The 114001-nt window shown below is 46.9% G+C and overlaps 3 protein-coding genes and 1 long non-coding RNA gene across 16 annotated transcripts; 2 read left to right on the forward strand and 2 right to left on the reverse strand.

Annotated features, from left to right (window-relative positions):
- Nucleotides 1–5049: 5049 nt before the first annotated feature.
- COMMD2 (COMM domain containing 2) lies at nucleotides 5050–14124 on the reverse strand. 3 transcript variants are annotated; one of them, XM_068406278.1, is made up of 7 exons: nucleotides 13917–14124; nucleotides 12655–12810; nucleotides 9437–9541; nucleotides 8333–8410; nucleotides 7756–7838; nucleotides 6271–6444; nucleotides 5050–5797 (listed from the first exon to the last, which is right to left on the reverse strand). In XM_068406278.1, the coding sequence occupies exons 2-7, from the start codon at nucleotides 12761–12763 to the stop codon at nucleotides 5600–5602; spliced, it is 747 nt and encodes a 248-aa protein (XP_068262379.1). In that variant the 5' UTR covers nucleotides 12764–12810; nucleotides 13917–14124; the 3' UTR covers nucleotides 5050–5599. The 3 variants fall into 3 exon arrangements, with proteins under 3 accessions (XP_068262379.1, XP_068262380.1, XP_068262381.1); XM_068406279.1 differs by having other exon boundaries at nucleotides 12655–12840; XM_068406280.1 differs by lacking the exons at nucleotides 9437–9541; nucleotides 12655–12810; nucleotides 13917–14124 and adding an exon at nucleotides 8562–8651.
- Nucleotides 14125–14721: 597 nt separating this feature from the next.
- On the forward strand, nucleotides 14722–46340 carry RNF13 (ring finger protein 13). The gene is made up of 10 exons (XM_068406498.1): nucleotides 14722–14808; nucleotides 21412–21539; nucleotides 23227–23307; nucleotides 25918–26043; nucleotides 29042–29129; nucleotides 30811–30901; nucleotides 32539–32644; nucleotides 33911–34004; nucleotides 43127–43207; nucleotides 44846–46340. Exons 2-10 carry the CDS (start codon nucleotides 21426–21428, stop codon nucleotides 45208–45210), a joined length of 1146 nt encoding a protein of 381 aa, XP_068262599.1. The 5' UTR covers nucleotides 14722–14808; nucleotides 21412–21425; the 3' UTR covers nucleotides 45211–46340.
- Nucleotides 46341–50666: 4326 nt separating this feature from the next.
- Nucleotides 50667–56365, reverse strand: PFN2 (profilin 2). Of its 2 annotated transcripts, none has more exons than XM_068405837.1 (3): nucleotides 56063–56365; nucleotides 54457–54649; nucleotides 50667–52428 (listed from the first exon to the last, which is right to left on the reverse strand). In XM_068405837.1, the coding sequence occupies exons 1-3, from the start codon at nucleotides 56192–56194 to the stop codon at nucleotides 52331–52333; spliced, it is 423 nt and encodes a 140-aa protein (XP_068261938.1). In that variant the 5' UTR covers nucleotides 56195–56365; the 3' UTR covers nucleotides 50667–52330. The 2 variants fall into 2 exon arrangements, with proteins under 2 accessions (XP_068261938.1, XP_068261937.1); XM_068405836.1 differs by lacking the exon at nucleotides 50667–52428 and adding an exon at nucleotides 52583–52747.
- LOC137666151 (uncharacterized) lies at nucleotides 55582–112128 on the forward strand. 10 transcript variants are annotated; one of them, XR_011048603.1, is made up of 11 exons: nucleotides 56442–56570; nucleotides 57062–57178; nucleotides 69063–69146; nucleotides 71223–71354; nucleotides 71998–72211; nucleotides 87226–87325; nucleotides 101846–102007; nucleotides 103046–103164; nucleotides 106181–106247; nucleotides 107753–107858; nucleotides 111366–112128. It is a non-coding gene; the product is annotated as an uncharacterized lncRNA (long non-coding RNA). The 10 variants fall into 10 exon arrangements; XR_011048606.1 differs by lacking the exon at nucleotides 69063–69146 and adding an exon at nucleotides 103787–103875; XR_011048608.1 differs by lacking the exon at nucleotides 69063–69146 and having other exon boundaries at nucleotides 111366–111761; nucleotides 111833–112128.
- The last annotated feature ends 1873 nt before the right edge of the window (nucleotides 112129–114001 follow it).

Genomic DNA, 114001 nt, shown 5'->3' on the forward strand with positions numbered 1-114001 from the left:
GAGTAACAATTACACAGCGCAGGCCAGGAGCGTGCACAGTCCTGCCTCTGTCTGGGTATGCACTATGCAAAGAGACTTTAAGTGGTCATTAACTACGTCTAGTTGCTTTCACATACTTCAGTGAAGAGGAGCCACGTATAAAAAGCAAGCTTCTATTCCTCCAAAATAAATAATGGACAACAAAGAATACAATGGAACCATAAACATGTTACATGGATTTCACTATACAAAGGTATACATGTGCATCGTACATACGTTTACACTTTAAAAAATACATAGTTTGTCATGCAAATTAGTAATTTTTATTTGCACTTGTGGCAATTGGGTATTGTTTCATAGACTTTTTTTGTATATTATGCTCTTGCTAATAGTTCTATTTTAATCTAATTCTCAAGAGACTCCTGGAAAGGTATAAGTCAGTAAATGTATTGTGTTTTTGAACAGAGGTCAATGCTTAATATTCTGGGTTTTATCTGTGTGCATTTCACAGCTATTTGTTTCTCAGGTAACTAACAGCTTTTAGACCATGGCTGGCACCTCGGAACGCACCCAAAGCATATCCTATACAGACAACTGTGATGTGGTTTATTTAATACAAAGACCTGGTGTGTATGACAAAGCTCCACCCAAAGAGCTGTGTAAGCACACCTCCCCGGCCAACATCTCCAAGCCAGCAAAACCTCTGATGTGGACAGAGTCTGCTAGGGAAAAAAAAAAAACAACTCCTGTCAGCTTAGTTCATGTTGTTTTATAAGTTGATGTAATTTTACTGGCAAGAAAGCTATGTGAAATCTATGGCAGATTACTGCTCAGACATTCATTGCAGAAACAGCTGTGCTAACCAAAAAGTGGCACCACTGTTTGTGTCTCAGAGGTTATTCCCATTACATGGGACATACAAACACTGCTCATCCACATCCGTACAAAGCCAGGTTACTCTTCAACAGTTTGCAACAGTGATGTGGGAAGAGCTGTAGTCTAGTTTGCAAACAGCTGAAGCCATGTCAGGAGTCACCCCACTACAGCTGCTTGTTTCAGCTGCTTCACTGAGGTTGGCATGCCCCTCCCAAGGAGGCAGTGGGGCAGAACACTTAGATAGGCACACCATAATCAGCTTTAATCTATTTACTTAAGTTTTCCTTTTGCCAAAAAAAGTAACACTTTGACAGAGCAATAGATAGGGAAAGGAAAAGAGTAAGATCAGTAGAAGGTTCTTACAGATTTAATGATGGAAAAAAATGTATTTAATGTGTTTTTCAGCACATTTGGTCACCATGGCTTGTATCTGAGCCTGAATATTATCTCCATTTTGGGACAATCAGGATGCAGCTCTTTAGAGTGGTGTTCCTCTTACAAACGTCATTAGTTTGACAGATGGACTGAAGGATTGCCTGTCCTTACGTCTTTAGAATCAGCTGTCATAAAGAATCTGGAATAAGCAAGTCATACAGCTGATGATCATGGTAATCCTAAAAGGTATTCTAAAATTCTATTACACAATCACAGTAAAAACTACACTTTTATGCACATAAAAGCAGTCTGCTCACTCCTCCATCTTCAGTAGAACTACTGGTAATGTTTAAAACCCGACACATTTCAAATAAATCAAAACCCAGAACCCTAAATGAAGTAACTGTTTTCTGTTGATACAAATAATCTGATGGGTGAGTGAATTTTCAGATTTCAAGATACAACTGCGGTAATCAACCTGCCACAATTTATCTTGAAAATAAAATCAGCAAGAGTATTTAGAAGATTGTGCTGTAATACACCTGACCACAAAGCCAAGCACAGAGTGACAGGAGACTTCCTTCCCTTTATTTAGAGCAGTAAGAAACAGCAGAGCTTTACTCAGGGAGTTTTGCCAGGTTATTCCTAACCTTGGACTTCCTTTCCTACACACTATCCATTGTTAATATTACAAAGCCACAGCACAGGAAACAGGCATTCTTACAAAAACTGGACCTGCACCAGATCACCATTCACACCTTTGAGTCTATACGTGGACACGTTTCATAAACAGCACTGAATTTAAAACAGCTCTAACACCTTTAACATTAAATTCAAAACATAACGTTAAGACAAAATCTTAGTTCAGTGGGTTTTCTGTTAATGAGAATTGTAGGCCTAAACCAAAGTTCAGATACTGATTTTATTTATATATATCTAAACTAACTCCATAGCTGTTTAAATGAAAAGTTTTCCCCCTATAATGCAAGGAACATCTAATTAATTAGCCAATTAAAAGATGAAAAAGTATTTAGTACATTAAAAGCTTGCAAGAAAGTGTGGCAGGGACAAGCAAAAGTACAAGAAAATAACGCTTGTAGGAGAGTCTAAATACGCTTCAGAGATGGCGAATTGATTAAAACATGGATCAGAAACTTAACAGGTTTTACAGAACAGACAGTGATCACACAGAGATCATTCAAACGGCTTTAAAAAAAACCCAGGAGGATGAAAAACATTGCTGCTTGAGTTTCCTCAGTGCTTGAAAGAATATTAACACTTTACAACACCAAACAAATTACATCATCCTGAGTTTTAAGAATTGGGTTATATGTTCTTTGCTAAGTGGCTTAGCAAAATAGCAGATTCAAGAAACATTTTACAGCGGTTGAAAACTGGAAGTTTTATTGTTTTCAGTTTAAAATTGGTCACTAATTTGGAGAACATACGTGAAATACATTCTCTTGAGACCATGAACAATTCTTATCTGAAGACAAACACTGAAAGGGATTGTATAGCGAGACTTCTCCTCGCAGATCATAAAAACCAAACTTTCTGCCCTCTGCTGTTTAGACCAGGAAAAAATAAACTGGGATGCAAATCTGTTGAGAAGCACACAGCTAAGGGCTGAGCCCAACCCTGCTTTTAAGAAAATAATCTAGTTTAGGCTTAAACTAGTTGGATTTTTAGCTGTTCTATGCACTTGCACTCTGCACTGGCATGACGTTCGCCTGAATTTCGTCATCTATCAAAAAGGTGCCAGGGAGCCACTCACAAGCTGCTGGCTTCATAAAAGCAAAAGTTACTTGTGATACACAGGAAGGGCAGCTCTGCGAAACAGAGTTAAATGTGCAGTAAAACAGAACATACAACAGTTCTACACTGAGGGGAACAGGTTGTTCCATAAATAGATTTCTAAAGATGACACAGTAATACACTCAACCTCCTCACAGATTATTCAGAACTTAATGTTTGTAAATTGCTTCATTAAAATGCTGCCCTGCCTGCAGATCAAATTTGATTAGTCACTTTGAAAAAAAGGTTACTGAACTTTGTAAGAGGTAAGTTGAAAGTCACGTTTTTTCCTGTTATAAACAGAATCAACAATCAGTTATTCCAGACTTGCAAAAAAATAGTAGAGAAATGGCCTCAAATTTAACTTTGCTTTTAGTGGCTAGATAGCAGAGCAAATTTTTAAAAGCCTATTGAAAATAAAATGGGTTAAATGTGGCAATATTACTTTAATAGCTTGTGAATAATCCTTTGTACTCTCCATGCCTTGTTCGGGGGTTTCTATAAAGCAAGGTGCAATTCGAAAGCAACATGCTTGTGTAAAGGATCTTTCTCCTCACTTTTCTTCTTGAGCCTGTTCATGGATCACTGCCAGAGTTCGAGTTTCTCTAAATTTCACCCAGCTTCAAAATTTAACCTTGACCATCCTCAGGTCAGGTCATATTTTGTTACAGGAAACAAGACCATTCGTGTACACTAGTGTAATAAGCTTCAAAAAAAGGGAACATGAGGCTTTCTAATGACATTCTGTATTCACAAAATCCGCTTTGAACTGTCCATTTTCCTCCTGAGCCCCGAGGGAAACGCTCCCCTTCTCCAGCAGCACCTGCTTCAGGACATGACACACATGTAGATGGCCAGCTAGCTCTGCAGCAGCCAGTTTTCTTTTTTTAAAAAGTTTAGACAGAAAGGTAAATCTGTTCAGATTCATGTGCAGCAGCGAGATGAGACACAAAAAGCTTCTAGGACTTGTATCTAAAACATCTATTTTGCTGCCATGAGTTCTAGACTATGGCTATAGTGAGGAGAGATGGAATAAGGAGCAAGCACTGGCCTACATATAGGCTGTTCCTGTACGTCACCTGAAAATGTGCGCCAGGCACATAAAAACACTGATCAGAAATCCCAAGGAGCAACATCTGATCACATTTTAATTACCACATACTGTATGTGAGGAAAATTCTATGATGCTATGGAAAAAGTCACCACATCTGGATGGTAAGTGAAACACGTTGCTGATTCACAGATGGGAGAGGAAATTAAGTCTGCTCACACCATCACCATGCTACAGAAAGCAACTGGAGAATAAGCAACTGCATATTCTAGAAAACAGACTTTTTTGGAGTGGCAGTGTTAAAAGCACTTCTGCCATGCAGGCTTCATTTGCAGCAGAACCTCTCAAAGGTACACAAATTCCAAACACTACGAAAATAATGCATGTAGGAATTCAATGAATACAGACATTTATGGTGCTGCTATGGAAGACAGTAAATATACGGTTATAGCCAGAATCTGTATGTTAAGGTTCTCTCTTGCCTCTCTGTCCTTTCCAATGTACTTTAAGGGCTTCATGATGCACCCTCACTAGTGACAGTGAAACATTAGTAAAACTATTTAACCTTAGTCACAAAAGCTACAACACATTGCATTAGAATACAACTGAAAAGTGACTTTTGACATCGCCTTTGTTAGACATTTTTCTTAAAAATGGAAAAGCATTATTTGTGTTGCAACACCTGGCCAGGCTTTCCTTCATGAGCACACTACCCAAACAGGGGAACAGAAATTGCTGCATCACATCATGAAGATCAGATTTAGCAGAAGGTAACGCTATTAATCTGCCCATGGTTTTACTTGTGCGATTTTTCAGATCACCTTCACACACAGGAATGATCAGGACGCTGACCTATGTCTAGGCCCCGGGGTTCTCCATGGTGAGTGCTCCCTGCAGAAAGCCCGAGGCTGCCTAGCAGGGGTTAGAGTTAGCTTTGTTACAACGAGAGCGTTAGCTGGATTATACTTTTGTTACATTATACTTTTGTTACATAAGAAGGGTAGAAAAGCAGTGTAACACCCAGCCTCCGAGCTGAGGGAACCCTTTGGAGGAAAGGGCAGTAGTCCCACATGTCCTCTTACACACGTCTAGATGGAAGAAACATTCCTGGAAAGTATCATTTCCACCAGTATAGGGTTTTTTTTTATTTCAAACCAGAAGCAAAACCAAGGGAAAAAAAATACTTGATAAATGTAAATATAAATGTGCAGCTTCATGGAATATTGAGACAGCTCTACTTCATGTAGGAAAGCTCTTCAAGTAGAACTACACTAATTCAGAGCTAAAGAAATTCCCAGCATAGCAATGCTGAGTTTCTATGTTTGCAAGTAAAGCAAAAGCAGTTACCTATCTCATGCCAGGCAGGTGTGTGAAGTTAGCACAGAGCACATTCAGCCTGTGATTACTGCCTCAAGATCCTGGCACAGGAAAGCATTTCACCTGGTCCAGATGTTTATTTTTCCTCAAAATGTGTTTGTGAGCATTGTTTCTAGTTGTCAGTAAGGCAACAGCCACGAATCGATACTATTTCATGTTGCGCACGATCCTCCTGCAATGGTTTGTTTTCATTTCCCCCAACGCTTGTTCCAGCTGCTGAATCAGGTGGAGGAGCGTAGACGGGTCGGTTTGCAACACCTGGGCAGTTTGATCTTCGTTCTGATTCAGATGCAGCTTTATAGTCACAGCAGGCTTGATCTGTTGTCTCAAACTTCTGCTTGCAAGCTGCGGGAGGGAGTTTAGATGAAATGGGAGCAGGGAAACAGACAGGTTCACAGCTCACAGTGGGTCTGCAGGACCTGCTCCGAGGACTGTTTAAAAATCCTTTTCATCCACATTCAAGATATACACTATCTATTATTTAATTTTATCATTAGCAATACTAATCCACTTTAATCAATGCTTTCATAGTACTTCTGAAAATTAGGTGACAGTTAAGACTGAATATATTTAGCATATGCTATCATTTTTAAAACACCAATGGAGCCATGAATTCAGTTTTCATAAAGCAACAAACACTTTGCATCATAATGAGTGCTCTTTGGTGCAGTAACAAAATTATGTCAGTTTTAAATACATTAAAAACTGCTTCCTCAATTACTTTTAAATAATATAAATTCATTGTTTAGTAGTTATTTATGAAATTAAAAAAAAAAGTAAAGTAAAATACAGAATAGTGGAAACACAACAGAAGTTACCTGCACATCCAGTCTCCACTCAAGGCTGTGGTAGCTGGGAAGCTTGGGTGCCAGCTCACTGAGAACGGTTCTGATCTCTTTCCTGTTCTCAAGGTACAGCTGGAGCAATAATTTGTTCAATTCATCTGAGAATCCCAGAACATTAATGGAATCTTGGAAGTCTATCTCAGAAATCTAGAAACAACAGTTTAGGCCTTAATACGGACCTGTGTCATAATCACTATTTGTCAAGAAACAAAAAAAAAATGTAAGTAAACATTACATATGTACAGTGTAGTTGTTTACCTGCAGGAACGTGTGAGGACAATCCTACAGCTCGGACAAAACAAATCATCCAGGTTTTAAGTGATTTACACATGTTGATGTATTACTGATGATTTGCATGAGCTTCAGGAACAGTCTTAGATTAGTATTTTTTTTTAAAAAACAACAAGCAACATCCTCACATTTAAGCCTTATATCAGAGAACAAAATGGAACACAAAAAAGCATCTGAGCTTTGTCATGAAGTACGTATTTTGATCATCAATTCCTCAGCAGTACGGTAACATAACACTGGTACTCCAACTATAAATACTCTGAAACGATCTGAACGTGTAGACACACACGTAAGCGAACACCAGGCACAACTTTAAGGCTGATGTTACAGTAATGCAGGTGGCCCCAAGCAGCTGGTTCCCACAGGTCAATGCCTCTGCGCTGAACTGGAGACACTTGGTTCATCGCTGTGGGCGCGGTTCTTTATTCAACAGAAAATGTCACACCCACACATCGCATTCACACTGCAAACACGTTCTGGGATCAGCTGTGTTCTACCGTAACGTGCTGCAGTCAGTCCAGTCACCTGACTTCAAGGGACGATTCTGCAGCATTTCAATCCCCTCCCCACCTGCTCTTCAGAACACTGCCTGCTTGAGTTCTGTTTGGAATTACTTGTCTCCGTATTCCTCCTCCACGTCTTCATTGTTCAAATATTCTACTGTATCAATAGTAAAAAGTCTTTCCAATGGAAACAGTAATTATCCAACTATATCTACTTAGCCAAACTTCTCCTGTCAGGAGCTGAAAAAGCTCTCAAGCCTACCGTATCAAACACAAGGAATACTTAGCAGGGGGTCAGCGCCGCACACATCCTGCACAGCAGCTGCGCAACAAAGAAAATCTTTGCTCAAGTTTTGTTATTTAGACAGAGATTAATCCTGAAGAATGCTTCTCTATACCGACTAAGTCACTGTATGTTCTTGCTATACACTACTAATATGCTGTCAAGTTTTACCTTCAGACACTGAATGCAGATTCCAGTCACAGACACAGTGTTTCAATAAGAAAATAGTGTGAGAGATGCTTTTTTCTTTACATTAAAAGAATACAGGTCACCAGAATTCTGAACTAGGTTTCCCCATTCATCGGTACCGTCAGAGCTGTAAGTGTTCAGAAAACACCCCCTGAGCGTATCCCCGAGTTCATCACACATGGGTATCCTCACCATAAGCTTGGAGCTCTCCGTAAGAAGGTACGTTAGTCCTTCCACCCCATGCTGAACCGTGTCAACGCCAATGTTAAGTTTTCCTTTAAAGAAAGCACAAAGTACCTGTTAGTTCCTTATTAAGCTGCCACAGCAAAACCACACAAACCTGCACATTTGCCCAAAGCTAATGTGTAAAATGTGCATAGAAAAGAAAAATAAGAGTGCTGTGCACCCTGCAAACAATGTAAGGGGATCAACAGCAAGCTGGATCCCACACCCAAACCCAACCAACCCACCCAATAACAACCCAGACCGATTTCTCACGGCACAACAGAGCGCTGCACGCGCTGGTGCGGGATGAGCGGCGTGGGGATGCGGTGCGGGCAGGGAGAGCCCACGGGCACCCCCGGGCAGCGCCGCCCGGCCCGGCCGCACACACCGCCCCCCCGGCGGCTGCGGGGCAGAGCGGGGCCCTCGGCAGCCCTCGGGGGGCCCTTTGCGGGGCCGCCGCAGGAGTCCCCGCGCTTCCCGTGCTCCCGCCCCCGCCCAGGAGTCCCCACGGCCGCCCCCCCGCCCGGCCCCCCCCGGCCCTTACTGGCGGTCGCCTCGCAGGCCCGCGGCGCCGCTCCCCGCCGCAGCAGCTCCACCGCCAGGCGCCCCAGCTCGCCGACAGCTGAAACGAGAGGACGTGTCTCCGCTGCAGGCCCCGCACGGCCCCGGCCGCACCCGCCCAGCGCGCCCCCGGCCCGGCCCGGCCCTGCCCTCCCCGCGGCGCCCCCGCTCGCCCCGGGCCCCCTCACGGCTGGCGCGGGGCGCTGTCGGACCTGCGCCGCCCGCGCGCGGGAGGCAGCCCAGGTGCGCGCGCTGCTCCTCCGACAGCACCAGCAGCATCGCCGCGCGCCGCCGCCCGGGAAGGGGCGGGGCCCCGGGGGCGGAGGGGCGGGGCCCAGGTCGCGCATGCGCGGGGCCGCGGCGGCCGCCGGGGCGGCGCCCTGCGGGGGGTGCGGGAGGAGCCGCCCCCGCCCCGCCGCAGCCGCGGGCTCCCTCCGGGGGGGCGGTGCCTGCGCCCGTCACCGCCCTCCGAGCGGCCGTTAGGCGGCACCGGGGAGCCGGCGTGCTGCGGGAACGAAGGGAGCGCTGGTGCGGGAGCGCGCGGGGGCAGCGTGCGGGCTGGGGGGACACCGCGGGCGCCGCGGCAGTGGCCGCTGCAATGACGTCATGCCTCTTTCACGGACCCGTGCTGAAATGACGTCATAGATCATAATTTCACCTGCCCTTCGCTTCCTGGTCACCCCGTTCCCCCGTACACACGCGGTCCCAGGCCGCTGTGCCCGCGCAGCCCCGAGGGGCCCCGTGAGGCACGGCCCAAGCTCGAGGGACAACGGTGACGCCCGGGGGATGTTGCCATGTCCCGCGGCTGGTCCACAACCGCGTTTGTGTGCTGAACCTGCGCAGAGGTGGCTCCGCGTTCCCACATGCTAAAAACGTGGATTCCTACCGTGTTAAATAGAGCCAAAAAAAAAGCAACCAGGTTCTACGTTACTAGAACGATGCATAACTTCTTCTCAGAAATCTTTTTTCTCTTTCAGGAGACAGTTCATTTCGTTAAACAAGGTGATCAGCCTTTGAAGGGTTTGTTTTAGAGCAGAACGGTGTTTGGAAAATGTGAATAGAACAATATTGTACTGCGTGTTGTTACCAGACCGAAGCAGCACCTTTTCCTCGGGCAACGCTGAGCTCTTCCACGAGACAGGCAGTCGAGAACTCTTTCCAGCTGTCCCACACGTCCTGGTGAATGTTCTGCCTGCCAACAGATAGATATGTTCCAGTATAATTATGTTTTCAATTTATAAACTTATAAATTACCATAGTTACATCTACAGGAAATTTTTGCATCCCGTTAAGTGCTCTGGTTAACGATGGTCAGTAGATCTCTGGACCAAGACCTCCTACTATGAAAAGACATGAAAATGTATTACAGATTCATTTTCCTTTCCTTTCCTTTCCTTTCCTTTCCTTTCCTTTCCTTTCCTTTCCTTTGAGTGCCAGCGCTTCCCAGGAACACGCAGAGATGTCAGAGACTCTGAGATATTAAATGTAACACTCCAGCACTTGTTCTCTGGAGATTGTAGAGGACAGCTTCACATTACTTAAACTCATAAAGGAGAAAGCAGAGGCAACAGCTGTGAATCAGTGTGAAGGGAATGTAATTTCTTAGCCATGCTCACAAATTAAAACAACTTCTGGCGGTACAGCAGGATTGCAGACTTTTGTTTCTAGTTTTTGGATTTCAAGCATGACCTTCCAGCAGATGTTCACACCCAAAGCAGTGAAGTTCCTAATTAACTCATCCAAATAATTTTATTTGCCAAGTCCTTCTACGTACCTGACCTGTGCACTCCACAGACAGCCCTGCCGTATTTGTTCCAACCTACAAAGTAGATTTTTGCATTCTCTACTTGGTACATCTGCCTGAACTTGGGAAAGTATTACTCATAGAATCACAGACTGGTTTGGGTGGGAAGGGACCTTAAAGCCCATCCAGTCCCAACCCCCTGCCACGGGCAGGGACACCTTCCACCAGACCAGGTTGCTCCCAGCCCCATCCAACCTGGCCTTGAGCACTGCCAGGGAGGGGGCAGCCACAGCTTCTCTGGGCAACCTGGGCCAGGGTCTCACCACCCTCACAGCAAAGAATTTCTCCCTAAGATCTCATCTAAATCTCCCCTCTACTCTGCTCAGGACAGACGATTCACTGGTACTGCTAAACAATAATTAAAGAGTCTTTACTTTGGATTAAACCAGTTTCTGGCTGGTATAACCAGAAGCTGAATCAAACCCAAAAAAACCAGTTCAGAAACTAACTGCCCTTCTCAGTTGTTGACTCCTCACCCAAACCTTCCGGATTCCTCCTGTCCTTTGCCAGTTTTAACCCCTGCTCAGCACCTCTGCCTGCTCAGCTGATGGTTTGGTTTACCTTAGCAATTTTCAGTGTCCTGCCTACAGTTCCTCTCTTAGCCAGCATCGGCCCCTAAAAGATAACACTGCTTTCGTAACACTTTTCATCTGAGGAGCACAAAAGATCGTAAAATATTGTAACTCTGAAGTAAGAAATAACATGATCCCCAGTCACAGATGGCAATACCAAAGCAAGGAGAAACTTAGGTCTACTGCAGAATGAATTAACCAGTACGATACTCCATGCTACGATGGTTAGACTATTTCTAGGGCTTGAACCAGAAAGTTTAGGAGTGCAGACAGGCCTGGGTGGCTTCGCTAAGGTTACATACCATGAACACAGCAGTACTCGCACTGCATCGGAAATTCTGATTTCAAGACATCCTCACCAATGTTCCAAACTGCATTTAACCCCCGCCATAGAATCCATCACAATTCGAAAAAGAGAAATTGTGTAACGTAACTCCCTTCCTAGTAACTTTTGTTAACCTGGTCTGTTTTGCTCACCATTACTTTTACTTACAGTTATTGATGCATCATTTTTTCCTCTCCATTTAGTTTGTGATTTCTGGTCTGAAGGGTACTTTATGCTGACAGATCATCTTTGAATTACAGTAAGACTTGTTGATTTTTGTATTTTGGCAGAGAACCAGGGAACTGTGTTTTGAAAGCATATAATAAATCACACATTTTCCTGCTGTCTCCAGTTCAGCAGCAAGCAAATCTAGATGTTCAAAAAGATACTCCCTTTAAAGCTACCATAAATAAAACAGAGTCCACAGAATATTCTTCCTAGGAATTCTGCTCAGACAGGTTTCAACCCCGCCTCTCATCTTGCAGCCACAACCAAATGCAAACAACTTTGAAAGACTGGAGCTTGTATGTGAATGTGGGTGGGATCTCTAACCAGTTGACAAACTATCAAAATAAGTTTTTGCAAAGACCAATTTTTTCATGGAAATAGGATGAAGATTACATCCATTAGGATCTCCATTATATTTGTTTACCAGGATATGTAAGGAATCTCTCTACAAATATTAAAGTTTGGTGGATCAATATTAAGCTTTTTTTTGCAGGAAACTGCCATCTTCTTCTACTCATATTTAAGATCAAGTGACTACAGGAAAATTGATTAATTCTGTCTACTCTTCTCTTGGCCAACAGTTTGGCTTTGCTGTTTAGGATAATACATCCTTCAGCCCTAGAAATGCCTCACACATACACATATGCTGGTAGAATTACAGATAATGCACTGTCTCCTCTCAGCAGGCTCATCGACCAGTCAGCCTCACAAGAGTTAATGCATCAGCTAAATGGAATTTCAAGAAAGAGACAAGTTTTACTTGGTGTGTGTTTCTACAGAACATATACAGTATATAATGAAAAACTTTGGTGAATTTTTTTCTCCAGAAAAATAGTACAGAAGTGAATCCTAAATGGGACAGCTTATCTTATATTTTTTTATCTTTTTCATACAAACATATCTCCATTATGTTTGGATAAATTCTTTAAGCCAGAAATCAGAAAACCTTTGGTTTACCTTGAAGAAATGTGAATGTGTGCGTATATGTGTGTGCATATTTTAAGAACACAGTACAGTAACAGACTGTGAAATCATGAGCTAAAGGTGATTACAAAATAAGTTTAGAAGTGAGAAAAAGGCATACAAATCTTACGCTTGAAAAGCAAGTATAAAAATGATGGGAGAAGGTAGAAGAGAAATAAGATGGAGGAGATAACAAGCATGAAAAATGGAATATCTACACGTACAATAAGTGAACCACTTTAGGAATCTTGATATTTGTCTCAGAATGGCAGCTTGTTTCCTTTGTGCCATAAGAGCATGAGTAGGATAGTCCGAAGAAATGCACGCTATACATGGCAAGGAAAAAGAATTAAGCAAAGTCACAGACTGGAAACATAAGATGAGCCAACAGGTAATATGAAGATATTACATACCTAACTGGCACGTGGAAATTTCTGGAAGGATTCGCTCAATAAAGTAGGCACATAAAATCCAGCTGCAAAATGGTGATGTTCTCCTTTGCCACAAAACTGGTGGGATCATCTTTGTGAAGGCCTTTACTTAGAAGTCATCCAGTCCCCTCAGGAATCCTGCGGTGTGCCAGGCAGAAGAGAGACACACTGTTTGATCATGTAAACACCCTGTGTTAGTTATGACCGTTTAAAAATAGCCCAAGCGTGAGTTCAGAAAATGGACAAAGTTGTGGAATACTTTAACATTCCATGGAAGAAAAAAGGTCTATGCAAAAGCTATCTCCACTAATTTGTGTAAGTGCTGTTAGCTCCCCAGCTGGCCTCGAAATAAGAATGGATGCAGCTTAAGTACTCCTGCATTTCATGTTTTGTAGGAAAAACCCCTTTAAAAACAACAGTGTTTTTTACATCCTTGCTTTCCAGTGAAACAAAACTGACCTGAGAAATGCCTGTTCACTTGCTATTTACTCCCCACCACACCAGCTTTGAAACTTAGCAGCCGGTTTGGCAGAGCCAAAATGTTTCAAATACAGTTAAGTTCCTTCACCCGTTGTGAATCTGGTCAAAGGATAAAAATTCATACTGCTTCCAAGTGGCTGGTGAGGCAGTCATGATTCTAGTCTGCATATCCTTTCTATGTGGATAGAACATCCTACATCTTGCCCAGAGAAAGTGTTATTGTACGCATGAAGGAAAAGAGTAATTAAAGGAAGACACAAATCTGTACAGAAGACAATTTTAGAGAAAGGCTGCGTGATTTTTTCCATAAATATTATTTTGTTAAAGCAAAACATTGAAGGAAAAGGACCTTCACTTGTTATTTTCTTAAGTATGAGACATTGTTAACCCCTGAAGGATGCAAAAGTGGTAACTGGCATAATATAGCAAGTTATCATAGAATCATTTAGGTTGGAAAAGACCTTTAAGATCACCGAGTCCAACCATTAACCCAACACTGCCAAGGCCACCACTAACCCATGTCCCTCAGCACCACATCTGCGCGGCTTTTAAACCCCCCCAGGGATGGGGACTCCACCACTGCCCTGGGCAGCCTGTGCCAGTGCTTGACAACCCTTTTGGTGAATAATTTTTTCCTAATATCCAATGTAAACCTCCCCTGGTGCAACTTGAGGCCGTTTCCTCTCGTCCTATCACTTGTTATTTGGGAGAAGAGACCAGCACGCACCTCGCTGTCTTACTCCCCCCCTTCCCATCCTGTTTACCTTTTGTGCTCGGCTGACATTTCTCAAGTGTGTTCTTCTGGCTGGTTTTGGTTTTGTTAAACGCAGAGCTGGGCTAAAGTTACGGGAGGGGTAAAAAGCCCCTCGTCGCCCCCACACCGCTGGAATGCCATGTCCTGCCGCCAGCCCGCTCGGCTTCCGCGCGGCCCCCGCCTGCCCGCGCCCCGCACAGGCTGCGGCAGGTGCCCGGGGAGGCCGCGCCCGCAGCCCCCACAGGCGCCGGCGGGCTCCCCGCCGAGGTGAGGGCAGGGAGGGGCGGCCCGGCGCCAGGGACGCGCCGGCAGCAGCAGCCGCCTACGCTGACCCCCGTCAGCGGCCTCCCGCGCACCCCCGCGGCCGCCCCGCTGTCCCTCACGCTCGCGGCGAGCTCGGAGGCGAGGCCTCGGCCCAGCCGCGTTCCCGCCGCACCCGAGGCGCCGAGGAGGCCGCGCCGCGCCGGCCGCCAGCACCGAGAGCCGTGAGAGCGGACATGGCTGCGCCCCTCGCCTCCCCCGGGAACCCGCCGGCTGCTGACGGGGCGACCGGCCGAGGAGGCCCGGGGGAACGGCCGCCGCCACCCGCCCAGGCCGGGGCTGAGGCTGAGGCGGCCGCGGCTGCCCCCGCGCCGCGCGCGCCCCCTGCCGGCGCGGCAGAGGAGGCGCCTCCCCTCACCCCGCGGGCGGGGCCGCCGCTCGCCTGCTAAGCCCGCCCCGCGTCACGCGCCGGCGGCTGAGCGGCAGCCCGGGCGAGCAATAGCCGTGCCCCGGCCGACGCCTCTTGCTGCGCGGCGGCGGGGCGGGACTTCCGCCGCGGCGCGGAGCGGACGGAGCGCGCCATGGAGGCGGCCTAGGCGCGGCCTTCGCTCCCCGCGCCGGGCCCCGCGCCGGGCCCGCAGGTGAGGCCGCCGGGGCGGGAGTGCGCGGCCGCCGCGTCCCCTCGGGCCGCCGCCCTGCTGCCGGGCGCGCTGGCTGCGCGGCGGTGAAGGAATTACGGGGCCCGGCCCCCATTGCGCAGCGCTTACTCGCCTCCACCCTTGGAGCGGCGAGGCGGGGCCGCCCGTCCGTGCGGCTCAGGCGGAGCCCGGCCGGCCCCGCCGCGGGTGCCTGCCTGCCGCGGCCGCCGGGCCCGGCGCTGCCCTTTCCCGCAGGCCGCCGCGGCGGGCGCTGAAGCGCTCTCCCGGCGCCGTTTCCAGGCCGGTGGCAGCCGAGCCCCCGCTCTGGCGGTTCGCAGCGCTGCCGGGTGCGGGGCTCCTCTGGGGCTGCTGCGCGGAGGTGCTGCTTGTGCTCGGAAGATAATGAGGAGTCTGGCTGGCTGACAACCAGCTCGGTAGTGAAGAGATGAAAACAAACTGAGAGGAATAGTTCCTGCGTCTTATCAGATCTGAACACTGGACTTTATTTGCGTGCGTTAGTTTTCAGTTCTGTGGATAGATCTTAGGTGGAGATTTGGGTCACTAACGATGTGATGACATCAAAATGCCAAAAGCCAGAGACCCTGGGGGTTTTGGGGATATGTGTGGAAATTATTGATGTTATCTGTGTAACTTTTGTTCATCCTCTGCTTGTGGAATTTTGGAAGGTGCAGCCTAACCTACCAGGACATTTAGAATGTTGTCGCTGAGTTTGTGGCAGGACAGAGTTTCTATATGTTCGTATGATTTTTGTGGTGACTGTAAGCACTGTCATCCCGTTTGGCTGTAAAATCGAATTTAAGTTTGTTCAATACAGATGTGCGAGTCAGTTTTTTTCGCCAGTGGGAGGGGAAAGAGCTGTTTTCTTGTGAGAGTTGAAGCATAAGCATAACCATGTGGACAAGGACTGCTTTGTGTTGTCTGCCGCTGTGAAATGCGTTTTGAGTTGACCAGATACAAACTTCTGAAAATTTGGTGTTTATTTGTGGAGCTTGGCTTGTGGACAGTTGCCAAAAGTTCTGAGTATTCTTATCTCTGTCCCAAGCCATGTAATTTCTTCACAACATCTGTTTTAAACGTGCTCCCAAGGCTTGTTCACGTTGGCAGGTATGAAGCTGGTATGTTTGTCAGGATGCAGGGACTGTATCCAGAGGAATGTTTTCCACTCTGGTGGGCATCAGTGTATTGGTGTTAAAAACACTGTGTGTTTCATAACTCATTATTATTAACACAAACAATACCGTTAATGTATTAAGAGGTGGGCAAGGCGTTCTTAGTGTCCAGTACAGCAGGTAGATGTATCTGTCGTGTATTGTCTGTTCTTGTATCGAGCTTATTTAGCCGTCCTGATCTTCAAGTGAGAAGGGACGTTCCGCTCTCCTTTTCCTTTGAAAGTGTACTCAGGAATGTATTCTATTGTACTTACAACGATAGTACTGCTGCCTTATCTCCATGGGCAATAGCTGGTATGATGTATTCCAAGTTAGTGTATTTACTTCGTGGTTGTCTTGCTGCTCATAGATACACTGTGATGCAGCACACCCCACGTTTTCACCTCCTCGGTTCTGGCCTGGTGATCCTGTTCAGTCCTGTGACAGGGATGTAGTTCCTCAGGCTTTGTTTGTTTTGTGACTTCTAGGGTGCAGAGCAGGAAGGAAAAAAAACGACTCTCAAAACGCCCGCAGTTGCTTAAGGAGAACTTTGTCTATAGACACTGGAAAACCAGGGGTGAAGTGCTGAAGATTAATGCAGAGTCAAGTTTAACTTCTTTCGTGTGGTTTATGGTATAGTCTTTAATTACACATCTATTTCTGTGTACTATAAGCTGCCTCGTTCAATTAAGAATGTAGTCTACAACGAGGCATGGAATTTCAGGACTTGTGAGGCTGTGCTTGCTTTGGAGTCAATAGTTCTTGGGCCTGGAAGAATCTGTGTGCACTGACTGACAGAGAAGACTGCACTGTACATGCATGTTGTTTGCAAGGACAACTTTAATTCTGGTATTTTCTGACCTTGCTCAATACTATTTTAGTGCTTTCTCTGTGTTGTAAGGTATGTGCTGAATTTACGGTATTCATTAAAATACTGTGATAGCTTCAAGTGCATTGCTGCTTCTGTCATAGTAAAAATGATTGTGTTTTTTGAACAATTGTTCTTTATCCATCCAGTTTCACCAACATCCTCTTTGTTAGGGCAGGCTGATGAGAGAAACCGGTAAATCTTAATTTAGAAATAAAAATACATGGATTTCATAATTCATTACGGGTTCCTGTGACTGTAACTTCTGTTCCCCTAACCGGTTGGGAGTTTCACAAAGCATCATATGTCTGAATGGCCAAGTCAGAATCATGAGAACTGTTTTTGAAAATATCAGCTGTTTCCTCCCATTAGTAATAATGAATTTTAATTATCTTCATGTTAGTGTCAGTTTAAATCAAATCTGACTCTCCAGTATTTGCTTTAGTTAATGCTGAGGACCTCACATCATGGGACAATGGTTTCTGCTTAAGAAACCCACTGAGGATAGGACAGGAAAACAGGAGTTCTTAGGTGTTTCTTGATTCTGAAACAGAGTATAGTAGTTTTGGCTGTGATTTCTTAGATTAAGTCAGCAAAGTTACAATTTTCAGAATGAAATATCGCAGTCAAGTGAAAACAAAATCCACATGGAACCGTTTAAATAAGAAGCCTCAATATGGAGGTTTTCAATAATCATACAAACAATTTTTATGACCTGAGGTTAATTGTTTGTGAAGTACTTTTAATTCCTCCACTAAAAGAAATTACAGGAGATCCAGATGCTCTGATAATGATATTATTGAGCACGTACTATCTGCTTCTAAAACTTGCCCCTGAATTATTGAAATCATTATAGCAATATTGAGTCCAGTGTACTTGCTGTTGTTTTGTGTTATCACTATTTTAATTTTATGTCATCTCAAGTAATTTCTTACTGTGAAACTAGAAGAATCGCTAGAGAGGCTTAATCATCCATCTGTGGACCAAGCGATTCTTTTAAATTCGGCGATGGAAGTGGTTAGGTTTCATGCTGAATGTAGCACTTAATTGTTGCTTGTTTAGTACTCTGGAGTAGGAGGTGTCCTGGATCACATACTCTTTGTTGAATGCGCTGGAATTTTGGATGTTGGATTTTTTAGCTTGATCACATTGAGGTGTGAGGTTTTTATAAGGGGAATAAGATATTTTGTACTTCTGTGTTCTGAAGAGGTTGCCTGCACATAATAATGTTATAGCTAAGCCTCAGAGGGGTCTAAAGTTCCTCTGTAGACAGCTGGTCACTGTCTTAAGACTGGATTATGACTGTAGCAGCAGTACAAAAAGAAGTTGTCAGCCGTAACTCGTCAGTGGAGAGCAGAGGTCCTGATCTTGGGCATTAGGCTGTGCTTTTGCAGTGAAAGGCGTTTGGAAGTGAGAGCTCAGGGGAGGTTCCTGCTGGCTGCTCCTCATGAACAGTGACTGCCACCGTTCTCTGGGGCTGTTCCTGATGCCAGGGAGTTTCTGGGAGTTAGTGATGACCAGGCTGTACACTCCTCTCGCTGCATCCCAAGTTCATAAGCAACAGGCTGCTGTGGGAGGCTGAGTTAGGGTAATTCTCTGTCACTGTTCCTTGCTCTGAAGAGATTTTGTTGTTAAGACAGTCCAAAGAAAAACAAAACAGTATTTGTTAAGACACTAAAATGTATTGCCTCACTCAGTAGCTTTGTTTGGAATAACCTTTCTGCGTGAAGGGGTTCTCTGTCACTCTTTAAGCCCGTGTCCAGCAGATGAAGAGTCTGTTGTCCAGGTGGATCACAGTGCAGGATCCCACGGAGCCTTTCCCCTCTAAGCCTGTGTGTTTCTAGCTGTCCCTGCGACCTTGGGCACTCAGAAACGGACGAGTTGTTGTCTCTCAAGTTCTGCAGATGGAAGTGCTGCTGTTGAATGATCTAGGTTATTACGTAGTTAAAATGTGTTATTTTAAAATGCAAATACAGAAAACCTCTCCCGTGTCAGTATGCTTATAAAGGCGTATAATGCTCATACAGTTGTGTTTCGTGAGTATTGAGGCAGACCGTGTTATACTGGCACTTTGGTGAAACTGCACATTGATGTTGAGTTCTGTTTTAATGAAATAATGTTGAATGACATCTGGGGAAGAGAAAGTGGAAGGGTAAAGTCAGTAAAGAGAGAAAACAAACACTGGTTTAATTCTTTCATGGGGGGGTGGGGGAGAGAGGCGAGGCAGTGATCCATCCTGTGTTTTGGGAACATCGTACAGGACAGAAGCCCCCACCTGTAGCTCATGAGGGGTGGGGGAGAAGGCAGATGGGCGTCTGGCCAGGATTCTTACCCAGCTGCACGTCTCTCCCCTCTGGAAGTCTCTGCCCCTTTGTCAGCTAACTGTTCCTCCAGTTCTGGCTGCGTTTCTCCACAGCACGAATTAAGGCTGAATCTCAAACCCCCATGTTACTGCGAGCTGTGGGAGGTATATGTACAGGAATTGAAACCCCTTTAAAAACAGTAGGAAACTCCTAAGAGGAGGGGAGAAGTGTTAGCAGATGCAGTTTATGAGGAAATTCAAGGACTCAGAAATGAGGAAATGCCACATTTATGGTTACTTGTGCAACTTCAGTTTATCCATTGGCCCTTTTGTGTAGAAATGGCTACGTAGTTTAATAAATCACATTCTCCTGTTTTTCCCCTACAGAACCTTGTTTCATTCAGGACGTGAGTGGCATGCACTAAACGACATAAGTCAGCTACAGGGAAGCCTGAAACTTCTTCCCCTCCCTTGCCCAACCCAAGTTTTTGGATGCTTGATTTTGCAATTTGGTAGAATTTTTACCTTCATCTGGGTGCGTGTTGTGTAATTGCTTCTTGTTTATATTAGAAGCCGAAACACCCGCGTTGGATTAAATGCCCGTAGGCACGTGGTATTGAGCATTTTAGACTAAAATTTGCAGAGATGCTGTTTCTTACCATGCTAAACGTGATATTTAGTGAATGTTGCGGATTTGCACCACGTTGTTCATATGTTTGTGGACTGTGAGAGCATAAATTTGGGGGCCCTGCAGTAACTGTGGAGGACGTTGGTCTCTTACAGCCATGCAATAAATTGTGTGGTCCTAAGGAGCAGCCTTTATCAGTCATGGAAGTGACATTTCAGCCTGAATCATGTTTGTTGCCTAGATTGGGGCTCTCCTTGATGCCAGACAAACAGTTATTTGGTAAGACGAGTGGAAAGTAGCCTGTAACCCCTTTCAAAGAATACTGCGTTTCTAAGCTGAGCAGTGCTGTGGATTGTTACCTGAAGCGTTACCTCCCGTCTTTGCTGGAGAGCAGGGAAATGTTCAAAATTCAAACATTAGATCTTTAACGTTTGTGTTGTATTTGATGGGCCAAGTTTTGTGGTTTCAAGCTGTGTATGATTGCAAAATTGGCCAATTTTAGTATGAGAGATTACGGAATGAAATCTGTTACCGTTGCAGTTAATGCACGTGTTACACTTGAGAGGGAGTTCAGAGTTCTGTTCATGCAAATATTTGTTTTGTTTGGGGTTTTTTGGGTTAGGTTTTTTTTGCCTTTTTTTTTTTGTTGTGGAGTTTTTGGGGTTTTTTTTTGTTTGTTGGGGTTTTTTTGAGAGTAACATGATACTCTCAATGGCTTCAGTGAGGGTGCAGGTGTCATTGCTCGGACAAGGAAGGCATTCGGGCCCTTAATTTGTGTTTTTAATACTTTTAAAAAAATCTTTGTGTGGCAAAGAAAAGATATAAAAATGTTTGTTTTGCTTCCTCCTAACTCCTCACTTTTTTTTTTGCTTTGATTAATGATAAATCAGCAGTTTTAAAGTACAGTTTCTGCTAGAAAACATGCCCCTCTATTTCCAGACACAAGCTGTTGCTTTTTGCTGCTGGTGTTGATGAAAATTTGTTAATAAAGCAGAATTAACTTCCTTTTAGTGTTATGAGCTCATGAAATGCATACAAGCATACTTTACAGAGTCCTTGAGTTCTTTTTTTAAAGGTCTCAAAACTGCACACTCTTTCCAGGAGGCTAAATCTGAGCACGAGTCGTGTTTGGGCATTTGTGAACTTCACTGAAGTTGACAGAACTAGTTTGTGTTTGTTGCCTGTTGGTATCACACTGGATTTGCAAGTGTGTATTTAGAGTAAATGCTTTTAGTAGAATTACTCCAGGTACATGAGGAATTTTGCTGATTTGGATTTATGCTAGAAGAAGGGAAGATTAAAATTGAGACTAAGGATGGTTGATATCATGCGAATGTTCATCCCTGTGTACCGCTTGCGTTGCTGCCTGTTGCCTAAAGCTTTTTGAAGTGCTTCTGTTATACTTTTTGTGGTTTATGCATGCGTTCCCAAGGAGGTTACATGCTCTTAGCAAAAGTGACTTCCATCTCTAAAATAATTGTATAAATTAAAGATCAGTTATTTCTCAAAAGTAAACGTAGAACAACATTTTGCATCGTTTGTTAGAAAAGTTTTAAGTGACCAACAAAACCCAGTAAAACAACAGAGGAAAATATTTGCTATGTGCCTTGACTCTTTTTTTTTTTTTATTTTGTTGCAGGTATTAAATAAAATATGCTGTTGTCAATAGGGATGCTGATGTTGTCTGCCACTCAGATATACACTATTTTGACTGTTCAGCTATTTGCTTTCCTGAATCTTTTACCCGTGGAGGCAGATATTTTAGCAGTAAGTATCTTCTGCATAGATGAAATCTCTATAAAACTGGATCTTCTTTTAAACTATTCTGTTAATGTATCAGTTGGTACAATAAATGTTATAGCAGGTTGCTTGGAATGGAATTGCCTTAACAGTTTAGTTCAATAAAAAAATAAATTGTACTAGATGATCTTTAAGGTCCCTTCCAACCCAAACCATTCTATGATTCTGTGATTTTCAAACGAGCTGATGTGTGCTCGGATACCATGACAGCAAAAGCACTTAATTCCCTTAGTCATTTAAAAAGTTCCACTCTGACCAGATATCCTATAGCATGTTATAACCCTGTTAAAAGAATCCCATGATCATTTGGTTTAGACAGCAATTTAAGTTTTGGTGATGGGTGCCATTTTGGAGGGTAAATGTATATAAATGAAGTAAAATAAGCTTCTGTGGCTAGTAGAATTTGTGTGTGCGCTGGAGGCCTTGTCAGTAAAGTTTTTGTATATGTTACACCCAGATATATTTTTTAAAATAGCTGATAGTCTCTGCTATCATTAAGAATAATATTTTTTGGGTGTGTAGAATTTTAAATGATCAGGCTAATAAACAGTGTAATGAACACAAGGTCAGTGGTAAAAGTGTTGCTGGGCTATTTATTAGCAATTTTATATATAATGTAGCTTTATGGAGGAAGTTAATGTGTCTATGTAGGATAGAGCTTAAGCCACTGAAATAATTAAACCTGAGTACTGTAGTCTCTCTGTTCTCTGCTAGTGACAGTGCTGTCCAGGAGAGTTGTTAATATTGTATCAATTAAATTAGGGGAAGAGTGAAAAACCCTTGAAGCTAAATGTTAAAATAAAAATACTTCAAAATTTGTGGTAATGTTGGGTTGATGAAGACTGAATTATGTTATTTGGATCTTTGGGTTGTTACTGCTCTATTATTTCTTGTAGGTAAAAATTTTAAACAATTAATGCAGGTAGATAATTGCTTTATTATGGAACTGACATCACCGTTCTGCTCTGAAATTTTAAACTTTCTACTGCAAACCTAATTGCCCTTCCCCCTTTCCTCTCTCACCAAGCCCGTGCTTCCTCTTTTCATAAAAAAACTAATTTTCATTTTTGCTACTTCCTCCCTTAGAAAAGATATTTAAAAAAACCAAAACAAAACAAAAAAGCATACCAACCTCAACAAAAAAAAGGCATTTTTGAAGTTTAGTTTAATTTATTCTATTTAAGATTCCTTGTGCAGTATTCTAAAATAATTCCATCTAAAAATGAAGTGTCTTTTACTCTGGGATATTTGGAAGTTACAGGTCTATTCTGAGAGTATCTTTGAAGCAGAAAATGAAGAGATGAACTAGACTCTTATTAAGCCTTTGCTGTGAAAAGGAGCCAGTGGCTGGTTAAGAGATACTCAGAGAAGAGGGGGTGTTTGCACGCTGTGTCACAGGGCATTGAAGGCGTACAGGTAGCTTGTAATCTTGAGAGATTCCGTGGTTTAATGATTGCTCGTTTGGGGAGCAAATTCCACCCAAAATTCTGGGTTTGCCAACGAAAGAAATTCTTTTCACTACTGAAATAGAGATCCTGTGTCTGATAAATACTTTAATCTAAAAAAACCAGTGGTGTTTATTTCTATTTACACTTGTTACTCATTTTTCTCTTGTTGCAAACTTGATTTTTTTTTAAAAATTTATTTCTTTTAGTATAACCTTGAAAATGGAACCCAGACCTTTGATGACCTACCTGCTAGATTTGGCTACAGACTGCCAGCAGAAGGCTTGAAGGTAAAAAAAAAAAATATATATATATATGTATCCTGAATATATATATATAAAGAGGACTGTATCTGCTGAACACTTTTTCTGTAAGCTAAAAAATATAGAAGTTAAAAGAATATAGTATTGAGGAAAAATAAATACAGAACTGATTAATCTACTGCTCGAGCAAAACAAACGTGCAAAGGGTCTGAGATGAACTGTTGCCTGTGAATAGGAGGTTGCTCTCCTAAGAAGAGAATTTTCATAATCTGACCTCTGGTATGTTAGAATTTGCTGAACATTTTTAACAAATAAATAAATTAAAAATAGCTGAATGATGGGAACTAAGTTTGGTAGACCATTGTTTTCTCTGAAGTTGGTGGCAATACTGATCTATGATGTCAGTTACCTTGCACTGGTATCGGTGGATGCCAGATTGAATTTTGTCTTGATTTATTTAAAAAAAATATTTGGAGGAATTATTGTCTCTGTAGGGTTGTATATGGCGAGCCCTTTCACACTGTAAAGGGTGGAAGGGCACGAGGGATTATCTTCCTTGCACGTGGTGGAAGGATACAGTTTCCTTTCAATTGCAATCCACACCCCATAGCAGATGAGAAGTTCACGGTTCTCTCTGCTTCTCTCAGGCATGTGTTGCTATTTTGTTTTACTCTGTATCATCAAGTGGGGAGAATGCAGGTAACGAACAAAAAGGTGTATATGTGCTATCTGTTAGTGTCTTATACTCCAAATAAAATCATATTGGGATAGGAACGCTGTGACATGACTTGAAAATGGGTCATAGGATTATTAACAGAAGGCACTAGTAAGGGATAATATATTGAATTAGCAGAAAAAGTACATGTGACTTAAAATTTTAAAAATTTTGTTAATCCAGTTTTCTTTGATATATAAGAACTAAAAAGCATGTAAATATCATACCATACTAAATTGTAACATGCAGCTAGTATTAGAGGAGACAGAAGTAAGGTGTAAGGATTTGCAAATGTTAAAGGAACTGGAAAGGGAAAAATCATATTGACATATTATACAAAGTGATTAATGTACAAAAAATGTCAAAGATGGCTATAACCATGGGAATACAGACAGGACTTTATCATTATTTTGTGCTAGATTAGAAATTGTGAAGACCTGATGTCTCCTGAACTACAGCAGCAAGCATGCTTTGTACAGCGGCGTAATTCCTTTTCCGTGTGTGTGGTGTGGTTAATGCACTTGGAATGCAGTAAGATGTGTAGGTGGACTGAATGAAATTAATAGAAGGGAAATTACATTCAAGGTGAAATGGGAAAGGACTATGGAGAAGGTTAAATAAACGTAGCTTCCATAGGCAGCAATGAGAAGGCACATTCTACTCTCTGACTCCTGCTAAGGTGGTAGCTGTGCGTACCTTCTGGTGGCAGTAGTCAGTAACTGGCGTAAAGACAAACTCACTTTTATCTGCGTAAAATAAGATAGAGGAGGTAGAAAATAAATTATTTAAAATTAAATTATATATGGTGGTTTTAATGCTGTAAACTGGTGTCATAGTCCTGCTGCTTAGAAAAGTATTTAACAGCTAAATGAATATCCAGTTCAGTTACAGTCTTCACATCCTCTGAAGTGAGTTTGTTGCTGAGATTACGTAGCTGATGCTTGTTGTCAAGTGCTGGTGTGCTGTGTTGAATTCAGGAACGTTGGGCGTGCTGTATTTTTCTCTTTGCCTGACATAAGGTGCCTCTCTAGTGACATGAACCGCTTGCTTTCTCTAGGATCCCGTTCTTGCAGTCAGTGTCAGTAAGTTTGTTCATTTCAGATAAATCTATTTTCCGTTCCTCTCCTGTACTTGAGACGCACATTTACAAGAAGGGCAATTTGGTTTAGCTGTCCAAACAGTTTACTACTTGTGTGAAGTTCAGGTTTCATTACTTTGTTTTTAATTGTGGAAGTGGCTACATGGAGCCAGTCTTGTGGCTGTAACTTGTTCGTCTGACTGTCAGTTTGAACAGTGTGTAAGTATTTCTGACTGGGGTGGATGTGTTTTCTTTTTGTGTAAGAATTCTAAGCTGTACACGTATTCAGGCAGACCACCTTCCAAGTTCTGGTGAAGGGGAATTACTATCATTTACACACCTATGGAGACCGTGAATAGCACGTGAGGGCAGAGCTGCTTTCCTGTTCGTTCTCTCTGTAGCCTGTATGGCCCCAAGATCTGGCTCTGCAGCACCGTTGATGTTGCAATGCTTGTGAGTAAACAACGTGCAAAAAGTGAAGCTGGTGTGGAGGTACAGAGTTGGATCACTCCTAGATGGCAGGGTGTCCTTTCAGTCCCAAGCTGTATAGTTGTTCACTGACTATATTGAGGAACAGAGGGTGATTAAGCGATTTGCCCAAGTAGTGAGCCAATTTAATACATCAAAAATAGATATAAGGAGCTTTGATCCTAGCCTTTTTAACTGTTAGACTGCTCTGTGTCTTAACTAGAGTTAAGAAATCTTGCTATGATACAGGACTGAGCTCATAATAAGAACTTGTTTAGCTGTTGTATGAAAACGTACAGTTTTCATTCCTTATACTTGTCCGCCAAGCCCTTTGTTAAGACAAAGAGAAATGAAGCTCCTGTTTCTGTTTTTCTAGGGATTCCTAATAAATTCAAAACCAGAGAACGCATGTGAGCCTATAGCCCCACCTCCGCTGAAAGACAACTCGTCCAGTGCTTTTATTGTGTTAATTCGAAGGCTCGAGTGCAATTTTGATATCAAGGTAAGATTTTTATTTCTTTTAAATTTTTTTCCCCCTCTCTGTGTCAACGTCTTAAAGCATTTACTGGTGCTTCGGAAAAATATCTATAGCTAACAGCAGGATAGATACTGGTGTGAAGGGAGAATTTTATTGTCTACATGCAGATAAAGCAGTACTGTAATATGGTTTAGTTTAAGATTACCTGTTTGTGAGCCAGCTTACGTGGCAAATAAGGGTGATGGATGCTGCAGTTTTATAATAGAAAGCATTCAGTAGCAATAACAGCTTTTCTTGCCAGTCAGACTCTTGGCTGCCAGGGATCACAGGGGAGATTAGGGAACGGGGATAAAATCAGAGCACCCAAAATCTGCAAGCTGCTTTCCTGATGTGGTCTTGGTTTTATTAGCTGGATCATCTTCTTGTGGCTCACACTGGGACCCCATGAGCAACGGTGGTGTCACAGTTGGTTGATGGGGAGAGGAGACAGTGCACTACTGGTAGAAACAGGCACAAGTGGCAGAATGGGAAAGCTTTTGAATGGGTACAGTAGCTCCCGTATTTGCTGCTGTGTGGTATGTTCAGTTACGTGGTATGGTGTTTAAACGTGTAAATTCTACCCAGGCTGTAGGTGCCAGCTGTAGAGGCAGCCTCACTGCTCATGTAATCTGCTGTCACATCAGACTCAGGAATGTCACATACTTGTACCGTGAATCCTGTCACCGTGTGTGCGTATGGCTTAGTGGGAAAAGGAAGGGCAAATGACTGCTTGTCTTTTTCACGTCCTCTTTGCCTGTCTAATTGCTGACCCTAAATTGATGGGACAGTGTTACTGCTGAAGACACTGTTAAAGGAACAGGTCTGAAACTTTCTAGCGGAATACATTTTTAATCACAAATACAGCAAATGCTTCTTCGCTGAAAACAACTTGTTGCGTTGAAGAAGTCAGCATTATGAGTGAGCCTTCAGCTTTTTTCCTCTGGTGCTGAACCAGAAAAATCACATCTCTGTTGCTGGTCACGGAATTCTGAGATTCTGAGGAGCTTTGGAAAGCTGCTCAGGTAAAGGCAAGAGTCGAGCAGGGGGAAGACGTGCAGAATTGCTTTTCCACGTAGCTATCAACTTAGTATAGCTTATATATCAACTTATATATATAGCTCTATGTCAACTTAGAGCTCTTGTATTTGAATTTTACACATTTTGGATTTGCCACACACAGCCAATGAGCGTTCCTTGCAGAAAATAGAAGCCTTGTACATTATCACTGAGGGATTTCTGTGGTCAGTTCTTTAAAGAGTAAGTCATGCTAACTCTGTATGTAAGCGTTTTTTTGGTTATGTTTTATATTTCATGTAATATCCATGGAAAAGTGGATTCCCACACATGTCTTCATTAGACAGAGAGTAAGGTAGAAAGTGGACTGGAAGTTCCAAGGCGAGCATGGTTGTCTGTGTACTCGCTGGACAGTGAGTTCGCTTTTATATTATGTTGTTAACACTATTGCAATATTGCATTATATGATTTCATACATACTGCAGCATTTTGCACTGAAGTTACCACCAGGAAGCGGCGTGTGCACCGAGGTGTGAGTTATGTTACGTATCAGCTAGTTGGCTGACAGGATGCAGGTTTTAACAAAAACTGCAGTTTATTTTAAAGTCCCATCTGTCTTTGTTTTACAGTGAAAACTACAAATGCAGGTGCATAGCTGTTCCTTGATTTTATTGTGTGTGCACCTACTAGGCCAGAAACCGCCTCCTCTTCCCTTCCATCTCTCTCTTAGTATCTAGTGATTTCTTACAGCAGAAATTATGTTGCAGTAGGAGAAGGGTAAAGGCTGGAAGCAAGTGGAAGCAGTTCAGAGCCTTTTGGAATGTGTCTCCTCACTTGTTACAAGTGATTTTTACTGCTGTTGGTGCTGGTGACCAGTGTGGGAAGGGACTCTGCAAGAGAGGGTGGTGCTGTGCTTTCAACTCCTGCATAATTACAAAGTTTCTTTCTCAAGCCTGCATTTAGGGTCAGGTCATCAGTGACTCTGAGTTATGTTGTTGACATAATGTAGGAAACATCACATATTTTCTGCCTACATAAAAGGCTGGTTTGGCAAAATAAGCATCATGTAAAATTGTGCTACATATGGGAAAACTTACTAGAGTGGTCTGGGATTATATGTAATTTAAGTAAATGCTACCTCGCCAGATTAAAACTGCCTCTTTAGGCACAAAAGCCAGCAAATACATTATTAAACATTACATCATTTTATGTATGTACTGTGGATATGTTCTGTAGTGATGTAATATTGGCCGAACTCCCAACCGTGCATTTATGTTTACATCTAAATGTGATTTTTTTAAAATACTGGGATTTCCCAGGGTGTCTGCATTTTCCAATAACATTGTTCTGCTGTTTGGAATATAGTTGTTAGCATATGGGGAGAGAATATGAATTGATAGCACTCTGAGGCACATAACTGTTGAGTAAAGAGTTGAGTGTAGTTTTCTTACAGTGGAAAGTTCTCCTGCAGTACAAAATCACTTCTTGAAGCTGTACCATCCTGATTAGATATATCTTAAAAATGGGTTAATGCTTCGGTTTTGGCGCACAATTAGTGTTTTTGTCTTGGGGCCCTGGGTAGCGAGGGTGGAGTTGCAACTGCACAAGATCATTGAGCAGGCGATTGCTGCTCTTGCAGGTAGGTGGTGTGGGTGAGGCTGTGCTCCTCCACGCAGCCTGGGCAGGAGGTGCCAGGCTGTGGCTGTGTTAGTGCCACGCTTTGCTAGAGTAGCTCTGTGTCAGCTGAGTATCCTGTAGGCATGTTTGTGTGTGGTTTTACACAAACATCATCATCTTATAATCCAACAATTAAAAAAAGGGCCTATGTTATCAGTAAGTGACAAAAGTGTGTAGGGAACTAAAACATTTCCTTAGGTAATATAAAGTATTTACTAGCTGTCCTGAAGGACGTATTTCGATGTATTTCAATGCAGCAGTCCTTCTAACACACACTTTGTATGGCTTGCAGGTTTTAAATGCACAGAGAGCTGGATACAAGGCAGCTATAGTTCACAATGTTGATTCTGACGACCTCATAAGCATGGGATCCAACGACAGTAAGTACAGGTATCACTTCTCTCCTGTTTGAAAATCATTCACCCACGAGAGCGTACAGTATTAAAATCAGTATAAAGTGTTATGAGGAACTCTCACTAAAAACACCCCAACAAACCAAACAACAAAAACAACAACGAAAAACCCACCCCAACCAGAAATCCTCCTGCTTTTAACATTTTAAAAAGGGAGATGTTTGTATAAGAACATACACACACACTTGTGTATTATTTGTGGCATTTTAAGTTTGTACATTCTCTGAGTGTTTCTTTTGTTTTTCCTTTAGACTTTAGTTCAACTGTCCTGGGTAAAATGGTTACATATATGAGATAGATTTATATGAGTGATGTGGAAAATAGCTGATATGTTGTTAATTAAGTAGAAATACAGGAAAAGTAAAAAAAACCTGCTCTTTTGGAAGGAAATCAAACTTCAAAATACAACTGTTTAGTATTTGTTAGTGGTTCCATTTTGTTGTTGCACTGTTGTATACATTTTTCTGTTCCTTTAGGCAAATGGATTCTAATTTCATATGAATACGTATTACACGTACATATTTTCAGTTGGAAAAAGAACGTTTAGACATCAGTGCTCCATTTGCTGACTGATTCTGATGCCAGCTGTTCTGATTTTAAATTCCATGGAGTAAATATGTTCAGAATATCTTGTAATCTAGTCAAAATGTTGGGTTTGTTTTATGTTTTTCCGAGTGGAAACACCATTGAGTAAACTAGGAAATGAACGTTCAGCAAACTAAATGGCAGCTGAGTAGCCCAGAAAGCTGTGTGAAAGTGTTTTTAATGAATTCCCAACCCATGTGAATCTTATTTTCAGGTTTCACTGAGAAATCAAGATGTAGAATAACTTCACAACAAAAGCAGACTTGGGCAGTGTGAGGTGACATTAAGCCATGTATGCTTTTGCCTTGGGGACCCTGAATGCTTTGGTAGTGACTCAACTCGAGATACTTTGACCCTTAAATGTGAAGCATAAGTCAGAGGTGCAAATCAATATGAAGTGAAGTTGAGGAGAAGGTTTTCTAGAATACAGCATTTATCTTTCAATATTTTTTCATTTGAGCTGCATCTTTTGAGCTTATTATTGCCCTCACTGGTGAGCAGAGGAGGAGAGGACGGTTCCATCCAGTTTCTTGAAGCTGAAATAAAGATGTGGGATTTGTTCATTCTCTTCTTTCTTCTTTTTGGCCTTTTCTAGCCACAGCTGTTTCCAGTGTGTTCATTTATGTTTAGGGTGAAAAGGAGGGAAGAAAGTTTAATTAAAATTTACAGTACCAGATCACAAAATCATAAAGTTGCCAGAAATTCTGGAAACAGTGGAGCTGCGTGACTATCAAGTCTCTCAGTAAGAATGATGTTCTGGTTAAACTTACTCTGAGGATGCCTCTTTTTTTTGTCAAAATATTTTGGTTTTATGCTACCTTTAAATATTCCATTAAGAATTTTGATTTCTATACCTGCAATAAATTCCTTAGATATTCAGTAGGAAAAATAATACCACTTCTTATATGATGTAAAGATGTAGCATACGTGTGCATCAGTCTGTATGTCATGATGTTAAAATATGTCTTCATGTTGTGGTAGTCTCATAATGTTCAAGTCTTATGTCTTAAGAGTGCCCATAGAGTGTCCACATAACAATAGTTTTTCTGCTTTTTTTATACAGTTGAGATTTTAAAGAAGATTGACATTCCTTCTGTCTTTATTGGCGAGACGTCAGCTAATTCTCTTAAAGAAGAATTTACTTACGAAAAAGGGTAAGTTACCTCACGTGCAGCTGTGCTGTTCCTTGCATTAAGTCATTGCCTTTTTTTAATAGTTATGGGTTTAAAATAGGATGTTGTGACGACAGAGGCTATAGGTATTCCAGGTGAAACCTTGTGCCTGAGAGCAATGGGCAGAAAGCATTTTAAAAATGAACACAAATTGCTTTCCTGCAATATATTTATCAAATGTTACTCCTTTCATTTTCATGTAGCATTAAACATCTGAGTTTAGCTAATGATTTGGGAATCACAGAAGTGTTTGTGAGAGTATGTGTATTTCAGATCTAAAAAAAATCTTTAAAGCACATTGGAGATATGCAGTCGTGAAATACTGACACGTCAAGCCTGAACTGTGTGTCTCAGTCTCCCCTTTCTATTGCATTGTTGGGTATCCATACAAATACTGACGTGGGTAACTTCACTGATAGTTTGAATGTCAATGATCATCTGTGCAAACCTTGCCAGTGTTTAACTCCTCTCTGACTTATGTGCAGTTCTGCTCTGGAAGGCACATAGAAAAACGGGGTTATTGATTTCTCTGGTGCTCCCCACTGCATTCCTTGTTCAGAAGTACACAGAGTGAATAAACCTGGTAATCTGAGTGCGTAGGTATTCATAGCATACGGCTACTGAAGCTGTCTCTTTTCATCATCCTTTATGGATAGTTCTAGAACAAGTCAGCGATAGCTGCCTGTGCTAGGTGAATCTGCAGGGTGCGCTAAGGTGATTCTAACGGGGTGCATGATTAGGTTTGCACTGCTTCTGTTCTACTTTTAAGTTTAAAACTTTAAAAAGAAAAGCATTGCGAGAACAAGATGGTTAAAATACATACCTTGAGTAGGAACGAAAAGGAGGTGTGTTTCATATTATTAGTCTAATGATCTTTCTTTCAGACCTTTCTGCCCTTTCACTAAATTAATCAGAACTAGATTGTGTCATTCTTAAGTAGACACCTTGCTGATGAAACTACTTGATAAGTGAAGTGTGGCTCCGCATGAGTAGTTGTTGTAGAACTACTAACGCTTTTACACGTTGTACCTTCTCAGGTATTTCTGAGTACTTGTGCCAGCAGAATAATAATGGGACATTATTTCCTTCAGTATCAATAAATACTAGTATTCAGATATCCAGTTGCCAGCATCCATATCAGGTTCTCTAGGAAGATTTTTGATTACTGTAATTGTTGATCCTCCAGAGGTCAAAGGATGCTCTTTACCATGCTTCGTGATCTGAAACTAAACCTCTGTATAACCCAAAATGCTTTAGTAAATAAGAATGATTTCACAGTATCTTTTGATAGCCATGTTATATTTTTCTCATTCTACTGTCAAAGCAGCTGTGAGGTTGTTTTCCTGATTGCTTTAGATTTATTTATGATTGAAGTAAATAAGTAGTTTTAACTCCAAAAATGTTCTAGGAAACATTGTTTTATCCTTTTATTTAATTGGCTTTACATTATGTGGATATCAGCTGAATTTTCTATGTTGTTGTGCACAGGTAGGTATTCCTTTAGCATATCTAGCGATAATCTTTTATTTTAATGTTTTTTTTTTGTTGTATTTATTCTTTAATTCATTGTTCATTAAATTCTAGCCTATTTAGAAAGTGTTCTCTTTTTCTCCCCACAGTGGCCATGTTGTGTTGATCCCAGAGTTCAGTCTTCCTTTGGAGTACTACTTAATCCCTTTCCTAATAATAGTGGGGATCTGTCTTATTCTCATCGTCATATTTATGGTAAGTTCCTTCTTTTAATAACACTTTTTCTTTCAAACAAGTCGTCATGGAACTGTCACTTACTGAAGTTAAATGAAGGGATACAGTAAAGGAACAGTGAAAGCTTTGTGTACTGTACATACCTGTACTCCTTTATTTTCTCAGTACAATAAACAGATGCAGAATTTTGGCAAAGGGGTATCAGGAGCCCTTAGGATGTTCTGCCTGGCATATAACTACTTACAAAGAATTGTCCTTGCTGCTGCTCTTCCACTGCACGAGCGCTTTCTTTTTTGCCACATAAAGAATGACCTGTCCTTGTGCTCTTGTACACTGAGAGTATGTCCCACCTTACCACACGGGTACTGCTTAGTGAACGTTAGTCCCACTGTTCCACAGTGCAGGTCTCACTGTTCTTTGCTGCAGGTATAGTAATCAGTCAGCCAGCTCAGAACCTGTTACAGCATGTAGCATATATCTTACAGCACATCTATTACCTGTAGAGGTTCTCAGCTGGGGCACGTCTCCTATAAAAGGTAAAATAGCTGTATATTATGTCAGAATACTTAGCATCCCACTTTTTGGAATCTGCTGGTCTCTGACCAATTTATTTTTTTACCTTTTGATAAAAATCAAGTAATGCATCAACTGTTCTATAACATTTTCTTAAATTATTTCTTTCTGTGTTAGTGTTTTTCGCACTGCAAGTTATGTATTTCATTGACAATCGTGGGCACATTTTGGCACAATCAGAATTGCAACAGCTCTCTCAAAACAAAGCAGAACCGATCAAGAAGAGATGATGTAAAATTCACCAATGCTTTGTCTGACCTTCTGGTGATAACCTTGCTCATAGAGGAGTTTGTCTCAGTTAATTAGGTGAACGTATAGCCCTGTCATTGTATCCTGAAGGTCAGCAGTTTGAGATAAGGAGAGATGGTGTTTCTAAAGGAGAGCGGTCACCAGGGATAACATTCTGTGAACATCTATTGTTCTGAGACCATCAGTATTCCAACTTGAGCTTCACTATAATCTAATAATTTTTTTGTCTTTCCTTTCCAAAAAAATCTTGTGTATTTTTGGTTTCAAGTGCCGTGGTCATCAAGAACATCCTTTAGGCTTGTTTGGCTTCGTCCTTGCGTCCAGGCAAGGGAAGAGGTGATTCAGTTTGACCTGGGGTTCCCTTTTGACTAACTTACTGCAAAGACTCATATATCAAAACTTTTAATATCCTTTTATTGTTTTAACTTTTACTGTTCATGCTGTCTTAATTATGTCTGTTTCCAGATCACAAAATTCGTTCAAGACAGACACAGAGCAAGAAGGAATCGGCTTAGGAAGGATCAACTCAAGAAACTTCCTGTACATAAGTTTAAGAAAGGCAAGTGTATCATTCATTGTCTAACTGATTAGACCCCATTGTTTTTAACACCAAAAAACCTCTATATTGAGGGACTTTGTAGTTTTGGAGATAATTTTGAGTGCACTTGAAATAGAGTTTGGAGTGAAAGCACACAAAAAGTTTGACTTGGCCCTGCTCTCACTGAAATAGAGTAGTTCTGACATTTCTTTAATGGAAGCATTCTTTAAAGTCTGCTGACTGTGGGTGAGAATTAAAATGTTGCTTAATATATTAAATTAATATATTTAAAAAATAAATCAATACAGAAATTCCACAAAACTTCCTCGTTGTGCTGTCATTAAGAGTGACCACAGCAGTCAGTCACTGTGATGCGTTATTTGTCTGGAAACGGATAAATACTAGTGTCACATAAGTTGCCTGACATTGTAGAGACTATAAAAACAAAACTATCTTGTGGGTATAATTTATCTGCTTTTCCAGAGGAGTGGTCCTTTCATTCAATCACAATACTTCTGTGAGGGCAAGAGTGGTTCAAATTTAATGCCAAAATTTAACAGCCAAAATACTTGCTGTTGTGATTCTTTGTAGTGATTAGTTTTATGCGAGATCTAATGACAAGAAATAAAGCTGTAGTAAGTTACTTCATTCAATGAAATAGAAAAGCTGCCTTAGGTCCTTCTCTGTACTCCTTAAAAGTAGAAAAAATCTGCTACTTTTCTTCTCCGTTTTCTTTTTTAAGTGTGTTACCATTTTGCCATCTGATTGTTCATTCGTACAAGCTATTGCAAGGTATGAGAAGAAAAGGTGGAAAAAGTACTTAATTGAAATGATTGATTACTGCATAACACATGTCAATAGAGAATGTGTTTGCCAAGGTGCAAAGACCACGTTAGGGGATATGCCTGGATTCAACATCGAACCACTTGCTGTTCTTTGCCCTTGATAAAGCCAGCCTGCATTATTAATGACATTGCTTGGTGCAGAGCAGATGTTCAGTGTGAGTGGGTGCAGTTTTTGTGCAATCTTAATCAGCCTTATAGGAAAAAAAAAAAAAAAAAATAGTTTTCCTCTGCAGGGTTGACTGGACCTTACTATAATGACCTGTTGGTATGGATTTAAAATTAACTCTAAAAAATTATCTTTTTGTTTCCTCTTGTTGATTCCCTATGAAATCTAATTAGAATAAAAATACAAAGTAAATTATGTTGTACTTTAAAGAGAAATTTGCAAAGAAAAAGTTACTTCAAGAAGGTCAGTTAATGTCCTTTTCAGTTAATTGTGTGCATCTGTAACAACTCTCAGAATTACGTGACTAAGTAGCCAGTGTATGAAAATATCTTGTTATTGTTTTCCTCATTCTCTTCCTTTTCCTTTTGCTGAGTCTTACACAATACGAATTGTTTGGAGCTCAGGCCATTGTAAAGTAAACCTGGCTGTAAACACCCAGGTGTCCACGGCATTCAGTGGGTTACAAAAAACGGAACAAAAAGCTTATTTTTTCAACAAGGATTTCGGTTCCTGTAAGCGAATGATCACTTTGGTTCTACTGCTGTGAAATTAGCCCTTTGCATTAGTTTAAGTCCTTTTACTAAAAGGACAAAATTTGACCCAGTGCGTGCAGCTTGTAGCCTGTGGCAATTACAATGAAGATACGTTGCTTCGTGCTGCTTTGTGTAAGAGAGGGTTTCTCAAGGCGTTACTGTGAAATCCACTCTCTGCAGCCTTCTTGATGGTGTATCCAAGCAGTCTGGCCTTCTGCTTCCGAAGGAGAGGTGAAAGCAACTCCTCGGGGCTGCAGTCCTGTGTTTAGGAATGCTGGATTCCCTTTCCTCTCCAGTGTATTCTTAAAAATATTTCACTGTGTTACATTAGATGGAAACTCCCAGTTCAGTGGTGTAGGTCTGGCAGTGATGGACTCTCTTTAATCTCTCTGACTTTTCCCACCTGCCCGTGAGGTTTTTTCTCTCTCCTGCTTTCCCTTTATCTTCTACTGTTGTTGTACAGTGACTATCAGGAAAACTGTGTTCATAAGTGGTTCTCTCGTCCACTGTGCGTGTTTTCTGAAATGCCACATTACAGCAGGGTTATTTTCCAGTGGTGGTCATCAGCTTTGCCTTTACGTTGAATAATATATAGTAACAAAAATTACATGAACCACATTTCACAGACTTCCTGTGACACCACAGAAGCCCTTGGAATTTATCTTTTCAGAAACAGATGAGAATTTGGTTTTAATCATGGATTTCTGTTATTTGGAGAATAGACCTAAGAACTGGGAGGTCCCAAGTTGCAACTTCTAATCTGATTTGCTGCATGCCAAGATAAAATAATTATACTCCCTGTCCACTTTCTTTTCCATCCCTGTAAAGTAGGACTGAGAATATTTACTACTATGCAGGGCTCTTGCAGAAATTGAGTACTTAACATTGCAATGCTCCATCAATACTGTTTAAAAAAAATTTGTAATGAAAGCGATGTAATTTATGCATATGCACTAATCTCTGTAATTTACCTCTGCTGATAGTGAAGCACGTTGCAGATGTGCTCCCTCGCTTATCTCTGCAGTCTTGCCTCCCTTCTTTTTTCCCTGTCAGACCACTAGCTTTAGCAAACCTGTAATTTAAACAATTTGCTGTGTCTTTGTTAATTGTACCTGCACTGCTGGCTGGTTTATTTAGTGTGATCTGTAATAACGCAGAAGTCAGGTAACACAAGACCTTTACTGCATTAGACATGGGTCTGTTATTATAGAGGTGTGAGTAGTTTTTAGCATCTATCTTACACCCACAAATAGAGAAATCCTTTTAATAATGTGAAGAACTCGCCTTCTGAGGATGTCTGATGTGCCTTGGTTTTGTATCTGCTATATAACTGAGTACTATTTAAAATATTTTGTTGGTTTTGTACCTTGGGAACGGAGGAAGGTTAGAAGTTTTTGTTCTGTGTTTTTCTTTGGAAGTGGCAACGTTAGGCGCAGGCAAAAGGCAGAATCAGTAGAAATTGTGCCATGGCCATCATAAAATACGAGAAATAATTGTAACCAATATTTTGGTAAAATGGGAGGGCTCGTTTTGCATTCCTTTGCTTATTTGGAGAGTTTAAGTTGCCCAGGGAATACAAGAGCAAGCTTTATGAGGGAGGCAAGAAAGGAATTGTATGCAATTGTAGGGCTTCCCTTACCACCTTCCAAATGTCTGTCTAGTACCACAATGGATAGCCCTTCACGTGCTGAGCATTCCTTCTGTTTTCATCTCTAATCGATGCCAAGTTTCAATTTTGTGTATAGTATGTTTGAAATATTGAAGTGCTTAAAAAAAAAATCATTTTAGCAGAACAGCAACAGATGATGGTCATGATCCTGTTCCATATTTTTCCACCCTGTAGAAGGGAGGTTCTAGATCAACAACACCAGGCGTTGTACGTATTCTTAAAAAATTGACAGCACCGTTAGAAAAGCCCAGAATAGAACTGTATCCACGAACGTGTTTTATACTGAAAAATTGTAAGTCTACAGAGTGTTAGTTGCCATAGACTTGAGAGAATTGTGTGCACAACTGTGGCATTACAAGAGTTAAAACGGAGCTCGGATGGAAAGCACCGGGAGCTGATTACCCTGGTGGGAGGACGACCTTGGGAGCAATAGATAAAGAGCAGCTGAGTCAGTGTTAGACAAGTCTGCAGGAGCTTGGCTGAAAGGGTCCAGCTGGTTGTGATGGCCTGTTTGCATGTGGGATGGAAGGCCTGACTGGTTGGGAAGGTACAGAAGGTGTGTGTGAAAGGGGGGTGCGCCGCAGAATAAAGGTCTCTGCTTGCTGATGTGATTCGTTAGTAACTGCACACAACAATATGGGATTCATAGTAAAATAATTCTCTGAACTACAAAAATCAATCCTGTATGATTTTGATTTTTTACATCATAGTCAGTGATATTTCAACATTGGGATGATTCAAAAGGGACCTGCTAATACTGCAGCTAACCACAAATTCAGGTAAATTAAGCAGCCCTATTGTTAATGAGGTGGGTTAGTTCTTAGCCGACTTTTGTTAACATCTGAAAAAGATGGCTTGCAAAAATCCTGAATAGAGGCAGAAGAGTGCTTGCTTTCCGTCCTGGTAATGTGGGATAAAAGCTGTGTCCTTATTTAAAAGCTGAAGCTACACTTATTTCTCTATGAATATATGAATGCGATTAGGCTGCTACTGTAATTCCTCAGTTTGTTTTTTATGATTATTTTTTTTTTAATGAGAAAGTATTTAAACGTGATCAAGACTAATCATGTGAGTTGAAGATTGTTTACAGGCTAAATGGGAAAAGCTGTTATACTGCATTTATTTGACTGACAGTTTTCTGCATTTTGGAATTAAAAATGCTTAAGTTTGGGTTTTTTTACATCTGCAAAGTTTATTTTTCTCTGTGAAGTATATTGTTACACGGTTAATGAAGAATCCTGGTCAAGTTGCTTTTTAGAACTTGCTTTAAGCCTTGAATTTTTAAGGTTTGTGCTTTATTTATTAATGATCTTATTCTGAACACATAAACAGAAAAATAATACATCTTTGCCTCTCTTCTGTCACTGAGCATCTTCATTTTGCCGATTCTCTTTCCCTGAACACTGAGTTTCATTAATACTCAACATTTGAGCTGACTCTACCTACCTAGTGCAGCTAATTTTGCCATCTATAGAAGAGCATTGGGTTTAGCATCATGGTACGAAAACAAATTTTGAGCTGAGTTTCCAGAAGTTCTCTCCTGCCATGTAGTTTCATTGCAGTACAGGGAAAGCTTTGCTGCTGTTTGAGCTTTTGTGTTGGAAGGACGTCTCTCCTGAGGAATGCCAAACCTGCCTGCTTCCTTCGTTTGCAAGCTGCTTGGTAACATAGGGTAAGCTCACGACCCAGATGTGGGCCTGCTGTAGCTGCACGTTATCAAAATCCGCCCCATTCTTCCTACCTTTTCCCCAAGACAACACTGTGACAGCTTGTGTATTAAATCAATCCTTCTGAACCAGCTTGGAGCGTGAGCTGTGCCTCTGATATGTCCCTGGTTGGTTTCAGTCTCATGTATGTAATCTGGACAGTGCTTTGGGAAGTAATATTGGAACTGCTATGAAAAAGAAATCTGAATTTGTGCTAAACAGTCTCGTGTCACAGAGATTACTGCGTGATATGCGTGTGTTGGAAGGTGGACTCTTAAGTATGTAAGAGATTCTTGCTGTGGCCATGAACTCTAGCCCTAGCACGTCAGTCTTGCACTTAAATCTGACATCTCAAACCTCAGTGGTGTGCAGCGATGAAGTTCTAGTGCAGCAGATAGTCCAGAAGAGACTTGATAGAAGTTTACTGGGAGAGGATTAAGGTGAGACTGTGAGGAAGGGGAGCAGAGAATTGAGTTGTGAGGATGACTGATGAGGTGACACTTGTGGGATGGATGGGGCTCAGATTGGGTGGAATTCAGAAGGAACTGGAAGAGGTTGGAAGGAAATGGGGAAGCTGCCCTGAGGGGCACTGGGAGCAAGATACACCATCTCAACTCTTCCTTCTTTTATTTTGAGGTGACAGGATCACAGGGGCCTCGTTTCTCTTACAGGTGTCTGCCTTGCTCTGTGCCTTTTCCCGTTTGTATCTTGGTATATGAGAGAGTGAACCTTCTCAGCACGTGTTCTTTCTGATGGCATCTACATCCCCTTACTTCCCCAGCTGCTCTGCTGTATGGTGAAACCCAGGATCTTAGCTAGCCCTGAAGATAGTGAAAATGTGAACTGCTGAGCACTGGGAAGTTAAGCAGCAGCTGTGAAGGTGGTACAGGTTGGGAACAGGCAGACTTAGTGGGCCAGGACTGCTATTGTGAATACTTACCTGAAATATGCAGAGTGACACAGTTCTTTGGGGCCACCCCCAGGATACTGGGGGCTGTGTCTGGGGTGTCCATCCTTCGGGCCGGGTGGGCCATATCATCTCTCTTTTTTCTGAGACACCATCGTTGGTGTCTTCCCTTATCACGAAGTGTATCTCAGATAACCAGGATGCAGGCACCCTAGCACCACGTGTTGAGCAGATGACTGCCCTTGTGGTAGGATGTGCAAAGATGCTTTGGATCACTTGACCCCATAACTATCCAATCCCTCAACCAAATACGTGTTAGCCAAGCGATAGAGAAGCTTGCAGTTGGTCTGCTGGCACATGTGCTTCTCACCATGTGACAGAGAGGACTTAATAGGGGGAGAGGTGGGCTGGGGCAGACTTAATGCTTTTCTGTTAGGCTGTAGTTTGGGCACGTAAAGAACGCCTCGTGGCCAGGAGAGTGTGCAGCCCTAGCCAGCTGCTGCTTGTGAGGAGACTGTGCAGCACTGGGCAGTGTCAAGGCAGTAAGGTTCAGTTGTCTGGAGTGCTCATGGCTTAATAGAAGTACCATCCACAAATAGTGAGTAGCAGCACTGGATGTGTGTAAGTTGCAAGAGGTGTATGAAAGGAGAGTCTGTTATGTTCTGCAGATACAGTGGCTTTGTGCACACAGGCAGAACTTTTCCAGCCTGACAGAGCTGAGCAGGTATGCAGCCCAGCTCGTGTCAAAGCAAGGGATCCAGAGAGTGAAAGGGACCCTTCCGCTGCCTAAGTCCCTCTCAGGGCTTGATCAGGTAAGTATTCAGGAGACATATAATGAAATATCGCTCCTTGCAAAACGAAATGTAGCTACCTCTTTATTTTAAAAGATGTACTTTGCACTGCTCACCTTTAATAACATAGCCTAGTAATCGGGGGATCTAGGTTCAGTTCCCTCCATTGTCTTCTAGGATTAAGATGTCCATTTCCATCTCCTAAGAGCATAGCATCTGGAAGGAACTTCCTGTGCCACCTATCTAAAGCCTTGACCTAAAACTAGGTTTGGGAGAGGGGGAAGTTTGGCCCTTTACCGTGGTTACCTGCTGATGGTCCTGAAAGGCTGGTTCAGAACGTCACTGCTCCAATGGTCAAGTTTTGTTTTCATTTCCAACCTTATGATTCCTGGTCAGATGATGGCTCTTTCCCCCCCTGCTCTCCCCAGGCTTCTCTCTCCATGGTATTGCTCCTCTGTGCTCTTTATAGAGAAGGCTGAATCCCCTTTCAGCCTTCAGAATGTTAGATTTAAGTTATCAGGCAATTTTTTTTGCTTTTCTTGCATAATAGTTTCTCTGTTACTTGATCATAATATTCTTTCTTTGTTTCTGTTTGAATTAACCTTTTGAAGATATGGGTGGCCACATTAGACTCCTGAACAGTACTTACTGCTTGTGAGAAGACTGCTCTTGATGCTTCCTGCTGTTGCATTTTTCTTTCTCCCAGTTGTATCACATTAGGAACACTGTAGTGATCAACCATTACACTCTGTTTCTTCCCAATTGTTAATAACTGATGAAATCTCAGGTAAAAATTCCCAAGGATGTAATCCCTAAATGGATGCACTTGGCTGTTACAGTACTGGATGTCATTCATGTACCATTAGCCAGATTTACAGATTTTTCTGTGCTGTCCCAGTTATCCTCTTGATGATACCTACTCAATCGTGTCTCGTATAATTGATATGCTTCTTGATTTTGCATCAATATTGTTCCAAAGCAGTTTTGTAAAAAGACAACAATGGTAACTCTCCTCCAGCCTAATGAACTTCTTCCAATACCACCAGTAGCAACTTCCATTTACCCAGCTCCGTCTGCCAATCCTTGCTAATCTTACTGACCAGGAGCAATCATTTCATGCATAGAACTTCACTGAATGTTACACCACAGTCCACGGAGGTAACAGTGCCATATTTCTTATTTCTAGAAATCAGTTTGTAAAGGCATTGTCTACCTTTACTATGACCGTGCTATATTTGATCCTGTTTTCTCTTAATTTACGTAGCTCATCATTCGTTAAGTGCCCTAATTTATGTTGTGGGCCACTCTGGAAAGGGCACTCTCCTCCCCTTTCTGTTGAGCTTGCATATACTTCACGGAAGAGAATCAATCCTTGATTCAGAGGGGCAAGGAAGGCACCAGAAGGCTCAAGACTTTCTGTCTGTGCCCAGAGAGAGAGATGTCTTTGAGGCCATGTGCTATCTTGAGCAACACACGTGCACACACGTCCTTTATGTACAGGTTTGGAATAAGTTCTGCTGAATGTCCTGAAGTTTTCCAGCTCCAGCAGTTGTACCAGATGTTGGTAAGGCTGAAGGCTGTTGGACTTCGGTTTTTGAAGCTAAGGGAACAAAGATGGAATAAGGTCAGCGCTGGTAAGGCCACATTTGGAGTGCTGCGCCTGGTTCTGAGCTTCCCAGTACAGGAGGGACACGGAGCTACTGGAGAGAGTCCAGTGAGGGGCCGTGAAGGGGTTTGGTGGACTGGAGCATCTCTCTTATGAGGAAAGGCTGAGAGAGCTGGGACTGTTCAGCTTGAGGAAGAGAAGGCTCAGGGGGATCTCTCCAATGTGTATAAATACCTGAAGGGAGGATGCAAAAAAAACGGAGCCAGGCTCTTTCCAGTGGTGTCCAGTGACAGGAGAAGTCATCTGTGTAAATGCTGAATGTAAATATTGAAGGACACACAGGAGGAGAAAGTTGACATTGAAAATCGTGGTATTTTACAATTTTGTTTGCAGTAACTGCATCTGTGAAAAGGACTGTACTGGTTTTGGCTGGGATAGAGCTAATTGCTGTCAGTAACGTGTATCTTATTTGTGAGGTTTGAATTACAAAACACTGTAAACTTTCTCCTGTGACTAGACTGTCATTCTTGATTAGTATTCTGCTTTTTTACCCACTTGTCTTTGTTGCTATTTTTCTGCCTATTTTTTTCTCAATAACTTACAGGATTCACTTTACAGGTATTAATACTTTAAATCCTTTTATCTTATTTTTAATAAGAAAGATAGAATATTACATAGATAGCACTTCAGCCAGTTCAAACCTTTGTACTAATCTGAAGGGAGAGTGAATGAGCTGTAGTCGTGGTAAGGAGAGAAATACAGCAGTCAGCTGTACAGCTCCAGAGAACCTGCCCCTTGCGTGGACAGGGAGGAGGGATAGTTCCTTCAACCTGTGAAACGAACCAAGAGAGCCTGTGTGGCACGTGTTTGGAAAGGTCTGCTGCAGATCTTTTAAACTGATTCTCAATCATGTGCTGTAGGAGATGAATACGATGTTTGTGCCATTTGTCTGGATGAATACGAGGATGGAGACAAGCTCAGAATCCTGCCGTGCTCTCATGGTAAGCAGCTGCATTTTGGGTTTGGTATTTGTATTAGAACAGCTCTCTAAAGCACCGTGTCTAAAACGGGGTTTATTGTGGGAATACATTTATTGATCGATTTATACAATTTATTTTTGGTAATGTGCAGGAGTGTATATACAAACTGGGAAAAGAGCAATGTCTGTATTTAATAGGGAAACACATTCCAGAGTTACTTTTTACATTAAAAAAAGCAGGCTTTCACTTTCTCCAAGACAATTAAACCATAAAACATAATTCAGCTATTAGTGATGTAGAGATATGGATGGAGGGACGTAATCTGTCCCATAGCCTGAAGCCGTACAGACCACTGCCTTGACTGCACTTGGAAGTCAAAGTTGTCAGTGCAGAAATTAGTGGAATATTTTTCCTGTGACAAGTTGTGCGCTGTCTGAACAGCCCTTCTCAGATACAGCCCGCTGCGAAAGGCACGTCTAGGAGTCACGTGCGTATCTGTCCACAAGACAGGGCTGCTCTTAACTGCATGCAAGTACAAGAAGTATTACAAGAGCTTACACGTAGACATCTGGAAGAGGCCTGGGCCCAAAAGCATCTCTAAGTTCAAACATTTTTTTGGTAAAAGCTGTGTAAGGTCTATGAAGACAGATGGGATTCATCCTTCCTAGCTCGAGACCCTCTCTCTACCTCTCAGTCTGTTAACTATATTAGAACCGTTTCGGCTGGGTGCAGTTTTACCCAGTTTTTTCTCATCAAATTCCTGCTCTGACCTGGCACTGCAGCAGCAAATTACACACCACGAAGAGATTTAACAAGAGAGGCAACTGATGGTACAGCCTTACATCCACAGCGAACACAGCAGATAACAGACTGAGCTTTGTAGATCCTCAGTCATAAGAACAATTTCAAAAGAGGCTGACAAAGAGTTCTCGGGAGAGAAAGAACAGATCCATAGCATCTCTCCCAGCTGGGCGCTGCAGAGTTAACTAAACCTGATCACCACTATCACAGATTGCTGACAAATTAAAAAAAACCCAAACCCAAAAAACCCCAAACCACCACGGTCAGTTCTCGTGGAGAACATGCTACTAACGTGCTTGAACAGGTACTGAACACGCTTGCCCTTGTGAATACCCATCTCTGCCAGATGGAAGTCTCTGTTAATAAGCAGAGCGAAGTTCTTAATACCGTGAGACATTTTCAAACACTTTTTTAACCAAGGCCAGTATAGTTGCAGTGCTAACTGTAGACCTCATTTAAAATCCACAAAACCATGTGGCAATTTTATTTAATAAAAAGGTGCTTCGATAGCTCTTGGTGGAGGTCAGAGGAGTTAACCAGGATAACGGTGGTGGGCATGTCTGCTGCAAGGTGCCTACAATTCCTCAAGAAGCTTTTGGAGTTTATTATTTTGTCGAACGTGTCCCACTGCAGGGCTGCTCTGGGATCCACTCAATAGAGGAAATGGGTATTTATTGCACATAGATCCTCATCTGTTAGGTGTTCTGTATATAAGGGTGGACAGTCTGCATGCCAAAGAACTTGTGACTGAAATTCTCTGTGTGAATTGTAAATTCTGTTACTAAACATAAATACAATTCAGCAGGTGTCCTTGTCCACACTTAGATAACGATGTACTCGCATTTTGTTTTCTAACAGCGTATCACTGCAAGTGTGTGGACCCGTGGCTGACAAAAACAAAAAAGACGTGTCCTGTGTGTAAGCAGAAGGTGGTCCCTTCTCAGGGGGACTCTGACTCCGAAACAGACAGCAGCCAAGAGGAGAACGAAGTCTCTGAGAATACTCCTTTGCTTAGACCACTGGCCTCAGTTAGCACTCAGTCGTTCGGGGCTCTGTCAGAGTCTCACTCCCATCAGAACGTGACCGAGTCCTCAGAGTATGAGGAGGATGACAATGACAACACTGATAGCAGTGATGCAGAAAATGGAATAAACGAAGAAAGTGTAGTGGTTCAGCTACAGCCCAGTGACGAAAGGGAGTACCGAGTGGCAAATACTGTTTGAGACTACTCACGCTGAGTACATAGTGTATGAACAAAAGAGTTCTGTAAGGGTTCTTACCATTTACAAACCTTTACGTAGGGAATATTTTAATCTGTAATCCATTTGGTTTCTTCAGTAGGAGCAGCAGTTCATGTAGTAGTATTATGGTTAAATCATTACAGGTAGATTTATTTTTGATCCAGGTATTCGGTCACACGTTCTGTCCTTCTGAAAATGAACAGTTTAACTGGACTTCACGATGCTAATGAATAACGTTAATAGTTTATATCGATAGAAATATCACACAGACTCTAAATGTATCTTGTTGAAATGGGATTTATCTGGAAGCAATTTTTTTCCATTTTGTAGCTACAACTGGGTCTTACTGATAGCAATATTTATTACATGTATGGTATGTGTTAGCCCTTAAGCCCAACTAAAACGTATTTGCATGTTTGTATAGAGTTTTTAGGAAAACTGTCACCACTACTGAAAGAAAAATGCAGAACAGATCGATATTCTGTGTGCTGGTACACGAAAACAAAGCAGAAGAGATTCCACTTTCATCTCCAAGCAGCGATTCCAAATAATCCTTTGGAGTCTGCCACAGTAGCTGGGTTTAGGCAGTTCCATCAAGCAGTTCCTGGGATAAGGAAACTTAGAACATATGTTTAGTTTTGAGCAATTCATGAGGTAAGATCCACCATAGACACATTAATTCTCCTACTACTTGCTACTGCGATGTAGTCTGGCTTCCAGGGGTGATGTGGGAGCTGGGGGGGAGGAGGGGAGGGTGACCAAAACAGAGGTTTTGTTCCACATAGAAAAATAATTTTAGGTAAATATTGATCCTCAATCATATACCTCTTACTAAAGAGCATTCTATGCTGCATTAGTCTGCTAAACTATGTATATAGAAAAATTGTCTTTTCAAATACCTGATTGGAGAACAAGTGCTTATAACTGTTTAACAGAACTCCGTACTTACCCGTGTATCACGAAAAAAGTAAATGCTATATAATACCTCTGTAACTATGTAGAAAGTAAAAACATGCGTATAATCAAAATGCAGAGATTTTTTTTATATGGCCTTGACTAAGGAAAGCTTGAAAGAATGTTAATAAACACGTTTTCCACTTTAATTATCAAAAGGAATTTATTGAACTTTTGCATTACTTGCATTCCTTGTGTACTCGTCTACATTTACTACTAAGGTTAAAGTATTTTTAAAGATCCAGAACGTGCAACTGTTAAGATCCCTCAGCAAGCAGTAACCTGCGCTGTGCTGTGTGTAGGAGGACTCGGTGACATAGAAAACCTTGATTTTTGTTCACTTTTAGTTTGAGTCAGGCTGGGTCTGTACATGTGCTTTGTGTGGGGGAGAGGGACGGGGGAGCAGAGCGCTGCGGGTATCTCCTGCCCCGCTGGAGCTGCAGCCGGCGAGGCGGCCAGCGCCGGTCCTGGGCTGCGGCTGTTACAGGTGAGGTGCTCCCGGTTGTATTTCTGACCTAACGCGCAGCGCAGCTACACCCTCCTTGCTCCAGCCTGGCAGTGGAAATCAATTCTCCGGGGCTGGCTAAGAGCAGAGAAAGCTTCTTGTTCAGAATGAGGCGTAAAAAAGGACAGTAACGGAGGAACGATTCCTCTTCAGCCACTGCCACCAGCAATCCATGGGTACAACGTAGTGTTGTATTTTTACTGTGTAAAATTCCACTTCAGCTTGCATCTGTGTAGTTAAAGCCAAATGTGAAAACTGGTTTCTGAAAACTTACTAAGCTGAAAGATGTTTCTTAAAACAGGCTCCTGCTGCTCACGCGTTACGAGTGCGTGTGTTTATTGTATTTCAGGCACCCCAAAACCTGCAGAGAGGCAGAACCGTGAACTGAAGTAAGCGTGGTAACACAGGCTATGTGTAACTGTGGTTGTGGTGTTTGCTGCCATGACGAGAAGTAAACTCACAGTATTTTTATTGGTTTCTCACCTGCTATTCTCCGTGCTATACAGAGAAAATGTGTGCAGCAAAGGATATTGCTGTATGTTTTTTTTAAAAACTGTTTCATTTTCTACATTTCCTAATGGTATTAATGTAAATTTTATTTCAGCAGGCCCTGGTAGTAAGCATTGTAGTGATACTCCCCCCTGCCACACCTCCCTTGTGCCACAGATAGTTTACTTGTCTCTTGCCATTGCCAGTGAGAATGAAAATGAAAATTAGAAGGAACAGCACTTTATTATTAGAAATACTTCGGATGGCCAAGTATCTCTTAGCATTTTGAAGTAGAACTCGTATATTACATTAAAACTTGCTGGATAAATCTTCTGTCTCAAGAGGTATGGCCTCCCCACACGGCTGACCCAAGGGCTTCTCTGCTCAGGTGAAGTCTGTTGGTCTAACTTCAGTCTCTATCTTCAAGAACAGGGTGTTGGTGCTTTAAAGAGGTTCATACTTGATTGCCTAGTTGAAAGAAATTTCTTCTAGTAAGTAGTTGTAACTAGTGTCTGAAGTTAAGAGTATTTCATCAGACCTCTGAAGCGTGTCACCTCTGTGCATGGAACAGCAGTGGTATCGGCGGCAGTTGTCACAAAATATTGTGTGACCAGTATAAATAGCTCCTGACAAAACAAGCTTGCACCAAACCTTTCCTTACCTTGTGAGAACCAAGTACTTGGAAAAGGAGCCCAAAAAGGACAGGAATTAGAACTTGCCCTCAAAGGGGGAGGTAAGCTGTCGTTTGTTAGCGGGGTGGGAGGAATCCGGTAAAAAGCGACTGGAGGAAAGTGATGGGTCTGGCAAGTGGTTTTCTTGACGGGTCAGTAATCGAGGTGTGGAGGAGATTTAAATAGCAAAACGACTCTCCTCATCCCCCTCGACAGCGCACAATGTTGGGAGAGTTCCAGGGCCTGTGTTTGAACAGTTATAACGGGTACCTGCATGCAAAATAACGAGTATTAAAAATTGGATAGTGTCTAAAAAGGCGATGCCAGCAGCAGCTCAGAGTAGCTGGATGTTTCCTCTGCTGAATTCTAATGGAATCCTAAATAACACCTTCATTATGAAAGTACGGCCCTCTGAAAGGCTAAGTAATAGTGGCTGGTATAATTAAAACCTGCCTGTGAATTATTATGGTGCAGAAAATAAGCACCCTGACAATTAACTTCGTAAGCGTATTTCAGAGAAGGTAAGGGACGGATGAGAACGGCCTGGAACTCGGCGTTAGAAACCTGTGAAGCTCTGATACCGCACCTGAGTGCAGCCCTCATCACCTTCCAGTGTGGGCCGTGCAATCTACGAGGTGTAAGTAACTGGGGATAGAAGTAAAACTTCAGAAAGTGAAGCAGTTCACTCAGCAGTGAATTGTCTTCCTGAGTTTGAAGAGAAAGTGAACAACTTGAGAACTACCCTTAAAAAAACACCCTCTGAAGCAATTCTGCCTCTCTGTATTGCTCCTAGTTTGCACACCTTCCCTACTCCTTTCTCCTCATCTGTTTTTTAAAATGCTAATGTAAGTTCTTTTCTAAGGTCAGTTATGTTCCTTTACCCAAGCCTTGGACAAGAACATACACCACAAAAGAAAAAAAAAAGCGGGGAGGGGAGGGTGGGGCAGGCGCTCGGTTGTCTTATGGTTGGGAACTGCTGACCTCAGAAGCCGCGATGCCCCTCGAGTGTACGAGCAGCGGGAGAGCTCGTATGTAAAACGGCACCGTAAAACGCAGCGAAGGAGGCTGGGAGCGCGAGCTCTGCTGGGAGGTGAGGAGCCAGCACGTACTGAAGACGGCTGGATGGAAGTGAAGTGTCTAAAACCCACCGTGTTCTTCATGGACTGGCAAGAGGGTAAAAAAGGAACGAACCACAAGCACAAGACCCATGAGAACTGCACGGATCAGGCGTCTTCGCTGCCACCACATAGGAGTCATCCTGCTGAATCCTGAGTGGTAAAACGTGAGGGGGAGCACGGCCTGATGACCTCTGGGACCGCTGAAGCGGTTGGAACTGCCCTGACCAGTGTCACAGAGGCCCATCACCCAGGGGACAACGGGTGCGCGGCGCTGCGCAGGACTCGGATCCTACAGGTAAAATCAGGTACTCGGGTGGAGCTTTGTAACGGCTGAGACAACTTGTTTCACCGTCTCTTACTAACTTTTTGCAAGGAAAAATGTATTGATGCAAGTTTCAGACCTAGGTCACAATTTAGAGTTCAAACCTTTAGCGTAGGAAAATAACCCTTTGTATTTAAATTGTCTGTGATCTGGAAATGGGAGTTAAAGGCAGATTTCTTGCGAGTCCAGGTTCTTCAAGAAAGGTATCTGAGGCAGACCCTAGCAAATTAGGTGCAGCCACCATTCTGCTGTGGAAATTCAACAAGAAATGCATTTGAAAGAGTACACAGGTGACCTACAGGCAGCTGCTCAGGAGAGGGGAATTGACCAGAAAGGAGCAATGTTAAAGTAAAGAAGGAATGGGATGAAAATTACTTGGTGTGCCCTGCTCATGGCTATTCCTGCCTCTGAGATGCCATGACAGTGAATGGCCTTATTACAGACAAGCTTTGGGGATGGGCACACACTCCCCCCGCCAGAAAAAAAAATTCCTGCAGTCAGAGTGTGAGTGCGATTTTAAATTGGGTTTAGATGAAGTTTAGCTACAGAGTAAAACGGGAATTCACACACTAACAATGTTACGGGGGAAGTGAGAGGCTTGCATCCTCTACCAGTTACTGCTACATGTAAACTGGCTTAGTGCTACGGGCTTGTTCTAGCCTTAGCACTGAGAGCTGGCAGATACAGCTCAGACATGAAGCAAGGCGTGTGGTTGGAGAAGATGAACACTTTGTGTGTACAGGTTTTAGTTAGACTGGGGTCTAGTGACAAGCAAAGGAGGGGGTGCAACACTTACACGGAGGATTAAAATGTAGGGGAAGGTGATGGGGGAGAACAAAAGCATTTTAATGGTAACGCCCAAGCAGCAGGTAACCTCGAGAAAAGCCTGGCCTTAGCTAAAGGTTAACCACCTCTGGGCTGGGCTCTTCTGCCTTTCCCCACGTGCCCACTGCTCACTATCACAGCTCACCCGTGCCCTTTGGGTTCAGAGGACGCGGGCAGCAGAAGTACCAAAGGCCAGGCACAATTCTTCTGGGGTAACACAGACCTAAGCCTCTCCCCCCCATTCGAGGAGAGCAGGTTCTTACCCTGATGAACACATTGTGTGGCAAAGGTCTCCTCTAGCTGCTGTTTCAGGTACTCACATGGCAGGGGAACCCCCTCGCCACGGAGTCGGATGAATGCAGAGTTAAGTGATAAGAAATCACCTCCTAATAATATCAACCCCAAAGGCTGCCTGGCCTTTGACTGAAGTTACCAAACTATTGCTGTCTCACAGAACTTCCAGCTGCGCTTTGCCCAGGATCAGGGTAGTCAGCCATGCAGTGAGGAAGGGCCTCGGAGCGCTCCTGGGGGGGGATAAATTACCAGCAGTCTGATTTTGTTTGGTTGGAATAAATTTATTTCATCTGTCTGTAAACAAGGTGTTTTTTAATAGTTATGGCATTTTTTGAAATGCATATTAAATCAGATGAGTTAGACTGTATCCCAGATGTAACAAAGTGCAGGGAAAGAAATGGACAAATCAGCAACAAGAATTTGTTTAAATCTGTACATTATCCACAAGGCCCAACAACAGAAGCAAATACTAGAATGTCCCTAAAGTAGTGCCGTTCCAAAGAAACCCTCCTAGTCAGTTAAAATCCATCTCACAATAGCAACAGTTCATTTTTTTTTTTTGAACAATAGTATGGCACAGAATACATATTAAAAAATTCATCACAAGACAGCCAAGTCAGTTATTCCAACCAACACCATCTCCCCTTTATTCTTTTGTGTACAGTTCTGCAGTTCTCTCTAATGGACATACAAGTCAGTGCCGTGCCTGAACTGGGAGGCTGGTTACAGACGTTTCAGATGACTAGTGCACAAGGCAGTTCACTCCATAATTTCTGCAGCAAGGGTGTGACAGGCCAAATGAAGATTTTAAAATTTGAAATGGCATAATTTTGACAGTTTAGCTTTCAAACTACCAACCTTCATCCAAACAGTGGCTTCAGAGCAGCAACACTCCTGACCAGTAAGTGAGCTGGCAGAAAGACTGGAGTCAGTCAGAGCTCCCAGTGTAGCTGAAGGTGGCAGTTTTCCACAATGACATTGCAGTTTCATATTAAAAAACAAAAACAACAACAAAAAAAAACCCCCACGACCCCCAAGCTGCAAATTAAAATTGGTCCTATGAAAAACTGAAACCAGACACACTCCAGATGGTTATGGTGGGATATCTACTGTCCATAATGGCAGCCTTTTACAATTCAACTACAGAACAGGAGCTGGCAAAAAAAAAAAAAAAAAAAAAAGTGCCTGAGCTATTGCAGTGATGGAATGTCTGGGGCTTCGTTCAGGATGGTGGCTGTAAGGTCATGGGAGGAAGTGCAGCTGTACCCTTCCTAGTTTTGTGATTGCACTTGTTGAGCAGGACAAGCTTCAGACACCACGAGTTAAAAATAAAAGACTTAAGCCTACGGTGAAGTGCAATGACAAAACTAACGTAACGTTAATAGCTTCTGAGTGGCAAATTGGTTCAACAAACCAGGCACTATAAAAAGGCGTGTAAGCAAACAACTGTGGATTTAAAAAAAAAAAGAAAAATAGAGGGACAGAAGTAAAGATATGCATGCACTTTTTTCCTCCCAACCATGCTCTATGAAAGGAAGACTAGTGAGCTGTGTAATTGCTCAAAGTGCTGAAGAGGCATTGATCAAATTAGATTGTACAATCGGCACCTTGTTTAGTATTTAAGTTGGTTTAGTTGTCAATATCACACTAATTGCTAAGACAAAGCAAAGCCTACACGTGGCGTATTCCCCTCCCAAGAGTTTTTCAAGGTATCATGCATATCATCTGTGTGGTGCAGTAATGGTGCCAGGTGTGGGACTTGGTTACATACAGTGGTTAACATATAAATGAACAAAGGGGAACTGGAATTATGACATCGGGGAATGGGTAAATAAAAAACACAAACTACCATCTACAGTCTGGTAGCACTGAACAGAACTGGGTGGTGGTGAAGACAGTTGCTAGGTGGATGGGGAGAGGCTGCTTAGACGTCAGACCTCCTCAGGTATAAAGCCAGTTCATATGCTTTCTTGTTGAGTGTCCCTCCATGGACACCTTCCTTTCCCATGACTATAACCAATGCTGGAGTACACAAGGAAACAAAACAGAAATGAACAGAATTAAAAGAAAAAAAAAAAACCAAAAACACCTTTCCCCACCAACAAAGGGATACAAAGGAGACACAGGTTCATACCCCATCACCCTGCATTGCTAGTAAAGTTTCCAGAATGTAAGGTTTAAAGCTCACCACCAGGAAAGTTTAATAGCAATCTTCCCCTAATACTTAACAGTCTGCCTAGCAACTAGAACCCAGAGTCTCTCAAGTATTTTGCCATTGAGTATGCCTTCTTATTCAATCCGCCTCCATGGACCCCTTCTTTGCCCATTACAAAGACCAAGACTGAAAGAGAAAAGAAAAAAGTTTTAAAAAGAGTGTGTTAGACAAGGAAATAATGCAAGTTTTAGGCAGCGCAATAAACACACTCAAATTCAAGATGCAGTACTTGGGTATCGAGCTAGTTTAACAGGAGTTTTGTAAAAACACAGATGTGGACAGGGCTGGGAGAAGGCACGGGTTACCCTCAGGGATAGTACACAACTATGTAAGTCATAAGAAAAATGCCACCAGCTATCTCAAAAAAGCATCCCAGTGCCTCTCCACCATCAGCACCATCCATCGTCACCCAGCCAGGAAACCCTGGCTGCATCTTAAAAAAACAAGGGGGAAAAAACCCCTGTTGTCAGGGGCAAAAGTAGTAGCATATGTAGAACTGTGACTCTGAAGAGCAGAAGAGGGAATATTCTTATATTCTTATCTGCAGTGGTTGTTACTGGTGTAAGAACCAGAGTAACCGCCTTGGTACTACCAAAAAACCCACGGGTCAGACACAGGCTCAGACTTTTCAGGCAACACTACAACTACAAAACACACTTTTTGTGCAAGACAAAAGGCAGGGCAGATTTTAACGCCGACCCTCTCTCTAATCCCACGATTTCGGTGAAGTGTCCCAGCTGTCTGGCGACCAGGAACATCCCAGGGCTCCTCAGCCGCTGGCCCGTGCGCGCTGCCGGCAGAGGTCAGCAGCAGGTACGCACACAACCACGGCGATTGTTCCCCCAGCAAAACTGTCCCTGGGAACGCTGCAGCCCAGCCCGCCTGCAGGTGACTAATCTCCATCGCCCTGTGCTCACAAAGAGCCGAGGGCAGGCAGCTCTCGCTGTGGGCAGCAGAGGCACAACTCTGCTTGTTTCACCTCAGTGCTGCAACGTTCTTCCTGTGCCGCTGCCACCCGGCTTCAGCCCACAGACAAGTTTGGGGCTGGTTTGGGTTTTATGCTTGTAAGCAGAAATTTGTTGCTCCCCAATTTGTTCTACAGCGACCCCAAAGTGCTAGGCCAGATATCCTGAACACAAGGCACACTGCTCGTAGCCAGTGTTGTGAGGCACATTTTTTATATCCAAACCTAGTGCCTTCCTCATACTATGTTTTACCACAAGTTAAATGAGGAGCACAAGGAGGAGGTGTAACTAGCATAAAGCAAGTTTCTCAGGGATACCAACTTGGACGGGCTTTTTTGCCTGAAGACAGACTTCAGAGCTCAATAGGAAGTGCAAGAAGAGTTAGCACAGAACTTGTTAAAGGCCAGTAGGAGTAGCTCATACCAGGAATTCACATCTTTGCAGAATAAACTTTCCGTTGAGAAGTTCACAATGAAAAAGCCAGTTTCACTACCATAATGATAGTGAATGGTTAATAACCATAATGGTTATTAACTGACCCTCACGGTATCCTACTGTAAGCCTGAGATACCAAGTTCTTGCACACTTGGCAAGCTCACTTCAGGCCCTAGTCTGATCTTCCACGCTTGTCAGGGATCTGTTTAACCATTTCACAGCCCAGTGCCCAGCTGCGATCACGGGTGGGAACAGGGACAAGGGTGACACTGGGGCAGAAATCCAGTTAGTCAGGCAGACCACTGCCACCCACCCCCTCACGCCACTTCCTGACATTAACCACCAAACACAGGTGCCCGGTTTCCTTAACAGCTGGAGCCTATGCTTGGGGTGATCTTAGTTCAGTGATCTGCAAGTGAAGAAAATCATGCTTACCTCGGCCAGCTCTGCCTACAGCAACATTGTATGTCGGCTCACCACCTTGACTCTTTGTCCTGATGTCCATTGTGCAGTCGCCATCGACATACAGGCTATCTCTGATCACAGAGCACTTCTTTGCACCAAGGGTCAGACCATTGGTGAAGAAACCCTCTCGGTCTTTTCCTACAATCATATCTATTTCTACTGGCTGTCAAAGAAAAAAGTCCAGAGTTAGCACGGCAGTATTTTGTCGCTTAATTTCTATTTAGAAAGCGTCCTGTCTCCCACCGAGAGGCTCAGACAGTCCATTTCCCCCAGCTCCCACCAGGAAGTGCCCCAGAACACAGGGCTTTGTTAGCCACAGTTTGTACCGCGCTGGTTTGTTGCCACCGCACGCAGCGGAACCGCTGCCAGGCCCAGGCCCGCGGTGCCCCTCGGACCCGGCTCTCACTGAGGGGGGTACGGCACGACCGGGGCCGTTCAGCCCGGGCTACACGTGTCCGGGCGGCTGCAGGCGGCAGGCCAGGCGCTGACCGTGCGGCGCCGAGGAGCCTGCCAGCGCCTGTCCCTGCGCCACCGGGGACCGAGCTCGGCCCTCGGGGAGCGGCGGCACCGCGCGGGGCACCTCCCGGGACGCGGCGGCCGAGCCGCGCTCTGCAGCAGCGTGCCCGCGGCCCGGCCCGGCCCCGCGCCGCAGTGCCGGCGGGCCTCGGCTGTGCGGCTGCGGGCGGGCGCGCCGCCATTCCCCTCTGCGTGAGGCAGAGCACAAGGCCCGGGCGGGGGCCGCGGCCGCGGGGGTCGGGCGGCGGCGCGGCCCGGGGAGGCGGGGGGAGGCCGCGGGCCCGGCCGCCGCAAAGTGCAGCGTCACGGCGGGCCCGGCCGCCCCAATCACGGCCCAGCACTGCGCGGCCGCCGCCGCGGGCCCGCCCGGCCCCAGCCCCGCTACCGGGCCCCGCCGCGCCCGGAGCGGGGCGCGGCGCTGGCGGCCCGGGCACTGCCCGCGCCGCACGGCCCGGATGCGCGGGCGGCGGGGCCCCGCAGCGCCGGGCGGGCGGCGGGGGCGAAGGACGGGCAGGGGCGGGGGCGGGGAGGGAGGAATCAATGGCAGTGCGCCATCTTGGCGGTGAGCAACATGGAGCCAGCGGCGCGGTGGGCATTCACGAACGCCTCCTACGCCGCGCACGTAAGCCTCGCCGCAGCGCCGGGCCCGGGCGGCCCCACGCAGGCCCCGCCGCGCGCGGCCTCTCCCGCCCCCGCGGCGGCACCGGCGGCCCCACGGGCGGGCCCCGCCGCATCGGGCCGCAGCCGCGGCGCCCCCCCCCTGCCCCCGCCCCGGGAAGAGCCCCCTCTCCCGCGGCCGCGGCGCCGCCGGCAGCCGCAGACAAAAAGGCGGCGCGGGCGGCCCGGCCCCTCGGCGGCGCGCGGGCTCGCTGCCCCCCCCCCGCCGCCGGGCCCGCCGCCGCCTTCCCCCGCCGCCCCGCAAGGTGCCCCCGGGCGCCGCCGCCGCCGCCGCGCCCCGCCGCTAACGGCCGCGCCGCGCTCCCGCGGGGCCGGGCCGGCGCCTCGGGCGGGCTCGCCCTTCCCCGCTCCCGCTCCCCGCCTGCCCCGCCGCCGCCCTCACCGTGATGCTCTGGAAGATGCCGCCGGCCGTGGCTGCCCAGACGTACTTGGCGTCGCAGTAGCCCACAATGGCGGCCTCCTGGCAGCAGCCATCGCACATCAGGTTGTCCACGTAGCTCTGCCAGCCGGCCATCTTCGCGCGGGCGGCGGTGGGGGCGAGCGGGGCGGGCGGCGAGGCGCGGGCCGGGCGGCGGGCGGTGGCGCTGGGCGAGGCGGTCCCGTCCCTCTCCTCTCTCTCGCTCTCTCCCTCCTCGACGGCGGAGCGGAGCCGAGCGCTGCAGCGAGCGGCGCGGCCCAGCCCAGCCCTCCGCGCTGCCGGCGCCGAGGGGCGGACGGGAGGAGGGGCGCGGCCCAGCGCCGCCCCCCGCGCCGCCCGGCTCCGCGCGGCCGAGCGGGGAACGGCGGGGCCGCGGCGCCTTCCTCCGGGCGGCGGAGCGCGCAACGGTGGGGTCCCGGTCCCGGTCCCGGTCCCGGTCTCGGTTCGGTCCCGCCCGGCCCTCGGCAGGCAGGTGCGGCGGGGCCCGGGGCTGCTGCGGGAGGCCCGGCCCTCCCCGGCGGGAGGGGAGAGCGCTGCCGGCGCCGCCGGACCCGCGCGGGACCCGTGCACCCCCGCCGCGGCAGGGCCGGCCGCCCCCTCGGCCCGCCGCCCCCAGCCCCGGTGGGCCGCGGCGGTGCCGCCCGCCCGCCGCCGGTGCCCGGAGCGCGGCGGGGCCCAGGGTGGACACTGGCCGCCGCACCGCCGCCTCCCCTCGGCCCGAGGTCGGGCAGAGCCGAACGTTGCTCTCCCGGCCGGCGCCTGGGTGAAGCCCCGGTGTTTTTCGGGGCTGGGGAAGCAGGTTCACGGCGGTGGTTCGCGGGAGCGGAGCGGGGCGCTCCCAGGGCCTGCTCCGCTGGGCCGGGGGCTGAGGGGCTCCGCGCCCCGGGCCTGGCTGGGGGGGGCAGCGGGAGCCCCGCTGGTTGCACTGGTGTTTTATTTCTGTGCGTTTCATGTCTTCTTTAGCATCACTGGCAGCTGTGCGTGCCCTTGGGAAGGTGCTGCTGGTGACGCTGCTGGTAGCTGGCCGTGCTCTGCTGCCCTGCCTGCCTCCCTGAGCTGAACCGACGTCCCGGCAACGCAGTAAGAGAATTTCTGTTTCAAATCGCTCATCTTGCGTTAAGTTGGTGGGCTCCCCACCTCAGACGGTACTGCCTGTTGTATTTCATTTATGCGTGGTTTTGTAAGTGGTGATTTCAGGTTTTATTCTTCCAGGTTCCACCAAGTTTCTGTTGAAATAATTTAGTTTCCATGTTCCTTTGTAAGATGTCCAGGTCCGATACCAGTATTTTGCTGCATTGATATCTGGCCTTGGCCAGGATCACTGCTCGGAAGATTTGTCCTGCTACATGTTGCAGGAATGTTCAGCTGCAACTTTAAGGGCATGTGTTAGGGCAGTGGCTCTGTCTTGCTTAACATTGAAGTTGGAGTGGGGGGGTCACCTTCTGTTTGAGCAGGGTGGTTTGGCCTTACTTGGTGTCTGGGAAACGGAGACAAGTGGGATGTGAAGCGGCTGTCCGTGTAATTAACTTTGAAGCTTGAATTCAGGAAGTTAGATCTTACACCTGAATGTGCCAAGGCATAGTATACACTGATTGAATCTGCCTTTTCCTGAGGTTATATCCCCCAGGAAGAGTGTTCACCAGGTATTTATGATGAATATCCCTACAGCATACTTCAGGGTGTTCTTAGTCCTTTTAAAACCTAGTTCAGGTGTAACGAGATTGTGTGTTGTTTAGATACTAATAGAGATTGCTTATATTACTAGATACTTACAAAAGAGCTTAGTTGCATCTTTTAGCTTACTTCCATAAGTATTTTCTCTATTTTATTTTCACAGCGCCTTTCCCTCTCTGAATTTGGACAGCACTAGAGCTTTGCTTTATCCTTTTCTGGCCGTCCATGTATACCAAAAATGTCCTCGTGTTGTTGTACCTACCAGTGAGTTACAGGCTTTAAATTTGCTTTCAGCTTTTTAAACAGCTAAAGCTTTTTGTGACGTTTGGGTTGCCTTCATCATCCTCTCTCCACAGATTCCTTCCATGAGAAGGATAAAAACTTCTGTGTGAAGCTGCCGTTGAGGGCCACTTCTCTTTTTTAATGCTCTTGTGGAGGAGGTCCCAGTTTAACACTGTTACTTGCACGGAATGGAATGGCATACATCTGTCTTAAATGAACACGAGACTGATGGGTTCATTGTTTTTAGAGTTCAGCCAAAATGTGTCTGGTTTTTGTCTATATGGGGTTTGGATTTTTTGTTGGTTTTTGCAAGCTGCGATAAGGATTCCAAATTATTTCACTTTAATAAGTGGATTTAATAAATATAGAGGCAGATACCACCTGAACCCAGGGGCAGGCCTTGGGAATTCTGGAGCTGCCTGTTTGCTGGTGTCGTTACCCTTTGATGAATGAGAGGTGGGCTTCGCGTGGACAGCAGGCTGCTCGGTGCAAGCGTGGGGGTATCTCACACGAGAACCTGGGGGTCTCCAGGGCTTTAGCCAAAGGCTGCGCCTCTTCCCTGGAGGTATCTCGCGTGCGTCCTGCCACGCGTTTGCCCAGCCCCTCTGCCCGAGGACCGAGCGTGCATTTCTGAGCCCTCGTGACCTGATGTCCAGTTCTGTTTGGTGGGAGGTGGAGACCCAGCGGTTGCTGCCAGCTGGGAGCTGGGCCGAGCCTGGGGGGCAACGCTGCTACATCAGCAGCCGGCTGTGATTAAAAAAAATCACATTTTTTTAATAGCTGCATAAACCAAGTGATCGGTAGTGTGAGTGCTGTTTTGGTGAGCAGATTGTGTCAGCAATACAAGGACTACAGTTGTCTGCTTTTAGTGATTTAAATGGGAAATAACTGCACTGAAGTCTGGGATCTCCTGAACATAAATGGATGGACAAGAGTAAAGGATTTGCCGCCTGCTTGGTAGCTCAGCTTTGGTTGTGTTATTTGTGAAGTAACTCTAGTAATATGTTTGGAAAGTGAAGTCCAAAGTGGGTTACAGTTATTTAATGTTATGAAACCACCAGATAGCTTGTATCATTTGCAATTTAGCAGTCACCAGTGCTTTTTCTAAAAATCATAATCCTTTAATTCTGTTTTCACTATCGGGTGCCTCATTTGGTCGTGTTCTATGTTACACAATCATTATATTGCTACTTGTATAAACACTGTTGCAACCTTTGAGACTGTTTGATTTGAGAAAATAAGGATGTGCTCTGCATGTTAAAGGCTGTACAAGAGAGGAGTTCCAGTTTTATTTTTAGCTATGAGTCTTAATTGGAATCTGAGACATTTGTTAAATGAAGGATTTGTATGTAAACAAAAATATTGCTGTTAAAATTGATAGATGTAGTGGGTCATTTTAACGTCAGTACCTGGACTGATGTAGGAAATGGTGCTGTCTGGACGTAAGTGATACATGTATGATAAATAGTTGCTGAATCGTGGTTTTGTGTATTTTAGTCTCTTCTACATTCTGCCTGGTAGTTCTTTCTGGAAGGTATTTGCAGGCTACAGCCACAGTTTGGTTTTTTTTATGCGGCTTGTAACATTTATTAGTCTTTTTGCTTTGGTTCAGAACTTTGTCTAAAATTTATGTTGGATCACATCTAAGAAAAATAATCATTTGAAAGAATTTTAAAGTACGGACTGTGCTTAGCCAGAGTGTACTATTTATGGCTTGTGAGAAACTTGACTGCTTTTATATTAGTAACATGAAAGTTGAAATTGGCCAAAAACTTGAAGGAGGGCATGTATTTTGTTAGTAAAATAACTTGCAGTTTTCTGTCAGGCTTTGTAACTACCAGAGCTGCTGCTGTGCTCGGGTTGGTAGGACGGCCAAGGGTAAGATTTCTTACGATGTCCCAGGCTCTGCCTGTTCCACACCAAACTGGCCCGTTTGGAGACAACTGTAACCAGCCCGTGTGTGCAGACGGGAAGGGCACGTGGCCGTCAGCAGGACGCAGCTTGGCTCTTTGTGGAAGCTGGACTTCACAGAGCCAGGGCTCGCTCGGTGCGTCGCTGGTCTCCGTCGTTGCCGCTGTTGCCGTCGGGTTGCGGTGCTGCTCTGGTGACTTCCTCCCCAGACCGTGCTGGATTTCCTGTGGCAGTCTTTCTCTTTACCACAAGTGCTTTCGGAAGTGCTGAGGGTAAAACCCATTTAGAAGTGTTACGAGTTAGCAGATTCACTTCTGCTGATTAAAAGCCAAGACGCTTGGAGCAGTCTGTCTCGTGACCTCCTGGTGATGGCTAGAAAAGGGGTTTGCAGGGTCCTGCCGCAGCTTCCGAGGGGCTTGGCTGAAAAACAAGGAAACCACCAGAGGCTGGGATGAGTGTTAGCTAGAAATAAATGGTAAAAAGGACATATTAATGAGCTGAAAACTTGAAGCTAGCTTTGAAAAATACGGTGATACAAAATGCAACAATCATTAGATTAAGACCCCGATGCAAAGTTTTATTGCGTAGCTACAGCTGTGCATGGAAAATGTCCTGTCTGGTGCTAGCACAGCTGTGGTTGTGCTACAAAGGGCCCTGTACAACAGCGCTTGCAACCACCCAGAAGGCTGTGGAATAAAGGTGCTTTTCTGGCATATCTTGCATCGTTTGGAAAGGTGGTTTGACTCCATGTGCGGATGAGAGTTTCGTCTCCACAGAGGAGGCTTGCCTGGTGTGGTTTTACCAGTACAGATAGCTCAGCAAAGCCTTTGTCCTTCTAAGGATTACTTAGGCAAGCAGTTAAGAAGAATTTCCCTTCCTTATCATTTATTTAGCCATCAAATTCAAATATAACAAACCTAAAATGTAACTTTTAAAATCAGATGTAAACTTGGGGGTATTGCTGTGTCAGATGATAAGGGTATGAGATTGCTGCCATGTAAGTGGCTTCCAGAAATGCTTTACATCTGTGGAAGGACAATTCTTTGTGGATCTGATTTATAGACTGGCCAAAGCACTAAAAAAGATGTCTGAAATCATGGAACTTTGCTCAGCTTTTGGATGTTTAAGGTAAGTTCTTGATCTCACCGGTGGCCAACAAAAAATAAACCTTAATCCAAGAAATTAAAGTTAAATTCTTACTTGGACAGGAAGTCTCCGGTTCATAATGGTGTCTTCGGTGAGAGTCCCTGTGTGGGTGAGATGTGTGGAATTAGGCCTGTGTGACCCAGCTTTCTGTGCATTCAGATTTGTCAGACAGGCTCCTCGCTGTACTTAGGTCCTGCAGTATTTTGTTTTGCTTTAAATGTAGCAGACAGAACTCAAATAGGTGGCCCTCTGTGAGCTTCTCAATGATGAAACAAGGGTATGTGCTGTGAAATGCAGTGAGTTTGTGGGTAGCTTGACACCTAGCTTGTGTTTCTCTGGCTCACAGTTTCTTTATGTGGCTGGTTTTGAACCGCTCTCTGCTGCTTGTTCAGGTCTGGCCAGGGGACTCTGAAGCTGTGTTCGATATGTTATTTTCCTCACTAAGCTTTCCTTCAGTGACAGTGTCTGGAAGTATGTCTGCCTGGGGGATAGTTCATCCTCTGATTACAAATGATTTTGCTGTTGATCCTTGTTATTTGTCAAAAGTCCAAAGGATTTTTGGATCACAGATACATAAATTTATCTGTTGTATATAATTTCTACCCAAAACATTCACTGTCTGCAAAAGCATTTAATAATAATTCTGAAGTATAAAAAGCCATCTTTTCCCAGATAAATTATACAGTTCCAACCTTATAATGCTCTGTAAATTCACAAATATATATTATTTTTTGAGTGAAGCAGAAATGGCTAAATGTTTTTCTTTTTTTTTTTTTTTGCAATTCTTTTTTTAATGTACTACCGAATTTCTCTCTAGCCACCAAGTACTTGATTCTAGCTATGAGTAGCAAACTGCCTGCTGTCAGCTCACCAAAGAAGAGCCAATATATGTATATTTAATATTCAGAATATTTTTGTGTTAATTTTTGATAATTGAAGTACTACTTCGTTTCAGCACCCAGATAATTATTTCAGCTGTAGCTGTAGTGCTTTTCTCTCAATTACATCTAGTCAAACAAATATCACATTTTTGAGAAACAAAGTATATGAAAATGATTCTGCTAAAATTTGTCTACATAATCACAAAAGAAGATCAAAGAAAAGTTTTAAAATGCATGAGTTTATGTGCTTAGAAAAGGTGTACTCAGTCTGAAAGTCCAATACTGCCGAACCGTAGAGCAGCCACTCTGGTGTGGATGGAAGTAAACGTTAAGAATCTAAAAATGGGAGGAACGGGGAGAAGTAGAATTGAGTAAGGGGAAAACAGCCTCAAAATGGTGTTGTTTCATTTAGAACATTTTCTCTTCTTTTTAAATACCTCACTGAAGGAAACAAATCATACCGTGTCTCGGCCAAACAGCTGTTCATTGTGAAAAGCAAGCGTGCTGAAAGCGTTATGGGGAAGGAAGGCTGCAGAGGACCGTGGGGCTGAGGCAGGTCTCCTTCAGCATCACCCAGGGACACCTGGTAGGTGGCTTCAGGAGGTCAGGCCTTGGGCTGTGTGCCGCCCTCGTTGGTGGGTTGTGCCCCCAGCATCACCGGTGTGAAATTGTCTGCACAGTCCCTGCCGGTGGAGGCAGGCGTCTGAACCTCAGGTCACCCGCTGTCTTGCAGCAGCTGATGGGGTTTGTTATCGGTCTTCACAGCAGCTGGGAGTGGACTCATGGTGGTGTCACTGTGGGGAAGAAGCCATGTGCCCCTCCACACTCTCCTGCCTGTCTTCCTGGCATCCCCATCCAGCAGTGCAGCTGGCACCACGTCAGCAGGTCACGCTCAGAGTGTCCACAGTGGCTCACACCTGGTCGTACGTGTTTCTGACTGTGTATCTCCCAGTGCATCCTTAGGTTATGTGAAGATGTACGGGGGAAAGATGCATCTAATACAGCACCTGGGCTTGCCATGGAGCCCAAGCAGCTGGGCTTGCCGCTGCTCCATGGCTTGGTGAGCGTGTTCGCTGGTTTGGGACTGCGAGGCTTTCAGTGACTTCCAAGACCCTGGCACTAGATGGAGCTTTACTCTACTTGCACTTAGAAGTCCTTTAAGTTTAAAACCAGGGAAGAATAAATGAAGATGTGTATGCCTGCTGCTACATTTACAGTGCCCTTTTTCCCCCCTTTGTTAGCAGAGTGGTGTAAATTATAATTTAAATTTAATTTCAATGAAAATGAAAATGTTGCAGCAGAATCTCCTTGATCCAGTAGGTGCTTTATAATCACTTTTACTAGCACCCTTTAATGCAGTCTCAGGCTCATGGGAGAAGTTGCTGTAAGTTAGATATGCTGAAAATGTGCTGCGTATTTAAGCTAATAACTAGGCTGTGCTGAATAAAGGTAGTGCCATTTTCTGAATGAAGTTTCTGTCTGTATTTCAGGATGGGGTGGGGGTGACCAAGCCTTCTGGTTGCTCTGCTCGTTCAATAATGCATTTGCATTTTCACTTTGTGCTACCAAAGCCAGAATTGTGTGTTATCAGTCACTTCATTTTTTTCCCATGTGTTACCCTTGAAAATATTGAACAAATAGAAACAAATAAAAAACAGCTTTGAAAAGTGTTTAACACTTTTCATTTAGCAAGCATCGTGTCTCACAGGCTGCACAGCACTTATCAGAAATTTAAGGTCATCTCTGCCTTCCACAGAAATAACTGGAAGCAGATTTAGTTTTGTTCTTGGGTGCCTGTGTTCTTATCAGCAAGGGAGTGGTTCAGTCAAAGCCATTGTCCAGACTCTGGAGTGGCAAACTGTGTAATCGGTTCCTATTCACAGCCCCTCTGCTGTTTTATTAAAAGGTTTAATATAGTAAACCAGGAGATGCGTACTTGTGATACAGAATGGAAAACCTCTGTAGAAAACTTCACATCAATGCAGTATTGCCAACATGAGCAACCGCTCGTATTTTTGAAGATTTCTTCTATACTACAAAAGTGTCGAGGAACCATATCATAAACAGAGGAGTACATGCAGTGTCGTAAGCAACAGGGTTTGCCTATGGCCACCTGGTTACAGTATTGGCTGTACCGAGTAGGGAAACAGCTCGAGCAGCTTTCAGAAAAAGATTCTGCTGAAGAAAGTAATTTTGGAAGGGTGTTTCATAGCTGACCTGGCAAAATCTTAATTGCTACGTGACCAGATTAAGTGTATTCAAAGTCATAATTCCCATGTGAATCAATGGAAGTTTGGTGCTTAAGTATCTTTTAAGAATTTGTTCTTCCGAGGTTGTCACCAGTTGCATTCAGACTGTAAAATTTCATTAGTACTGGTTTCAAGGGAAGTAGTTTGCCACCCTTTGAAGAAAGAAGTAAGTAGGAATGAATACGCTGATAGCCGATTCCTCAGATGCATCTAGAGAGCCATGGGAAGTTATAATTTCTGGTGGCATCACTGATACGGGGCATAAAAGGGTTAAATGTCATTATTTCTTTACACTTCCATTTCATTTTACAAAAGCAGCTCGCAAAGTTACTGAGGATCAAAGCGTGCTGGGGCATTCTCTGATACATTTGGCAGCTCCTCTGCTGTTGTGTGTGTGGACACCGTTTCGTTAAACGGGTGGGGGTAGCTGGTAGGCTGTCCTTTGGCACCGCTGTCGTTACACAGAAAGCACATCTACAGAAACCAGTGTTGTAAAATCTGCACGGTGCATAAACTGACTTTTATTTCTTTTTTTAGATGCTCCTTAGTTCGTTGTCCCATATACGAGTTAATGTGTCTGGACAGCTCTGCCTTTTTCCTTGCAAGTGGAAAAGAAGATGCATACACTACATTTTCAAAGATGGGTGTGGGATTTACCCACAAAGCCTCCTCTGGCCTGAAGCTTCGGAAAAGTTTCCCCTTTGTAAATGTGGAGGTTAGATTGTAGATCAGATGTAAATGTTCAGATAAATAACTGTAACCCCTGAAGTCTGGATAGCATCTTGGCGAGTAAACTAAGGAGGTGCAGTGAGTGGAGAACGAAGGAATCTGTGGTGGCTGAGGACTGGTGAGTTTATACTGAGCAGGACAGCAAGACCATGTTTATATAGATAGATGTTGTCCGGTGCTTTGCTGTTCTACATCTAGTTACTGCCCACGGTGTGGTTTCTGCCCTTGCTTTCAGAGATTCTTGACAAGCATGCTCCTGTCTGCACGGCTGACATCGTGAGTGTCCCCTTTAAACGTGGATATACAAAACTGCAGACACAGCTCTGGTGGTGTTCGTGCCAGTGCCACAAGCAGAGCTAAAATCACTTCCGTGTTCCTCCTTACTACACTGCATTTGCTCAAGCACAACCAGTTGCTGGAGAGCGATAGGTCAAATTGAGACTTAACCCAGACTGGTCCCTTGTGCTTGGAAGAGCCAGGCTACGCTATTTCTTCTTTAGACATATGTGTACTTATGTGCAGGAGACTAAATCTACAGTTATGGATATTTGAAATGTAAAAGTTGATTGGGGAAGAAATCCATCTTTTTTTCTGCAGCATGCTGGGGAAATATTCCTGTGTAATTAATGAAGTTCTCGTTAGGGTTTTTCATGCTAACTGCTGAATGTGCAATGTCATAAATTCAAACTGGCCACAGAGGGAAGTGAAAATAAGTCACTTAACTACTCAGAATGATCCTTACTGCTTGCAGGGACCAGGCTAATGAAATCAAGCACGGAAGCAGCTAACGTGCTTTTACCTCTGTTGATATAAACCCCAAGTAATACTACAACCTTGAATGGAGTGAGTCCGGAGCAGTGTGTGCTAGCATGCTCTGGGAGGGAAGCTCTGCCTTCCTGATAATTGTTATTATTGAAATCTGATTCTTGTGATGTTTTATTTACTTTCTGTAGCAGATGCTTTTTGGGTTGGATGCATGAGGACAATGCACTCTACAAATACTGCTTCAAAAAAAGTGTAGTATGGAGTTCTTCCTTTGTGTGTTGGCAGGTGGGGAGGGCAGCAGCACTGTGGATAAGTGGCAAGGGCAAACAGAGACCTGGCCTTTAGCCACCCAGGGCCTTAATCTGATCAGGTCCTGTCCCCTATTCTGATGTCACTCCTGATCTCCAAATGATTCCTGATTCAGCAGAATTAGGTCCGTAGTAACTGTGGCAACCCAAATCATAGAAAGCAGCTTATGACCTAAAGCTGAGGTTGCTTCTGAGCATTAATGGGGTGTTTTTTTCCTCCTAGCTAAGCTATGTTAATTGGCCAAGAAAAGAAAGCAAAACAACTGTTCTTTGGTTACAACAGTGCTTTGATGTTTGTATTTTACCCTGACCTAATCTCAGTAGTTGGAAAAAAACAGAATTTGGGAACTCAAATGAGACACTGAAAACAAATTTTATCATTAAAGCACTGTATATTTTTTTTATCGCTTCACTAAAAAATCTGACCTTGAATTTCAGTCTTCTTACAGGGCTATCTTTTCAGAGACCTTGCTTTGCCCCGTAGGAGTATGTGAATAGGGTGAGTAGGGTGCATGGGAGTCCTCAGCAAGGTGTGCCGTTGTTTGCAGTATGCAGTTAGACACGACCTGCAAAGAGTGTATAAGAAATAGTCGTCATATTCTCTTCTCACCTTCTTCTTGATATGTAAAGAAAGCTTTGTTTGCTTCTTTGAATAATCCTGTTAATTATCTCAGGAAGGCCTGTGATGCTCAGTCTGTGACATTCAAGGAAAGCTTTTTGAAATGTCACGCACAAACTTTACGGGTTTATTCTATCTTTTGCCATTGCACTGGGTTTTAGTCACCCTGCAGCCTTCTGGAGAAGCAGGACTTCAATTTCTATAATTAAAAACCCCCACTTATTAATATAAACCAGAAACATGTTCAACCATTTTGGTTCATCTTTATTTCTCTTCAGGGAGCAAATGAGGGCACGAGCCAAAATCTTTTGTCTCTATCACAGCTGAATATTAATAGGTGAGCAGGAAATAATTTTGTCACATTGCTCCTCTCTGGAAGAGACAGAAACACTTCTTGAATGTGAGAGGCTCAGGCACAAAATAGACACTAGGCTGCTCTGCAGTGCTGAGACTGATGTGCTTCCCCGTGTATTCAGAAGATCTTTTTCTAGGTCTCTGGAGACCGCAGCGTCAGAAACGCAGACATTTGTGAGTCTAGGCAGCTGGTAAGCAGGAACGTTAGAGCTCTGGGTCCCTGAAGTGGCCGGACCCTTCTGAAGGCTGTTGTGAGGAAGAGGACGTTTGCCAGAGCAGGAACTGAACTCAGAAGTGAGCCTAGTCCCCCAGCCTCCCACTGCTCTGTCTCGGTGCCTCCCCAGGCCGTGCACCACCTGTGCTTGAGGTGCTTCCCAGAACAGCCGGCACGGGACAGCCTGCCAGGACATGGAAAGCCCCGTGTTGTGGGTAACTCCCAGCCTGACCTTCTGTACTCGGCCAGTTACCAACAGCTGGGAAGGTCACATCATCAAAGCTTTCTCTCCGTAGTAGACGAATGGGGCTGCTTTTAATGGTTTACTGGCCAAACTAGTTGCGTTTGGCTAGCGTACTGAATCGTAGAACTGTGGTAGTCATCTTGGCAGGCTTCAGGCAGTTGTGGGGTTTTCTTTCCGCCTTGGGTTTTCTTGGGCTGGGTTGTCTGGGGGACGGGAGCTGGTGGGCTCTGCCTCTACTGGGCTCCCAAGGCTTTCCTGGTGCCTCCTGCTGCTACGTGACATGGCTGCTTTTGCCTGCTCCTATGTGAATATGATGCCAGATTCAGGGCAGAGGCACAGGACAGCAGCAGCTCTTTTGTTCTTTAAAGGCCATTTGTAAAGATAAAGGGCTAAATGCTAGTTTGCTCAGGCAGGTTTTTTTCTGGTGGTATCAAAACCAACCCGTTTAAATAATTACAACATTTTCCCAATATTTCCTTTACACGTGTTTTTTTACAGACCACACGGCAGTATTAACTGCCTGCTATTGCAATGTATTCCAAATACAGCGGAGCGTCTGAGTCTTAACGTAGTTATGCTGACGCTGAGAGCTGTTGTGTTTCTACCTAGAAGAGCTCCATGTTGCTGTGATTACTTTATCTGGACTGTAGGACACTGGCTTTTGGTTCTTGTTGCAAGTAAATAATAGCAATGCATAGAGTAGAAGTATTTCCCTTTACTACCAAAGCGTTACCTCTCCCAATGGGACGGCAGGCTGCGTTGGGCCAGGATGCAAAGATACTGCAGTACCTGCACCTAGCACCGTGCAGGCCCTTGTTACAGAGAAGATCCTTTGTCCTTCGGTGCGTTAATGAATTCCTTTCCACTTTCAGCTCTGATACTGGCCGCTATAACACTTGCTCTAACAGCTGATCTAGCAAAGGGAGCAGTTGTTTTGTGTGTTTCTTGAGGCTAATGCGGTTCTACTGCTAAACCTTTGCAGCTTTGCCATGGTAATGCCAAAAAAGAAAGCGTATTTGATTTTCTTAAAAAACCAAACAAACCGACCACAAACCTTGCTTTTTGTGGTCAGACCCTCACAACTGCCCTGGACTCTGTTCAGTTCTTTCTATTGAATAATTTCAGTGTAAGGCCCTTGTAAAGGTTATGCTAAAATGGGTTCAGTCCAAACCTTTTGTTTGTTAGTAAAGAACATGTTACAGACAGTAGATCTTTTTTCGTGTTTAATATGTATAAGCTCCTTTTACAAGCTCTAGCCAAAGAACGTTCGGTTAATTACTGAAGGCATCTTGTTATTTGGAGCTACTGCTCGCAGGGGAAGTGAAACTGCTCCTTTTGAGAAGGCGCAGGCAGTACTTTGTGCCTGTTTTGTTCCCCGTTGTGCGGCCCAGCTGAGCGCGGTGTGCTCCCCTCGCCCAGGGGAGACCCTCGCTGTGTCTGATTCTGCTGGTGCTCCAGCACGGGGGAGGGATAACTGACATGGGGCAAACTGCACCTAGGAACGAAACCGAGCAGCACGAGAGGGGAGTTTGGGTGGGTGCTGGGGCGAGGGGGTCGAGCTGAGCTCTCTGCTTTCCTTTCTGGCCAGTCCCTTCCACGCCGGAGCGGAGCTGGGCAGGGATGCGGCGTGGTGCCGGCTGTCGCGGGACACTACATGCTTGTTTTTTCCGAGGTGGGTCACTGATGTTTTCAGATAAGTGCTGTAAGCTGGTGGTGATTCAGTCTGTTTTCCAGCGGAGCTGCCAGCTGATGGGCAGCCATTGTGCTGCCAGCAGAGCCTGGCTGTTCCCGCCAGGGCTGGCACAGAGCCCTCCTGTGCCCCTTCTCCCGCCCAGGGGAACAGCCATCGCATCGCGCGCCTTTAGGGAACGGCCCTCGGCGTCGTGGGTCCCTGCGCCCTTCTGTCTGTGCCCTGTGCCCAAGGAGGGGCGTGCGGGGGAAGCCTGAGCCGGGCCAGCAGGTAGAGAGGACCAAGCAGACCGGGGGCTTCAGTGCTGCAGGAGCACTGTAACAGCTCCTCAGCCCCCCTCGTCCCCGGCACTGGCCGTGGGGAGCGGGGCAGCGTTCCTCTTGCCCACAGCCCTGGGACACTGGCCTCCCGCTGCCATCTGGCCCACCGCCGCCCCAGACTGGCCCCGATGGGTGCTGGCGTCCCGGCCCGGCCCCCACGGGTGCTGGCAGCCCGGCCTGGCCCTGATGGGTGCTGGCGTCCTGGTGCTGCTGTGGCCACGGACACGCCGGGGCTGGCCCGCGTGGCTCACGTGCTGTGGGCGCACGAGGTGATGAGGAAAACTGCTTTTCCTCACGTGCCGCATTAGTGTACAGAGCGGAGGCTTAATGTTAATCCCCTGGAGAGCTGCCGTGGGAGCTGCCCGTTGGACCATGGCACAGCAATTAGAGCCGGGTGATTAGCGAGGGAGCGCTGGGGCTCCGCTCTGGCGCCGAGGGAGCGCGTGTTCTCTTGCGAAGCGAGCGGAGCTGGGCCTGGCCGTGCGCCTCAGCTTCGGCGGAGGCACGAGCTGCAGGACCGGCTCTCGGGACTGCTGGTGTCCATTGCCGGCCCGAGCGGAGCGCGGAGTGCCCTGAGGAGTCACCGCGCGGCGCCGCAGGAGCGGGACGGGGCCCTGCGTGGGGACGGGGCCCTGCGTGTGGCCTTGTCCCGCTGCCATGGCCGCCGTCCTTCCCCTGCTCCCGGGGAGGCTCGGGCGTGCTCCTGCTTGGCTGGTGCAGGGCCGGAGCCCCCGCAGCTGTGGCCACAGCGAGGGCTGCCGGCGGTCGTGGCCCCAGAGTGGAGCAGAGGGAAGGAAACACCCAGCCGCAGACGGTTGCCTCCATAAATAGCAAACCGAGTGACCTAGTTCAGCGCGGCGCAGCTCTCGGAGGCGTCCCTCCGCAGGCCCCGTGGCCGGCCGTGCTGAGCTGACTCATTGCTTCCAGCCCGGCAGAGATTGGAGCTTTCAGGCCCTAAGGATTTCGCTGTTTCTTTATTAATTTTAAATTGATTAAAATGAATTTTTAAAGTACCAGGAGAGACTTGCCTAAAGAAATGGTTATAAAAAAGGAAGGAAGCCGGCAGTCTGTGGGAGTTAACGGTGTGCTTAACAGTCTCTGGCTCACACAGCTGCGAGCACCCGTTGCAGCTTGGAGGAGTCTTAGGTCAGCTAGTCTGTCCTGGTGGATTAGCGAAGACAGGATTAATCTGTCATTATTATAAAAAAGTGAGAATTATAAACTGTCCGTTCTTATGCCCAGCGCAGAGCCACCGCTGGCCTCATCCACGGCAGGGTGGTATTACAGGCTTCTGCTCTCAGCTACAAGGCTTTGTCCAGGAGTCAGGATCTCCTGGGGACGTGCATCCCAGCGGGAGCATCCTGTTCTCTCCCCGCACCACCCAGTGCCTGACGAATCTCCTCACATGGTCCAGAGCCTCCCTGGGGTGGCCTGTGGGGTGTCCTGTACCAGACAGGCTGTCGGGTCCTCTGCTCAGCCTCCGTGCAGGGTGCCGTGGTGAGCGTAGGCAGTACCAGATGGGTGGAAGACCCTTTCCCCACCGTCGGAGGGCAGTTACAATGGGCTGTTTCCCTGGGCCATTCTCACTTGCTGTTCATGCTCCCACTCCGCCGGGTGGAAGCTGCCTCACGCTGTGAAGCAAGAGGATTCCTGTTCCTTACGATTTCCATCTTCTTCACTGTAACTGTATGAGTCAAGGTTATGCAGATATTTAAAGCTTTTCCCTCTGCCCTTTCAGTGCAGTGTGCTGTCCGGCCAGCAGCCCCGGAACGCCTGTGCACCCACCTGAGCCAGCACCAATAAGGAGCCTTCCATGCATGGTGGACTCCAGAGATGTAGGAACCCCCTTCTTGGAGGCTACAGAAACAAGGTGAGAGCCCTCCCCACACATGGAATTCTCCCTGAAGGTTCATCCAGGGGACTCCATCCCTCAGCATCCCACCTGCTGCTTTGGAGGGGGAAGGTGGGCAGTGACACCTCTGTGGTGCTGCACTGCGAGGAAGCAGTGCAGGGTCTGGCCCTGACTTGTCAGTAGGGATTGTTCTCCATTCCAGTGAAGGTCAAGGCTAGCTCAGAGAGCATAAACAGTAGATTAATTGATAAAACTTTTTGTCCTGTGAATAAATACCAACAAACCTAAAAAAAAAAAAAAAAAAAATGCAGGTGGAAAGCTCTGTGGTACTCCAGAGAAGCCAGAGCAGGATGCTGAGAGGAGTGAAGGAGCAGAAAATAGAATTCACCTGGAGATAATGAAGCAGCAGGTTTTGTCAGACCCTTTCATGTCTGTCTAAAAATAGAGACCTGCTATTTCAGTGAAACTAAAGAGTAAAAATTAAAAAAACAGAAAAGCTCTGCAAAAACAATTTGACACTTGCTGCTGATTGAAGTAATGGAGCAAGCAGAGTTCTAAGAAGTTGCATAAAAGCACCTTTGGTCTGCTGTAAAAATCCCTCTAAAAGATACAGCGATATTACTCATATGCTGTTCGCCTGTCTGTCTCTTCTCATCTCTAGGTCTCAGAAGCTGGACTGCTCTAAATTCACATGCTGAAGCAGAACCTCTTTTCCCTGCCCGTGCCCCGCACTCAGCTATCAGCCTTGCCTGCGGTGCTGTGGAAGAGCCTGGCTGGTGAGAGACACACAGTTCCTGTTCCCCTGCTCGAGCATCAGGTGGTGTCAGCTGGGATGGCTGGAGAAGCCCATCTCTTCCCTCGCCCTCTGATACCAGGTAGGATGGGTTCTTTCTCACGCCTTGATGTCCCACAGTCGGCAGCAGAGCTGTGTCCAGGGTGGGTCACCACTCCTGTGACACGCTCCCTTTGGCTTCCCCTCGGAGACCTGTGGAAGATGACGAAGGATCGGGGTATTTTGGGTGGCTTGCAGATTGATGTTTTATCTGACACTGGCTTATGTGGAGGTTTTAACATGTTTTAATTTTTTTTGCAAGCCAGGTGCTTCCCAAATTAATAAATGATACTAATGAATTCCTTCCTGTGCTCAAACGGACTCCGATTTAGTGTTTTACTCAAATCAGGAAATTATTAAGTAGGGTAAGAAGAACACTGGGTTACAGAATGTTCTTGCTTCATTCATTTTGTCATTTGCAGTTTTAGTTTTAATTATTCATAACACTCCATAATGTACTAGTTAATTTACAGTAGCATATTTCTGTACAGTCATGAAATTAGTGACATGAGACTTACCGCAGCACTTGCTGTTTACTCTTTGTGGATTAATATACACATTAATTATGTGCGTATTAGAACGGCTTTAAAATATTTATAGACTCAGCTGGAGGGTTAAGGTGTTTTAGACTTGCTTGTTCTTCATGTAGTTAAAAATAGTGTCATCTAAGATCTGATCCTAAAGAAGTACATGAAATCAGTGTGACTATTCGTGGAGGGAAGGTTCTGGCAATGTCACATTCTTTCAGTCTCTGAAGGGCCAGGCCTTAGCCAGCAGACACTAAAGAGCACGTTTCAGTGTTTTAAGGGCAATATTCTTGTATAAGGTTATCTCATTCCTGTTTCCTTCTAGTTCAGAGATACCTGACAGGACTGCCTTCTCTGTCCCGTGGGAGCTGCTGCAGAGCCTGTTGAGGCTCTGCTGCTGTTAATGATGAGCACGGGTGCAAAGGCTGGAGCAGTGCTGGCACTGGGGGCCTGAAACACGACTTTGACAAAACAAAATGCTGTCAGATTCACAAGGCAAACAGACTTGAAAACAGAGAAAATATTTTTTCACTTTTTTAAAGTTTTATCACTCAGCTGTGCTATTTGTAGTAGTGGTAGACATAACATTTTTAGAAAGAAATGTGACAGAACTATTCAGCTGGCAGTACTAAGTTTCCCTGTACTGATACCACATCTTGCCAACAATTCCTGTCCTGTGGTGAAAGTTGTGTGTTGTTACCTAACAAGACAACTGGCTGTCTTCATTCTGCATTTCCATTTTTTCAAGCCGGAGATAAGACGTGCTCAGCTATGCCAGGAATTAAAACAACCCAACACGTCCATTCTTGTTTGGTGAAAATGCTGCCCCGAATTCTCAGAGCAAAACAGTTATATTCTCTGTATTGTCACAAGTTCTGCTATTCAGTGGTAAAAGCTGTCAAGCATCAAAAGAACCCACAACAAAACAAACAGAAAAAAACAACGGGGATATTCCTCCTAGCAAGTGCCCTCCCTTACTCCCTGTTTTGCTTCTTGTAGCTCCAGGCTAAGGATACTGCTTCTGAAACAAGCGTGGTTGCCCCCTCCAGCTGTACCAGCAGCCCCTCCTAGGTTTGGTTTCCCTGTCACCCTCTTGCTGTGAAACGTGGGTGATCAGTGCTTCGTGCAGCCCCCGCACGGCCTCGTGACAGCAGGGACTGGCTGGGTGAGCAGAACCCGAGGAGCTTTGCCCCTCAAAATTCAGCGTATGTGAATAGGTCACATCAAGTAATTGAGTTGCGTTTTCTTTCTCCCTGGGACTTTCCTGGAGGAGCTGCCGTCGCCCCGCTGGCAGGCCAAAGCGGCGAGGGGCAGAGCCGTGGGCGCCTCGCGGGTGAGCACCCCTCGCTCCTCGCAGCGGAGGCGGGCGGGTGGGCTGGGCGCAGGAGGGCCAGAAGCTGCTCACGTGGCTCTGGGTGACCCACCAGCCCTTTTGTTGAGTCCCGCAGCTCCTGCCGGGCTCCACACGGCCGAGGGGAGAGCCGCACCCGCACAGGAGGTGAACGTGGGGCCTGCCGAGGACGCAGCCTCCTTTTGCCTTCTGGAGGACGAGGGGTCAAGGTGGGAAGCTTTGCCACAAAATCAACCTGGCATTTACACGAGCATCGCTTTGGGAGAGGCCGTGCCGCACACGCTGCAGGTCGTTCCCAACCTCCAGCCTCCCTCTTTGACAGGCCGATACAACTGGTGGGTTTTCCAGAAAGCGCGTGACTGAGTACACCCCGCGGGGTGGAGGGCGGCTCTCTGAATGAACCCCACGGGGAAGAGCGCTCGGTGGAGACGGGCAAGGGTGATGGGATGCTCTGAGAGTAATGCAAAGCAGCTGACTTTATCTCACCGTGAAGGGGACTGGAGTTTTAGATAAACAGCTATCAACAGCTGAGTGGATCAGCTGGTGGTGTAAATATCTCCCTGAGTTAGCCAGGCTGGCATGGGAGGGGGATGATGTAGCTCAGCCCAGCAGAGGGTAAAAAATTGGAACAGCTAGCAGAGGAATTTCGAAGACAGCAACAGGCTTGAGCTGGTACTGACCCACATATTCCCTCCTGGCGACTGGGGACGCCGTGTCATGGCAGTGAGCGTATTGTGGAGACCAGTAAAGGGAATCACACTGGTGGGAATCACACCATACAGTTTGGTGTGGTGACCAAACTGTGTATTGCAATTGCTGGCTCACACTTGAATTGCGTGTTCAGTCATCCCCGTATCTCTGAGAGCCTCGTGCCCACTATGGACATGACCCTGGCCCAGGAAAACTTTAGAAAGACACAATATGCATTTGCTTAAGTGCCCACAGAATTAATGTCCAGGGTAAAACTTGGGCCGTGGTATTTTATGGCACCGACTTGTAAATAATTTTGCTTCTCAGCATAAAGGTTTGGGGAAATCAACTCCACTGCTCCAGCCGGAGCAGTCCCCCCCGTTGTCATGATGTGCCACACAGTGGGAGGTGTGGTGGTGACAAGCTGCCCTCGTTGTTCAAGCAGAGCACAGACTGGAACACGAAGTTCACAAGCAGCCAGTGCAGATTATTTTTATAGTAGAACCTTTATTTCACACACTTCCATCCAGATAAACAGGGCTCTCTACTGCTCAGTCAGTAACAGAGTCTTTGTGATTTAGTCTTGCTGATTTTTAAAAATTGTTGGCTTCAAAATGCCGGTGGCCTGTGGTTTCTCGTCCTCGCTTATGCGCCTCAACCGTCCAGTGTTGGGTTAGTAAAAATGACCCGTGCCTAAAACACTGGTCACCCATGCCCTGCCTGCCATCCTGACCTGCAGAGTACAGTGCCAGTGCTGCTCGTTAGCAGCTCAGTGACTCTCGATGCTTGTGCTAGAGATGCAGGGGGGCAGCCAGCACTGACTGTGTGGATGGAAGAGTGATTTATTACAATATTGTCCTCTGTGTCCTCCTGTTAGGGAGAAAACTGCAGCAGTTATTTGTGCAAACCATTCAACACGCACTTAGGCACGACTTTGTTAGTCCATGTTGGGAGACGCAGAGTCCTTTGGTGGCAGCTGGTTTCTCAGTTTCTTTAAAGAATGTGTGTGTCTGTGTGTGTGTGTGTATTGCAGAAAGGCAGAAAATCATTGAAAGAATTACTTTTTTCTTTTTTGCTTGAAATTTGCTCATTAGGGATTTGCTAGAAGGAAACCTAGGCAGTGAGGGCAGTAAGGCAATCTCACCAGGAGCAACGCCCACGTGCAGGTACCAAATGCCTGTGTGCACCTGAATTCAATTGATGCAGAGAAGCTGAATTTAAAATGCGCTACAAAGCGAGGCAGGGCCAGCTGGAGGGTTTCCTGTGAGAGAAGGGAAGAGCCTGGGGAGGCAGCAAGCGGAGGTACTGAGCTGTGATGCATTCCTTCTGGCTGTGAGTGGTGTGTCTGGAAGGAGGGGAATGGGAATGTCTTGGTTTGGTCGTTTGGCCCAGTGAACTCTTCCTGTTAACATGTTTTTCATCTGGCATTCACAACATTGGAGGGATTTTGTTTTTATACATGTATCTTTAAAATGTCTGTATATATGGGAGGAGGTTGAGTACGTATTCGTTATAAAAGGCCCCAGAAACACTGTGCTTCTGTCTCTGAGCACAAAGAGAAGCAACAGAAGATACAGAAAAACTTGTCAGGGTTACTCTGAGCTAAAGGACTCAGAGCTGTGGAAGCTGTGTCAGTATTTGGTTTGAGAAAAGCTTTTGTTGGCGAGCGCTGGTGCCACACGTTTTGGGTTGTTGCTCTCTACAGAGAGGGGGGAGGCGAGCACTCCCCTGCCTGCAGCATCTCCCTCCTGTGCGGGGGGAGTGGGTGCTGGGGCTGCTTCCCAGCAGCTGGGGGAAGAGGTGGCCTTGGGAGAGGTGACTGTGAGGATCCTGGTAAAGGGGCATTAACAAAAAAGCCTCTTTAAGTCAAGTGAAAATGCATTTAATTCAGTACTTATCTGGCAGTCTCAGTCTCGTCATACCTCTAATTTTAACATAGGCTGAGTCATTTTCATCCTACTGCTTTAAAATCAGGCTCTGGAGCATGGTCTTCTTCTGGTAGGTTTGGGAAGTAGAACAGTTTTTCTCTCTCTTAGTCAGATCTGCCCTGCCAAGGTTCTATCGCTCGGTGCTCTTAGATATAAAAATAACATATAGCAGGGGATGATTTGCAGAGTTAGGCTTATTACTGGAAGCAAAATTGAAACGTGAAGGATGCCAGCTTACATTGTGCAGATTGATTTATAAAAACAAGTTAAATGAAAGTATTAGTCCCAATGAAAAATGTCACTTTGTTGTGACGTAATTCCTTGGGGAAGAATTTGCGTGGTGTGTGCAGTACAGCAGTTAGGCAGTACTTGCTTTATCTGTTTTGTTTCTCTGGCCTCTCAGTTCCTCTCCTGCCTGTCAGACCCTCCTCTGAGGCTGCAGTTATTAATGGTTTTGTGCTTAGGGCACTATATTGTTCCCTATTCTTGTTCTTGAAAATAGCTGACTTGTTTTTTGCAAATCCAAATACTTCAATTTGAGAGAGGCTTTTGGCGTGGAAAATACAGGTGGGACAGTTGTAGTCTGGCAATGCTGTGAGCTACTGGGAGCAGCTGTGATGCGAAGCCTTGACGGTAGGTAGAGCTCTTCCAAATGTCATCTCTACAAGTAGGGGATCCCTGCATGTATGGGGAGAGAAAACAGCAAATACACGGGGAACGCCACGGTACGTGTGATTGTGACACATCTAAAACACTGTAATCCTGGGTCTGCAGTTCAGGAAGAACATGGCAAAACTAGAAAAATACTGAAAATGAGACAAACCCAAGGTCGCAGGATTGAACAAGCTTGATTGTTCATATACAATATTGGTTGTGAATCTGGGCTGGTCTAATTTTGCCTTCACAGGTTGGTTTCTTCACGTGAATTTGAACTGTAAAGCAGTGACTGATTTTTCGTTTTTAAATGTATTTATTTTTGCTCTGAGTTCATTTGAACATGCGTGTCAGCAACAACTTGGGTCCTCAGACAGCGTGGGTGGGAATGGAAGCGAACACATACGCGTTGTAGCAGCCTGTGTGGAGTTGTCTGGCCTCCCGGTGTGTACCAAGTGACCGTGCTGCCGTCCCACCTCGCACGGGTGCTGTTCTGCTGCGCTGTTGGTGCCGTGCTGGCAGGGGCAGGTGGATGGAAGCCATGAGTTGAGGCCTGGGGCTCGGCTGCGTGACTGTGATGTTCCTTCCAGGCGGGCACAAGTTTCACCTGCTAATGCTAAGTGTGGATTTTGGCCCATAACATGAAATAAAGCCTGGTGAGGACTTGCTTTATTTCTGCTATCAAACAGGCATCAAAGATCTCTGCTCACTCGTGAGGATGAGTCAGTTTGCACAACCAAGTGACCTCTGGTTCGCTGGACTGGTCGTGGGGAGAGCCCTGGCTCAGAGACAGGCCAGCAGTTGTTAGCTGCTTTAGTGGAAACAACATAGCTTTTAAATGGAAAAAGATAACTTGTTTTTAGTTGGCTTTAGCTGTTTATTTTCTACCTGAGTACCTTCAAACCCCATGTACTGGTCTGCTGGGTGAAAGTAAAGCATCTTCCAATGGCAAAGAAATCCAATACGTTATTCAGTAGGGGGGTTTTGTTCATTTTGTACATATGTCGCTATCTGTTATCTACTTTAAAAGTTGGTTTGGTTGAAAAAAATGCTAACAATGTTCTATACAGTTCTGTGTTTTCCACACTTCTGATGACATATAAGCAACGACAAGAAAAGATGATGGTAGCAGACTTTTAATGACCTTATAGGAAGTCACACCAGGGTTAAAGTTTGGAGCGTAAAGGGAAGTCATGTTGTGCCCTTTGAGGTTTCTTACCCCTCGTTGCCCCAGACCTTAGCATAAATAGGGAGCAGGCTCCACGTGTTCATGAAGGAGAGTAAAGTACGTTACCTTGCAGCTGTTGGGTGTGAGCTTTGGCTCCCCTCTGCTGCGAAGCGGAGCAGGCTTTATTGCCATGCCTTGGTGCCACGGGGCTTTCCAAAAACCCCTCGCTCCCGAGACGCTCCCGTCGCCCTGCGCCCACCCAGTGGGTCAGGGTCCCGCGGGAGGACTGCGAGCTCCCTGCATGCCTGTGTGTACGCTCCTCGCCTCTTTCAAGCCCAGTCTGAAGGCCAAGGGAGTAAGTAAGAGCCCGCTGACGTTCTGTCGGCTGTTTGTCCTGGTGCTCAGCCTGCCAGCGAGGCTGACAGTGGTGGTCTCGGGGGGTTATGTGTGTTGCCGGAGACTGCAGGATCCCCACCAAAGACCAGGCCTGTGGGACGGGGCGCTGGACAGTGCAAAGCAGGAGGCAGGAGACAAACACAGGCAGGTGTGGGAGAAGATGTTTGTGCATCGTCCGTTTGCTTGCTGGCTGAGAACAGGGCGGGATGGTCGGCCTCCCCTTGCAATAGCTATGGCATCTGGCCATGCCTTTCAGTCGTTCACAAGCAGGTGTCAGCCACTGAAATGGGCTGTGTCTCCTTGCCAGTTCCCTAAAAGCTGCCACCTGCAAGAGCTAGTTGGCTATTTATAGCCACGGGTTTATTTGCTGTTTTAAAAACCTTGCACAAATGGATCTCCAACCAGCTAGGCAGACACAAGCCTGCATGTTAATTGAGTTTCTTCCCGTAGCGACTGCTGCCCTATTGCATCCCATGTGCATGGAGCATTCCAGCTTTCTTGCAGAACAAGAGGTGACGGAGCATATAGCAGGTGCCTCCAAAGGACAAGCTGAGGCCGAGTGTTTGTACTACACTCGAGGATATGTTCGTCTGAATTCCTCCGTAGCTTCAGCACAACAGCAGAAACGGTGCTATCAGAAACACCACTTCAGTATTGAAGAGAAACTTGTTAAGACAAATGTAGACAAAAATAAAGGAACACTTAAAAAATATTAAAAAGCACACAAAGGTGGATCCTATGAGTAGTGGGTGTCAGGGCAGGGCTTCAAGTAGGTGGTCCCTTTGTACCAGCTACTTATCTAGCTTTGGCTTCTAGATAATGAAACTCTTTTTTGCTAGTGTACTTTAGAGTTTGAAGTTTCAGCATTTGCAATATAACTGATAAAAATGCAGGCATTAGTTGGAATGAAGTTAGTATTCGGCTAGGCAACAATCTTCTGTTCTCAGGCTGCATTTGGGGTATTTTTAGGGTATTTGATTTCTCCTTAGCTGTGCAGTATGCACATGTATATTAGCAAGTTAAAATCATCAGTCTTGAGATCACATTTCTTTCTTACCTGTCTCTTCCATTGAGCTTTCTTTAACATTGCAAAACTGTCCTACAGAATAAAGATTTTTCCCAGGGGATGGCAAAAAAATGCTGCGATGCTTTCTGCTGCCAAGATTCAAACCGGGTAGTTTGCTGGCAGGAACAAGGTCACGGTGGCTTTCCCCTCCCCAGTTACCCAATTTAATGGATATTTTTCTTTTCTGTAATTTTAAGGAGCATTGTCGTTTTGGCTCGTGGCCTGCTGATGGTAAGGCAGAATGCCTGTGTCCCCTGGCTCCCGCAGCTCTCCATCTGTCAGTGTACACCTTCCTTCTCTGAGAACCACTGTCCACAGATCCTCCTTCCTGCCCACTCCGAGCTTCTTGCTGTGGTGGCTCCACCTGAGCAAGGGCTCCCTGAAGACGTCGAGGCTGAAGCCCCCTGTTCTCCGCTCTGTCATCCAAATGGTAGAGGCTACTTCACTGAAGCCACTGTCTGCTCCTGGCTGAGCTGAGCTTTCCTGTGTGTCAGCGGGGACTGGCAGCCCAGTGGAGTAGCAGGGCTCTGGACAAGCTCCCTTTATATAGGGTAGAGCCAAGAGGAGAGTGGAGAGTGACCAGGCACTGTTGGTGGCCTTGTCTACAAAGGAATCCTCAGCTGATTACTTAGATAAGCTGTGCAGTCTTTCCACATCCTGAGGCAGTGGGAAGGACTGAAGCAGGGGCTGAAGTTGTAGAGGAGCTGTAGTTCAGCAGAGAAAGGAGCCCAACCTCTTGCTTCAAAAAAGAAATCGCTTGCACTTAAGGTTTTTGGTGATGTCACTTTCGCCTCTTTTACTACATGAAACTGCTGCTGCTGAGGCTAAGACACAAATCTTTGGAGTCGGAAGATTTGTGCTTGGTGTCTCAAATGATGAGAAAGTGACTGTGCCTACAGTAACGCATTCCTGTTCGACTATGGAAATGATGATGGTGAGCCTCTGTACTGCTAACAATCACCAGGTGCACAGGAGCCTGCAGTAATGCCATCAAGAGTGGTGACATGTCAGACCTGTCAGTGAACTAGTTGCTGGTACATGTTGCTGGGTATTTATCCTGCGTTTGCCACTGAAGCCTTTAAGCCTGACAGTGTTTTACTTACAAGGTTGGTGAAGTATTTCTGTGCTCTTGCTGTGATTCCTGATATGGTTGCAGCAGAGATTTGTTTCACTGTTAGTGTGCTGTCTAGGGCTGGGCTTAAGTCACAGGTGGTGGTGGTCTGAGCTTGACAGAGGAGGCAGAGCTTCCCGTTCAGTTAGGTGGTCCATCTGGCAGCATGCACTAGAGCTTCACCTGGACTCTCTTTTCCTTAACGACATAGGTATTATGCCACAACCTGCTTGTGCCAGGTGGGATCATAATGTCTATGCTCAGCTGATCATAGAATCACAGAATCAGTTTGGTTGGAAAGGACCTTTAAGATCATTGAGTCCAACCGTTAACCCAGCACTGCCCAGCCCACCACTAACCCATGGCCCTCAGCACCACATCTACACGGCTTTTAAATCCCTCCAGGGACGGGGACAGGAGAAGAGGGCAGGCTAGTGAGCAACATCTGTGCTTGTCCTGCAGCCCCTGCCAATGGCCCAGCTCTGGTGACTATTGGCTGAGTATTGATCAAATGCAAAAGGAGTGCTGGCGTGGCCAGCCTTCCGCAGGCTGGTGTGCAGAAACACATGGCAAATGGGAGGGTTTGCCACGTCTGTTCAGCATCTGTATATACTGATAGGGGGGAAAACAGCGTAGGAGGTGCACAAAGCTCTCTGGAGAAGCAGCAGAGCTGCCACAACTGTGGCTGTTAAGGAGCAGATAGGGGGAGAGAGTCAATGGTTTGTGCTCCTGTGTTCCCCTGGGATTAACACGGTAAGCGCAGAGCAAACGCGAGTGATTGTCAGCATTCAAAAGCAGCTGTTCTGGTGATGGAGAAAGTGCCATTTTGCACCCTTGCCTTCAGGAGAGGCTTATTGTCCTGTCTGTAAAATGGGAATGACAGTAAGCCTCGCCATACTGTGTGTTAGCAGTCGCAGAGCTGCTGTCGCTGTCTGAAGTGATTTGTCACCATTCCTTTCTTGGGAATCGCAGTATTTCTGTTTGTCAAAGGTGCAGCTAACCTAGATGTGAAGGAGTGAAGGCAGCAAGTGTGAGATTGGTGCGCAGAAAGAGGAGACAGCTCGTCCCTATAAACCATGAGGTGGCATGTTGAGGCGGAGCTGTGAATCCGGGCTGCAGGATGCAGTCTGGGATGTGCCTGAGCTGTAACGCGTATGTGGTAATCACACAGTGGTCATGTTTGCTGCTGCCATGGCTGCCAGTATTTTGGAAAAGGGCTTTGGCACAGACATACGTGTCTGATGACGATGGGTTCATGAATGTGGTTAAATGACCAAAAAAACCACCCCAGAACACAGCCCGCTAAGGCTCTTGTTTCTCCTCTGTGGAGACTCCCATTTGCTGCTTGTATTTGCTGCTTTGGAAGCCTCAGGAGAGGAAACATGAAGGTTTCTGATGCTCATGGTGTATGTATCCTTTTTCTTTTAACCACCTTCTTCCACAGCCTGTCCAGTAGCCCTTTAACAGTTCTGTTCAGCCTCTAGTTTTACAGAGGTTTTCCACATGTGTACCCTGCCATTTTCCACACTATATTGTGCTCCAATTCTATTTTTTACTTACCAGTTTGTCTTCTAATCATCTCCTCTTCTCCTGCCTGCCTTCTCCGCCTTTCTGTCCGAGTCCCGGGCTCTGGTGTGTGGGTGGACAGTGGCCAGCGGAGCACGTGATGTGTCTAGCAGAGAAGAGTGGATGTTTCTCACCTAAGTCAGCCCTGGGGGCAGCCACAGTAAATAAACGGTTTCCAGATTTGTTCTGCGGTGTCTTCTGATACTGAAGCACGGCTGTGTTGAGGTAAGCTGTGCACGTCAGAGCCTTCTGTTACAGAGGAACGAAATCCTGCTGTGGTGCAGCAGACCAATGGCTCCTGGAGGTCACACGGAGCTGGATTTTGGCTTTGGGCAGCAGCCAAAGCTGTCCTGGGCACCTGGACAGAACCTGGGAGCAAGTGCGACTGTAGGTGCCTGCTTATGGTGTGTGATTGGGATGGAACAGGCTTGGCCATTGTGACAGTCCCCTCTGCTCCTGCAGCTGGGCTAAGGACACCGCTGCCACCGGTACCCACTGGAGCCTTGTGTGAACTAAGGACCTGCAGGTTTCAACACACACCTGGCGCCCTCCCGGAGGCTGTTGCACACCCATAGCACGGGTTATCGCAGGGCGTGCCGCCCCGACTGACGTGCCGTCTGGCACGGCCGAGACGGTTTCAGCGAAACTCCCGTTGCTGAGACACCTCGGTGACATCAGGCCGCGGCGGGGCCGGCTGACAGGCCTGTGGCAAGGGCTGTGTCAGCACCCGCGCGCTCCCCGCGCCGCTGCCGGGGCTGGTGCAACGGCCGTTGGGAGTGGGAATTTCTCTCCCCCGCCACAGGTTGCATCCCGTGCTGTTACCAGGCAGAGCTGCTGTAAAAAAATCGCTGGCAGACATCCCCAGATCCAGCGACGCGGGCTGTCTTTAACGATGGGAGTATTCTTGTGTCACCATCTCTACACCAAAGCGTGCTCGGTGTCCTGCTTCCCTCGCATGAGGATGCTGTGAGGATGAGTCTAGTCAGGTTTATCAGGGGCATCTACTTCCACAGACGCCTCGCAGGCATTTGATTGTAGTAACGTCTGCCTCATCGACACCCAGAGGGACAGAATAACTGCGAGGGGATGCGGTTCCTTCTTTAATGCTTAATTTCTCTTTTATTACTTGGGTTAGAGCCTTTGTTCCAGACACAGTCCAAACTGCCTTTGAAATCAGAAATGTGACTGCACTCAGATGCACCACATTATTTCCTTTCTTGTTCAGACAGTCTTTTTCTCCCTTTCCTCTTAAAGTGAGCAGTCTCTGGGGTGTTTTGTGGTGCTCCTGATGTTTAACACGAGGCAGCTGATGTATGCAATGATTAAGTCACTTTCACAAGGTCACGCGACGGATCGTTGGCAACGCCAAGAATAGCGCCCCAAGTCTCTTGGCTCTCTCTAGCCCACCCTAAACACTCCAGCCTGCCTTTTTCCTGGTGAGCATGATCTGATTCATAATGCAGCAGTTCTGCTGCAAGGCTGCTGCCTCGCTGCGAGCTCTCTGCTGCTGCAGAGAAAGGCAGTCGGGCTGAGGCGGCAGCGGGGATTGCACACGTCCGTAGCAAAAAGTCTAAACCCCAGAAATGGTATTTAGCAGCTTATCTTGTATCAGAGAAGCTCATAAAATGTACTGACTGGTTAAAAATAGGTTTTAAAGTTCTTGGCAAACATCTCGAACTTTATATTCTTTGTGCTTCGCTGCAGTACAAAAATACCATTTCGATGATTCTGATTCATGTTGGCTTTTTCTGGTCTTTCTGGAGAAGTACCAAATTATTGATGGGTGTGTTCTGCTGTTAATTGTGCTCTTGAGCGCTAAGCCTATTCCCGATATCTGCTCGCAGTGTGTTTAGGCTATGTTTAGGCAAACACAAATGTGAGTGGTTACTCAGTGCCTTTGGCGCTCCGAACAGAATGTTCCGAGCTCCCGGGGCTGGGTACAAAGCCTCAGCTCCAGCGCTAGCAAAGCCTGCGCACTCAGTGGCTGAACTGTGAGAACTACCTGGGCTTGAGGGGGGAGTTCAGAGATCTGGGAAGATCATGGATCGTGAACTTGAACCTGGTGTTTGTCCTGTGGGTTGGGTACATGAAATAAGGGGGCTCCTGCTGGCAGCACAGGGCGCTCTTGAGAGGCGAGCCGGGCTGTGCGGGCGCTGCCGGCACCGCCGGGGCCGGGCTGGTTTAACGGGGTGGGCTGTGCATCCTTTTGCAGTAGGTAGTTTACTGACAAAGTTCTTGTCTCAACACTCAGCTCAGCGTGTTCCCGAAGGACAATGGAGGCTTTCCTTCCACCAGCACCCCAGTCACTGGAAGTGAAGTGAAACAGTGCGAAGCCGCTGCCTGCTGCGTGTCCCTTGGCAGCAGCTTGGGATTGTTACAGTTGTTTGCCTTGTTACTCGACCTATTTTAAGCTCTGATGGTATAAAGATGGCATTTCATCACAGTACTGGGCACAACTGTTTGGCTTTTATACCCCATGTTTTAAACCAGGGGCTTTTTCTGTATATACTTGTGTCTTCAAATAACTTTAGACTTGTGGCTTTAGGCTCGTGTGCTCTTTTGCTGGCCTTCGCTGTTGCCTCTTTCCAGAGAGCTCCTGACTTTCACTCAGATGGGTGGTGTTTACCCAGGTGAGAACCCCTCAAAGGAAGGAGCGTAGTGATACTGGGGAGGGGGCACGTAGACTGAACAGAGCACTTCCTAGCCTCCACCCTTGGTCTACTGCTCATGATGGGAGTTAAGGATTTCTTTGTATCTCTCTCTTTTTATTGGAATTTCATTATCATCTCTACATGTATGTCAGCGTCTTCTGATCTTGGTTCTGATCTTGGGTTTATTGAGTAGGTGGCACACTATGTAAAGACTTTAATATCTAGGATAAATATAATATAGAGGATAAATCTCTCCCATTGTGGAAATGATCTGCTGCTAACGCTGGTTCTGCGTTCAGCTACCTCTAGTATGCTGGATGAGCGGCCTCCATCTACTGTGTAAAATACTCCTAAAATTGCTGCTCTGCATTTTACCCACAGGACTGAGACTTGTGGGAGCAGCTTGTCCTGCGAGCTTGGTCCTGCAGCTTTTTAGTGGATTAGATGCATTTATGGTCAGCAGTGAAGTTTAGTCTCGTGTCATGTGTTTTAATGCTGTGCAGAGCAAGGCAGAAGGCTTGTTTCTTCTTGCAAGCGAATGTAGCCAGGAGATGAGCGTTTGCCATCTGGGTGAAAACCAGAACTGGCAGTGACATGAAGTCAGGGCTGGAGGGAGGAAAAAGGAGGCGCTTGGCTGAGAGGGCCGGAGTAGAGAGGAGGAGAGGCAGGTAGCGAGATGTCTGTCGTGGTTGTCTCTCATCTCCTTACGTAATAATCTAAGAAACTCAGGAAAGTAAATCACCAAAGCTGCTAGTCTTTGGGTAAGGAGAACACTGGTGCCTCTTAGCTGCTTTATTCCATACGAGTGTTTTTCAAGGCCCACGCAGATAACTGATATCCATAAAGCTAACATGCATTTACTGTGATTTGAAATTAGTTTTCTACCCATATATTCTCCTGCTTTTGTGTTTTGATGGCCAAGTTTTTATCAAAACTCTGCCTCTTGTTTTTATATTTCCAAGCTGCACAGGCACGTACCAGCTTTGGGGTAATTGTGCAGCACATTCACATCACAAATATCTGATACTTGTGACAGCCTGGGACTGGGGTTGGAGACATCACTCTGACCTCTGAAATCGGGAGCCCAGTTATGGGACCGCTGGGTTATTGTGCAAGCTGGTGCTTGATGGGTGGAAGAAAATCACAGTCTGCATGTAGTGAAATTACAGCTGCTGAAACCTCCATGCTGTCTATAATGTAGGTTAGAAGGAAATCTGGAACAGCTGGTGTGTTACAGTAAATTACAGTTTGTGCTGTTGGGGCCTAAGGGACAACTTGTTACCGCGAACGCTGTTTCCCCTGGAAAACCTTCACCTGCAGTAGAGGCAAACTACAGCAATTCATCCAGGCACGGGTACCTACCACCCCAACAGCCATGCATGCAGTCACTAAAGACGAGGCTGTTTGAGCCAGCTTTTCATGAGAAATACAAAGAATTTGATCATTAAAAAAATCTAGCTAATTCATTGTCTGAATTTAGAGTACAGCCACGTGAACCAAAAGCTAACACAAAAAAACAAGTTCAAGCCATTTGCGGGAAGGGGAATGGCCTCTGCTGCCACCTCCTCCTTCGTGTTCCCCGGTAGCGCGGGGCGCCTCGGGGAGCCCGTGGCAGGGACGCCTGGGAGTGCGCCCTGGATGGTCTCATGCTGCTGGGGGATCAGGCTCGGTCAGGAGTGATAGTGGGGAGCCACCTCACCGGGGAGGTCGACTGTGCGTCCCTCTCGGTCTCTGGTCGGTGGTGCTTCAGGGCAGGCCGAAGCGAAGTGGGCAGGCTGCCTCGGGGCAACCCGGGCAGGGACTGTGCAGAGACTGGGCAGCTCAGAGCCATTTAAGACAAGGCTAACGTCGTATCCCGTTCTGGTTTTACTAAGTCAGATTTATCCCCCGCCCCTGATGGATCTTGTTCTTACGCACACTTCATTGCTATGTCCTTTCTCTTGTTTCAGGATTATGAACCTTTCTGCAGCAAGATTTGAAACAGCCAGATCTCAGCTTAGATCAAAGTCCCTAGGATTCACCTGTGATTTCCAGTGAGGCTTCTTTAAGGTATTCTGATTAACATCATGAAGTCACAACCTTTTATTTTGGGTGTCTGAAATGCCACAGGAATTTTCTGGGGAGGGCACCTTTCAAAAAGTTGTTACACTTTAGTGCCCTTTGCTCATAATTTCCAAAATGACCTGTGTCCTGTAAAAACAATTTTTCACAAAGCTTTGAACATGTTTTCTGGTACTCCCGGGGGTGTCCCTGATCCAAGGTCTGGTTTGGTGGGAATGCATGAGAAGCTGAAAGAGAAACCGATTGCTTTCTGCATCTCGCCTCCATTTTTCCTCTTGTGCTAAGGTCCATAAAGTAGAAAAGTAATTGAAAAAATGGTAGCTTAAGACAGTGCTGTATATGTACTTGAGCGAGCTGGTTTCCCTTCCTTCTCCTCGCCCATTTACTCTGCCATTAATGGATTTGGGTGAAAAGAAAGACTTTTGTTTCACTGGGGCAGGCTGGCTGATGGCTCCTCTTGGCACTGTCGCTGGCAGCCTCTGCGGGCCCATGAGCTCCTGGCCCCTGGAGCTGCCTGTCCTGCAGCCACCGCAGCAGCTGACGGCTGGGTGACCAGCTTGCTTTACTTAGAGGGTTGGTACGTCCAGGGGCTGTAACACGATAAATGGCGAGCAGCTGAACGCTCCGGAGCGTACAAAGAACAACGCAGAGGCTGGATTTGTATTGCTTTCTGAGCTCTTCCTGTAGGGAGCAGAGCGCGCTGTGGTTTCCCTTATTTGCAGAGTGTTGTGAGCTGCAAAGAATGGTTGAAGCAGACAATGTTTGTGCTGGTAACGGGTTGAAGTGTTTCCTGTCATGGAAAACATGAACAAGCCAGTTCCACATCACCTTTCTTTTCTGAGACCTGTGAGTACTGTCAGCGTTGCTGCTATTTTAATTCGTGAGCTGCTGCCCTGTGTGGTATAAACACCATTGCTATGTGTGGTGAAGTGTCACCTTCCCAGGAGTGGCATGAAGGGAGTAAGAGGGCATGAGCCCTCCCGGCACTCCCTCCGCCTGGCTCCTGCTCTTCACATTTTGCTGTGTCACACACCGCTCAAGCCAAAGCAGGGGCAGGAGAGCACAGAGACCAAAGGTGGCAGCAGAAGAGGAGGCCATAAAGGGACCAAAGGGAGGGGAAATGCGGGAGCAGTAGGTAGAGAGGGCCAAGGCACCATCCTTGGTGTCAAAAATCTTTCTGTGGCCGTGGTCAGCACCCTGTGCTGAGAGAAGAACAGGCCTTCAGAAGCATTCCCTATCCTTGCTGGCTGGTGACAAGCCTGGCCGCAGTGGCCTGTACATAGTGCAAGGAGAAGCAGCCGTCCCTTCCTCCTCACGGGTGGAGGGACCCGGCCAGCCCTGAAGAAATCCATCCCAGGTGTGTCCCCTGTAGTCAGTGCTGCGGGAGTAAAGCCCCCTGCTCTGGCAAGCTTGAAGGGATGTTAGCAAAAGACTAGCGATAAACTCACCCGATGCAGCCCTGAGCTTTTTGAAGCTCTTGTTCCCAGTCAGACATGGTATAAAAGCCTTATTCTACTGATGGATGATGCAGTACTGATAGGTGAAGTCCCTGTAAGGATGAAATTGTCAGTTAAGTTCTATTTGTGAAGGCCTTATACATGTGGAAGACAGCAGCTATATTTGCTGGAAGCAGCTAGAAGATGCAGAACTGTCAGTCTCTGCTTCTGATCTGAACAGGTCTGGTCAGGAAGCACTGAAACATTAAATAGAAGAACTTGCAGGTTCTTTTTGAGGTTATTTTTCTTGCTACAATCGCAGGCAAGGTGGCCTGGGTTTTTCTGGGGTGTATGCCTACAGTGAAAAGCCCGGGGTGCATTTGCCATTGTCACTGCTCTGTCTCCGCTCCGTTTGCCCCTTGTTATCCAGCTTGCTCAGTGGTGATGCAGCCAAAAGCTTCTGCAGCTTGGTACCTTTGCAGGGCTTCTGGAGTACCCAGGCCAGCTGCTCCAGGAAGAGACGTAGAGGTTCAGTGGTGGAGCTGGCAGAGCCTGCCTGTACTTTGTGTTAGGGCTTGTTCCTCTGTGTGTGCGTGCACTCATGCATATCTCCTCTCCAGCACTTTATCTCCCTCTTCTCTTTAGTGCTTTATCTCACTTTGCTCTTTAGTGCCCATTATCTCTTGTCAGCTATCTGCACTACAGAGTGTAGGGCGCTGTTTAGGTGGGGTGCTGTGAATCAGCCGTGTCCGTCATCTCCAGGAGAGCTGTGCGTGTGTGGGTGATGTGTGTTTCACTGAGTGTGCTTCTCCTCCCAGGGCAGTACAGTACATACAGGTTTGCTGCTGGCTGCTGCAGCACATCGCAGGCTTTGGTCTTCCCATCTCTGCTTGGGTTGGTTTTTTGTAGATGACTGAAGCTAAGTAAGCTGGCTGCTGTCTGGCTGCAGTCCTGCCCTCCCGATTCGCTTTCCCCTGTCACTCATTAACAGGTGAATGCCTTACACAAGCGCTATTGATTAGCTTCCTCACTGCCTGCCTGTAAATCATTTTCCATCTCTGGTTGTGAGTAATACCTGCGTGCTTTGTTCATGACCCTGGTTCTCCTCCCATTTCTCATCAGCGTGGCCCCACTGCGCACAAGGAAGTTATGCAGGAGTCAGGCTGGAGTGAGCAAGGAGGACTCTGTCCTGGGGTGGGTTTATGCTCTTCACAGATGCCTGAAGCAATCAGAGAAAGTGGCCGGTGTCCAGAATATGCAAATGCAAGTGTGTGACAGATGAACCAGCTGTCCAGTTTTTGGTGAGTTAAGTAAAGCAGCTGTACTTGACCAGGCAGTGTGCTGGTGAAGGACTCGTCCATGTTCCTGTGGCTACAGGAAACTCATCTGCTAAAACGGGAGCTGGTGGGCAGAGCCCAGTCTGGTTTTGTCCCCAGTGCAGCGTTATTGCAGCGGACTGCTGCCCTCGGCCTGCGGCTGCAAAAGATGAATAGCTGGCAGGAAGGCAGCGAGTATGTGCTCCTTAAACATACGTTGCCTCATGGCTGTCTTCCCGGTGCCCAGATGTATGGCGTGCTCTAGGACGCCGGGACCTCCCTCTCTGCTGCAGTAGACGCTTCTATTATTAGCTCAGTGGCAGCTTTCCATATGCCAACACTCGTGACTGCAGGACTGTTTAACTTTCACTTCTCTGAAGTATTTAATTTGTCAGCTGTTGGCTTCTATTCATTGAAGACCAAACCTCGAAGTCCTCACCTAGATGTTTGCTCCAGTAGGGCTGAAGCACGGATTCTGTCCGAACAGACCATTAGACCTACGCAGAATCAGAGGCAGGAGAAGGTCTTAAACCCAGAGAGTCGGTCACTACTCGGCTAATCTGTAGGAAACCTCTGTCTTCAGAGAGGGGTGTCTGGTCTCCCTTCTTCTGTTAACTTCTCTTCAGAGAAATGAAAAATAAGTTCTGCTAAAAGTCCTGCCCGTTTGCAGGTGCTGGTGCTTCTCTTGTGGCTGAGGATAATCACGCAGCAATTCACTGCTGGGGGCCTCTCTTTAATTATTGAATGCCAGAATAGATGTCTATTGAATTACCTTGCTGGCAAATATCATCTCCAGCATCTCGTGTAACTCTGCAATATTCTGTTTTCCTACTTGCATAACATGAAATCTTCTTCAAAGAATCTAAAAAAAAAATCAAAATATGTCTTTATATATTGCTTATAGAGCTGTACATGTTTCCAGAGAGTAACATGTTGCACCCTGGCTGTGAAGATAGCCCTCCCTGGCAGGCAGTGGCACGTGATCACTTCTGTTTAAAGCCAAGCCTGCACCTGGATGTGCAGCAGGATGCGCGTGGTGCGTTATCAACCAACCAAAAAAAAAATAGACACCCCACCGCCGCCCCCAAAAAAGAGCACAGCCTAATTTTGCTCTCGCTCCTCTGAAGTATTTAACTTGTCAGCTGCTGTTGCAGATCTGGCTGACACGTCTGGAGGAAGCTGCAGCCTGTAGTTCTGGTCCTGCGGTGCCCGATGCGCGGAGGGGAGGCTGCGTCCGCGCAGGGCCTCACTGGAGGCACCTGCAGTGGCCCATGGAGGTGGGGAGAGAGAAAACCAACATCCGTGTTTGTAATTTTCCCCAGCCTGCAGAGACGCAGGTAGGTGCTGGTGTTGCCCCTCGTCCCACCTCTGTCCTGCCCGTAGGTATTGCAGGTGTTGGAGCTGCGAGCGGCGGGGGGGAGATTGGCCACAGAGCCCTTGGCCTGTCGTTCCTGTAACATCCCCTGGATAACGTAGTCTGCAGTGTCAGGGACAGGGTACAGTCTTTATATGCGTTCTCTCAAGGGGGGCAAGCGAAATGTGTCGTTCCTTATTTTGTGAGAGAAATAAACGCAGAGCGGGCTGGAGGGCGCGTCCTCCTGGGAGGAGTTTACAACAGGACGGAAGGGAGTTGTACAGCGCGTAACGGGGAGGGGGGGCGCGGGGGAATCCAGCGGTGGGGTCACTGCCTCTGCCAGGGAGTTCCGTGCTGCTGAACGGGGCCGCGCAGGGTAACGCGCAGCCCGACGCCCCGCGCCGCCTCTGGCCCCGCAGGCGCGGAGCGGGGGCGCGGTGCGTGCGCGGCTGGCGGGGGCAGGGCGCCACCTGGTGGCGCGCGGTGGGAAGGCGAGCGCGGCTGGGCACCGGGTACCGCTCCCACCCCCCGCTGCCTGCCGCGGGTGCTGCGCGGGTGCGGAGCTGGGGACTGCCCCTGCCGATCCGCCCTGCACAGGAGGGGCAGACAGAGGGTCCGAGAACAGCAGCGCAGGGGCGTTCTGCCCGCACCGGTAGAACCGGGAGCAGAGCCAGAACCGGCCCCGATTCAGCCCGTTCCCTGGCAGAGGGGTTCGCTCTCCGCAGTGTGCTGCAGGCAGGTGCCTTGGGGGGCTGCGGGGCAGGGAGGGGAGGGTCAGGTTGGACATTAGGAAGAATTTCTTTTCAGAAAGGGTCACTAGCCATTGGAAGGGGCTGCCCAGGGAGGTGGTGGAGTCACCATCTCTGAAGGGGTTTAAGAAAAGCCTGGACATGGCACTTAGTGCCCTGGTCTAGTTGCCATGGTGGTGTCAGGGCAATGGTTGGACTCGATGATCCCAGAGGGCTCTTCCAACTTGATTGATTCTGGGATTCTGTGATTCTGTGAGATGCTCTCCATCGCACACGGTGCCGCGGCTTTTTGCTTGCTTTGCCGCTCGGCTGTTCCTGAACTTACGGTATCTTGGACAGCCAGAGAAGGGTTTCTGGTGTGAGTGTACGCAGGCGTTTACACGAGAACTGACACCTGCGTAAAACCTGGCCCCCTTTTCTACCCAGCCTGGGGATGCAACGAGGGACGCGAGCCCTGATCTGAGGTCTGGATGTGAATTCTGCAAGTAAACTGCCTCCTCAAGGCTTTCCCCTGAAATCCCACCCTCTGCCCCCTGGTTTATGGTTTCAGTAGTGGCAGTGCGTGTTCAAAACTGTGTGCTACTGGCCTTTGTCTTTGTAACAGGCTGAATTAAGACCCCCTGTTCAAGTGCCAGTTGTGATGGCTGAGATGTATGTTATATATAGCTGTTACTGGCCGGTTTGAATAGCTCCTAAAGGACAATGTGTACAACTTGGTTCTAGAAAAAACCAAAGGCTTCAGGATTTAGAACACTTGTAAAAAGTCCTAATTTTTCTCTGCAAGTGATTTGCTGGTAGTGAAAACACGTTGTTATTCTGCGCTTGCGGGGAACGTCAGAAGTGTCTGGATTCTTAGATTTCCAGAAAAAAGCTTAACTGATAATTGTTCTGCGCTGGTGTCAGGAAGAGTTTGTGCTTACGTTGCTTGACTGTGAGAGCTCTTCTCAAGTTGTGTGAGCAGATGTTTCAGATTTGAGTTCAGGCTGGCAGAAAAGAGAGAACAGTCTAGTCCCCAGCATTTCCCATCTTTATAGTATCACCACAACCTCACATCTCCTAGAGCTCTCACAGTCATCTCACAGCTCTCAGATACCACATCTTCTGCAGATATTTGCAGTCCTTTTTCTGCTCAGGAAAAAATAATAATCAGCAGTAATTTTTTTTTTAACTGGATTATTCTTTACCATGAAACTGAAACGCAAACTCCTTGAAATTGAAAGGAGAGATTCACTTTTATCCAGCCTGGTACTTCTTACTGTACTGACTAAAATGTGTGGGTGGCAGCCGCTGTGCCGCAGGTGCCTTTGTCAGAGATGGATGCTGCTGCTCCTCGGGGCTTGGACAGCAACATACAACTTTGCAAGTTTTCCTGACTCTGACAAATGTGTTACTAGCACTGGCTTTCCCTTTGTGAAGTGACCCATAGCTGTCTAACGACTGTATGTAGTGTGCTCGTACTAATTAACTCTGTCCTTGCTTATCAATAATCTGTCATTTCAGAGCTTCACACCTGTTTGCTCAAATGCCTTTTACTGGTCAGCGTTCTAATGTACAGAGCTGCAACTATATCTGTAAAATTGTAATAATTAATCCCCCAAAAACACTCTCAGAAATGATCCTCTGCTTTCCACATCCTCGTGCGTGTTTTACACAGCTGAGCAGTGCTGAACGTAGCGACTTGTATGTGTGCAGCAAGAGGAACGACAAAAGAAACGTAAAATACTGCTCGTGACACAGCTGTCACCAATTAAACCGTGTGAGGCTTTGCTAGGAGAGGTGGTGAAGAAGCCCATGGAAATCTGAAACAGCTTTTGAAAGAAAGCGCTGAAAATATGCGCGAGGAACCGAGGAATAGATTGCAGATGGCAAATATATGTCTGCACAGGCTGTCGGGGAACAATTTGGTTTGACAAACGGCTGTGATCTACCGTGGGGCTGTGCAGAAGGTGAATCGTCAGGCTGCAGTGGCAGTGTGCAAGAATAATTAAGATTGAGTGTGCCCGATACTGATGTTCATGGGAGAATTCACGCATGTATTCAATGGCCAGATCCCATGGACTGCTGGGAGATGGAGGACCCTCCTCCTGCAGGCGATGCTGTTTCATTTTTGTACCATGACTGTCATCTGTAAACCCTCAGGACCTGTTTTAAGAGAGAAGATGTGGTGTTGTCCACATGTGAACTGGGGCACGGCAGCGAAATGGTCTGTTAGAGGTTGGAGGGCGATGAGTGGGGGTACTGGAAAGGTGCCTCCCAGCCCTCGGCGTGGTCCCTGCAGGGCTGGAGGAGAAGTTTCCTTGTTCTCAGCGGTGGGAGCTCTCTCGGCAGCAAGGGAGCAGAGAAGGTGTTAGTTGATGGTAGACCTTTGTTTGCACCGCAGCGGGGTCAGGCCGTGGGCACTGTGCAGTCACTGCAAGTTTGCTTCTGCTGCAGCAGTTTGTAGCTGAGCCCCTGAGCTTCCCGGGGCTGTCGGCGCTGGGCAGCCCGCGGAGCAGCTCGCCCTTCCCTTGGTCACCCCTTTCTCTCACAAAGCTGGGTTCTGCCAAATTAATAATTTACCTCTAACACTGCAGGCTAAATTTTGCCCATGGCAATGCAGCCCATTAACGGACAGGGGTTTGAGTACGGCTGGAAGTTTCCCAGGTCCTGAGACAAGACTCTGGAGTTGGCTGCGTTGCTGTGCCTGGGGGGGCGGCGGGAGGGGGGATCTGCGGGGCTGTAGCGAGGAGCTTTGAAGCTGCATCTGAAATAGCTGAACTGTGACATTTTGTCTTGTCAGTTAGGAGTGGGAAGATAGGCCCCGGACGCTTCCTTTCTGTGAGTCAGAAACTCGCAAATCCTGGGTTCACGCCTTATATGTAAAATCAGCCTGCGCCTCGCTGTTGCCAAACCTTCTCACAGCAGAGATCTGCACAGAGGAATTCAGCAACAGAAATGGCATTTGCTCGTGGATCAGATTACTGTTATTTCTGGCTGGAAGCAGCACCAGAAATACTTGCAGGGATTTCCACTTTGCCTTTGGAAAGATACTGTGCGTATTGTTGGTAGAAAAGGAGCTCTTTGGGAGGATAATTCACGGACACGAAGAGGCAGGGAGGGAGATGAGCCCCCCGAGGCTGCCACAGCCGTGAACACGAGCGTCCAGCTTTGCATTGTAACGTTCAGTCACTTTTGAAGCGGGGATCTTCAGCTGTGGTCGAGAGTGATGTGACGTGAGCTGCGATCGCTGCTGCTCAGGAGGAGGCGTTCCCAGCCCAGAGTCTCAGCTTTCACTCAAAGCACAGTTCTTTACGCTGATTTTGCTGTGTCAGACATCTTCCTGCGTGTGGGGGCTCCGCAGATGGCACTTAATGAAGGGAAATGTTTTGATGATGTTTAAAGCAGCGATCGTTTGTGACGCTGATGAATGTGATGTTACCTTTAAATGTGAACTTACCCGTCAGCTGGGAGAGTTGGTCAAAAAAAGCCTGGCGTTTAAAATACTGGTTGTGTCTGTATTTGGCCAGCTTTAAATAAAGCTTCCCTCCACGGTGCTTCCCTCGGGGATGTCGTCCGAGGAGCTGGGCTCAGAGGTGACGGACCCGCGCAGCCGCAGAGGGGTGCAGGGCCCCGGGGCAGTCACAGGCTCCCTTGCCCATCGGGGCGACGTCGTGCTCCCCTCCCCGTGCTGGGACAGAGCAGGCATCTCCTGGGGGAGACGAGGACAGCCGTAAACTGTAGACTTAACAAACAGGTACCTGATTACTCGTCACACACACGGACAACTGTTAGAATAAAGTCAGAGTCCTCTGATCGTAGCCCTAAAAGCTGATGAAAATGGTGGAACAAAGGGATGGCTGTAGTGTAATATAGGACATTTCTGTTCCTGGCAAACTGAGAATTTTAAAGCAAAAAAGTATAAAAAGGTTTTTCTTAAGAAAAAGCTCGGCATGTTACGTTGGAAGTAGGGCTGGATATGTTACTTTACCTGAAAATAATACACTTGATATCTCTGAATATCAAGTGAAGTCTTATTAAGCAACGACATGTTTGCTGCATTTTTCACTGATACTTCAGGACCCCAAATCTCTCCGCGTGTCGGGGTCCCCGGGGAGAGGTCAGCAGCTCCCCGGGCGCGTTGAGCAGGTTGGCCATCAGGACATCTGCGTCCTGTCAGGGGAAGCCTGAGCTTCCCGAGGCTCTGCAGCTCCCACACGACGTACGAGCGAGGGGACGCAGCGAAGCGCTTGCTTGGACTGACATAACGGGGTGTTCCAGAATAAGTAAAAAAATATACACAAGGAAATAAGTTGCTTTGATTTTCTCGGCAAAAAGATGAGCATTTTCAGAAAAAAAATGGTTTTCCACACCGTTTTGTAGAAACATTGAGGACGCTGGGTGGTCAGTAACTGCTGGTAACTGAACCAGAGGGTTGTGGTGGAGACTTGCTTGGGTTTTAACATCTGAATCCAGGGATGTGGCTCCTGGCGTGCTCTGGCGCTGGCCGGTGCGATCACGGCAGCCTGGCTGGAGTTAATTGAGCGAAGTGGGAAGCTTGCCAGGGCCTCCGGTTATCTTGGTTCAGTCATTAGCACAAACCAGTGTAAGGATTAGCTGCTGTTTGCTGTCTCGGGTGTTAGTGGTGACACCAGCCAGCAAGTTAAGGCCTGGTGAGAAGCAGTATGTTCTGGAAGAGACAGTGGCCTGTCTGACTGATCGTGTACGTATCAATTTTTTAGAATGCAAGTATTCCTCAGTGGAGTGATTTTATTTTATTCCTCCCTTTGAACAGTTTAATGTGTTTCATGTCTTCTCTCTTTCCAACTGGCAGCTGCACTTGCATTTTCAGGGGTTTTGCAAACCGGTGAGACAGATTTACTCATCCCTCTGCCTGACAGCGCTGCTGACAGACTCCCTTCCCAGACCTTGGTGCTGGCCTCGGCGGGCAGCGATGGGGGCGGTGGGTGATGCTGCTGCCGGGCTGAGCCGCCGGTCCTGGGCGATCGCTGGTGCTGTGTGAGCTGTGCAGGGAGTGGGGCTCTGTGATTCTGAGGGGTATGGCTTTGACAGAGAACAGATTTAACGACTACAGGGAAGTGTGGGGCTTGCTGTTTTGTATTCTAGATGAGAAATTCTGGTCCTGAAAGTCCTTCACTGGGAAGTGAGTCTGTTCAAAGTGAGGAAATTACTCTGCAACCGGGCTGTAAACGGGGGTTTGGGAAGTGCTTCAGAAGCAGAGGGCCGTCCCCACAGCTGGAGCAGTTTCTAGTCCTGCTGGATGTCACCCCATAAAGTCTCTGGGTGAGCCTGAGCCCCGCGTCTGTTCGGTGGTGAAGTCCTGCTGGGAGCCGGAGCAGCTGTGGCTCCATGCGCTGAAGCTTGGTCCGTGCTGGGCTTGGCCCGTGGTGGGTGAGAGCAGCCAGGGCTGGCTCCACATCAAACCCTCGACCTGGGTTTCTTGATGGATTCATTCTGTCTCACACCATTTCTTAAAAGGCAGTGCTCTGTGCGACAGGCTTTGCAGATGCGCTGCGAGGCTGTGATCTGCAATGACCTCGGTGCGTTCTGGGTGTTGTGAAAGGCCCTGTGCTTTAGGGAGTCATTCTAAACCCTTTTGAGGGGCCTTAACAATTTCTGAACTTTCAAACTAAATTCTTGTGATTTAATATTTATTGTTGAACTCAGCATGAAATATAGAACAAAGCCTAAATCCAGGGATGCTCTTGACTTTAGCAGTAAACACTGACAGCATTTTTAATATATACTGTATTTTAGTGGTGAATGCTTAAAATTCTTCTTGTGTTTGGTGTCCTCAGCTATTTCTCTCTCTGCTGTGGTTAGCCCTAGATTCTGCATTGGAATGAGCAACATGCAGAGATCTGAGACTTATGATAAGCTTAGCCTAGACTGGTCTAATACATGTGTTGCAAAAAAGGATAGATATTTTCTGGCAACGCCAAGGAGTTTTTTCTCTTTTGCCCTTAAAAAAGGGCAAAGACCACAACAGCCAGTGAAATAAGTCTAGCCTGCCTGTCCAGTATCACCCAGTTCAGTCCGTTCTGTCTTTGCAAAATTGTTCCTTCTCATGGATAAATCAGAATGAATGTTGTGTGGGACAAGGGTTCAGTGCAGGGTCAGTGGGGTGCTGGCGGAGGGGCTGAGGCTACGGGCCTTGGCCTGGGGTCCAGCCTGCGAGGGCTAGGACAGCTTCCAAGGCACAGCTGTTAATTTCTCGTATACTCTGGAGTATTATCAAGAGAGATAAATATACAGGGCTTGGGCAAATCCAAAAATCCACAAAATGCCTTTTGTGCTGTTTGACAAAATCACATAAATGTTTCTTTCATGTGAAATATCCTTGGTGTTTTGCTGATTCCACAGAGAAATGCATTCCAAGTGGTAACTGCAGTAACTAATAACTGCTACTGAAAGAAAACACACTGTAATGATATAGTGGCAGAGCTGGTACAAAAAATAGTCTTCATTAGGGTCGAAATGAGACAGATGTGAAATATTATGCTAGTGTTTCCTCAAGGGAAGCACTTAAGTAGTTCTTTGCTTACAGAAGTGTGTCACAGAGGGTTTGTGTCAACGTAACGTTAGCCCGAGTTATTTGTGTACGAGGAGATAACCATCTCCTTTTGGAATGTCACAGGTAGGCTTATCAGGTAGGGGAAATGTGGCGCAGCAGTAATGAGAGCCTTCAAAAGATGCTCTTTGTCCCCGGGCCTTGCTCTGGAGAACATGATGTCTTGAGGGGACACTGAGACAACGGGTGTCTGTATTAAGGGAAAAAGCAGCTATGTTCAGGTTACGGTATGGAAGAAGGTGCCCAGCTCGCCATAGTGTGCCCTGTGACCGGCACGGTACAGCGGGTGATGAGCCGACATCGGGAGGCCCCAGGTTTCACAGCGGTGTCTGGGGGGAATTTGGGGATCCAGCCTTCCAGGCGTGGAATGAAGTTAAGGACAAAGTCTCTGTCCCTCCCGCTCGCACTTTGAGCAAGTGGCAGAGAGAAGGGGCAAGTAAAGCACGCTGCAGCGCACCAGGCCCGTTTTCAGATGAACACTAGCCATAAAAACGATTGTTATTTAAAGAACTGTGCAAAGTTGGACTGGTTTAACTGAAGACTTGTTTTGTAAATTGATTTCACTAAGTTAGTTCAAAATGCCCATCAAATCTTGCCCCGAGTTAATATGGAGCTGTCTCAGGAACACTGGATTATGCTCACTGCGAGTAACTTTAAGCTAAAATCATGACCTGATCCAAATATGTCTGTGCTAGTCTTTATGCCAGGTGAATAGTTTCTGTTTAAGAACCAGTGATTGGTACAACGTGTGGCCAAAGGCCGTGATCTGTCTGTGGGCAGAGATGTTAGGTTTGATCTAATGAAGTCTGATGATTTCCATCAATGAACCCGAGATACAAAAAAGGCCACCTAAGAACTCCCCAGAGCAGCGACCTCTCACACAGATGGTGTCCCAAAAAATGCCCTTGGGATTTCTATCCCAAAGGGTTCCAGCTCTTTCTAGCCTTGTTGTGGTGTTTTTAATGCTGTCCTGTGACATCCAAGTGCTTTAATGCTGGAAGCACCAGCTGGGGGTAAAACACACTTTTATTTCTGAGCAAGAAATCAGTGGGCAAGAAGGCAGGCCAGGGTTTCCTTCCCTTCTCCAAGCAGGCTTGTTTGGCTCAAGGACTGCCTCTGAGGGTACAGAAATCACACCAGCACCACGAGGAGCTGGTCTCGGCTCAGTTCTGAGCGCTGGTGCAGTGCAGGCACCACCACGGACACCCAGCCGTGCCGGCAGCGCGGTACCCGCGGACACGGGGCGAGGGCAGGCCGCGGGCCTGGCCGCAGAGCCTGATGTTGAGTGTTTCTATAACCAGCGTTCTTAGAAGCCAAGGAGAAACCTCATGCTCCAAAAGCACCTATTAATATGTAATAATCAAATTATTATTTTTAAATTTTAACGCAAAAGAATACACATTTTGTACACTAACGCAAATGCATAGGAAGTGCTGGGCGCTAGACTGCAAGTACCAATCCGTGATTCTGTTCAGCTTCAAAACAGAAATGCTTCGAGTTTTCTTTTAATTTCTATTCCAAGTCATTTCTGAATTCTATAGAAGTTTCCCATAAAAGGGCTTTGTTTTCAGCTGTGGTGCCTGGTTTTCCTGAGAGCGCAGCAGAGGGGATGGTTCGGTATGCCGTCATACTGAGCTGGTCATGTAAGCAAATTCTTTTCTAAAAGGAGGTGTCGGGTTGTTCAGCCAGCTGAAGTAATCCAGTTGGCAGGAGAGTGGCTTGAATTAGGCAGAATTTTAAAAACACTGTGGTTCTTTGTTTAACAGCCAGGTTCTACAAAATTAGAGTGTCCCGAGTTGGAAGGGACCCACAAGGATCATCGAGTCCAGCTCCTGTCCCAGCCCAGGACAGCCCCAGAGTTCACACCATGTGTCTGAGGGCATTGATGAGCTCCAGCTCTGAAATAATTTCTCTCCCCACCCTCCCCGAGCTGTCCCCCTTCCGTCCTGCGTGTCCCCACAGCTCCTCACTGCCCTGCTTTGGCCCGTGCCAGTGGGCGCTGGAGTCGCTCCGCACGTCCCCTGTGGCGACCGGCTCGGCCCGGAGCTAGGCCAAGGTCCCCCGCCCGGTGTGAGCTCGGGGGGCGAGGCAGCCCCAAGGAGGCTGATGTCTCGGTGTCGGTGCTCCCGTCCCAGCGTGCGTGCCCCTGCAATAATCCTCTTCTCTCTGGGGCGAGGGCCGGGTGTCAGGGATGAGCCCTCAGCAGGAACGCTTTTTTCCAAAGACATTTCTTCCCTTCTCCGTGGCCGTGCTCCTCTTCACACCTTTCCTGCTTTGAGAAAAGCACCACTGTTGGTTAGTGGGTTCCTCTTTAGTGGGGAATATCACTTTGATCTGTGTTGCTTGAAACCACGCAAAGTTTGCTCCAAAGCATGTCCTGCAGGGAAAGGGCTCTGAGATACCGATCACACCGGGTAAGGCCTGAATCTCCTGGGCATTCTCCCTCCACACTGCTCTGCTGCCTGGCCTTGCCTTGCCTTGCCTTGGCCACGGTGTGCGTCCGGCAGCAGCAGCTGGGAGGACAGGAGGGGGTGAGGGAAGGTGTCCTGGTTTCATGGGGATAAAATGTATAGGATCACTTTTCTGCTCCGTGCTGTTTCAGTGTGTGCCCAGCTGTGGGCTGGTGATCGAGGCCATGAGCAGTTAAACCCAGGGCAGCTGCCCCAGGCTGGCCCAGGTGTGTGCTGGGACATTGACCTCAGGGGCACTATAAATGGGGAAGCTGCTGGGGAGGGGGGCTCTTGGCTCTCATGTCTTCTCCCTCCCTTCTCCTCCTTTCTCCTCAACGATGGTGATCCCTGGAGGTACTTGCCATCACTTTAAGAGCTAAGTATGATTTTGTGTCTTTTGTATTAATATTGATATTGGTTTTCTTATTTTATTCAATCTGTTTAAATTTCAACCCACAAGTCTCCCTCCTTTTCCCCATTCCCTTTCTCAGCTGGGGAGGGGGCATTGGGTGATAGAACAACTGGTTGGTGTTTAGCCCTCGGCATGGGCTAAATGGAGGCAGAAGGTCGTGTACCAAATACCCTTCCACGCTGCATGTCCCTGCATTTGATTTGTCATTTGCTTTCCATTTCAGGTCTGCTGTTTTCTGGTTGGAGTATTTTTTTGTAGTCTGCACTATAAGAGAACACACACATGAAGAAAGGAAGAAGTAAATGGCAAGCAACGTACAGGCATAGTCTGGGGAAAGGATGGCCTGCCTTCCTCAAGCGTGCAGACCTGCTGCGGAATACACGAGGTAAAAATAGGAAGCAGAGTACTAAAACAAAGAGGGAGTAAAGATTAACACAGGGGACTTGGTGGCCTAAATATAGACAATTCTGCCTCTCTCCAGTGACTTACAGTAACAGAGAATATTCTGCAGCCAGCACGATTTGGCCAGTACCCAAAATATAACACAGAGACCTGACAGGAGGGATTGCAGCTAGAAAATGTGGATTCTCTTCAGCACAGCTGTCATATTATACTAAGCCAGTTACTTCCCTTTAATCCTAATTAATACTCTCTTTTTGCATGCTGAGACGGGTTCTCTGGCCAGCAGTAATTCGGGGGGCCTGCTGCTGCTCTCCCCGGGGGAGCCCTCTCTTCCTCTGTGCTCCTTCCACGAGGAAGCAGCTGAAATCATGAATGAAACGTTGCTGATATTAAAGGGAGCTCCTGGCATCCACCCCAGCAGACGAAATCAACGTATCATTCATTAAAGATACCCACACTTATCCAGGGGACACACGCTGCCAGACTGTGCCAGTTCAGGGCTGGGAGAAGGAGAGGGACAAGGAGAGGGGGAAGCAGAGGTCTGCCCCTGCTAAATACAGACTCCTGCCCTGCCTGCCAAAACCACCCCAGCCCCTGGGCTGCCCTGAGGGTGCTTGCTCCCTCCCGTGCAGCCTGGGAGAGACGCCACCAGACCTCTGCATTTCGACCCCAAACCACTAAGTAATGTACCAAATAAATACATTGTGTGGGAGGGAGGGAGACAAGCTGAGAGCTAGTGTCTACATGCCATGCTCTTTTGGGTAGCGCTGATGCTCACAGACATGATTTTATTCCCAGCATTTTTCAAATCCTGTGATTTACTGCAGTTTGCAAATACACACAGTAACCAGAAGTTATTAAATGTAGCTGATTTTAAAGGACAAAGTGTCTTTTACCGTATATTTTCTAGTTTTAGACTGCTATTAATGGGGACAAACAACATGTTTGTAGTCTGAGAATACTGAAATGGTTTGGTCTCTGTTTTTTTCTAATTATAGAATTTCATATTTACTCTAAATAGATCTCCATGTGCATGTTATGAAATATTTCATTCCAAACACGAGTACAAGATAAATGCAGTTGGAGTGGATCTTGACTTGCATCAAGAAATCAAAGCAGGCATGAAGGGAAGAGAGTACGGTACGTCAAACAGCAGGTTTTTAACCGTGCAGAAAGGACTGATAAAAAGATGTTGTGTTTGCACTTCAGCAGAGAAAACCGTGGGTGTGTGATGGGCAGTTCTAATATTAGAAATCATTAGAATGAGCACACTTTTTCTTAAAGAGCCTGTATTTCTGTGGGGCAGTGCGGGTGCAGGACAATGCTGTGAGTGGCGCAGGGCGCTTCCTCCTGCCCCCAGCTCGTAGCCGTGCCCGTGGGGGCTGCGCCGGGTGCTGCTGTCACTCGGGGGATGCTCCGTCTCAGCCAGGGTCTTCTGGGGAGGGCTGGTGAGTTCCTGCGCTGCGCGAGGTGCTGTGCAGCCCGCAGATGCCCCCTTTGCTGGGCTCTCAGCCAGAGCCAGGCAGGGGACGCGAGGGGAGAAGGGGAGCTGGCTGCAGCTGTGTGTGGCACCCACTGTCAGCGACAAACGAGGAGGGTCCGGTTCAGCGAGCGTTCCTCAAGCTGCCCTCCTGCTGCCAACAGCCCAGTATCTTCAGCACTCCCCTGGCCCAGGAGCCGCCAGTCCCTTTCCTTGGAACCCTCCTGCTGACGAAAACACCCAGAATACCTCTTGTTCTGTCTCTGTCTCTCTCCCCTGCAGCCCCTTTATGGAGCCCAGCAGTTCTGGCTCATCCACCATCTCTTTTGGTCCCCAGGGCTCTTCCCGGCCCACACAAAGCTTCGTGGCTGGTAGGTCTTGTGCAGCAGCAGCGGGCCTCACCGTGACTGTTGTGTGGGGCAGGATGGGTTGGCCATACGCTGGTATCTGTAGCGTTATGCAAATTTTCGTGTCTGGGAAAGTTACCTAATTAAGTCATGCTCCTTAGATGCCTCAGATGGGGTTTCTCAGAAATTGTCTTTGAGCTGGTGCTCGCTGCTGTCACCAGCACGTGCCCAGGGAGCAGCTCAGCTGTGTGCGCCGCCCAGCAGCCCCGCTGACGGCTGCGGTGCCAGGGGGGCACAGCTCCAAACGCCACAAGCTCTGGGGTCTGTGCTGCCGTGGGGACGTCTGGGGGGACCTTCTCCCGGGAGAGCCACGCTTCCCCGGGGGAGCAGGAGGACCCATCTGCACTTCGGCTGTTGGCCAAATCAGTTAGCTGGATAGCAAACCTCCGAACTAGGGCTTTTCTGCTCAGGAGTTCTAGAAGAATCTGAAGCCCACCCTGCTCAGCTGACCACAGCCTGGATCTCGCTGTGTAAGTCAGCACTGATGGCTGGGAAATGGAAGCGGGCAGATGCAGCTAAGCCTTCTAAAAGGCTTCCGAGGTAATCCGTTGATCTACCGATTAATGTCAAGCTTTACCAAACACCCTCTTGGGAACTTCATTTGTGTCGTTACTGTTTCTGTTCCTTTATGGGCTGCAAAATGCTGGGAATAGCGAGTACTTTCCAGAAGATTGGAAACGTTTTTGAGATCTGATGCCTCTACTGGAAATCTCTGAAACAGTCTGCAAGCATGTGGTTGGAGTGACACAGTCAGCCCAAGTGCTCGAGCTGCCTTCCCTGAGGAGCTGATAATGACAGCTCTTGGGGACACTGTTGGGCTGGACGAACCTCAGACAGATTTTACGTCCCTGTGTCTTCGACAGTGTCTAAAGCCTGAGGCAGTTTGTGTTCTCCAGAAGAGAATGGAGGAGTCACCTTCATCACCCTGATTTGTGCAGCGTGTTCCCAGCAGAGGTGCGGATCCTTGTGCAATAACGACAGCTTTGCAAAGGTTACTTTTCATGGAAGCTCCAGAAATAATCAGTAGATCTCGGCAGTCCGAGGCCGTAGGCAGGAGGAGGAAGGAACAGTGCACTGCTACAGTTTATCTGATCTGCTTTTATTTAGTACGTGCCCCCAAGGGACATCCTTGAGCTTTTCCAGTCATTGTGCCTCTGACAGCTCCCCCAAAAGCAATGAGTACGTCTAGCAAGTGTCCGAATGCCCTGAAACCCAGTGAGTTTTATCTTCAACCCACATCGGGAGCAACTATAAGGAGTAAGTGCTGTTTTTCTAGATTTGGTCAGGTGTGTGGCAGGTGACTGCTCTGCCCAGTACACTGGTAAGGTGCTTAATGACTCTGCACCCAGGAAGAGCAGCAGCAGGAGGTTCGGATGACAACAGGTAACTTCTGTTCAGCCCTTGGCCACGTAGATCCGTAGCCAGCGTCGGTCATCTGGAGTGCACAGAAAGCCTCGTGCAGCTTCACAGGAGAGCTGGCCGTGTTCCTCGTTCTTCAGAGGTCCCTCAGCAGCATCCCCGAAGAAAACAGGGTGAAACGAGTAGTTTAATTCTCGGGCAACAGCATGTTGCCACTGAAAAGATTTCTTCCAGCCTTGAATCTGCTCTTTCATCTTCTCCCTCTAAGCCAGCAGTACCTGTCACATGTATCTGACCACAACCACCATCGTATTTGGGTCTGTGTGGTGATGGTTGTCCAGGGTCTGGAAACACTTGTGCACGTTCACGGTTACGGGCAGGGAAGGAATCCTGTGCGGTGCAAACTGCGTAACCTTTGTAGTGTTTGGAGCAACGGTAAAGAATTTGGGACTGGGAACTCACTGCATTGTTATTTATTGGTATTGCATTCCAGAGGACAAACCAGGGCCTGACTGTGCTAGGCTTTGCAATTTAAAAAAGCTTTAATGAATTTGCAGCCTAAGTGGCATTGTTCTGTTCTCGATTACAAGTTGGTTTTCAGAAAACAAGGCCAGTTTATTAAATTAAAATCTCTCATAAAATAGAAATTTTATCTAGCAAAGTCCCTCTGTGCTTCCATTCTTAGGATAAAACAGATTTATTTACTTCTGTAGTTGAAATTGCACATGTTAAAGAAGAGCGTAAAGTTTCTTTAGTTTTGTTTGATGTTCTTTGTCTAGTTTTGTATTGCGTGACCATCTTGTGGCTGTAACCCTTGTCAGGTCATTTAAATCGATGTATTGGGATTTGTAGATTGTTTTTCATATCATGATGCAAATGTAAAGTAAGCCTTTGTTTGTTTGTTTTGCAGAAGTGACTGAGAAGTGTAAGGATCTACTGAGAAGTGTTTGAAAATCTCCGCCATTCTCAGGGCAACGGTGAGCAACAGATTTTGCACGAGGAGGTGCCTTGTGAGGGTGGGAGTCTGGGAAGGAAAACACAGAGGGAAATGCTGCAGGGTCTGGGGCAGGGGATGCACGGGGCCAGGGAGTTAGAGACGTTTGCAAAGCCACCTTGGTCTTTGCCTGGTTTCTGTGGGCTTTCATTTAACAAAGAAAGTAGCTGGAAAAATTACTCGGAAATATTTGACCTTCCAAAAGGCCTTTAAGGCACAATTACCTGGTGTTCACTGAACTGGTTCATGTGGTTCCCTCTCTAAATGATTTTCTAGGTTCACCCATGTGTGAAAAGGGGTCTGATTATATGGGGGAGGGCAAACGAGAAAACAAACTTTGGGAAGGAGAGAAATGCACCAGGGAATTGTACTGGTTGTGTTTGCTTCAAGGGAAGGAAAGGGCAGATGAACGTAGCCAGCTGGAAGGAGCTTTTTGGCTTTGAGTTTCAGAAGAAGGTAGCACAGGAGAGAGGTGAGGTGTCGGCAGCGCTCGGTGTGAGCTGTGTCGTGGAGTTGGGTGGGAGCTGTAGCCTACACCCTGCTGAGCTTTCTTAGCCAGGTGACAGATTCTTTTTTTCCCCAAGTACAACAAGAATACAACCACAATCCTGCTCTCCCCAATGCCGTTTCCTCCCTTTGGCCCTTGGTTGCCCGGCACAGAGGAGATCTCTTGGTGTCCAGCCCCCAGTGCCCACGCCAGGGCCCGGCCATGCCCTCGGCAGCGTTTCGGCTCTTCCCACCGCACGCTCCTGACACTGGAGCAAAGCACAGGAGTTATCTCGGGCTGCAATCTCCATCAGGCTTTAGGGAAGGTACTTTTTTAAGGAAGTAAATTCCATGGTTGGCACAAAGTGCCTCTACCATGGACTCTTTTCAGTGGAAGGTGTAGATAACCAGGTGCACATAAAAGCATGACTTCGATAGTTCAGTGTTGGCAGAGCCACGGAGCAGCGTTTCACGTGCTGCCCCTCTGCTCTGACTGGCTGGCAGGATCGAGGGGTGCGCGGAGACGGGGCGAAAACAGCAACACCTGGAAACTCGGAGACTTCTTGGAGCTGGGGAGTTGCATTCCCATCTTCAGTGAGAGAGCACGGTGCGCGAGAGGCAGCGCGTTTGTACGGAGTAAAGTTATTTTAAATAATCTTGGAACTTAAAAATCAACAAAAGCAAGTGGTCAGTACCCTTCTGTCTGCGTTATCTGACAAAAGGAACAAATTCTGAGACAGTAGAAAGACAAGAGCATTAACTTGGAATAAAATTGTCCTTTGGGGACAAAACAAACCATGAAGAATAAGTGCTCGTGCGAGGTCTGAAGGCTGAGGCGGTCCCAAAGCGGTGGTCTTTCGTCTGTTTTCCGTCAAGTTCAGGAGCAACTCTGAGCAGGATTTGCCTCAGTTTAGGGAGGCAGGGAAAAAGTCATCTGTTATAAGTGAAAGAAGAACCCTGAATAAGCAGGTTTTTCAAAAAGCCCTTTCTTTCTCTTCCTAGACAAAACATCCAGATCAGAAGCGAATGGTGATTGAGGAAAGCGCTCAAGCACGTGGTTACAGCAGCTCCCAGACTCCCTCTGACAGCAGCTCCGCTGGAAGGCCGGGTTAGTTCCAGCTTGTAGCAGCATAAATGTGGGATGGTGGAGTTTGTCAGGCTCGTGCCTCCTCCTTTTGGAGGCTGAGCAATGTGCACGCGCTGAATTCATGCCTGTTCTGGCAATTTGTGCGCCTGATCCTCACACGTACCTGTTCGCCTTGGCCTACCCCAAGCGCACCGAGCTCTGCCCAGCTGATGGCAGCTCGCTCTGGGCCACAGACGGGCACTTCAGCTTACCAGAGGGGCTGCGTGGACCTTCCCTGCCTTCCTGCAGCGCCTGCTGCCTGTTAGCAGCTGGTCCCGACAGGAGCTGACGCGGGCACGGGCGAGTCTGGCTGTGCAGAACTGCACTCCCTGCATTTCTGACTGAAGGGTATGTGCTGAGTAGTGAAACTATGGCAGAGACCGAAATATTTGAGAGGTTTCTGCTGGAGCCTGCTTTTAACTGTCTGTAGCCCTGTTTGGGAAAGGGCTGGAGTTAGTACGTGCTTTGGGCTTGAATTTGCACTTCTTCAGTCTGGGAGGAAGAATGGAAGAAATGCTCTGAGAGCAAATTCCACGTACGTCTTCTGCCATCTGCTAGTAGCATGTGCGAGCAGCTCTGCTGCCAGAGCCCGGGGGACAGAGATAACAGCACTGTGGGAGAAGACTGCACTGCTCTGAAACGAGACTCGTGTTCCAGATGAGCCGAGAGCTCAGCACCCGCTGGGGCCGAGCCTGGGCCAGGTTCTGCTCACCAACACTCGCGTAGACGCAGGACAATGTCACTCAAACTAGCGTGAACCCTTACGGGGCAACGTTGTTCCTGCTGAGCCTAAAGAGCGAGTAAGTTTTATAATCCATTTAGTATGATGGCCTGGTTGGAATCCCAGAGATGAAATGGTTTAGGGTGGGAGGAAGGACAAAAGCTGAAGAGCTTCTCCACTGAAACCACATTGAGGAAAAAAACGTGGGGAGTCCAGACAGCGGCGAAACTCCGAGGAGACTCGGAGCTGACCTTCCCGTGGCTCTTGTGTCAAGTCTCATTTGTGCGACGCACGTGTCAGCGCACCCTTCACCTCTGCAGCAGTGGCGACGGGTCAGAGCTGCCCCCGTCCCTCTCCGGTGCCTCCCTCCTGCTGCGCAGCGGGTGCGCGGGGCAAGGGGTAACCGTGAAAAATGGGATTTACTGGTGTGAACTCTGAGCTCTAACGCAGCCTCCCTCCTCACCACGTGGCTGGCACGGCGAAGTTGACAACACAGAGAAATTCTGTGCCGTACCGATCTGGTTTGCAATGGCTGGGCAGCAGATGAGACTGGTTATCAGGAAGAAAAACGATGAAACAGAAATAGTGTGAGACGTGCAGGTAACATGGCAAAAAAAGGTCTAAGAATGATGACAGGATTCTTGTTGGTTTGATACAGCCTGTTAGAAAAGACCCTGGTAGAGAGCACTGTGATTCTGCTTGCAGTCAGCTCGGTTTCACCCTCCTCCAGGACTTAGCGTGTGATATTTCAGAAAAATGTTATTAGTAGATCTGAGAAGTGTTTAAATCTCAGTGTGGGACTGGTACAAGGACGGTCTGGTTGCTCTCGGAGGCAGAACAAAGCAGTAAAAGGTCTGTGTTTTGCCTTAGCTGACTGGAGGGTGTATTTGTGCCGTTACCGCCGGAGCAGGAGGGGACGTGACATCCCAGGAGGGTTTCTGCACAGCTCACTCCTTTTCTGTGGCCCCCTTTTCTGCTTGGGAGGCTTCCTGCGTTTTTCAGTGGCACCTGTGGCGCTGGAACCTGGCACCGAGTTTCCCACTTGATGTTACATTATGAAATAGTTAATAACGTTTTTAGGGAGGGAGGGGAGCTGTTTATCAGCAGTTTTTGTGTCTCTCACGTCTCTTATTGCCCTGTCAGTGTGATTGTGTGTGTGTCAGTGCTGGGTGAGCAGGGACGACGCGAGCGGGAGCGCTGCGGGTGCGGCCGGTCTCCGCGGTGTGATCGAACGCGCCGGCGCGGGCTCTGTGCTCCCCGGGCACCCAGATCTCCGGGCGGGTGAGGCAGCCACGATGTCTGTGCAGGGAGTGCAGTTTCTACCAGAGGTGTGTAAGCTCCTGGTTCTTGCATCACTCCTGAAATCCTAAAATAGCATTGCAGAGTTTCTCGGGAAGGTTCTTACACGTGTTGATGATTTGCATGTTCCTCTGGATCTACAGAAACTTCCCTGGCTGCAATTCTTTCTGTGAGAGATGCAAATTCATCATTCCCAAACGGTGGCGTGTTCTTCCCATCGAAACCAAATGCTCTGGTGACAAGGGGGCACTAAGCAAATCCCCAGATCTGAAGGTGTCTTCAGACGTATGGACAGGTTGGAGCTCCCTCTGTGACCGCCGCTGCTCCAGCACAAAGCACGTGAATTACCATTCACCTGCTAACCCTGAGATAACGCCAACGCCGCGAGGTTCAGCCTGGTCAGACACATCCATTACCTGTCCGTGACACCGCGTGTGTCACACGAAGCAGCGTGGGCTCTTACACGAGGGAGCTCTGCTGAGCAGCTCGGCACTCACTGCCAGAGAAGACCCCTCAGAAATCCCCGTTGCCGTCCCTTTGTGCCACGGCTTTCCCACTCCTCCTCTCCTAGAAGCTGTCCCTAGTCCTCGTTCTGAGCTTACTGACCAGAGCTGAAGGGACTTGCTGTGTCACCAGCCACAACCAGGGTACGCGGGGTGCGCAGCCCTTCGAGAGTAAACAGCCTTTTACAGCAGGATCATAAAAATCTTTGGGGCGCTCAGCAGCAAGTTGCCTGCGGCTTTTCGCCCTTCTATCTCCAGGAGCTGTTGCTCAATGAGGGACTATGTGGTGCTTTGTGCGAACCAAGGGGCAATTGTGAGCAGCTACTTAAATAGCCCTAATTATGTTTAGGGAAGGCTGTTCCCTGAAAGCTGCTCCAATCTGTGAATAAACACATTGCCACAGGTGACCACCTGATCTGTGCATGTGGACCCAAAAAAAGCCAGGTCGCTAAGTTTAAATACCTCAAAATAAAGCTGAGCAGACACCAGACGCCAGCAGCTGTGCCTGCTCCGAGCACGCTGCCAAAAGCAGCCTTGTCCAGGGGCTTTGTAGTGGAGGAGAGTGCAGCTCAGGTCCTTGTGGCATCGCAGGCGACCACATAATGTTTGGCCAGCCCGTCACGCACCCCTGAGGGGACTAGTGGCCTTAAAATACAGGCCCTTAAATACCGCCCGGACAAAGAGAGATGGAGAAGGGGCTGGGCCCCATGAACGGGGGGATGGAGAAACCTGATGGCTTATTTTATTTAATCCTTTTGCAAACACACTCAGTGGCTGCTGAAGCCCAACTGCAGCCCCGCACACTGGCCCGGAGCTCCCCGGGGACGGCGCGTCCCCCTCCCTGCCCGGAGCCGCGGGGCCGGGGGGCACAGCTTCGGCCCCAGGGTACCCCCTCCTGAGTGGTGCCCAGAGGCTGTAAGACCTCGCGGGGCACCTGACGATGTCACTTTTGTCTCTCCACCACAGGAGCCCACCGGGGAGCTGAGGCAGCCCCTGGCCCTGGCTGTGCCTGGGCGTTGGGAGGATCCGGAGGACGGTCCCCACTCAGCTCGGACTGACCGTGCAGCCACTCCACAGCTCGTCCGTGTCTCCGGGAGGCCGGGCTGGGCAGCAGGAGCCCTCTCCAGCCTCCTGGGAAAGCTTGGTGCTTCGGGCGGAGCTGAGCCCCATCCTGCTCCAGACCACCCTGGTGTGTACCCCCAGCATGGAGTCTGCCCCTGGGAGAGGGCTGGGACCTGCTCGGCTCTGCCGGGCCCACTGCGGGGCCAGAGAGGCCACCAAGCCCCGGGGGACACGGAGAAATGGCAACATCCCGGTGTCTGTCCGCAGCAGTCGGGCAGTGAGCAGGCGAGCGGGGCTCAGGTGAGCAGGGGCTGTCCTGGTTTCATGGGATAAAATTTATAGAATCAAGTTTCTGATAGATTTTGTTTCAGTGTGTGCCCAGCTGTGGCTGGTGATCGAGGCCATGAGCAGTTAAACCCAGGGCAGCTGCCCCAGGCTGGCCCAGGTGTGTGCTGGGACATTGGCCTCAGGGGCACTATAAAAGGGAGGGCTTGGGGGGAGAGGCGGGGTTCTTTTTTCTCTCTTTTCTTCTCTCTCTCTTTCCCATTCCCAAGGATTGCTGTTCCTGGAACAACCTGCTGCAACTCTGTAGCTAAGTATAATTTTGTGTGGTTTGTGTTATCATTGATATTGGTTTCTTTATTTTATTAAATCTGTTCAACTTTAACCCACGAGTCTCCCTTCTTTTCCCAATTCCCTTCCTTGCTTGGGGAAGGGACATGGGGTGAGAGAAAAACTGTTTATTGTTTAGCCCCGGGTGCGGGCTAAAGGGAGAGAGGGGCTCAGGCGAGCGGGGCTCAGCCCACAGGACCAGCTTCCAGCTCGGCCGTGGCCCTGTGCTGCAGGATTTTTGAAGGAGAAAGTCTGTGACAGAGGGGACAAACGTGGAGCTGTTTAGCGGCGTTGGGGGTTGAAGGGTTCACGGTGACAGCTGAGATAAGGCTGGGCCTGGCTCCGGGCCCGCTCCCTCCCTGCACTGCCGGCCTTCTCCGGGAGCGAGCGCCCGGCTGCCTCACCCCTCCGTTACCCACGTGTGGCATTAGCGTGACTTAAAATCAACAGCTACGCGTGAAATTGGTACATAATTATTATATATAGGGACGCCGAGGAGACCCCACCTCCGCCGCGGCTCCCCTGGGCGGGTGACGGTGACCCTGGCTGCCTTGTGAGCAGCGGAGGGGTGGGGAACATGCCAGAGTGGCACCTCTAGGAGCTGGCACAGCACGGGAAGGTTAAAGGTGTTTTCCAAGGACATTAGGGACAGTCCCAAGAAAAGGCCCAGCGGAGGATTGCTAGTCAGATCTGTTGTGCTCTTAATGGAGTCTCAGCTACGTTTCTGCAGGCAGGAGGCCCAGAGACTGGGTATGTTTCAGTGACTGGGTACTTCTCACGGGTTTAGCTTTGGGGCAGCAGCTGTAGCGGTCTCAGCAATGGCACGGCCACGTGGTGAAGAGCTGGATCACCCCGACATGCTGCTTCCCCCTTCGTGCATGCTTTGAACCCAGCCCAGAGACGTTTTTTGCTGCCTGATCCTCCCTGGGTCCCTGCTAGAGATCAGTCTTGTTTTTCTTCCCTGGCTTCTCTATAATTAGTGTGAAGCCGGTAAATGGGACACAGGATTGCAGCTGGCTGATTCCCTGTGAAGACGTGCAGGCAGAGGCAGGGCTGTTCGTACCAGCTCTTGTGCAGGACGGTGCTCAGTTCCCTGGTGAATCTGTTGTGGTGCAGCCGGAGGGTGATTCATGGGCAGTGGTGGACGGAACCGCGCGCCCAGAGCTCGTATGAGCACAGGCTGCCTGCCACGTCGCTGCCTTGGAGGCTGCTGGCCCTAAAGCAAGGACAGGACACGCAGCAGCCTCTGAAAAGCCAGACTTCACGGGCTGGGGTACGATGTAACGCAGCCCAGACTGCATCAGAGCAAGTGCCCTCTCTCCCAACCCCGCTGCAGGCAGATACCTCCCAACAGGAAGAAAACGGCAAACATATCTGCTATTTCCCCCCTGCTAATCTTCCAGCCTTTAATATTTTCAGTTCAGGGGATTCTATGAGCTGCCTGTGGTGTCTCTGGTAATTCCCCCCAGCTCCGTTCCATGTACTGGTCCATTTTGAGTCCCTGAGAAGTTTTTGCAAATGCCCTTTGCCAAGCGTCCTGCAGGGCTGGTGCTGCTGTTTGAGGCATGACCTCCTCTGGTTTGCTTTGAACCTGGCTCTCACTATCCTCCGCTCCTTGCAGGCGCCCTCATCCACCCTGTCCGATGGCTTCTAGCACGTTGCCCTTCTCTGAATCTTTTCCACTTCTAACGTATCTGTTGGAGATGAGGCGATCAGAACTAGAAACGGTGCTCAGCGTGTGGCTGAACCCTGGATTTGTACCCTACCATGATTACGCCTTCTGTTTTGGTCCCCTAATAATTCCCAGTGTTAAATTTGTTGGGTTTTTTTGACCATTGCAGAGCACTGAGCTGATGTTCTCACACTACCTAGCACAAGCTCGAGGCCTCGCTCCTGCTGGTAACGGTCAGATCATTTTTCACAGATGA

This window comes from Nyctibius grandis, chromosome 8, assembly GCF_013368605.1.
Source record: "Nyctibius grandis isolate bNycGra1 chromosome 8, bNycGra1.pri, whole genome shotgun sequence".
Classification (NCBI taxonomy): Eukaryota; Metazoa; Chordata; class Aves; order Nyctibiiformes; family Nyctibiidae; genus Nyctibius; species Nyctibius grandis.

Coding starts and splice junctions, on each gene's coding strand:
- PFN2 (XM_068405837.1), bottom strand. CDS start 56,194: ATGGCCGGCTGGCAGAGCTACGTGGACAACCTGATGTGCGATGGCTGC. Junction 54,650..56,062: donor GCATCTTCCAGAGCATCACG/GTGAGGGCGGCG, acceptor TTTCTTTGACAG/CCAGTAGAAATAGATATGAT. Junction 52,429..54,456: donor TGTAGGCAGAGCTGGCCGAG/GTAAGCATGATT, acceptor TGTGTACTCCAG/CATTGGTTATAGTCATGGGA.
- COMMD2 (XM_068406278.1), bottom strand. CDS start 12,763: ATGATCCCACCAGTTTTGTGGCAAAGGAGAACATCACCATTTTGCAGC. Junction 9,542..12,654: donor AATTTCCACGTGCCAGTTAG/GTATGTAATATC, acceptor ATCTGTTGGCAG/GCAGAACATTCACCAGGACG. Junction 8,411..9,436: donor AAAGGTGCTGCTTCGGTCTG/GTAACAACACGC, acceptor CTCTCGTTTCAG/CTGTCGGCGAGCTGGGGCGC.
- RNF13 (XM_068406498.1), top strand. CDS start 21,426: ATGCTGTTGTCAATAGGGATGCTGATGTTGTCTGCCACTCAGATATAC. Junction 21,540..23,226: donor TGGAGGCAGATATTTTAGCA/GTAAGTATCTTC, acceptor TATTTCTTTTAG/TATAACCTTGAAAATGGAAC. Junction 29,130..30,810: donor AAGCATGGGATCCAACGACA/GTAAGTACAGGT, acceptor TTTTTTATACAG/TTGAGATTTTAAAGAAGATT.